Here is a 144,179-nt window from a genome sequence, read left to right as displayed (position 1 = left end):
TCCAGCACCCTTTTCCAGTTCAGTTAATTAGTAGTCACGGAATGCTTGCATGTTGAGGATTAGCAAAAAGGAAGTTTATTACTAAAATCCTTGTTGAAATAATCATGTTTTGAGGAAATGGTTGGATTTAACGGGGCCAGGATAAAAAGAGTAACTAAGAATTCTAAAGTTAGAGGACAGGATACTAAGAGCCTGAAAAGAGTTGAAGAGAAGATTCTATGGCCCATTATATTTCTTTCAACAAACACCAAGGAGCAGTCCTTGGGTAGGATACTGCTCAATAGAAACTGGTGTCCCATATTGTTGTTTACCTTGTCCTTCGTGTTTTCGAGGAAATACTGCTCTGAGAGTTTATTTTCCACCTTCACACGCTCCCAGGCCCTCTCCATATTCATACATTCCCAACCTCCTGAACATGCTTACTATTAACACAGGCATGTGACTGTGGTTCAGTTCTTGAGATTACATCCTTGAAGTGCCAACGGCCTATGTTAGCTGCCATCTCGAGATAGATGACAAGTGAAACAAAACAGAAAACAACCAAAATCACAACCATTTCCCCATGAAGCTCACTGTATCTCCATCGCAGCCCTGATGTGCCACCCAGTTAGTGCATTGCACAGTCATTACTTTTTCTACGCTGTTTATGTCTCTGCCAGTTTCTTTACATTAATTTGTATTATGTTATTTATTCCGGTTTTAGGCTGGGTTTGTACAGGCAGGCCTTAGCTACATCAAACAAGAGAAGTACTGTAAATCATTTTCCCTTAATGTTTTCATGCCTGAAGTATTTCGAGCCTGTGTAATTACATTACCCTCATCTTACCCCAAAAGACATACATTCTATTTAAATATATGTATATTTAAATTTATATATTTCTCTCTGACTCCAAGATGCAGAGAGCGTGCATACGACATTGTAAAAGGCAGTCCATGAAGTGCTATCCTCCATCTGTAGGAAAAGCCACCCATGGACAAGACTATACAGAATTTACTTGCTATGGAATCTGACATAGGGCTTTTTCTATAGCTGGGCCTCTCAACAATTGGAGATGATATGTGCACTTGGCCATGATTGGTAACAAGTGGTGGTTTATTTATACTTTTGGACACCTGTTAAAAGGGAAGGCATCTGGAATCACAAAATAGTTTATGCATCTGTAAAGGCACTTCAAGTGGTTGGGTCAGGAGAAGCTAGAACCTCTGAGTCCCAAAACTTGTGTTCTCCCACTGCTGAAGCTGGATAATCTGAGCCACTCTAGGGTGATTATTAATTATCCAGTTTCCATGCTGTTATCACCAAAAAGTCAGAGAAATTGGTATTAATTAAAAATTGGCAATATAGCCAAAGGGGAGATGGGCCAGTTTCCAGAGGCTGGGGAAAGTGTGTCCCCTCCAGGAGAGGGTAAGGACCTTCCTCTGCCTCATTCTTGAGTTACAGTGAGGTGCCCGGAAGCCCTCTACGGAGGGCTCAAGAATGTGGCATCAGGTCTTCAAGCACCTGGCAACACCGCCATGGGCTCCTGGCTTGGCAAAAGAAAGATTCTCCCATTCCACACTCACACTCACACCCACTCACATATACATATGCAAATTCTCACACATTCAGTAATACACGTATATAAACAGTCTCAAATGCACATACACATGCAGTCTCGAACAGATACATATAAAAGCAAACACATATAAACACTCAGACACACTTATACACACATATGCATACCCTCACTGAACACTGTGCAGACAGACCCTTTCCAAAGAACTAGCCCCCATCCCTCTTCTCCTGCCTCTCCCCTAATGATGGGCTGGGACTGAGGGAATATCTAGGGGACCCTGGCTCTCCTGGGCTCAGTGCATGGATTATCCCTATGCCATAGCTCCAGGGTCAAGTCTTGGGAAGGAATGATGTAAACCGGGAAGGCTGAAGTTGGGGGAGTTGGGGAGGGCAAAAGAAGGAAATTACTTCCCTTTCTTCATCTGCAAAACCGTTGGACCAAAACATCTCTTCAGTGTCTTCTGGCTCAAAACAAACTGTGGACTTGTCAGTGTTTTGTAGGTGTTTTGTAGGCACCTATGGCGGTTTAAATTGAGGGGCCACAGGGGTGTGGTCATGACAATCAAAAAGGAATTGGCACTATCATGGAAGCGCCAATTCTAGTGCAAGACAGAGAAACAACAGAGTTCATCTGTCACTTTCTTTTTAAACCAATTCTTTAAAAATTTGACTATTTTTCATTATTTAATAATACATGGCTATCATAGCATTGTGAAAAATATAGCTGAAGCCAACATCTCCCCCACTCGTGGCCCCGTCATCAGAGACAACCACTGTTAGCAGGTCGTGGAGGCACACGATCCTTCCTTCTTCTACAATTCTCCTTGGTGGCTCCACCCCCTCGGGTCTACCCAGAGAGTCACCCTTTCCCGGTTCAGACAAGCTTGCAATGGATGGAAACCTGCCTGCTGCCCCGAGCCAGGCTCTTCCCTAAGGGGTGCTCCCTGGGATTCGTTCTCACTCCCCTTTTCTGGGACCCTCAGAGCTAGTTATTTCAGAGCCTCCTCTCCACCTCAAGCCCCACTGAAGCTCACCCCCACTCATTCTCACATTCCTCACTCATTCTTCCAGTGCAGACGTATACTAGTGCCTCCTCTGTGCCGACTGCCACATGAGCTGTCTTGCACGTGCCGTGTTCCCCCTCTTAATCATATGTCTTCATGGACTTTTCGTGAAGTGATTTTTTATAAGAATCAAGTCAGTGACCTTCAAGGGGGCACTTTCCCCATTTTTACCAAGTGCCACGCTGTGCTTGTGGTTCTGTCAGAAATTCCTGGTCTCCGGCTCCTGCGTTTTCCCCGTCTCACAGTTACAGCACCCCCTCGGCAGTGTCTCGGGCTCCTGCCTGTCTGCTGTGGCCACGTGAAGGAAGCAGAGTCGTCTTACTGTAATTATTTGAGGTTCTGGGCATTTTTCTGTGCATCAAATCCAGTAACACAAAACAGAAGAAAACCATTATGCCCCAAACCCAGCTATTTACTCTCTCCCACACGGCATTTTCTGGGAAAGGAAGACTGCGGTAATCTGGGGAAGGGATTGGCCACGATCCTCAGATAGGCCCGAGAGCCATGACGTGCAGAGAGCGCTCCGGGCTCCCAGGGGGCCAACCCAGGCACGTGGGAACCTTTGCCCAGTGATTAAAACAGCACAACGGGATCAGACTTTTTTCTCATACTCTGGTTCCATCACTTACTAGCTCTGGAACTTTGGTTCAGACACTTATTACCTATACAATTTATGCTACTTATCTAGAAACTAGATATGGTAAAAATTATAGCTATTTTGTGGGATTTTTGTTAAGCCCAAGTGAGAGAATACATGAAAAGTTCCTGACACAGCACCTGGCATGTAATAATTCCTGAAGAAATATTAACTGCTGGTGAGCTTTTCCCTCCCTTTCCTTCCAGAATTCTTGGTGGCTCCACCCCCTCGGATCTACATAGAGAGAGTCATGCTTTCCCTGTTCAGGCTTGCAATGGATGGGAACCTGTCTGCTGCCCACAGCCAGGCTCTTCCCTAAGGGGTGCTCCCTGGGATTCACCCTCACTCCCCTTTTCTGGGACCCTCAGAGCTAGTTATTTCAGAGCCTCCTCTCCACCCCAAGCCCCACTGGTGCTCACCCTCACTCATTCCTGCATTCCTCACTCATTCTTCCAGTGCAGACAGATGCTAGTGCCTCCTCTGTGCCAAGACTATGATAGGTGACGGGGTAGAAAGAGACACAGCCCCAACTCTGAGGGAGCCCAGTGTGTTAAGGGTCAGACACTGGTAACCTGGTCATTACAATGCAGGGTGACAAACATGTGCTCTGGTGAGAAGGCATGTCTAGATGCCTCAAGGAGGGACATGCACACCACCAGCCTTGCAGTAGTTTCTCTATTTTCTTTTTTTTTTTTTTAACTTTTTTTTTTTTTTTTTTTTTACAGGGACAGAGAGAGAGTAGAGAGAGGGATAGATAGGGACAGACAGACAGGAACGGAGAGAGATGAGAAGCATCAATCATCAGTTTTTCATTGAGGCACCTTAGTTGTTCATTGATTGCTTTCTCATATGTGCCTTGATTGCGGGCCTTCAGCAGACCGAGTAACCCCTTGCTCGAGCCAGCGACCTTGGGTCCAAGCTGGGAGCTTTTTGCTCAAGCCAGATGAGCCTGTGCTCAAGCTGGCGACCTCGGGGTCTCGAACCCGGGTCCTTACGCATCCCAGTCTGACGCTGTCCACTGCGCCACCGTCTGGTCAGGCAGTTTCTCTATTTTCTAGGAGATTTTTCTTTCTGACTCTTGCTTCCAAACCTATTGAACTTTTTATGTCATCAATTTCATTTTTAATTTCCAAGTCACCTTTCTTCTTCTGATTATTCTTTTTCTCATAGTGATTTTTTTTTAAGTATGTAGAAATCAGCCAGGAATGTACATTTGGACTGGGACAGATTGTAACAACGTGAGCAGGAAACCTAGTTATGAATATACCGGACTCTCAGGGTCAGGTTCTTTGTAAGACCCAGAGTCAGTTGACCAAGCTGATAAATAGCCATTCATCTCCTCACTTGTTGGTTCAATTAGTACTGTGGTTTGGGGGTGGTAAGGGGCATGGTCTATACTTTTCAAGATTTCACTGACAAGTGGGAAAAACCAGCATGTGAACAATGAACAACACCACCAAGGAGTAAGCCCCACATACATCAGTGTATGGAGTGATCAGAAAACCATTAAGGAGGAAACTGGGAAAAGGAGAAAAGGCACAGTAAACAAGATGATTTATTGCTGAGCTCTTTAAGGATAAGAGGCAATTCCCCAGGCAGAGAAGCAGCCGAGGAAGTGGCAAGGGGGGAATAGCATTCCTGACAGAGAGAAAGGTGTGTATTATATCAAAGAGGTATTAAAGGGCTTACGGCTTGTTTGAGACTGAGGGGAAGTTCTATGACTGCAACTGAGAGTTCGCTGAGCAGGGAGGACGGGGAGAGGGCGCTGGCAGGAGGCGAGGCACCGGAGAGTGGATTAGTCTGGGCTGTGCGGGGCCTCACCTGTCATGTTGAGGATTAGGGCTTCATGTTTGTGGTTCTTAAACACTTAACATGGACCCTCTTGTGAATCTGCTGAAAATGATGGACCTTCTCACCTCCCAGAATGCACACACATACAAGGTTTCAGGGCTTAGAGGGTCTGAAGCCCATTCCTGTTCCTCAAGTGAGGCAGTGAGGAGCCCCTGAAAGTATTTAGCAGGAATGTCACATTCAGATGGAGGGCTGAGTTCTGGCTCTTCCACGTCCTGGTGTATGTGGCTGCAGCGTTTCTTTTGGTGCTCCCTTCACACCTCCACAGCCCGTCTCGGATTTCAGTGGCAGTACAGGTGGACAGTTCTGTGCAGACTCTGACACGTCCCACGTGGGCAGTCACACCCTCCATGACTCCACACAGACTCAGTCCCAGGACCTGGGGACCTGGGCGGGGGAGGCAGGTGGTGGTCAGTGCCTAAATGTCCCCGCCTCCCTTTCTGCAGGTCATTTTTCCTCTAACTGCTTTCCATCTTCTAGGAAAATTTAAAATTTCTCATAAGCTGATAGCCTTCATCCTGATCTTTTTTTTATATATCATTTAAAAAACTCTTTAATGTGCAGTGGCTGTCAAGAGGAGAAAGAGATAAAAGCTTATACTCAGTTGGCAGTGACTAGCAAGACACCTGCTTAAATTTTTTTTGTACTACTTAGAGTCAAAAGTTTAATATATAAACTGTTAAAATCAAGTTTAAGTCATTAGACTAATTGCGGTGATCACTTCTAAGTTACGCAAATGTTGGAGCACCATGCTGTACACTTGAAACTAATATAATATTGCTGAACTATAATTAAAAATAATAAAATAAAACATTTTAAAATTTAAAACAAATATTAAATTGGTGTTAAATATTGAAAAAAATTAGAACCAGAATGGCTAAAGTCTCTAAAAACTGGGATTAAAGATTAAAGAATTTAAAAATTACTTTTAATTACTCAAGTGTAATGCCATGTGCCCCAGTGTTCCATTATAACATTCTCTACAAAGGTCAAAATATCCAGATTATGTGCTATGATTCTAGTGGATGTAAAAAAAGGGAAACAAACGTCAAGTCCTCCTTTTGAAAAAGTGTAACTCCTCCTGGTCCCAGGGTTGAACATGGTTAAACATTCCGCAGGACTAAAAGGCCAAAGGCTTCCAAGTTAACTCAGGTGTTTGGTCTTCAAGTAGTTAATTCTTTTTCATTATTATTAAATTGGGGTGACACTAGTCAATAAGATTATACAGGCTTCAAGCATAGATTTCTCTGATTGTGTGCTCACCATCTAAAGTCAAATCATCTTCCATCACCACATATTTGGCTCCCTTTACCCTTTAATGAAGTGGTTAATTCATTGAAAAGAAAATTAAGAAAAACACTTTATGGCTATGACCTTGACTTTTCTGTCAACCTATGGTTGTAACATGGTGTCACTAGAGCCGGAGTTTTGAAATCCATGGGCTTGCTTAAATATAGGTATATCAGAGAAATTGGATTTGGGGCTTAAAAGTAGGAGAATGTGCCAAGACAAATAAAATTATTGAGAAGAAATTGAGCAGTCTTTCTATTGCTTTTTGACTCTGTGATCCAGGAAAGACCCTTTTTGTGGTCTCTGAGCCTCTCCAGAGAATATCACAGCCAGGAATACCTTGGGAGAGAGGGAAGGGGAAAAGGGGGTTAGGGAGGAGCAGAAAGGAAAACACTAATGGAAAATTTAAAGAAACTTTTAAATTTTCATAAAAACATTGTCAAGTCTTATTTTGTCGTTTTTTAAGATTTTATTTATTGATTTTATAGAGAGGAGTGGGGGAATGAGAAATATCAACTTATAGTTGCTTCACTTTAGTTGTTCACTGATTGCTTGTCATACAATATGTGCCTTGACCAGGCAAGCCCTGGGTTTTGAACCAGTAACCTCAGCATTTCAGGTTGTTACTCTATCCACTGTGCCACCACAGGCCAGGCTGTTTTCATTGTTGTTCTGTGTTTGTTCTTCTGTCTTGTTTTACGAGACTTTCTCGCAGACACTTATGGAATAACTCTTCCCCAGCACTATAGAGAGAGGCTGCATTAACATCTCATCAGTTTGTGGCAGGCTCTGAGTTCCTCCTTCTGTGGCTTTCAAGCACATTGGAATCACCACAGCAGCCTTATTAAAGATGACACTTGGCTCTCCCTTCTATAGATTCTGATTTAGTCTCTAGCATAACCTGAACATCATAATTTTGAAGATCTTCCCATGCAATTCTAAAGTGCAGCCAACGAAGAGAACCATGGTTTTCAGTCACCACCTCTTATATATTAATATGCAAGTGAATCACCTAGGGACCTAGTTAAACTGCAGGTTAGAATTCAATAGGTCTGGAAAAGGGCCCAAGAGTCTGCATTGCTAACAATATCCTAGGTGATGCAGATGCTGTTGGACTAGAGCGCTCTGAGGTCCTTTTGAGCTTTAATGCTCCTTCTACCAGGTTACTGGATTTTATGCCCTTAAATGCTATTCTATTAGGACTCAGACTATTCTGAGCATTATGGTGTGAATAGCGGATGGACTGTTATGCAGCCATGAAAAGTTATGCTTATGAAGATATACTGCAGGCCAAAATAGACTTTAAAATAATGGTTTTATAACAAGAGAAAAGGAAGGGTCCAGCAATCCTACTTCTGGGTATTTATTCGATGAAACCCCAAACACTAAATTGAAAAGACATGTATGGCCTGGCCTGTGGTGGCTTAGTGGATAAAAAGCATCAACCTGGAACACTGTGGTCGCCAGTTTGAAGCCCTGGTCAAGGCACATATGGGAGTTGATGCTTCCTGCTCCCCTCCTCCTTCTCTCTCTCTCTCTCTCTTGCGCTTACTCTCTCTCTTCTCTAAAATGAATGAATAAAGTCTTACATTTAAAAATATTTTACAAAAAAGAAAAGACATATATATTCATACGTTCATTGCAGCATTATTTGTAATAGCCAATGTATGGAAGCAACCTAAGCATCTGTCAAAAGATGACAAAGAAGTGGTTTATGCAGACAATAGAATATGACTCCACCATAAAAAAGAATAAAATCTTGTCATCTGCAACATCATGGATGGACCTAGAGGGTATTGTACTGAGTGAAATAAGTCAGACGAGGAAGACAGATGTCATATGATTTCACTTATATATGGAACTAAAAAAAAACCAAAATAAACAAACAAGCAGAACAGAAAAAGATAGATACAGAGACTATTTTGATGATTTCCCGATGCGACAGGCTGGGGGATAGTGAAGAATGTGAAAGGATTAAGAAGTACAGAGAATAGTCATGGAAATGTCAAGTACTGTATAGGGAATATAGTCAATAATATTATAATAACTGCGAATGGTGTCAGATCAGTACTAGATTTATCAGGGTGCTCACCAAGTAAGTGATATCATGTCTAATCAGTGGGTTGTACACCTGAACCTAATATAATATTGTGTGTCAACTGTAATTGAAAAAAAAATGTATTTAAAGTAAAAAGAAAATATCATCTTTGTGTCTGTGAAATAACAGGGAGAACCCCAAATTGTAAGCAGTCATGTGAAACAAGGGAAAGATGGCTAGGCCAAGCACAAGGAGATCGGAATTATTGTCTAAACTTGCCAGGGAATGAGCTATGTGACCTTGGGAACATTGCTCAAATTCTCTGAGGCCTCATTTTTCTTTTTTAAGATGGGTATTACTAGAAATGCCTCTTTCATAGGTCATCATGAAGGTGAACTAAAGATAGTAGGCACTCAATAGCAGATGACTCCTGTAACCTCTCAAGGTCTTGATTTGCTCATCAGGGAGTTAGAGAGTAGTCTAGAAGATCTCTAAGGATCCTTAAACTCTAACTTGTGAGGTTAGAGAACTGTACTTTTTAGAAGATTACTTGGAATTTCTCTGGATATCATATAAGGTGTTACTATACCAAGCAGCCAGGACAAGTGAGTAACTCAGAGAAGCTCACAGTCAACTAATTTAATACAGAATGACATGTGCCCTAGTGGAGATATATACAAGGTGCCATGAAAGTCCAAAAGTGGATGTCGTAGAGATGGTGATAATGTGGGTCTTGAGAGGGAAGGGGAGAAAAAGGCATCTGGGCAGAGGGAAGCACACGTGCAAAGACTTGGGGGTGTGAAAGAAGAAGACTGTGTGTCCGGTGTGGCTGAGGCACGTGGACGGGGTGAGGGGGTGTGTATGGTGGAGATGAAACCTGGACCAAAACAGTTTAGGGAGGATGTTTCAGCTATAATGAGGACTTCATGATATAATCTTTGAACCAGGGAGTAATAGAATCAGATTTGGAACTTAAAACTAATCCTAACAGCAGTGAGGAAAGTGATCTGGAGGAAGAGAGGCGAGGTGAGTAGTTATGACAATTACATGGGCAACAGTGACAAAGAAACACGAAAGGGTATATTAGAAAGACTGGTAAGCTCAGCCTTTAATGACTGTTTGCGCATGCTCGCAAGGGCAAGGAATGAGGAGAGGAGGAACTGCAAGATGCTCTTGGCCCAGAGAGAACCAGCAGGAGGTGCAGGATGTGTGAGAAGTGCTAATGCAGTTGCTGTTTAGATGGCATATCCAGAAAGACAGGGCAGATTTGTGGATATGTGGACATCAATGACTGGAGGGAGAGAGATTACAGAATCTGTCTGCCAGTGGTGAGGTGATGGGTAGGTCGATACTTGTTTCTGAAAACACCAACAATGTTAGAGGTTTCTGTGGCAGTGTGTCTCCAAGTGTGAGCCAAGGACAGCCTTCCTGCATCAGAGCCCTGGTGCTGGGTTCAGCCCAGGCCCTTGGAGACGGAGTCTGAAGCTGTGAGAGATGAGCAAGTCATTCTTGGCTCTAAAAAAAAAAAAAAAGAGTCTTTTGAAAAACTGATGAAAACTATAAACACATTTATCCAACAGAAATATATGAGCCACATTGTAGTTTTAGTTTTTCTAGTAGCTATATTGTTTTTAAAAATTAAAAAAAGCTGGTGGGATTAATTTTAATATTTTAGTTCATCTAATACATACAAATGATTATGATTTTAATATTAATCAATGTAATAGTTATAAATGCAGTGTTTTTTGTTGTTTTAATCACTCTAAGTCTTCAAAATCCAGGGGAATTTTATATTTCCAGCACACCTCAACTGAGGCTACAGTATTTGTAGTGCATTGGACTGTATAGCCAGAGATAACCTCCCACTGCCCTACCCTGAAAATTAGGCATATACACAAAATTTTCTGAGAATTTCTGGGGATGCTCATACCTGCTAAAGTATATTTACATTTGTGGTTAGGGTCCCTGAGATTTTTGAGACTGATTCCGAAAATAGATGGCCTTCTTCAACATTGTGAGGCTGAATTTTAAATATTCTAGTCACATAGGGTATGAAGTAATATACAATGCAGAGTAATAGGAATTTAATTGTACAAACAGAAGAAAGAATTAAACAAATCATTTTGCTTTATACCTCCACAGCAGACTGTCTCCTCTCAGAGGTGGATTTTTACATTCTCTGGTGGTTGCGTACTTGGTTGATTAATTCTGTGAATATTGTTTCTAAGCCAGATAGCAACAAAGAGCTATATGCAATATTTTCCAGGTGGATAATTTTAAATACAGTTTTTATTTAATGAATCTTTAAAAATTGGTTTTGGTGGCTTTTTCTCCCCTTGTCATGGTGATATACATATTTCAAAGAAATGGCTTAAGGCACTGTTCCCTTCCCAAACTCCTGTAGGCTGTTGCTTTAAAGCAGCAGCCTTATAAACGATACTTCTTTCTGAATCTCAGAATTATTTTTAGAGGCAGAATCACGCGCACGTTGTATTTGAAAGAATGACCCTTCCTGTAATTGGTCGTCGGGATGATTGGGTTGTGGTCTCGCGTAATTACAGACCTGTTCCAGCGGTCTGAGGGCCATCAGCACATTTCCAAGGCCTCTAAATCAAGGGTATTTGGTTAATTGCTCACAGGTGTTCTTTCGTGTTTACGCATACACGCAGTCTAGGAGTTATACACAACTTGGCAGAAGGAGGGGCCACACGGTTGAGGAGTTTCTTAGATTTATCAGCTAGCTAATTCATCAGGCGGGGTAGGGACTTGGCTACTCTGTTGAGGGAGCTTAGCATTCAGAGTATGTCCGAGGAGTAGCCTGTGCTTTTGAAGGAGAGTTTAAGAGAAAAACAAAAGGAAACAGAAAAACTTTAGTCAGCTGCTGCAGCTAAGCGCTCAGTGTTGTGGCCCCGCCTCTCCGGCTGCTCTGCAGAGCGAAGTCACCTGTGCCTCTGCAGAGACCTGATGCGAGATTCTAAAGTGAAAGGGACTGCTCTGGAGTGTTAACTTTAATTTCTAAACCTGCATATAAAATACAAGCCATATTGTTGAGTCTTCTGGTTAGTGTTGATCATTATTGTTGGGATCACGGCCTTGGAAAGTATGGAAATGGTGAGACAATACCTGTATTGGGCTTGTTTAACAATTCATCCTAGACAGGTGAACATGACAATATTCTGTGGCATAACATGAAATCCAAAAGAATGTCCCAATACTTACCCCCCAAATAATTTCTATGGCAGTTATTCATGGGAATTAAAGCACGGGGCCTGGTTAAATGAAATTCACCCACAGCGAGTTAGACCACATCAGCAAGCACAGGCGAGTGCCTACAGAAAGCCAGGTGTTGATGTTAAAAAGATGAAAATGACGAGGTTTCTGCCCTCGAGGAGTTTAAATTTGAGAGAAGAGGAGAGAAAACAAATAGAGGATGCCAATCAAATGTACTAAATGCTAAATATGAGTCTTGGTCCAGCTAGGGACTATGGAGACCCTTGATAGAGGGTGTAGCAACTGAGCCCAATTGTGGAAGATTAGTAAGAGTTTGTGCGGTTAAGAAAGCCTGGTGTTCAGGGAGAATGTTACCAGACAACAAAGAACTAAGTGGAGAGTGGATGGGTATGAGGCTGGAAACATAGAGACGGCAAAGCTGCGGGCACACCTTTTCAAAGACGGTGGAGTCTTACTCTTGTTTACCATCTGAAGGGAAACATCCAATAGAGGGAAAGCGATTAGAGATACAAGTGGGTCTTAAAAGATCTTGGAAGACATGGATATGAAGGACAAAGTTTGAAGTGTTGTCCTGAAAGAGACGGATGCTTCAACCTCTGAGGCTGGAGGCAAGGACAACAGGCATGGAGGAAAGCTTGTGAGCGGGTAAGAATTTGAGATATTTGTGCTTTACCACCTCCTGTTTTCTGATGAAGTAGAAGTGAAGTTATATGCTTAAAAGCAGTGGTTCCAGTTCTTGGCTGTACACTGGAATCATCTGGGGAGCTTTAAAAACACTGATCCTTGGATCCAGTGCCAGAGACTCTAATATAATGGGTCTGTGATGCAGCCTAGGCACTGGGGTTTTTTAAAGGTCCTCAGGTGATTTTAGTGGATTTCCAAGGTTGAGAACTACTGGCTTAGACTAGAGTCCGGGGACTGAGGAAAGGAGTAAAGAGCTTTGGAACAGCTACTGATGGAAATGGAAAAGGGAGCTGAGGTTGAGCAAAATGATAAAGAGGCATTCTTAAAGATCAGGTGAGTCTTTTTTTTTTTTTTTTTTTTTTTTTTTTTGTATTTTTCTGAAGTTGAAAACAGGAAGGCAGTCAGACAGACTCCCACATGCGCCCAACTGGGATCCACCCAGCACGCCCACCAGGGGCGATGCTCTGCCCATCTGGGGCATTGCTCTGTTGCAACCAGAGCCATTCTAGCACCTGAGGCAGAGGCCACAGAGCCATCCTCAGTGCCTGAGCCAACTTTGCTACAATAGAGCCTTGGCTGCGGGAGGGGAAGAGAGAGACAGAGAGGAAGGAGAGGGGCAGGTGTGGAGAAGCAGATGGGCGCTTCTCCTGTGTGCCCTAGCTGGGAATCGAACCCAGGCCTCCTACATGCCAGGCCGACGCTCTACCACTGAGCCAACTGGCCAGGCCCATCAGGTGAGTTTTAAGATTATAAATTTATCACAGTGCAAATCGGAGAGCACTGATCCCCCCAGCCCCACCCACCCCGCCAACAGCAGTGTTATGTGTCTGAACTGGGTTTGGAAAGAAATGAGGCAAGGAGCAGCCCAGTCCAATTCCACCATAATCGTCTATATGAACCAAAAAGCAAACAAGTAAACAAACCACATACTCTACCACTTATGTAATTAATTGCTCAATAACCTAGAGGTGACTGTATGTGCTTACTATAAATATGTATGACATTACATGTCAAGAACTCACTTCATGCCTATCCCTTTTTGAAAATCAACTTTCAGGCCCATGAAATAAAATGCCAGGGCACAGTTTATGTTGGGTATGGCTTTCACATTTGTCACAGGAAGCGTCTCCCAAATCATAGGAGCTCTGTGAGCTAGCCCCTTATTTTCGTTCTTGCTAAGGTAGTGACCTATTATTGAACCGTTTACATGTGCACAGTGAAGCATTGTTCTGGCCAAATTCCCTGCTCCCCACACACATTTTTGCCTACCTCTGGAATGTGACCTCGTATATGATACCCTGGCAGAAAATGGCTCAGTCAGAGACTTTACTACCAAATGGCTAGTGGGGCAGCGAGGAGCAGGGGAAGGAACAGGAGCACAGAGGTAGGGAGGGGAGTGGCAGGGAATACAGAGAGAAGAAAGGGAATGGTGACCAAGAGGAACCGAAAGCCATTCTTCCACCTACAATATTCCTCAGTATGGAAATACTGATTGGGTAAAGCTCAGTACAGTAGAACAGCATTTCAGCGAGAACACCAACATGAATATATACCATATTTCCCAATGTATAAGACGCACTCTTTTAAAAAAATTTGGGGTCTAAAAACTGAGTGCATCTTATACAGTGGTTGTAGATATTTTTACTTGCATTTCCTGCTTTTTTGCACTTGTTTTTGCGCTCATTGTTGAAGATAGTGATTCATCATCAGACACAAAAGAGGACAAGCTAATGGATGGGAGTTTTGACAGTGACGAGGAGTCGTATAAATTTTATGATGAATAAAACTTGAGTTCAATAACCTTATGTAATACATTTTTTTTCAAATTTCAAGCCCCCAAATTAAGGTGCATCTTATACATGGGAACGTCTTATTCATGAAGAAATATGGTACCTACTATGTAACAAACACTTAATATAATGGGTGTATATACTTGAGACCTTGGGCAGGTTACCTAACCTCAATGTACTTAAAAAAAAGGAGGAGGTAATAATATTACTTACCTCACAGGGTTGTTATAGGGACTAAATGAGGTAATAGAGTTGGAATTCTCCTGGCACATCATCATAAGAGAGCAATAAATGTTAATCGTTATTATTATTTTTATAGAATTATTTTTATAGACATTAGGCGGCTCTGAACTTGAGGACCTTAAAATACCTTTCCTAACTTATTTCTCTTCTTTAAATCTATTTTACTTTCTGTAAAAGGGGGATAAAAATCATCTGTTCAATAGGTACATAAACTTAAGGAAATTAGGACACTCACATGCTTTAAACTAAATAAAACATGCAAAGTAGAAATGCATTTCAATGATGATCTATTTATCCACAAGTGTTTTTTTTTGGGGGGGGGTTTGTTTGTTTTTTTTACAGAGAGAGGGATAGATAGGGACACAGACAGGGACGGAGAGAGATGAGAAGCATCAATCATCAGTTTTTCATTGCAACACCTTAGTTGTTCATTGATTGCTTTCTCATATGTGCCTTGACCGTGGGCCTTCAGCAGACCAAGTAACCCCTTGCTCGAGCCAGTGACCTTGGGTCCAAGCTGGTGAACTTTGCTTAAACCAGATGAGCCCGCTCTCAAGCTGGCAACCTCGGGGTCTCGAACCTGGGTCCTCTACATCCCAGTCCGATGCTCTATCCACTGCGCCACCGCCTAGTCAGGCCACAAGTATTTTGAAAACATGTATTATATACCTGCACTGAGCCAGGATATACTATCTTCATAGAACTTATATTCTGTGGAAGGTAGACATTATATGTAACATAAAACAGATTATTATATAATAAATAAAAACATTCACAATTTTGGTGAGGATTTTGAAAGAGAAAAACCGGTTGTTATGGTTGAGAATAACAATGGGAACTACATTAGTCTTGGTACAAAACTTTTTTGAGAACTGACATTTCATTAAGGCCTGTCTGATGATGAAAAGAAACTAATCATTGTCTGGGGGAGAGGGCTAGTCAAGAGGAGAAGGGGGAATCTTTCAGATCATTTTACATATGACAAAAAAAAGAAGGAAGTTAAAGTTCAGGGACATAAGGAAAAAGCAGCAAGAAATCTAGACCCATGTGAAGGAACTTGGGACAACAGCACAACTTGCTCCTATTCAGTACTTGGAAAGGCCACTCTGCTCACTATGAGCAGAAGACACTGGAGACAGGCAAGTAGGGAAGAGGAGAGACCAAGTGAGATGTTATTAATGACTGGCCCAGCAAAAAAATGAAGGTAGCTTGGGAAGACTGGGGTCAATGGGGACAGAAGCAAAATAGGCAGGGACAAAATACATTGTGGAAGTGAGATTGACAAGACATGCTGATGGGTTGACGGTGAAGAGTGACGGCTGAGAGCTGTCTAAAATGACTCCTAGATTTCTCCCCAGAGAGTCTAAGGAGATGGTGTAGTCACTGATGACAATGTAGTCCGTAGGAGGGAGGGGCTCGGTGGCGAAGATAATTACTTCTCATTTGTTTTTCAAATTATTTCATTGAAATGCAAATTATTTTAATCCATTGCTAGTAATAAATAATTATTATAATATAATTATAAATGTATATTTAATGAAGAACTAAAGAAAACTAAAATAAAAATGAAAAACTGACAAGTTTCATCTGATGCAGATATATACATTTCTATTGTCAAGAAAGTCCAGATGGTCCTTGAACTCCCTACGTTTATAAAATTTGAAGTAATTGGTTGCAAGGCAAAAATATAATCAATCATCTGGAGTTTTAGTACCCCCTTGACTGTTATTTTTGCACCATTTAAACTTAAGATTATAGCTCTGTGCACAAGACAGACATTTCTCATGACAGAAGTTCTGTACTCAAAGTTCCTGGCCTTGATTCTGCCAAACAAAGAGTTTTCTTGTATTTGTGTTAAAACACAAATATTCATAGTCTCTATACAAAAATGGACCAATATGAAGGAACACTTATTTGTGATAAATGCATGGAGGCCAGGGCTCAACAAGTCCAACTGCTACAGTAGCCCTTCCACAAGCATTTACTGTAGGCAACTGACTGTTTATTAAATAGCACAGCTGGGCTTTGAGGTATGAAAGAAGAGAAAAAAGAAGAAAATAACAAGGAAAACAAGAAGTCTAAGAAGAGGGGGAGGAGGAGGGGGAGAGGAAGGAAGGAAAGAAGAAGAGGGGGAGAAAGAAAAGTAGAAAAAAATTCTGACTTTCACTTCTCATGAATTTGAGGCCCGTACATAAAGAACTAATACTTGGGAGAGTTGTTGTAAATATGACAAGAATGATTTCTTTCCAAATACCCCATGAAGCAATCCTCTCTCCCATCACCACCTCACAGAACCTTCCCTAACTACTGTTAGAGTGCTAAAGACAGATGGGAGATCAGAGAATATTCCAGACTCAGAGCATAAAGGTTTACAACTAATGGACAATTTATGACTGGAATGCAGGACACAGATCAGTTCAGATGTTTGGGGAACTTCGTACTTTGCAACATCTGGTCCACTGCACCTACCAAAATTACATCAGCTATTTTATATACTCTTTGGAATATCTGAAATAATCTTAACAGCCGGATTCCAGGTGTGTTCTTTAGGGATGTAACCTTACTCCATGAAAAGGAGTTAGGAGGTGGAAAGAAAGGTGAACTTGAGAAAAACAGATAAGGCCTTTGCTTATGACAACTGGATTCAAGTTGTCCCCATAGGGTTTCCCCTGTAGTCAAGAGTATTGCCCAAGTTCTTTTCACTTTCAGAGGTGACGGGTAAATAGCTGTGTGACAGGACAGGTTAATTCACCTTTATGAGCCCCAGGCCCCTCATTTGTAAAACGAAGTGACTGAACTAAATGGTTTCCCTCAGACTTCCAGGTCTGTCAGTTGGACTTGGACTTGCCTTCCTGGGAACGCTGTGTTCTAACCCCATGGGAATTGGCTTGACTTGCTCTGTGGAGGTCATCCAAACCTGATTTCCACTCAGCTTGTTCTGTGAATTCTACTTTTAAGCTGGCCTGGGAACGTCTCCTCTAAAATTTATAACTAGATGAAATAAACCTAACAAGGGCTGCTAATTAACATGAGTACAGTTGCCAGCAGTAACTTATGAAGGAAGTTCTGTAAGGCTAAAGGGAAAAGGATTTTCCCCCGGACACAAGAAAAGTTCCACTGATTTGGCACATGGTCATGGATAGGGTGCCAGGACGGAAGATAGAGGGGATGATTACTAAACCTCCTTCCCTGAGAAAGGTGTGATTCCAAAGTGGAAATGGCTGAAAGGGCCCCTGTGTCCATCTGTTTGGGACAAAGTTAGACTTACCCTCGTCAGACATTTGCCTGGATGCATTAATGCAGGCCTTCTGAAACCCAGCAGCTAGAGTCATCCAGTCTTTCTTCCTAGAGGTGTCACCCTTCCCAGGACACCTGGCCCACCCCACCAGCCTTTCTTTGGCTAGATATCTCTGGTTTGCTGGTCAGTGGCTGGTCAGCGCCAGCATGATCAGGCAAGACAGGGTGATGCATAGATCCAGACCACTGCCACTCCCACGGACCTCAGCTATTTTCCATGGGCTCCCCACTGAACCTGAGTGCCCACAGCTTCTATGGGCCAAGGTCACTGAGCCGTCTCGCAGACAGACCTATTGTTGGTTGCAAGTTGGCATCAGCCTTAGAGAGCTGGGCAGTGTACTCAAAACCGTCCTCAACTTCTGACTCTCCCAGAGACGATTCCCAAGTAGGAAGTAGTAAATTCAGGGAGAAGCTCACTTGCCAGCGTTTGCTGATGGAATCAACTTTGTTTGCTGCACATCACCACATTCTGGGGCTGGAGTGTAATTACTTTAAACACAGAGTGGCATTTAACCACGCCACTGTTTGTGTGCCCAAATAAGCACTCAGAGGAAACTGCCTTTTAAACCTTAACTTTTTGATGTTGCCTCGACATTGCATGTGACTCTGGCAGGGAACACAAGGCCGGTTATTTGTGCTTGACGTATGACTCAAAGGCTCTGAAGTGGTGTGTTGGATCCGGTAGCCTGCCCACAGTGGAGCTGTCCTGTGCTCGCTGGTCCCGCCTGCCAACCAGCTTCACGTCAGGGTGGAGCTTTTCTGCCTGGCTTTCCTGCTGGAAATCTAATAGTGATTTTCTCTAATAGAGATGAATTGACACAGTGTGACCCACCAAACCTAGGCTGTTGCCCAATAACACTTCCTTGGTTCCACAGCACATTTAGACACAATATTTCACCAAAAAGGCAGGCACCCAGGTGATCGTTATAAGGAGGTGAGTGTCATGCTGCTCCACCCTGTAGAGTTTAAGAAGATGGGTGGATCTTCATGAAAGGACAACAGAGGGGACTAAATCCACCAGATTCTTGGATCTCTAAGGGGAAGAAGACTGACTTACACACCAAAACAATGACTCTTGAGAAGATAGAAGAACACACAAGAACCTTCCTTGCAACCCCAACTAAGTATGTCAATGTGATTCCCCCCGCCCTTCACTTGAAGATTGGGAAACAGACACTCTGCCAGGTTCAGCTGCGTCAGAAAAGGCAGTCAAGAGTCTAAAGTTAGACCTGAAAGCCTCCCACCTGCACTCGGCTTGTGCAGTCACAGAGGTGAACCACAGAAATAGGGTGACCCTATAATTTATTATGCAAACCAGGACTGTTGTTTTGAGAATGAGAAGGGAGTTACTAAATTTAGGCATAACCTGGGACTTCCTGGCAAAGCAGGAAGTATATGCAAGTCATTCTCCTGCGGCCTTCATGTGGGGCACCACCTCTGGGTGGACCCTGAAGCCATCGAAGCGTGCGCTTCGGGGGGCCTGTGAGTCCGGAAGTGGCTGGGACTTGAGCCTCGGAGGTGTGGAGCGAAAGCCAGGCTGCAATCAGGAAGCATTCCTATGTAAGAATCACTGGTGACTCACCTTATGATATTTTAGAAAAAGTCCCGAATCCCCAAGGCTTTAATTGTTGTGATTTCTTTCCTAAATAATCACTCGTTTTTGTACTCAGTTTTGCACACATAGTTTTTAAAATTATTTTTCTTAAAGAGCATCTCTCAGCATCGACCTGGAAATGCTGAGGTCGCCGGTTCGAAACCCTGGGCTTACCTGGTCAAGGCACATATGGGAGTTGATGCTTCCTGCTCCTCCCCACCTTCTCTCTCTGTCTCTCTCTCCTCTCTCTCTCCCTCTCTGTCTCTCTCTCCCCCTTTCTCTCTCCTCTCTAAAATGAATAAATTAAAAAAAAATTTTTTTAAAAAGAGCATCTCTCTCCTCACCCCCGAACCCTCAGTCAAATTGTTGAAGCCTCAGCTCCCACACCTTGTGCTGAGGGCACCTGCTTAGGTGGGCTGTCTGAGGAGAGAAGCAAGGATCGACATTATTCTAGCAGGATGCAAATCAGGTCATTTCTTACCCTTGCCGCATTTATAGCAAGGAAATGAGGTTAACATGGTCCCAGGGGGCAGCTCTAGAGAAGAAAGTCGACCTCCCAGCTGGAGCTGAGGGTCATAGGTAAAAGAAAAGGGGCAGCAGTAGCCCTGACTCCTACTCCTTGGAAGAAAATTACGAGAGAATGGTCCATTGTATGTTTGTAAACCTCAAGTCCCTTTACAGTTTCCACTGGCAGAGTTATTTCCTGCCCTAGAGCTCACCTCTGACCCAGCCTCGGTGGCAGCCGCACCCCCAGCTCAAGCATACTGCAGGTTCCGGGGCAGTCACCCTAGAGCAGTGGTCCCCAACCCCCGGGCCGCGGACTGGTACCGGTCCGTGGGCCATTTGGTACCGGTCCGCAGAGAAAAAATAAATAACTTACATTATTTCCGTTTTACTTATATTTAAGTCTGAACGATGTTTTATTTTTAAAAAATGACCAGATTCCCTCTGTTACATTCGTCTAAAACTCACTCTTGACGCTTGTCTTGGTCACGTGATACATTTATCCATCTCACCCTAAAGGCTGGTCCATGAAAATATTTTCTGACATTAAACCGGTCCATGGCCCCAGAAGGGTTGGGGACCACTGCCCTAGAGATTCGCCCACACCAAGACGTGGGAGTCCTTCAATCTAATTCTTTCTCTGCCCAGACTCATTTTTGTGGCTTTGTCATTTGATGGTCGGGTTTCTTGGATGTACAGTGAAAATAAATAATACCTGCTCCTCAAAAAAAAAAAAAAAATAGGAGATCAAATTTTAAAATCAGCTGACCTCTACACACCTGGGAAAGCAACACCTTAGGTGTATGGAATGTGAGGAAAGAATGGGTGATTGTTAAAACAAAACCAAAATGATCTTGGTGGAATTCAGGATCATACTCCGAGAAAGGAAATGAGAGACTCTTATTTTACCACCGGCTGGGTACATTGCAGAATCCCTGCCTCAAGGAGTAATGCATCTTGAACCAGTCTGAAATCATGGCCCCTGACTGCCAGTCAAGAAAATGTCCCTTTAAATGGGCTCCTGAATTCCACAGATCCAAACACTCAAATTCATTAGACTGTGAGAACCGGAGCGCTGGCTGGTGACTTGGGAAGCTGTAATTCTTCTGCAAATCAGTCAGCCCTCTTTCAGCTGTCACCTTTCGTATCTTTGCAAAGGTCACACACATTTCCTGGTGCTTCTGGACATGCTGCTTCTCTGACTAGAATTCCTCTTCACACCTTCTCTTCCCTGACTACTTGTCCTCCTTCAAAGTTTTCCCAGCTGTCAGCTTCCTGAAAGATTTCCTGACCATTGCTGTCGTCAGCCCATCGCTATAGCACCTAGGTCCTGACCACATCATAGTATTCTACTCTGTTCTTTTAAGTTTTATGGACTTACCTCTCTCCCCCACTATGAGCAATCTGAATATAACAACTGCATTTACTACAGTTTTAGTAGACGTTCAATAAATGCTGAGTAAAGTGAACAAATGAATGAAAGCAAGAAGGAGTTATAGAGCAAGAAATGTGGGTTAGTGGTTCTGGAAACAGATTCAAATAATTTCCTGTGAATATCATTCTGGTGTCTGCCACCGTTGAAACTCTAGCCCTCCTTGGGAACACTGTATGGGCAATACTCTTCACAGATTCAGATAAGAGAAATTGCAGGGTCTGGGAGCCCTTGAGTAATCCCACGTGGAATATCTATTAATCTGGTGGTTTCTGCTAGGCTCTGCTCAGCCAGCGGATACAAGCATCACCCATTGCTGCTTCAGACCAGCCCCAGGAGCCCAGAGGGATGTTTTCCACCTGCCCTTCTACATTGGAGCACTGAGATAGCTAAATCGTTGATGCTCAGTAATTTAATAAAAGGATTTTCTTAAAGTCTACATTAGAGCTGAGAGAACATGAGAAAATTTGTCCAGAAGGATAACTTGCCTTCTTAAAACTCACTAAAATAACTGCTGGCCCCAGTTTTGCACAAATTAAAAACTATATAATTAAACACACTGGAAAATTTTTAGGTTTTCCAGGTAGCAAGAAAGTTGTAATTTAAAAATTACACTGTATCTAGAAAGTATGCTTGAAAAGTATGAAGACAGGTAACATTCTCTTGCTATACTAAAAGATGCCAACATTGTCATAACTTTAAAATAATATCATTTACTGCCCACCCTGTCCCCCAGCATAGTATATGTTAGATGCAAGTGAAACAAAGCAGTTTGAGGCACAGTCACTATCAAAAAAAGGACTTTGAACTCTTTAATATCTTACTTCCAACATTCCGCACATTTAGAACGGGATGCATTTGCATGTGTTGAGTGTGAGGGCGGTTACATATATATCAGTTTCCCATGTAGCAGAAATAAAATCAGAAGAACTTTGGTAATTTCTACTGTTGCATTTTTAGAGAATAAATGACTAAAACTTAAAAGAGAACCCAGAAATTCTGATTTCTAAGCCTATATTTGTCCCATAGCCCTTCTGGGATACTCCTTACATTTTTATTTATTTATTTTTTATGACAGAGACAGAGAGAGTCAGAGGAAGGGACAGATAGGGTCCGACAGACAGGAACAGAGAGAGATAAGAAGCATCTTTGTTGTGGCACCTTAATTGTTCATTGATTGCTTTCTCATATGTGCCTTGACCAGGAGGCTACAGCAGACCGAGTGACCCCTTGCTGAAGCCAGCAATCTTGGGCTCCAGCTAGTGAGCCTTACTCAAACCAGACAAGCCCGCACTTAAGCTGGTGACCTTGGGGTTTCGAACTTGGGTCCTCCCCATCCCAGTCTGACGCTCTATCCACTGCGCCACCGCCTGGTCAGGCTACTTTTTTTTTTTCTTAATGATGCCAACAAATAGACATATTTCTACCCATGACAGGAAGCAGTACCTAAATATATAGCTGTTCCCTAGACTAGAACATAATTTCTTTAGGGTCATAATGAGCTGCCTGAGGATAACTCACCACAGTATCCAGCTCTCTTTGCTCCCTAGCACAAAGCCCCCCACATCCACCAGGCAGGTGTTCTTGCTGTTCTTTAACGCAACGGTGCATTCCCAGCCCCAGGTCTTTGTAGAATGCTTCCCTCTCTTCTTTGCTTACTCCAGCCGTGCCTTCTATCAGAGTCACCCAGTCTTCACTTCAGCTGGAGAGGCTTACGCTATCCTCAACAGCTCATAACCATGTCCTTCTCTAAATTCCCCTAGCACCTAGGTTCTTAAGGGAATCGTTGTTCTCAGAATTTAATTCTGTCCTCCTTTTCTCTGTACCGAATTATGAGCTCCTGAAGAACAAGATTGGTGACTTACTTTGGGGGGCTGTCATAGCCTAGGTTCATATAGGCATTAAATAGGCAACTGATAAATGTTTGTTCAAGCAGCCATAAACAAAAACAAAAAAAGAACACCTCATCTGATTTTCAGTGACACTCTAAGGTTTGATAAAGAGCAAGAGAGCAGGATGAAAAACACATGAATTTCGAGTCAGACAGAATTTTCTAATCTCCCTTGGTTTGGTTTTTGTTTTTGTGTTTTTCCTGTATGTAAGAATAATAGACCTAATATGCCCATTTATCAGGATAGAAACAATAAATGTGAAAGACCAGGTACAGTACCTTCTCTATAGCAGGCTTTCAATAAATGGAAGTTGTTACTGGTTACCAAGGCCTGGAAAATAATTACTCTATTTTGTATTAGATTGTCAAACAGATGGAAGGGTTTCAAGATTTCTCTTATTGAAAGAAAATAAGATGATATTTGAACTCATGATCAGAGAACTCGAGAGGGGACATAGGAAGGGCTGCAGTGTGTTACCGGCTTGTCTGTGTGCCTCTGACTTTGCTTTTCATCCTCAGGGGTTTTCTGCCCGGTCAATAGAGCAGCAGCCGCATCTTCATAATGAAAGGCCTCAGAGCATTTTCCTCTGCAAATCATTCATTCCCTTCTCAGGATTTGTCAGTCTTCTCTACTACTCCAGCCTGATGTCAGGTTAGGAAGACAAACAATTCTGAAACATACCAACGATAAATTTTTAAAGGAATTTGGTAGATAATGATTTACCTTGAGTCAAAAGAATCGTTTTAGTTACTTAGAGTGAATGCATTATATTCACCCTGTAACAATGTTCTTGATCCATATCCTCCCCTGGTCTTTTCCTCATGGAACAAATGCTAAAAATCTTTCCGTTAAATGTTAAATGTAAATCAAACCAAATGGCTAGTTAATTAATTCTAACCTAAATACAGATGCTCCTTTCATTTTCAGCTAATCCAGTGATTTCGGGCAAGTGCCCAGTCTGACATGCTGGCGGCCTGGAGGACCTTGCACTAGAAGTCAGGTGAGTACCCTCCAGAAGAAGAGGGTTCCGTTCCAGAGTCTTATAATAATCTGGTGAACAGTTTGTTTTATAAGGCACGGACGAGGAGGCCCGTATCGCTCAAGGAGGAGCAAGCTACAATGAACCAACTTGTTACCTATTCTTAAATGAGTCACATGCCCTTGACCCCTTGTGGCTTTACCATTTGTAAAAATGAGGGTGACGCTGTTTACCACAGCTTATCATCAGAGGTCTATTTAGATGCAGTATAGTGACAGAGGACATGGGTTTGGAGTCAGAAGGATCTGGGCTTGAATCTGGTTGTGCTGCTGCTGATCAACTGTCACTTTGAACAGAGAACCTCGATGGGTGGGTCTTACTTTTCTCATTTGTCAAATGGGGGTAATTATTGTTCCTATCTCATAGAGTCATTGTGAAGATTAAATAAGATGCCTGGGACATCACAAGAACTCAATAATTTTAGCTATTATTTGCAAAGTACAATAAGTATCTTATTTTTTTTAAAAACCCATATAATTCATAAGCCTAATTATTCAATTGGCAGATAAGTTTGGGAGGGCATTGTCAGTTTTAAGTACATTTTAAATGGGCTTCACTTTAAATAGACACTGTGCACCAAATTATATGGTATTGAGTTGATTCAATTTCGACAAATGTAACTGTCACACAATACAGTATACAGATGATGTATTGTACAATTGTGCACTTGCAACTGATATAACTTTGTTAACCAGTATTACCCCAATAAGTTCAATAAAAAGGGAAAAAATAGAAATGGTAGAGGGTGGGGCAGAGAGAGATTGGAAATGGCAGGATGGGCACATTGAGTCCTGGTTCTCAAAAGATCAGGCCATGCAGGTGTCCTGTCACCTCCATTCCTGATGTTGATGAACACAAATAGGTTTTAGTCTGCTCCCCTTCTTCCTGTGCCATCTCTTCTATGGCTCCAGTCAGCCCCACCTGTTCCCCCCCTTCACCCACTGGTCCATGCCTTACCCAGCTGGAAAGTTGGAGCACTGGGGTTTTCACCATCAGTCACAGAATAATGAATATCAGAACTGACAGATGTGTGCTTAATTCTACAGTCTTGGAATTCTGAACGCTACTTTTGATATGAAGATCATCTCATGAATTACATAACAATAAAGCATGCTTTATTGAGGTATAACTGACATACCATAAAACCTATCCATCTTAAATGTTCAATATAATGATTTTAAAATAAATTTATAGAGTTGTATAATGATGACTACAATCCAGTTTGAGAACATTTCCAACATTTCAAAAAGTTCTCTTATGCTTATTTTTAGTTAATCCCCATCCCTACCCCCCAGTCCCAAGTGACAACTGATATGCTAGCTCTATAGATTTGCCTTTTCTGTACATTTGAACAGAATTATACAATGTCCTTTGCATCTATCTTTTTTCACTTAGTATGTGTTTTTCACCCACATTGTAAGTTGTATCAGTAGTTTGTTCCTTTTTATTGCTGAATATTAGTCCATTGTCCATGTACCACTTGATAGACATTTGAATCATTTTCAATCCTTGCTATTATAAATAATGCTGCTGTGAACATTGACATAAATCTTTGTGTGGATATGTTTTCATTTCCACATAGGTAGATTCCTAAGAGCAAAATTGCTGGGTGCGATGGTAGGTTTAACTACTTAAACAACTGCCCAATTATTTTTCAAAGTGAAAAATATTTTACATTCCCATCTGCACTGTAAGAGGGTTCCAGTTTCTCCACATCTTTGCCAACACTTACCATTGTCTTTTTAATTATACTCATTCAAGTAGGATCATAAGCATTCTACAGTAACCACAGTCCACTTATCAACTTGAAACAGGCCCTTTGATGTCTATACAAGCAGAAAAGGAATGCTTAGCTGCTATTTCTTGTTTTGGCCAATTAGAATAAGTTAAAAATTAATAATAACCTATTACTTGATATAGGAAGAGGGTAGAGGCTTCGTCTTTTCCCTCCAGCCAACTGGCCAGCTGCTTCTACACAACTCCTCCTCTGCTCCAGCAGTGGATCCCTTTAGGAAAAGTCTCTCATGGCCCATGATGTTATTTCAAATAAAACAAATTCAAGGAAGTTGTCTATTTCTTACTTTCGTCCTAAAACCATGGGATTGGGTGACAGGTAGTGCAAGCAGAGGAGAAGAAAGAAAAGAACCCAACTTTTGTCAACTTCCCACATACTGGCTCTGTGTTACGCATTTTTATATTTTTCACATCATAAAATTCTCATAATACTGGAGACAGTTCTTTTTTTTCTTTTTGGTGACAGAGATAGACAGATAGAGGGACAGACTGGGATAGACAGACAGGAAGGCAGAGAGATGAGAAGCATCATTTCTTTGTTGTGGCTCCTTAGCTGTTCATTGATTGCTTTTTCATATGTCCCTTGACTGGGGAACTACAGCAGAGCAAGTGACCCCTTGCTCAAGCCATCAACCTTGGGTTCAAGCCAGTGAGCTTGGGTTTCAAGCCAGCAACCTTTGGGCCTAAGCCAATGACCATGGGGTCATGTCTATGATCCAATGCTCAAGCCAATGACCCCATGCTCAAGTTGGTGACCTCAGGGTTTTGAACCTGGGTCCTCTGCATCCTAGTCCAACACTCTAGCCACTGTTCCACTGCCTGGTCAGGCCTGGAGAAAGTTTTATAGTCACCATCTTATAGGTGAAAAAGTGAAGCCTCAGAGAGGTTAGGGAAATTGCATAAGGTCATATAGATAGTAAGTGAAGCTGGGATTCAAGGCCACATCATCTAGTTCCAAGCCAATTTTATTTCACTATGCCAACTGAGATGAAATCAATGAAGAAGGATAATCCTAATGAATGGGGAGAGGAGAGAATTAATGTAAATGCTAAATAATGAGAAAATTTATACTGGTCAATTATTATATCTAAGTAATGCTGCCAACAATTACCTTGTGGCAGAGGCCTTCTACTATTTCCACACCTTGGTGCCATATACATACACAAAGTTCAAGCTCTGGGAACTAAGAGTCAAACAGCAGCATTAGAAGGAATGAGGAGTTGTATTCCTGCTTGTTGAAAAGGCATTTTTATTTCCTCCCAGCTGAGAAAAGTTTGTTCATCTGAGCATTTACACAGATAGTGGAGAGAAAGTCCACAGAGACATTTTTACCACCCAGGGTAAGCAACTAAGAAGTTCCAGAATTAAACTGATACATTTTTTGAATAATCATTCTGCTTGTCTTGGGTAAGTAGACATTTTACTGATGTCATTCCACCCACCACCACCTAGTATCCCTGCATAGTGGTGGTAATAGCTATAAATAAATGGAGTGCAACATTTGGAGGAGTTACAGGGTACTTGGAGGAACTCTCTTAAAGAAACACCTTTAGCCTGACCTGTGGTGGCGCAGTGGGATAAAGCGTCGACCTGGAAACACTGAGGTTGCCGGTTCGAAACCTTGGGCTTGCCTGGTCAAGGCACATATGGGAGTTGATGCTTCCTGCTCCTCCCCCTTCTCTCTCTCTCTCTGTCTCTCTCTCTCACTCCTCTCTCTCTAAAAAATCAATAAATAATAAAAAAAAAAGAATGCACTTTAAAAAAAAAAAAAAAAAAGAAACCTTTACTGGCCCTGTCTGGGTAGCTCAATTGGTTAGAGCGTTGTCCCGATATGCCAAGGTTGAAGGTTTGATCCCTGGTCAGGGCACATACAATAAGTGGAACAACAAATCGATGTTTCTCGCTTTCTAAAATCAATTTAAAAAAAAAACATCTTTACAGAATCCACAGTGGAGGCCTCCTTAATCTCTGTCTTTAGGAATATTTTATTTGTGTGTCTGTTAATTTCCTCCCACAAATGTTTATATGGCCATCGTGGAATAAAAAGTGATTCTCATGTTTAGGATATCTAGTTTCAAGGGAAATAACTCAATTTCTCTTCAGTTCTTCTATTCCTTAGAGCATTAAGTTAGGGGTTGTTCATGCTGAGGTTGGGAATGTGCTTAAGAGACATGGAGGAGAGGAGATGAAAATACAAGTAACATACTGTGCAATGACTTTTTCCTCTAACAACAGCCAACAAAAATTCTTGTAATTGGGGATTATTTGGATTTTTACCAATTAAGTCTTCAAATTTTAGTGCTTTGAATTAAATCCTGTCTCTGGCAGTAACTTGTTAGTGAGCTCATATCATGTACTTAATAGCACTTATCTTTGAATAGGAATAAGAATTACCAGTTCTATACCACAGAGCTAAGAGTGAGAGAAAAATGGCAAAAGTGATTACAAAGTATTTTCCAGAACAAATTCTTATCGGTGTACCTACTAAAATCCCCAATAATAAGAGCATAGCATCAATGCACTTTCAAATTATATTCCAACAGATGCTAATAGGTGGTCTGTGGTGGGGAAAAAACCCAACTTCATAAGTTTAGGAAACACTGAGTGAAATCTGTGCAACACCAAGGAGCCTTAATAGTATTAAATATGCATTATAAGCCTTCAAGAGAGGAAGGGATGCTGTGTGGGGTGGGGCATTTCCCAAGTTGCTTGGAAAAAAACCTTTAATCACAAGAATATTTTGTAAAACATTATGGAGAAAGATGGCACAGAAAATTTGCAGTTGTTAGGGGTATAGTTTCTTGTCTCTCTGAAGTTCACATACCCGGGCAGCTCTTTCCATCTCATCCACATCCTGCCTTTCTCATGACTCCAGTACAGACCCAGGCTGGTAGACCCATAGAACATGGAAGGATATTGAAAGAGGAATGATATCTGTGACCCATTCTAAATCCTTGTCTTCTTAAAGTGTAGGGGGCAGCCTAACTGAGGCACTCACTGGTTAATGGTGGTTTCATGTGAAAGAGGAATTCTTCATTTAAAAAAAAAACAAAACCAACTTGTGTAATAACTAAATGTAATGTATGGAATGTATTTGGACCTGCATTTCAGAGATAAGTGAAAAGTTTGAAGACTAAGGAATTTTTATTCATTTGGTTAGGTGTGATAATGCTATCTGGTCATATCACAAATTGCCAGTTTTTATTGAAGGATGCATACTCAAGTATTTCGTGTAAAAAATGATGTTTAGGATTTGCTTTAAAATGCTTCAAAATGTAGATGAAGCAAATATGGCAAAATTTAATAACTGTTCAATCTAAGTAAAGGGATAAATGGGAATTTTTTATTTTTTTACAATGTTTTCTCATAGGTTTGAACTTCTTTATTCAGATTTATCAGTCCCAAATCTACTAAATCATACTCTAGAGATTAAGCTTGGAAATCTGCTATTACTTCCCTTTTTCTTCCCCTTGTTCTGTCTCTCTCTCTCTTTCTCTCTCTTTGTTAATTGATTTAGAGAGAGAGAGAGACAAGAAGGAGAGAGATGAGAAGCATCAACTAGTAGTTGCGTCATTTCAGTTTTTCATTGATTGCTTCTCACTCATGAGTTGACTCGGGGGCTCAAGCCAGGCCAGTGATTCCTTGCTTAACACAGAGATCTTGGGCTCAGGCCAGCAACCCTGGGATTGTGGCAATGATTCTGTACTCAAGCCTGAGACCCCATGGTCAAGCTGGTGACCCTGTGCTCAAGCTGGCAACCTCGGGGTTTTGAACTGGGGACCTCGGTGTTCTGGGTTAACGCTCTATCCACTGCTCCACCAGCGGTCAGGCTTGTTCTCTTTTTAAAATCACATTACCAGAGTATTTTAGTTGGGAAACCTGAGATAATGGCTTCCTCTTGTATGTTACAGCCTTTACATCTTTCCCAGTCTTTACAACCTAGTACCTTTTTTTTAAGAGTTTACAAAGCAGTGATGTAGGTGTGTCAGGTAGTTTTAATATTGCCCAGGTACACAGGTTGAGGCTACAGATGCTAAATGAAAACACAACCATCTCATTAAACATGTAAGTTTAACATGACTTCCTTTTACTGATTAGGGTTTTTTTTGGGTTTTTTTTGTTTTTTTTTTTCATTTTTCTGAAGCTGGAAACGGGGAGAGACAGTCAGACAGACTCCCGCATGCGCCTGACCGGGATCCACCCGGCATGCCCACCAGGGGGCGATGCTCTGCCCATCCTGGGCGTCGCCATGTTGCGACCAGAGCCACTCTAGCGCCTGAGGTAGAGGCCACAGAGCCATCCCCAGCGCCCGGGCCATCTTTGCTCCTATGGAGCCTTGGCTGCGGGAGGGGAAGAGAGAGACAGAGAGGAAAGCGCGGCAGAGGGGTGGAGAAGCAAATGGGCACTTCTCCTGTGTGCCCTGGCCGGGAATCGAACCCGGGTCCTCCGCACGCTAGGCCGACGCTCTACCGCTGAGCCAACCAGCCAGGGCTACTGATTAGTTTTAATATTTACAGTTTATAATATGAACACAGTTGCACGTCTTTGAATTGAAATGAAAATGTGAATAATTAGTTGCCATTAGAAGATAACCATAAAATTATAATAAAAAGCAATACTATATTTTACAAATAAAACATTTTAAAGCAAACAATATAAATAATAACACTAATCAATTTCTAACATGTGTACCAAAAAAAAAAATGATTTCCTATGCTAAACAAGTATGCGTGATTAGCATAATAAAGTTGCGCATTATACTTCACATACTAAATGACTGTCAACCTTCAGGGTCTTTTAAAAAAACAGCGATGAACACAGAAATTCAGTACATGCAGAATCCATGCTATTAATCCATATCATCATACCTTTGAAATGTTACCATAGAAGGTTCACGGAACACGCCTGAGCATGCCTGCAGTTCATATAGTCTGCATAAAGTGGGTCACCCGCATGATTAAGCATGTCTTAAGCCATAATATCTGTTAAATATGGGCTTGTGAGCTGTTTTGGTTTTTCTAAAATACATTAAAATGAACACATACTTATTTTTTTAAATGCTTGTTTGATACCACCTAAAACCATGTGGTATACCGCGAGCACTCTTAATACACCTTGGAAGATGTGAACCTAATTTAGGAGCAGCAAGATTATATCAGATCCTTTGCTAATAGCAAAAAAAAAGAGGGGGAGGGGGAATTATTCCTAAAGGGAAAGAAGTATGCTTTAATTATATTTGGATGACCTAACCCTAGCATGGTGCCTAAAACACAATAGACATTCAATATACATCTGAGTAAATGGATAGATGCTTACCGTATCACTGAATGATCTCTATTCCCTTTTCTCAAAACCAATTATTTGTCAAGGCAAAGGCTTGCTTACTTTTTTTTTTTTTTAATTATATGGAATGCTTCATGAATTTCACATCGTCCTTGCGCAGGGGCCATGCTAATCTTCTCTGTATGGTTCCAATTTTTTAAATTTTCTTGGTATATGTGTTGCCAAAGCAAGCACATGGGTAAAGGCTTTAATCAACCCATGAAAATTAAGTTGCTGAGCCTGGTCCCTTTGTAGGAAATGTAAAACTCATGAAACTCAAATACTCTTGGGAAATCCAAACACATTTTCATTTACCAATGTCTATAAGAGAGGCAAGAATAAATTTAGATAAATTTACTCAAATATTTGGGTATTAGCTTTGACATTTCTTAAAACACTGAAAAAGGAAATGGAAATTCTCTCTCATGAATTTGGAGGCAGCTTGGTGTAACTGAAAGAAAGCAGACAGAAGGCCTGGGCTTGAATCTGGCTCCACCACTAGTTAGCTGTGTACAACCTGGTAGTCAATCTCTTTGGGCTTCACTTTTCTCATTTATAAAATAAAAGTTAAGATTAAATTATTCATATGATTCCTTCTGGCTCTAAAATACTAAGTCTAGTTTCCACTTATTATCTTCCCAGAAGCTCCTGATCAGGGTTTGGTATTAAGCTTCAGGTCTTTTGCAGGAAGAGTCTGGCATGGCCCAGAGCTTGGACCCAGTGTGGCTCAGTGCCTCGTGCATGGACCCGGTGTCATTCAGATGGCCTGTTGCATGGACCTGGTGCCATTTGGAATAGGTCCAGACACTGGCAAACAAAATCTTTGGCATATGAGTAAAAGCTCTTGATTATTCAATTTTTTTAAACAAATTTATTTAGAAAAAAATTTAAATGCTCTTATTTCAATATTTTTTAAGTACATTTTATCACAAAGCTTCATATTTAATTGTCAAGAACATATAAGGTGAGGCAAAAGTAGGTTTACAGTTGTTTGTATGGGAAAAATACAATAATTAGTAATAGTCTAAGACCTAAACTCTGTGTTTCCCATACTTTTGCCCCACCCTGTATTCTGTGCAGATTGTTTGGGTTTGAATCTTGGCTTTATTAATTTATTTTAATTTATTTCACTTTTTTCTTTCTTTTTTCAGGTGAGTGGAAGGGGGATACTGAGGCAGACTCCTGCATGTGCTCAGTCTAGGATCTACCTAGAAACCTCATCTAGGGCTGATGCTTGCTTACCAAGCTATTTTTAATGCCTGAGGTTGACACACTCCAATGGAGCTATTTTCAGTGCCTAGGGCCACACTCAAACCAATTGAGCCACTGGCTGTGGGAGGGGAAGAGGGAGAGAGAGGGGGTAAGAAACAGATGGTCGCTTCTTCTATGTGCCCTGAGTGGGAATCAAACCCAGATGTCTATACACCGGGCCATTCTATCCACTGAGCCACTGGGCAGGGCAAATCCTGGCTTTAGAACTTACTTAGAGATAGATGTGTTAACTAATCTTACTGTGGTGGGTATTTTACTATATGTGTATCAAATCATCACAATGTACACCTTAAACTTATACAATGTTATCTGTCACATATCTCAATAAAGTTGGGGAAAAAAGATCTTAGGACAAAGGACTTCTGTATGACTCAGTTACCTCATCTTTCTAAATGATTACAAAAAGAAAATAAATAATGCCACCTATTTTACAGGTTTGTAGGAAGCACAAGAATTCAATTAAAAAAAATACTTGCAAAGCACTTAAGAGAATGCCTCTCACATAGTAACTACTCAATTGAGCAGCTACAATTAATCTTCTCCAAATATGTTATCTACAAAAACATTTTTTTTCCTACTAAAGAACACAATACAATAGTTCATTTGGTGTGTGCTTGCCTCTTCACTCTGACCTGTTCACCTTCATGTCTGCAGAGTAAGTTAGGAAGGCAGGCAGCGATCCTTGCCTGGCGTCCCAATCACTTCTTCCCTAGAGCTCCATTCAATTCTCCCACTAACTCAATTGCTTTCATTTAATCTAATCAAATTTGCCTGCAGTTGACTGTTTTTCTCTCTGGCTATGTGCCGTTGGCCTGTTCTGGGCAACTATGAAGAAGTAGCCATATGAAATGCTGACTTGTGTTGAAGATATTGCAGGAAGTCCCGTAATGTTTTTGCAAGACAAGAGAGATAATGCCTGTGGCATAAAAACTTCAAAAATTCAGTTCAAATAGGAATGTCCATTTTAAAGATAAAATCTAAAGGGAAAAGACCAGAATGTGGGAAAGTGACCCCTGGAAGGTCTCTCATTGTTACAAGATACATTGCTCACTTTCCATGGGTCATGGAGTACAGTATGCATTTTTCTACACCATTTTACATACAGTCTTTTCTCATTATCCACAGTGGGTAAATTCTAGGATACCCTGCAGATACCAAAACCATGGCTGCTTAAGTCCCTTACAGGAGTTAAGTTTAGGGGGACTCAAACATTACACACAGATTTTCAAATGCCAAAGGGTTGACACCACTAACCCCTGTGTTGTTCAAGGACCAGTGGTAGTTGTTTATGTCCTGATTCTGCCCCATGAGAAGGATGACTCAAGGGGAAAAAGGAAGGCCCCTTCCACTGGAGGGCTGAGAAAGAAAAGACTGAAGCAACTGTAGGAAAGAAAAGGCCTGATTCATTCTGAACTATCTTCTCACATTCAGAAACATTTAAAATAGTAATTGTATTACATATTTAAAACTAAGTTTAAAAAAAAATAATTAGTGGGAAATTTTATTTATATGACTATGTCTCCTATTTAAGGGAAAGTGTAACATTTTAAATAATAGCCATTAAATCAAAATCCTTTAAAAACGGTTGTTACTCTATAATTGATGTGCCCTCGTTTGGTACGTAAATGAATCATGTTAAATATATGTGTCACTCCTTTATTTTAGAAACATACTTTTTGCAAATATTTTTTTGGAAGTGTAATGCAGAAGAGTGATACCACTGGCTAGAAATAGTTGCTGGGGGGGGGGGGGCTGACATCAAGCAAATGGCATGTTATCAGCACAGAACGGTCCAATTAGTAACAACACTTTGCTCTACCACACACACCGGCAATGCTATGTACCTAAAAATCAAACTTCCCAAAAGGGAAACAGAAGACATGGAAATCATTTTTTCCTTGTTCATTAGTGTAACAAGTCACAAAGCTACAGGGATTTTATTTTGAAGTATGAATTACTAATAGTGTGGGCAATTTCAGGTGAGGATAGAGATTAAATTCACAAGGCAAGTTGATATCTTTATATTTTCATGAATGTAATCTATACATCCAGCTGAGTTTTTAAAAATCATTCCAATTTAACTCATCTCTCCCCAAATCCCCTAAATAACGGCTGGCACTCCTTGAAACTCAAGGACATGTATTTAAGAGTTCTCCAAGTTGTGAAAGTAATAGGGAATTCTTCAATTTAAGAAATAAAAATTTTGCCAGATCCTTTGCTTGGGTAATGAGCTGAGTGAGACTGCGTGGTGCCCAATCTTCAATGCCAGTGGGAACGATAACTAGGGCCCTGCCACCCCACTCAGACCGGGAGCCTCCAGCTGTGGGTGGTTCTGCATTGTTCAAATTCCTCGTGGAGACTCACGGCTAACAGCCACTGCTCTGGGAGCCACAGCTGACACAGGAGGAGGGTCTTGTCGCATGCTAGATTTTACAACCTGGCTCTAGCAATAATAAACAAAAATGTAGTGAATAAAGGCAACGGTGAGTCCAGGGACTATCTGTCAGTTCCCCATAAATAACCTGAAATGTCCAACTCTATCCTTTATGCTATGTGTGTGGCTCAGATGAAATAACTGGAAATTTGAAGGGAAAAAGCTGATTTGCTGACAGAGAGAGGTGTAGCAACTTACCTGAGACCTTTAGTCATTCTCCCTGCAGTTTGATCAATTTAAAACACAGGCGAACCTAAGCTGTTGGAGTGGAAGGGGTGTCATCAAGGACTGACCTATTAACAACTCCTTGACAAATAACCTCATGTAATCCTTCATAATTACTTTTAAATACATCTACCCACTGGGAAGAGGGTTTGAATCAGTTTGAGTGGGCACATATCTTGGATACTTCTTGAATTACTATTCTGACATCAGACTTTGCTGCCTGAAAATCAGACACTCTATTAAGAATGGACACACTAGTGTCAGATTTAAATTTTTTTTCTTAAGTTCATTATTTTCATGTGACTTTTCTACTTTTTTTTTTATATATAACTACTTAGAAGCTCCAGAATTAGTGAGCTATTTAAATTTGGGTAAGTTATCTGTGGCCTGGTTTCTTTGTTTATAAAAATAGGAATTATGATAGTACTTATCTCACAGGGTGGCTATTATGATTAAATAAGATAATAAACTTAAAACACATGGCACAGTACCTAAAACAGCAGATGACCACTAAACAATCAACTCTAATTATTTTAAGTGCATTATATTTCTGGAAACCACTCTTTTGAAGTCACTTGTCCTTCATAGAACAAAATAGTACCTATCCACGCAACCTTGTATTTATCTGTGAGGTATCGCCTTCCAATGCCCTGAATGGGGCAGTGCAATGAGGATGAAACACACAGATGTTTATTAGACAGCATCGAAAGAGCAAAGCTCCAAAATAAGAAGAAGTAAAATTGGGATGCTTACGTATGCTGTTCAGTCTATATTCTAGTTTCTCAGAGCCACCCTTCAGCATATTTATGGAAATGTTAAGACTGTGATTCATTTATACGCTATTACGGTTTATTGATGTGGGAGTTTCTGAGGACTAACTGTAATTATGTTACTCACTAAGACTGGTAGGTGCCATTGCTTTATCTTTAGTTGAATGGTTTCTTATTGACCAAATTAATAATTACAATTTTAGTTACCTCATTCATATCACAGAAACTTAGAAATAAGCAACCCTTCCCCAACTGGAATTGGATGCCCTGACATCAGTGTGCCATTGTGACAAAAAGATAAAAGTGACTACATCTTAACGTATTCTCCTCCCAACCTCCTCCCCCGACCTTATTCTTATTCATTGGAAGGAGATAGTGGAGTTACAGTACCTAAAGTATTCTGGGGCCTCATCAAATTAAACCTGTCAAAAGTATCTTTAATCTGGCCTCTTCATTTATATCTTTAGCATAAGATTACTAGAGCAACGACCCATATGGTCACAAATGGGTATCAGGATCATTTGGAGAGTTTGCTTCTGTTATTTCAATTTGAGACTCCTCACTTTATCACCAGTTCTTAAATGGTTCTGATACATTTACACATTTGGAAGCTACTATCTAAAAGAAATCAGCCGGTAAATCTAAATGGAAATCAGGCAATATTTGAAAAAGGTGCTCAATGATGTACTATTGATAGCTATTCTTGGGTTTTGCTTTTGGGAGAATTTGTATAAATTTGAGTACAGACATATATATATATTCTTTATCATAAATGCTAGTGATATGAAGAATAATGGATGTACAAAGATATAGAAATAGCTTTAGTCAATATAAATGGGACCAATATGATTTATGCAAATAATTCTTTATAGCCCTAACAGTCCTTTCAAATTTTTCTATATGTCCAGCAGTAGCTTAACATACATATTGTTTAATCTATTAAATACATTTCTACTACACTATTTTAAAACAAAATTTAGCAAAAATTTTAAGTAATTACAATTCTTATTCATTTTGAGAACTAATGACTGGTTAAATGATAGTTTATACTTTACTAATATAACTTCTTTTTTTAAAGACTTTATTCAATTTTCAGAGAGGAGAGAGAGGGGAGGGAGGGAGAGAGAGAGAGAGAGAGAGAGAGAGAGAGAGAGAGAGAGAAAGGAGGGGCAGGAAGCATCAACTCCCATATGTGCCTTGACCAGGCAAGCCCAGGGTTTCAAACCCGCAACCTCAGTGTTCCAGGTCGACGCTTTATCCTACTGCGCCATCACAGGTCAGGCAATATAACTCTTCTTTATGACTAACCTTGGTTTAATAAGTTGATTCTTCACTGACTTAGTGGAAAGCTTTAGCGTTTTTAACTTTCTTCTCCGACTTCACTACCGTTGACTTGGACTGAGCTACGTGTTGCCATACCTCTGTTGACAAGAGGATGGTCATTAGGAATTTTATAGCCAGAGGCAGGAATTATACTAATGCAAAAAATGCTTTTATCAGATGAAGGGACTAGCCTATTTACTTTTCCCTGGTGATACAGGAAGATATAAAATGTGCATTGAGTGTCTTGGGGGCAACAAAAAGAACAGGAAAAATTAGAGGAAGAGTAGATGGAGTGACTGAGCCCAGATACCTCACTCCATAAATCCCAAACGATCCTTCACCTTGAGCAACTCTTTTCAACAGACCTTCAGCAGGCTGCAACCAAAATCACAGGACACCTGAATGTGCAAGTTCTCCCCTTAGACCAGCGGTTCTCAAATAGTGGCGGTAACGCTTTGTTATGACTTGCCCTGCACTGTAGCCTGGTTAGCAGCATCCCCAGACTCTGTCCACTAGACAGCAGTAGCACTGTGCACTGGCTCTCCCCTCTGCTTTCCCCAGCCAGCTGTGACAATCAAACATGTTTCCAGGGCCAAATGTTCCTTTGGGAACAAAATTACCCTCCCTCTAGGAACCAATAGATTAGAAGTGGCAAAATATGGGTTTGAAAAGTACCTCCCCCCTTAAACATGCTGAAATTCCTTTAATAAGGCCATGTGTCTGTCTCTCCACAATCATAGATTACAAGGCTTAAACCAGGGGTCCCCAAACTTTTTACACAGGGGGCCAGTTCACTGTCCCTCAGACCGTTGGAGGGCCCAACTATAAAAAAACTATGAACAAATCCTTATGCACACTGCACATATCTTATTTTAAAGTAAAAAAATAAAACGGGAACAAATACAATATTTAAAATAAAGAACAAGTAAATTTAAATCAACAAACTGACCAGTATTTCAATGGGAACTATGCTCCTCTCACTGACCACCAATGAAAGAGGTGCCCCTTACGGAAGTGCGGCGGGGGCCGGATAAATGGCCTCAGGGGACCGCATGCGGCCCGCGGGCCGTAGTTTGGGGACCCCTGGCTTAAACTATAGGTACCGGTTTGAGGCAACTTTGGTAGGAATACATTACAGCTCAAGGGAAATAGTCGATAATGGCAAAGGGCTGGTTTTCAGAACCTTCCCAGGACTGCTCAGACAAAAAGGTGTAAGAGCTAAAGCTTATCGGAAGTGGCCGCTTTTCAGAAAGAGGCCTAAGGACAAGCTTCAAACCTTGATTACTTTACCTGAAATTATTTATCCACCTGTCAAACATCTAGATGGAAAGAAGGGTTTAGGAGGTTGCTAGATGTTGCATATTTAAGAGGGAGAATGGATAATTAGAATTTAAGCTCCAGGATGGGAGATTAGGTCTTGTTTACCTCTGTGTCCCCAAAACCTGGGATACAATAGGTACTTAATAAGTATTTGCTAAATGAATAAACTGATGATAGAAAAGGTGCTTGAACAGCCAGTGGGGCTTGGGATGCAGCAGAGCTTTGGTAGGAGGAGGTTGACCGAGAAAAGTCAGGAGAGACTGGTCTAAAAGGAAGATACACAGAGGTTTGGAGATGGAGAGGACTAAAGCTCTAGTGAGAACATGCCTGATCAACTCTGACCCAGAAGCAGGACAGTATAGGGAGAAAGAGCATGAAGTTGGAGTCAGATTTCCTGAGTTTAAATCCACACATCATTTAGGTTTTAAGATCTTGGGCATCTGTAAACCAGAAATGACAGTACCTTCCTCAAAGGGCTGTTGTCAGGATTCAGAGGTAATACTGAGAAACCTTTTAGATCTGTGACCACCAGAGTGAAGCTAGATTGAACCTTGAGAGTGGCAGGGTTTCAGAGCTGGATGAAGATCTTGAAGAGAGCCATAAAAATCTAAACCAGGGCTCGGGAACCTTTTTGGCTGAGAGAGCCGTGAACGCCACATATTTTAAAATGTAATTCCGTGAGAGCCATACAATATGTTTAACACTAAATACAAGTAAATGTGTGCATTTTATGTAAGACCAACACTTTTAAAGTACAATAAGTCTCTGAATTCTTTTTAATAACGTTGTTATGCTGTTGCTAACCAATGATGAATAAAGTACTTCTTACCATTAATGCAACTTCTGGTGCTGCATGGTTTTGCTGATGGCTTTGTAGTCTGGTTGATACGTGGTGAGGTTAAGCTTCATGAAGGCGTTGAGACTTCCATCCATTAAACGTGATTGTAGGTTGGTCTTAACATTCTTTAGATGTGAGAATGACTGCTCACATGAATACGTAGAGCCAAACATTGTCAGTACAGCAATACTCACATGCTGCAGTGTGTGGTATGTGATGGGAAGCATGTTTCAAGTTTTGACAATCAGCTGGTCCGTGGGTTGAAGTTTTTTCATTTCTCCCCACTTGTGTTTGCTCACCAGCTCTGCTTGCTGTCATGCAAGTCTTTCCAAATCTTCATTCAGTGACTTGAACTTATTCACCCACATGTCTGAGGCCTTCAGGTCAGCAGCTTGTAGCTCAAAATCTCTGATGGAGACACCAGGGATGTCACTCAGGTCAGTGCTAACCACTGCACACTCATGTGGATGGGTGATGAACTTAAAAAGATGAGTGCGCTCATGAAATTCTCCAAAGCGCGCTTTGAATGACTGCAGGAGATTAGATGTGAAGCCCGCTAACTGCTGGAGATCAAGATGTTGAGCAGGGTCACTTGCTTTGCATGCATCTTTAAACTCTCCCAGTTTTTCAAAGTGTAGTAAACGACCTGTTTCAATGTTGGTGATGAAGAGTTCCAGCTTGTTTTCAAATGCAAACACTGTTTGTTGAGGGGATAAGACTGTATGTCCAATGCCTTGCATTTTCACATTGAGCTGGTTCAGATATTCAGTCATGTCCACAAGATAGTAGAACTTCAGGAGCCACTCAATGTTAGCTAACTCAGGATGCTCGACGTTTTTCATTTCAACAAAAGTCCAGATTTCACTCAGACAAGCCGCGAAACGGCTGAGCACCTTTCCTCTTGAGTCTTGACAACCAACGCACATTGCTGTGCAGAAGCAGACCAGGATAATTATTCCCAACTTCATCCAGCAGTGTTTTAGACTAGCAATCATTTAAAGCTCGGGCAACAATAAAGTTGACCACCTGAATGACCAGCGACATCACCTCACCAAGCTGCTCGCCACAGATCTGAGCACAAAGTGCCTCTTGATGTAGGATACAGTGAAAACTTAAGATGGGTCTCTTTTCATGTTCATGAAGAAGCACTACAAATCCTCTGTTTTTCCCCACCATGCACAGAGCACCATTAGTACATACCGAAATAATTTTATCCATCAGAAGATATTTTTTCTTTAGCAAACTCAGTGAAAGACTTGAATAAATCCTCCCTCTTGTTGTCTCTTTCATAGGCAAAACAGCAAGACTTTCCTCACGTAGTGTGTCACCAACAGCATACCTTGCAATCATGCTGAACTGGAATAAATGGCTTACGTCTGTTGACTCATCCAAAGCGAGAGAAAAGAATGGTGCTGCATTTATGTTCTTCACTTGTGTTGCCTCAATTTGATTTGCCATCATGATGGTACAACCGTAAACAATTCTTGCCAACAGAGGCATGTCTTTTATTTGTTTGATTATTTTGTCTTTATCCGAAAAGTCGTCAAAAAGTTCATTGGCAACATCAAGCATGAATGTTTTGGCATACTCCCCATCTGTGAATGGCTTTCCATTTCTCACAATTGCTAAAGCACCAGCAAAGCTAGCCAAATTCCAGTCACCTTTTTGCTGCTGACTAGCTTGCACTCTGCATAGTAGCTCTTGACATGCTTTCTTCCTGTTGTCCCCGCTGGATATTTTGATGCAAATGTAGTATGGCATGTGTCAAAGTGCCGCTTTATATTTGACTGTTTCATCGATGCAATTTTATCATTGCATATTAGATACACTGCAGAACCCGCTTTCTCCACAAAGACAAATTCCTCTGTCCATTCCTGCTGAAAAGTACGATACTCCTCATCTTTTTTTCTTTTAGCCATCTTCTTCATCAAAAGGGTTTCTGCAATTAGCTAGCTGACTACTTGATTAAAAGGAGGGAAGTTTACTTCCTGACCTCACAACGACCCTTGTACTTTACGCATTATCCAATAAAAATTTGGTCTTGTCCCGGAGGACAGCTGTGATTGGCTCCAGCCACCCGCAACCATGAACAGGAGCAGTAGGAAATGAATGGATTGTAATACATGAGAATGTTTTATATTTTTAAAGTTATTATTTTTTTATTAAAGATTTGTCTGTGAGCCAGATGCAGCCATCAAAAAAGCCATATCTGGCTCACGAGCCGTAGGTTCCCAACCCCTAATCTAAATAGTCATTGCAGTAGAAGGGAGAGGGAGCCATTCAAGAATGAATAAAAGGTTGACCAAGCATCTGTGAGTACTCCACTGCCACAGCCGTTGTGTTGGGGATATAACTAATCAAGTGGTTCATTTGATTTTCTTTAGTCATCCATAGTAAAATGCAATAAAATGTCCTTGTGTTGACCTGAATTTTGAGACTGTTAAGAAACTGTATTTGAAGGTCAAGGAGATACAGGACATGAGACTAGGAGGGAGAATGTATTCAAAATGGTGAGCTCAGGTATTAAACACAAAAGGAAATGAGTGAAGCTAAGATCAGCTAATAAACTGGAAGAAGTGGGAGGAGTTTGGTGACCGAAAGTCTCAAGGTCATAAAACAGCTCTGGTGAAAGAGGCAGAAGGGCTGGATGTGGTGGACAGAGAAGTTTCCAGTCCAAGTGTTCAGAGGTGGAGCAGCTCCAGACCACACAAGGTTCAGCAAAACTTCACACGGAGGTGGGAGGAGTGAGCAAATGGAAGCAAGGCCACTAATTTTCCTTCTGATCAACTCAAACCACTCCATTCCCAAGGGTATCTCATCAAAATGTTTTGTTGGCAAAGAATTCCAGAATTGGTTAACTGTTCTCGTAAAATCTCTTGAATAGTCTTAGTATCTCAAAAGGCTGTATGGTGAGTCAAGGGAGGGGGAAGGCTGCAGAGAGAAATAAGATATGCATTAAAGGGTATCAATGCATACAGAATATTTCTAATTATATATTTATACTTTAAATATAAATATTATATGAACTGGCTGATATAAGGTGCCCTATTCAAATTAACCAAAAGTCTTCATAAGGGATAGATTCTTTCTCACCATCACCTAGAATATATCTGTCCAAGAAGCACCTCTAAAAAATATTAATCCTTTCCCCCTGTCACCTGAGCACCTTCTCTCTTTTCTCCATTCCACCCTCAATGTGCAACTCACTGGAAAGTCAGAGAGTTCCCTACACATAATTTATGGAGTTGATTTATTTAACAAATATGCACCAGACACTGTTCTAGGTGCTCGGGAACAGGGCAGCTAGAGAGGCTAGGTCTCTGCTGACAGGAAGCACGCCTGTGCCTTTCCCCACCCCCTCCCCTCAGGCGTGTTTTCCTAGCCTCTCCCTTTCTCCTAAGCTCCCAAGGGCCCTTCTTTTGCCTCTGTAACTTGCTTCCTGAGCACATTTCTCCAACCTCCCACTTCTACTGCTGTGACTTTTTACTTTCTCTTATAGTTTTTTTTTTGGGAAAAAGAACTACTAGCTGAAGAGAAAATAACACTGGTTTGCTGGCTGTATTTCTACTCAAAAGATTACACAGAATGTTTGGCTCAATCATATATGAATCACAAATCATAATAACGTTTTTAAAAGAAAGCATGTTTAAGGAGGCCCTATCTATGGACTCTCTCTGGAGCACACTCACACCTTTCTCCCGTCTCAGGTGTGCATCTTAACTTTTTCCTCCTAAACTCTAAGGGCCCCCATGAGACTTGCAACCAGGGGAGCGGCAGGCAGCAGCAGCTCATCCAAGGCTAACTCCCTGGCCCTGTCTACAAGGCCCTCTTTTCTCTGACTTCCCAGTGAGCTGACAGCAGCCCCCCTTGGCTCACTTCTTTCCTCTAACACTTCCAGAGAGCCAAAGCAGCCCCGCAAAGGCTCTCCTGTTGCTTCTTCTCTCCTAAGCCCTTCCTTGTTTCACTGTCCCCAGCTTTAATAAATGTACTCTCAAGATCACACACATGCACAGAAGGCCTTACCTCCCACCGCCCCCAGTTTATCTCCAAAGTTAGACATAGAGTGCTCTGACCCAGCACTTTTTTCTCCAGGACTGTCAAAACTAAACATTTGGGGCTGAGATCCTTTGCAAACAATTTCATGATCCATGATCCTTGATTTCTAAATCAAACTCCATGGTTGTAAAGCCAGTAGCCGCAGCCACCATCACAGCCACCTGGCCCACGCAGGTTCACATTTGGTTCAGACAGACGGTAATGAAACAATGGAGCCAAGAACTGGTGAGCCATTACCTTTTAATCCTAGCTTGCACACGGCGGGCAAAAAATATACACAGTGGGAAAACACTTCTTCCGTTCAGGGCTCCCAAAATCACAGACTTATCCGAGTTTTCCTAGGATCAAAGGTTTCTAGCTCACCAGCCTTATTCACCTCTATTCCCCATCTCCTTCTCTCTGCACAAACTGCACTAACTGGTTTCTCCTTCAGCACACCGCCATCTTGGCCGCTTCTCCTCTCCTCCACATGGCCTTTATCTGCTCTCCTACAGCATGGGCTCCTCCTAGAACGTAATCACTCTTCCCTGGAACAATGTGATCTCTCTTGCTTTTAAAATCTTTTGGCGGGAAAGCCCTCCCCCAACACACATTAATATAATCATGCCCATCCCAAGCAAGAAGGGCAACTAATATTATCACATGGGCGACGGGCTTCCATGTGGGCAGTGCCATCTTTAACAAAGTGAGCATAATATATTTTATCTGCCCAACAGTGGTCTAATTACCAGTGATCTTTCCTCAAAGAACTAGAGCGTAAGAATTTGGTTTAGGCTAATAGAATGATACATTAGGCTACCCCTGAAAGAGAAAAATGTAACCACAGCTTTGCCTGTAGAAGAATTTCTAAAGATTTTCTGGCATTTGGTTCCACCGCCAAGCCAAACAAGAGTGAATATATTATAGATTTTGTTTCTAACCTAGGATCAGGTGAGAGGAAAACAGGGATCTAATGTGGGTGGTTCATAAATACTGCCCCCTTTTATCCAACTAGTTAATACAACCAGCATGTCAGGACCTTGTATTATAACCCAAATTCCAACCACTAGAGGTGGGTGGAGCATCCCTTGGAGACCCAGCCAACATAGTTCAGCCTCAGTGAACTTCCTGTGAAATTCCAGAATTAGCACATCTTATTTGCACTTTTAAGAAACTAAAAACAAGCTTAAGTTTGTTATGCTTATAATCTACTCAAGATAACCAAATTAAAATGGAATGGATAGATTTCACAATCCCTCTTTATAATGGAACTTTGTTGATGTTCTCTAGAAAGCCATCATGGGCCAGGCTGTAAGCCTGTGTTCTGGAGGATGAAAGTTCACATCCCCTGTTTTTGTTCAGAATGTCCCAGGTACAAACTGATAAGATGTCATAAGACACTGAAGAGAATTTCAGTGACATCCATGTTATCATTTGTGTTTGAAAGCAACTCCTCCTAGAACAGTATTATCAGATAAAGATGATCAGAGCGTGCCTGACGCATTACTCAGACTAACCAGTTTATCACCAGATTCCTACTTCCTTTCCTCTCTCAGCTATCTCCACAAGGAATCTGAGCTGGAAAACTGCTCAAGGACCTTTGCAGCCCACTGTATAAACACACAAAGAACATGCAACCGGATGTTTTATACTAAGGTGATGGAACATTTTACAATGAAAAGGAGGACAAAAATAAATTGAAGAAAATATCGTAAATAAAAGAAACATTTTATTCATTGCAACAATATACATATACACTATAATATGATAAATGCATAATAAATACATTTGTAATATTTTATATTGTAATTATGCTTACATGCCTATTAATTTTTAATAATAATTGTAAGAAAAAAGTACTCATTTAGTAAAACTAAATATCAAACAAAATCACTAATTTGGAGTGATGTTTAGGTGTATTTATCATTTTCTAATTTAAAAATGTCTGTTTTATGCAACTATTTAATCAAAATGTGTTATTAATAGATATGGTTTGAGGTTAGATTTCCACTTTAAAAAAAACTCAAATTTCGGGAAAATACTTGTAAATAAAATTATATGTATTTGGAAGTTATTAAATAGATAATGAGTTAATAAAACATGAATTGTGCTTACCTGTCTATGACTGAATATTCACTGAGAAAGAAATAATTGTGAGTCTACAATGTCGTATGTGCCGTGTCGTGTTTTGAGTACAGAAACCCATTTGCTCACTGGGTATATCACGCTCTCTCAAGGTCTCCCGTGTGGAGCGCATGCATCTCATAATCCTGTCTTACCACACTGTACTAATCCTTGACAAATCATCATGTCAAATATAAATACATCACATCACACGCAGTGGATTGACTCTGCATTGATCGAATACGGACATTTACAGATTAGTCTCCCAATATCAAAAAGGAGGACATGTAGGAGGACACTTTTCGAGGGAGGACGGAACTTATAAAAGAAGGACTGTCCTCCCTAAAGGAGGATGATTGGTCACCTTATTCATATGGAAGTTTTACACTACCCCTTGTCTCATCCCTTCTACTAGACATTTTTCCATACGAGGGCCCTTCTACCTATCCTCAATCTTCTTTCCCATAATGTGAAGCCTAAGGGGGCCATGCTATTACCACATGAAATTCCTCATTACCTCTTAGTTAGCAGCAGGTAATACCCCTCAACCTAGCACTGCCTTTGACACCATGCCTTTCAAAGCCAAGACCTCAGTGCGATTCTCTGGGCTGGATTATTCTACCTTGCACAGTTAATACATTAGCAGCACCCTTTAGAACTATCTCTCTTGAGGGAGGGGCCTGGCCTGGCCCACCCAGTCTTATCAAACCTTTTGTCTGGAGCATTCAAATATTCAAGTTCTCAAGGAACTGGCATGTAATGTTTATGGTGACACTACCACTATAATAGAACAGGAAAGAATGCAGCTTTTCAAATATGTCTCCTGTAAACTTTTACATGCTATATTAAAACCAAACTTTGTCCCAGGATAATCAGGTTATCCCCTTTTAAAATATTTTCTCAAAATTTGAATGGTCAAGAGAGAAGAAGTTATTTTTTTCAACTTTGTGCCCCTAATTTGGGTAAAGGAAGATCTGTCTGCATTAGATTGTGACATAAAATTAATCCCTGTGCCTTGTTGTTTCTATAAAATAATTATTTGTATTCCTGGTTAGGGGTTTGTAAGGCATAATGATGAGACTGCTGGATTAAATGACTGATAATCAACTTTCCTGCCTTTTCTTGAGTATTGAACCCTCTTTTTGTGTTTTCATTTTACAGAACACAGTAATATACCAACTGAGAATAATAAAAAGTGCACTTTAAATGCTAGGCAGTGAGAAATGAGGACTTCATTACTACAGTATTAAGTTTCCACATGTGATTATTTTGTTTTTCAAAGTACTATGCATTAGCTGGATGGATAGTGAAGACCTTAGAATAGGATATTATTTATTTGATGCATTTTGTTTTGGTTTTTAAATGAATTTCAGTAATTACCAAAAAGAAAAATGAACCTAATTTCTTTATTATTAGGTTCAAAATGATGAACCAGTATTTAATTTTGGGAAAGTATTCTTTTCTCTTTTTGATGGGGGAGTATTCTTTAAAAGCCAATGTGTCAAATTACTGTCTTCTCTCTCTGACTAGAACTTATATTTCAGCATTCAAACAACCCATAAAACCTTGAATTATATATAAAAGATGAAAAAGAACTAATTTTTCTTCTAATAGATTGAAGTAACTTTAATTCTCAAGATACTGTTCCAGTCTTTGGAAAATACCTATAAAGGAATGTGAATTGCAGTAGTTCACATTCTGTTTCTCTATATAATTGTTTCTTACACCAAAATGTATAGATATCACCCACCAAAGGTTAAGCCTCTTGAATTACAAAATGAGGCTATGGCCATTGGACTTAAAAAGTACCTCCAGGCATTTGCTCATTCTGTGCCTTTTACCTGAGCTATCATAACCCATGGTTCCCACGTGTCTTCACTTAGAATAATCTGGGGATCTTGAAAACATTCCCAAGTCCAGGCCACATCTCGGACCAATTAAATCACATGCCCGGACATAGACGTTGTTTTTGAAAGTCCCCAGGTGATTCCAATGTCAAGACAAATTTAAAAACCACCACCTCAACCAACTTGTTTTCAAACTTTTGTTCATCCTTTTCATCTAGTTGACAGGGGATGTCCAATACCCTTCCTGAAGGTCCTAAGCCTTCCCACTATTTCTCCTGCATATCTCTACCACACGAAGCATTCAAGTATATTGTAACTGTTGACTCCCACTCCTGGTGCCTCTAACTACTGTAATATTCAGGAATATTTTTATCTTTGAGTCCCAGAGTCTAACTCTGTGCCTGGTGCATGGGTGTATTCAATAAATTCATGGAATGAATAACACCTTCTTAAGGAAACCAAAAGCAAAATTATAGTTATGATAATATTTATATGCCATGGAAAAAGGAATAGTTTTAAGATGTGTTTAGGATGATATTTCACTGATGGGCATTGCCTCATATTTAGGAAAACATACTAATGAAAATAAAACTTACCTCAACATCAAAAAGAAACATGAAATATAACTTTGACTACCTACAAAATTATGTTCTTTATTCTAATAAGCACAGAAAAACACTTCCTGTGATAAAGATCTAAAACTACCCATTCTTTCTCAGCTCCACTCCTATCTTAAATGCATTTTGTGTTGTTTTCCAAAGCAATCCTTTCAGAATTTTATGATGTTTCAGGGGTTTATAAAACTGCTTTTAAGAGTTTTAAAGTACTTAGTTTTCTATTATGCAAGAATCTATGTGTATTGTAGTAGTCACACTGTACAATTGGGTTGTGTCCTTTCTCAGAACCTCCTGTTTGTCTCCATAGTATGATACTTATGATTCAAAAGTATTTACATAGAACATTTTGCTACAATCTAATTCTAGACAATAAACCCAATCTTAAACACATGTTTTAAAAAAGCTGTTTTAAAACATTTTGCTCCTTGGGTTACTTAATTATATTCTATTGCAGCAATGTTTCACCATCTAACAATATGTTGTTCTTTATTTGCTGATTTTTATGCACAAAGCCTGAAAAGAAATCAGATTCAGGAACTGTTTTTCCAAGATCATAACATGTTATTCATTTTTCTCATTTATATTTGTATATAAAATTTCCTAAGACATCAAATTAATTTCTTTTTTAGGTGAGAGGAGGGGAGATAAACTCCTGCATGGGCCCCAACCGGAATCCAACCGGTAGCCCACATCTGGGGCCACTGCTTGAACTAATCAGCCACTGCCTGCGAGAGAGGAAAAGAGAGAGAGAACAGGGAGAGGGAGGGGATGAGAAGCAGATGGTTGCTTCTCATGTATGCCCTGACCAGGGATCGAACGCAGAAGTCTCCACACCAGGCTGATGCTCTATCCACTGAGCCAATCAACCAGGGCCTAGACATCAAATTAATTTAAGATCTTTCCAACTCTTGTTCAGTATGTACTCATTTTGAATGTATATAAGATAAGAATGAGAGAAAAAGTCAGTCCTCCACTTTTAAATGCCTACATTGTAATCAACTGTTAACCAATTTTAAATTTAGATTAACAGCTACTACTAATTTAAAAGGCAATCATTGAAACATAGTTCTTGTCCTTTCCATTATGGAGTCATGACTCTAAATAAGTACAATATCCTTAGAAACCATTCTACTTTATCAGAAATAAGCTTTGAATGTATTGTCAATTGTGAAAAGACAAGAAGATCACACCGTTCATAATACTCGGTTCTAATGTCATGGTTCCTAAAATGTAAAAGCTGTGAATGAGACAACTATTCCAAGTGAGCTTCAGCTGTAATGAACACAGCACCTAATTTCTTTTGCCAAAAGGGCACACAGACTGGCATACTTTAAACCAATAACAGCTAGCTTTACATACTTATGTTTGGATCAAAAGATTAGGGCAGTTTTAATTAAATCTGGCTTCTATGAGCATAAATCTGATTTTGGGTAGTGTCCTTTCTCAGGTCCTCCTCTGCCTCCTTGTCTCCTCACCAATTGTCATATCCTGAACACACACCCGATTGGTCCTTTGGTGATAGGCCCTTTTGGGCGTTACTGCCCCTCAGACCAGGAGTCGCAGGCTCAGCAGTCAGCCTAAGACCTAGGAGGGTGGAGCCCAGGAGGTTGGATCCGGGAAACAGGTAGAGGATAGGCCTCTTTTCCAAGGTCTCCAATCCCCAGCTGCAGGTCCCAGTGGGCGCAGGCTCACAAGAGAAGCGTAGCTCACTCCTTTCCCAGACCCAACAACTACAGATGGCAAAAATATCCTCGATTTCAGTGCCATAAAAACAACTTCCATTGGCCCTTTCCATCATCCGCTGGCCTCTTTGGACACCTTCTGGAGCAGGCAAATATAATTTTTGAGGGATCACAGGCACTAAAACTACAGCAGAGACTGTGTCGACCTGAAGAACTGGAGAGGTAGAGTTAGCGGGGGAAGCGTGGCTTTCTGGGCGGCGCGCCCTCCATCTAGAATAAAACTCTCGAAGGCGCTGCGTCCCAAGCGATGGGTGGGCAGGTGGGTGCGGGACAGGACAGGCGGGAAGCTAGGAGTCACGAAGCCTCCTCCGCTGGAAACGCCTCCTGAGTGGCTTCCCCTCCATCCTTCTGAATTAGTAAGACGGTGTTCAGGCCATACAGCCACCCCCGGCCAGCCTGGGAGCGTTTCCGGGGAATAGGGGCCGGGAGTGGGGGTACTGACAGTGTCCCCGAACGCCTGTCTTCGCGCGAGGAAAGGCCTAGATCGCAGTGGTCCACACACAGTGTCTTTCTCTGGTTCGCCTCGCTACCCAGGACCTCGGAGAGGTGGTTTCCTTCATTTTTTCCCGCCTCGGACTCGCGGCACCCCTCCGAGGGACCCTTGGTTGGGTCCGGGGCGGGGCCGGCAGGCCCTGCACGTGTGGTCGCGAAGCGATCTCCGCGCTCCGCTCCCGGGCTTAGTTGCCTCCCCCGCCACCTCCGGGCGGGGAAGGGGCGGAGCCTCAGGGGGCGGGACGGGAGGCGTGGGTGGAGGGCGGGGCCAAACGCGGAGCGCTCCCCTAGCTGCCCAGGCCCAAGGGCTGTGAGGAGTGGGGCAGGCGCGGTGCCGGCAGGAAGGACAGACGCTGATGTGACTCCAACGCCTGGTGCTCCAGACTTTTTCTTCGAGGTACGAGGAAGAACGCGGCGCCTTGGCGCCTCCCAGCTCGCCCCCAGCCCGGCCACTGCGCCCCGGCCGCCTGCTGTGCCCCCTGGCGGCGGCTGGACCGGGCTTTGGGAGGGTTTAAGTAAAGTCGCGAGCTCCTGCTAAAGCAGTGTCCCCTTCGCCGCGTCTTTCTTCGCCTTCTCCTCGCTCCGTCGGCTCTGGGCGTCGGGCACCGGGCTGGTAGGTCGGCTCGCGCGAGTCGGAGCTCGCCCACGCCGGGGTGGGAGGACGGGCCCCGGAGCAGCCGAGCAGGGCAGCGAGGGAGACGCGGAGCTCCGGGGCTGCCTGGGCTGCGAGGGCGGGAGGCCGGCCGGGCTGCTGGCTGCGCCCTGGGTTCAGTGCATCGCGCTCGGCTCTCCAGTGCTCCCGGGCGCCCTTAATTAGGGGCGTCTGTCCGTCCCTTTTTGTCGCTGTGACCAGGCGCCGGGGCAACCCCCTGAGCCCTGCATTGCTGGGTGCGGTGCTTGCCGCCTGTTGTGCGCGCTTGGGGCCGGGCTGCCGGACTGCGGGAAGGGACCCGAGCGCAGCGTCTGCCCCGTCGTCCCTGAAAGTGCCTAATTCGGGGAGCCGGAGATTGAGTTGGAGATCGGCGGCGCCAGAAGGGGGCCTCGGTGGGATGCGAGTGGGGGGCGCAGCCTGCGAAATTTGGGTTTCTGAAGGAGCTTGCGGCGCGGCAGGCCGGGCCCCAGGCAGAGGAGAGACCACCAGCCTCCTCTCCAGGATGGCCAGGAACTGTCAGATCTGGACAGCTGGGGGCCACCAGTGTGAGGTCCACAGGGATTACAGCAGCACCTCGAGTCCCGGGACGGCATAACCAAATGGTGAGGGCGTTTTCTTAAAGGCACGAATAAATGGAAAGCTGTCAAAATAAGCATATTTTAAAGTTTGAGTGAAAGCTGGCAGATTTTCAGGCCATGCAGTTGTTTGTCCAGAGAAATATTGGCTTCTTTACTCCCTTTTCGTTTTTCTTTTTTAGCACAAATCTGTTTTGCCAGTATTTCCCTCAGGATCCGTGTATTGTCCACAGCGGGGAAGGAAAACTTCAGCAGTGTTCTCGGATTGCTTTTGACTTCAAGCCTCTGTTTTCCAGGGTTGTTTTTTTTTGTGGGGTTTTTTTTTTTTTTTTTTTTTTTTTTGAATGTGCAGAAAAAGTATCTCTTGCTGAATTTTCCATGTGTGCTCCCTTGTCTTCTTCTCTGGGACCTGACGATATTTGTTTATTGGTTTTATAAGCATCTATTTGAATTTATTTTTTTCACGAAATACTCCCCGTTGCCACAGGGTGTAGTTTACGGATTAGAAAATACTGCTGGAGAAAGCTGCTAGTGGCTTCATTTTCCAAGAATGTAAGTCATTTCCTTTCTGTGATTTCAGAGAGTTGATATTTCACAGCATCAAAACTTTGTGGGGAAAATTTTCCGTAATACATCTGTCATTAAAAAGGCTTTTGACTTTTGGATTTTTCTACTTTAGAGCAGTGCATAAAGTTAGGTTCAGCAATGTTAAAAGATAAGAAGTTTTTCAGGATCTACAGCATTTTGAGAGCTTTGTGGAAAGTATTTTTAACTAGCACCAAGATCTACAAACAGCCTGCAGGATGGAGAGTGGGGGAGGGGAGAGGAGGGGGGAGAGAGGCAGGAAAACAGATGCGTTTGTTGTTGTTCTTTGTGGTATAAAACTTCTAGCACTTAATCATTTTCCTTGGATGCGGTTTGGAGGAATAAAAGTTTTATGTTAAATATTAAAATATTTCACAATTGAGTTAGTTCTCTTTCAGTATGTTTGTAAACATACTGGATTTATATTTCATATTAAAACGGACCTTTGGGTCATTAGATGAGAAGGGTCCTCCAGGGGATATCTACTATCAAATTATCTGCAGGATATCTTCTCCAGAAAGCAGACTGACTGTACTATGAGCATTTCCCCCCTCCCACCTTCCTTGAATTGCTTGTAAGAATGCCTGAGATCTGACAGTTATGGACCACAGTTATCATCAGCTCTTATAGTGCTCAAAACATCTTCTAGGACAGGGAATCTTTCTCTCTTTTCACTCCCTTCTCTTAGGGGGGCAAATATAATTTGAACTGGAAGCTTTATGATGCTCCTGGCTCTACAGGAAAACAGACCAGGCCAGGATAAGACTGCTTTTGAAAGCAAAACGTTAGTGTTAGGTAATGATTTTTACCAACAAAAACTCATTCAAAGGGGCTAGCTGAATTTGGGGGTGGGGGTGGTTGTAGAGCGTTTCTAGTTTCTGTACTTTGTTTCCACTCTTAACTTCACTTATAAAGCTTTTGGCTTTCAGAACCAATGACATAATAGACTGTGTAGCCTTTTGTGGCAGATGCTTGAAATGAATGTTTCAAGCAGAATTGTTTTTGACTGAGCTGTCAGGTTCAGAGTTTAGTGTAAATGAGTCCTGTCTCACAACTAACTTTTCTGATAAAGGAATTCTTTGTAGTTTTCACTTGGATGTTGCACATTTTGATTTCTAAGGCTACGGGGTTTACAAAAAAAAATATAAAACCTGCAAACAATTATTTTATTACATGAAAGCCAGTACCAAGGAAAGATTAATTCAGTCCAGATGTAAAAATGTATGTGAATTTTAGATTTGGATGATCTCAACAAGTTTTCCCTCTTGTTGATGAGGCTGCCTGGATCCCAGATGGCATGCACAAATTGATCCTTTCGGTGGGTTTCTGAGTTCAGAACTCAATTTCATGGGCCTTTTCTAAAGTCATTTTAATATTGTTTTAGGCCTTTTTAAGAACAGAAAGTTTTCTGCATTTATGTAGAGATGGGGGTTTTTCTTATTACTCATTCATACAAATCTCACAAATGCCCTGGTTTAGTAGATGAAGCCTATTTCATAAGTGGGGAAAGCGAGGTATTCAGTATTGTGTATACTTAGGGGCAAAGTATGGAAGGTTTGGCTTTCAAGTATGCAAATTCCAACTCTCTTCTTTTAAAGAAAAAGAAAAAGTTTGAAGTATGTTTACAGTCTTCTGTAGAATCCTGTTGGAACACAGTTTGTATTTTCTGACTCAGAGATTGGTCCTTATATGATGATCTTCTTATCCCTCTCTCCCCTCTGCCAACAAGAAATAATACACACATAGAAAAAAAAGGAAAAAATGGAAACAATGCATACAGAAAAAAACAAAACAAAACACCACTAACACAACTTCTAGGAAAACTGCAGTATTTTTTCAACACCAAAGATGTGAAGGGTATGTGTTGCACACTTAAAATTATATATATTTTAGGAAGTCTTTCTGTGATTATATAATTACACATTTTGGAAGTTTGATTAGGTTGTGATTGTGTATAAGGCAATCAAATGTATGGGGGGGATAGGAAAGATTTAGTGAAAGAATTTTATGAGTGGTGAAATTTTAGTTAAAATGTATCTTTCATAAAATTCAAATAGGCAAAATGGTATTGTTGGCCTCTGGAGTTAAACTTTGAGACAGGGGTAGTTGTAAGGGCTTTTTGAATTGTACCTTATCCTGAGGGAAGAGGCTTTGGGGGCCTGTAAAAGTAAGTAGAAACAAGTGAAAGGGATAATTTGAGAGGAAGGAGGAAGTAAAGTGCTAGACATTGAATTGCAAGGAAAATTAAACTTGGATCAGTATTTAAAACAAGACAAGTAGGGAGAGCTTTATATTTAAAACTGGGAATTAAAGAATAAGATCTTTTTGGCTGAGAAAAACGGATTAGCTTAAGGTATACAACATGAAATAGTGGTAAGTAGTATTTAGTGTGGAAATCTTGCCTGCATTTTAAAAAAATGTTTATTTAATTGATTTTAGAGAGAGAGGAAGAGAGACAGGAACATCAAGCTATTCCTGTATGTGCCCTGACCGGGGATTGAACAAGCACTTTGGGATGATGCTTTAACCAACCAAGCTATCCGGCCAGGGGATCTTGCCTGCATTTGTGTTGAACCACTAGTTTGGTGTTAAATAGTGTTCAGGGACTGGATGCTTATGACTGTGTCCCCCCAACCCACCCCAACCCACTTCCCATTTCAAAGACCGGAACCACTTATCTTTTGTTGTAAGCTTTAATTATTCTACAAATATTTAATTAGTCCTCCAGCATTTGGGAGAACTAGACTGCCCTCCCCCATGCTCTGGGACCAGAGGAGCTCTACCGAAATACTAGCTGAAGTTATTATCACAAAGTTTAGCGTGAAAACAAGCAAGCTGTGCTTCCAATGATCTTCTGTGAATTGGAGGTATCATTAACTTCTAATGTAAGTTTGTGTGCTATCACTTTTTATATGTATCAAATGGAGTAATTGTGCAATATACCACATTGATCAAAGAAGGGTCATTGAACACTAGAAGAAGAAAGAAATCAGTGATCTGACAGCTGGTTGTATTACCGGATTAACCAGCTCCAGGTCAGAGGAGAAGGGGGCTTCGCTGGAGCACCCTGAAGTCTGCAGCACAGCATTTTCTGGAATGCCTTTCCCTGCCTGTGTGGCCTTACCTAGTGGAGTTTGAACTATAAAGCAGGAAACCAGGTAGATTTGGTCATTATCCGGGTGATTTCATTAATGTGAGAATTGGGGTAATTCTGACCAAAAGTATCTATTCTAGAACCTCAGTGTTGTGAATTGATTATTCTGGGGTATTTTTAGATGTTTTCTAATAACTTTGTCTTTGTACATACATATTGTAGAACTTTGGGCAGTAATGTTTTCCTGATATATGAAGACAGGGAAAAGCAGTATTTTATGTTTAATTGCCCTGGTTTCATGTGAAGGAGGAAATCATTATAAAAATCAAGAAACTTCTGAATCAAGATATTAGGAAATTAGGGAAGTTTCTTACTTAGCTTCTCAAATGTAGATGTTTTTCTCCCTGTAGGCAGCACCACTTGTGCTGTCTAGTTTTAGTAGATTGCTTTTCTGTGGGGAGAGAGGTCCCTAGGCTTAATTTCTTTGAATGAACTTCTTGTTGATGATTACATACAACCAGAAAATGCACTGACCAGAAGTGTATAGCAAAAAGTGATCATAACCAGGCAACCAGCATCCAAATCAAGGGACAGAACATCCCCAGCCCAGAAGTCTCTCCCTATGGTCAGAATCTCTGCTCCAGCGGTAACCACTGTTCTGACTTTTATTGCCAATGGTTGGTTTTAACCTGTCCTTGGACTGCATTTAAATGAAATATCAGTTCTGTTTTGTGTTTTCTTTGCTCAACATAGTGTCATGCCCAAATTGATGCAGGTAGCAGTAGCTCTATTTTCTTTTGTTTCTGTGAATGAATATACCCAGTTTATCTATCCATTCTATTAATGGATGTGTGGGTAGTTTGGGGCTGATATAGTTGGGTGTGAACTTTTGACAGCTCAAGGAAAAAGAAGCACATAGGTATTGAAAGAAGAGCATAGTCTTAAGATTAAAAGAAAAAATACTTCAGAAATGTGAGAGAAAAAATGCAACATCATGAAAACACTAAAGGCTCAACTCAGTCTGCAGAATCCTAGTGTTTCAGGGACACAGTGTGGAATATACTAACTGGATATTGCCAGATTTCATTTGAGAATTGGAAGAGGGAGGGGACGTTAGGTGACAGTTAGCCCATCACTTTTTAGAGGTGGAGGGATTGAGGTCCCGTATAGCAAATAACAGTGCCCAGAGTAGGAGCCACTTCTGACTGTCTAGACTAGTGGTATCTGAGGGCTGAAACCCAGCCACCTAACTGAATCCCCTGGCCTGAGGACAGGGAACTCTTTTCTGATTCACACAAGGGTGACCTGTGGACAGACAGATTCACGCGTGTTCGGAGAAAATGGAAGTGTAGCCCCGTGAGGCAGAATTTTAGTTCCTCAAGCCCTCTCTGCCTCTCTCCATCTAGAGCCTTTGGGAGTTCTCTTTTCCCCTTTCCCTCTTTTCTCCCTCTCTCCCAGGGCTCTCCAGTGAGACGTTGGTTGCTTTATGAAGCTAAGTAGGTGATATTTCTGTTTGATTGTTGGTTTATGAGTGCTAAGTAGGTGATATTTCTGTTTGATTGTTTCATTGATTCGTGAATGATCTAGAATGGACCCTAATTTCAGAAGACTGCTTTCTAACCGCCTTTTAAAATAGTTCATTCCTAAGAAAATGTTGCAGAAAAGATTTTTTTTTTTTTTTTGGCCTTTTCCTGCCATTATGCCCCTCCCCCTAGACCCTCTCTCTGTTTTTTTAATTCTGAAATATCCCTGGAAACATCCGGTCTCTAGCTAAAACAACAGCGGAATTCTGATGCCCAAGTCTGTGGCAGTCCCCAGGAAGCACTTATTGTAAAACATGGGATTATGATTTCACTGAGAAATCGAATGGGTAAAACAAAGTGCTTGCAAAGGAAAGCTATTGCTATAGATAGTTTCTTTCATGTTTCCCTAAGGAGAGAGGAAAGGCTCAGAATTTCAGCATGGGCTCATTAGACAGGTGAAAAACGGTTAATAACAGACATTTTACAAACGGGTAGTAAATATACACTGTCCAAATGACATACTGCTTATAATAGCAAAACCTTAGCGTTCCTAATCTCCGAAAGTAATAAATGTGCTCACTATAGGGCCACAACTCTGACAAGTTGCTCACTGAGATTACTACAGAAAACAGTACTGTGTTATGAGGACAACATGGAAGAGAGGCACTGAAGTGTAATAGTAAGAATGAGATCTTTTAGGTCAGTTGTCTGGGGCCCAAATCCATCCGTGCTCCACTGTTCTGCAGTGTGTAACCTTGGGCAAGTTACTTAACCTCTTTCAAGCTTTTCTCCTCATCTGTTAAATGGAGACAAGAGTAGTAACCATCCTAAAGGGTTGTTTAGATTATTAAATGAAATACTAGATGTAAAGCAACTACTATAGCACGGTCTGACACATAGTAAAAAGTCAAGTAATGTTAGCTCTTATTATCTAAGACAAAGAAATGATGTATACAAGGATTTCAAGTTTTCTCGGACTTCCCCCAGGCCTTTGTTTATAAGCAGTTGTCCACAGGATTTTATGACAGTATTTTGTTTATTGATGGCATTAAGTGGGCCACAGAACCGCACATTTCTCGGTTCCAGATAATGGGCAGTCTGTACTGCTGCACCAGGAGCAGCTGGCCCGTTTTACTGATCACTAATTGATCAAGTTATTTTTCCTAATTCTCTTCTAATTCCTAGCGATCTCAGGCCCCCAGCTTCTGCCTGCTGGATAATTATTTCTTTCCAGAGGCCAAAGAGTAAATCTACAGATTTAAAAATTCTTTTTATGATGATTAATGTTATGTGAAGTACTTTTAAAATTAAAGAGTACCAATGGCCCATGTCTTTTGCTCTTGTACCCTGTAGATTTTATGAGTCCTTTTAAAGAAAGCCACTGCACTGTTATTTGTATAACAGTGTTGTTTATTTCTCCCAGCCCCATCCCCCACCATTGGCACAGTTTATATAATGTGGGTCAGACTCCTTTATAATTTTCTGTTGTGGGGCCTAGAGCGTAAAATTTTAAACCATTCGTTCAAAGGAAATTAATAGGCTGAAAGTTTCAAAGCAAGTGTGTAAGAAAAACAAACTTCAGCACGTTAGAAAGGCTCATTTACATCTAAACAGCATAATTACAAGCCCAGTCAAAATAGGCACAGGATCCTCCAGAATAATCATGATGTATCATTTTGATCTGTTCATTAAAAGAGGGTCCTACCCCAGATAACCCTGTTCCCTGTTATGTGTTGTGTAATATCTTAGACTTAGTAAACAGAATGTTTTTAAAATGTTCACTAAGCCTATCAAAAAACAGGTTTTACATCTTTATGAAGTATTCATGTCTGCGATGATACTTTTGTGCAAGATCTACTGAAGTGTTTCTTGTCTAGGTGGGAGAACAAAATACTTGTGTGGAAAGGTACGAGATGTTTCAGGTAAGTACTAAACAGAGTCCTGATTTAGGGAGCAAAATCACTGAGGGCCAAAGGTAGTCTGTTCCTAGCTTCCGTGAGGCCCCTGGAGATGTGTTGGGCCATGTGATCAGGTTGAGAGCTTTCTATTCTTCAAGTGCAAATGAGCTTTTTTAAGAACAAAAAATGTTTGCCTGACTGGTGGCGCAGTGATAGAACGCTGACCTGGGACACTGAGGTCCCAGGTTCAAAACCCTGAGGTTGCCGGCTTAAGCGCAGGCTCACCAGCTTGAGCATGGGGTTATTGGCTTCAGCGTGGGATCATAGACATGATTTCCTAGTCACTGGCTTCAAGCCCAAGGTCGCTGGCTTCAGCAAGGGGTCACTGGCTTGGCTGGAGCCCCCTGGTCAAGGCACGTATGAGAAAGTAACCAATGAACAGCTAAGGTGCCGCAACAACAAGATGCCTCTCATTTCTCCTTTCCTGTCTCTTTCTCTGTCTCTCTCTCTTCCTCTCTCACACACAGAAAAAGAAAGAACAGAAAACTTCAGGATATGGTAAAAATCTCAACTGTTAAAAGAAAACTATGACATTGGAATGATTAAATGTTTAATTAAATTCATTTATTTATTCCTCATAATGTATGCCTACTGTGTGCCAGGCAGTGTTGTAGGCCTCAGAGTTATGTCAGTGAGCAAAATAAAAAAGCTCTGCCTTCATGGAGCTTATATCCTATCAGAAGAAAAACAATAAATCTAACAAAGTGAATTTTATAGGGGTACAGGAAGTAGGAAGTGGGAGCGTTGGCAGTTTGAAATACAGCAGGTCTCCGAATAATGCCATTTTGTTCAACATCGTTTTGTTATAACGTTGACAAGCCACAGGAACTTGACTCTTTTATATCAGTTGCCCTATGGTAAAATTGGTTTCATTTATATGTCTTTTTCTTAAAAACCACATAACCTGTCTACGAGGGAAGTGAGGACTTACGGTAGTGTGGACAGAGTTGGCCTCACTGAGATAATTAGCCATCAGAGACACCTGGGGGACGTGTGTTCCAGCAGAGGGACGAACAGAGACCTCAGGTGGAAGTGTGCCTGTTGTGTTCCAGGAACAGTTAGAAAGACCACGAGGTAGTAGTAGATGAGGTCAAAGAGTTCTGGAGAGCATATTATGTAGGGCTGGCATGGTGGGCCATGTTAAGAACGTTGACTGTTACTCCGAGTGGAATGGGGAATCATTGGAGAGGTTAAACGGGGGAGTAAGGTGACTTGACTTTCATTTTAATAGAATCACTGGCTGCAGTGTTGAGATAGAAAAATGGATGGTCAAGAGTGGAAGCAGGGATACAGGTTAGCAGCCGTTGCAGTAATCCAACTGAGAGATGCCAGTAGCAGTGGAGGAGGGGGTGAGAGATGACCAAGACTTCTTTTGTAGGTTGAACTGATGGGATTTCCTGGCCAACTGTTTGAGGAGTATGAGAAAAAGATCAGAGTAAGGATAACATCACAGCTTTTTGTATAATTATGGAGTTACCATGAACTGAGATGGGGATCTCATGGAGGAGCTGGTTTGGGAAAGATAGCTACGAGCTGTGTTAAGCATGTTATGTTAAACTTCTAAGTGGAGAAGTTGAGTAGGTTGTTGGGTATAGGAATCTGGAGTTTAAAGAATAGGTCTTGGCTGCAGATCTAAACTTGGAAGTCACCAACAGACTTGGGATGAGATAATTTGGGAAATGTGTGTAGACAGAGAAAGCCATCTACGGTTGCAGCTTTGGGTTCTATCAGTATTTACAGTTTCTGGAGAAGAGATCTCATAAAAGAATATCTTAAACCAAAGGAATTATGCACATATTTCTAACATAGTGGGCCTTAGTTGATTTCCTAAGCAACAGTGTTGTTTTTAAATGTTACTTCTGTTGACCCATGCCATGGGAAGCAGGAACTCTGAATTACTTTTCTGGGATAATGTACTTGGGTTGGGCCTGAGGAGCTTCAGTCTCAGGGTGAGTTGATAAGGAGGAACCAGTAACGAAGAGTGAGAAGGAGCAGCCGGAAGGATAGGAGGGAAATTAAAAGAATATCCTTGAAGTCAAAGTAACTGTCTCAGGGAGGAGAGTGAATCACTGGTGTCATGGGTTGCTTAGAGGTCAAGTAGGATGAGGTGCTCTTTGGGTTTAGTAATGGAAGTCATTGGTGACTTTGATCTGAGCCATGTCAGGTCGTCTGAGCTATGTCAATGGAGAACTGGGGACAAAAACCTAGTTGGAGTAGGCTCAAGAGAGAATGAAAAGTTTATGAAAGGTAATTCTGATTTTCAGTTCAGTTTCTCATTCACATCTAGATTCAATACTAGATGTGAGTACACTTTAATATGTCTGATAGAATATGGGGTGGAACTTTGGAATGCTGGGAGCCATGAGGGTCTTAAGCAGTCTCTGACAGGGATGGCAAGCCTTTGAGCTTCCCCCGAGTTGTTATTGGTAAAGCCCTAGTGTGTGGATTGTAGTCTGTTTCTTTGAAATAGAGAAAAGTTCTAATGTCATTTCTTTAAATTTTTATGGCCTCTTGGAAGCACTATCACTTTGTTAAGACTTTCTTGTTTTGTTTTCTAGTTCAGCCCATTGATCCTTTATTTGAAAAGTATACAACAGAGCCCCAGTGAGACTCGCGCTTTGAGTTGGCTTCTTTTTCAGCAGTGGTGATAGGTTTGAGCTGAGAAGACCAAGCATGCATCCTAGTGCCCCAAAGCCTGGAAGCCTTTATTCTGAGAGTGCATGGCTCAGGTTTGGGGTTCTCAAGAGCCAGAGTAAATGAAGTCATAGAACCATTGCTTGTTTAAAATTTCTTTTTTACTTTGTTGATGATTTTCATTGTGAATATTATTTCAAAGCACATGATTAAGCAATTTTCAGAGCTCTGACCTTTTTTTTTTTCTTTTTTTTTCTTTTTCTTTTTTTTGGACTATAGTGAGAGAGAGGAGAGAGAAGAGGGAAGTGGAGCCAGAAGCATCAGCTCATAGTACTTGCTTCTCATGTATGTGCCTTGCCCCAGCAAGTCCTGGTTTCAAACCAGCGACCTCAGCGTTCCAGGTTGACTCTTTCTTTATCCACTGCGCCACCATAGGTCAGGCTCATAGCTCTGTATTTTATGTCATAATTATGCACCAAGAATTTTCTCTTCTGGGAATTACATTTGAATTATAATGCTAACTTTCTATAATACTATCATCAAAATGATTCAACAAGTCTCTGATGCTAATTACCTTTTCTTTCCCTAAGCTGATTAAAATGCTAACACATAGGCCTTTAATGCATAACTATTGTTTTTGGGTAGTTAAAAGCTTACAGTGATTGTAGAATTAACACTTTGTTCCATGTGTTTGAGTGTTGTTTGGTAATAAAGAATAGTAATAGTTTTTAGAAAGTTGCTAATTATGGGAAAATGCTGGAAAGAGCAAGGACTCTATTTGCAGTAGATGATGCACATGTTTTTTGAGGAGTGGAACTCGGTGATTATATAATGTGTTTCTGGCGGGTTCTGGCATACACACATCGTGTCCGCATTCTTTTAGGTACTGCTCTCTCAACACTGTTTTATTAATATCATTTTGAATGTTTTTTCAGCTGAAGCTTATAAGTCACTCTACAGTTAGTTAAGTGACTGTAATTGGCTTGTAACAGAAATACACAAGGCCAATGTGAAATAATTTGGCAATGCTGAGCATTTTACATGGTAAATACGAGAGTGTGCAAAGGAGTAAAACTATGCAAATTTTGAAGAAATGTTAAGCTAAGTCAGTGACTACTGAGTGATCTCTTAGAGTGGAATTCAGCATCCCAAACCAGAGTTGCAAGCCTGTGGCCCACCAGGAAGTTGGCTACAGGCATGTTTTGGGTTTTGACACAGCGTTAAAAACATTTATTTGACAACATTTAAAATTTGCTAATTTTACATTAAAAATTTTTACTTTTCACACCTTCTTTTGAATAACTGGAAGGTGTGCCAGTGATCTCTTGGAGCAGTGTACCAGCTTCTCCTCTTATATGGAACGTGTGCTCTTCGGTCACCCATTGTCCCCGCAGAGATCCTCTTGCCCCCAGGATTGAGACCAAGTGGCTGTTGGTATTTTTTTTTTGTCCTGCAGGCACCTGCTGTAGGCACTGAGTTTGCTATCCCTGTGTTCTAGTTACTTAACACAGCTCCTTGTCTGGCCTAGCAGTTGTCCCCGTTGTCCCATCAGGCACTCACCTTACACACTTAGTCTGGGCCATGCTTCCCCTTCCACTGAACGGAGCTGCACGCTTCCTGTCTCGCTTCACAGGAATGCAGCACATGCTCCTGCAGAAACATCTTTTTAATATTTTGTTCTAACTCTCCAATTGTAGTTTAAATTTCATGAGGACAATGACTATATATTACAATATACTAGTGCCTGGCAAGTTTAATTGAGACTTAGTAGATTGACTGTTGTTTAGATTTAGCTTCTAGTGGATGGTAATCTGTGAGTATAATGATGCTGTAGAAGAATTAGAATATCAAAGTCTTGTGTAAAGTTAGCTTCCTCAATAGGGCTTTTTGAATTTACTTTGTAACTTTGTAGTAACATTTATGTAATCTGTTTTGAGTATTAATTTACTATAAACACCTCATTTATTGCCAGTTCTCTGATTCTGTTATGTAGTTGGATGAAATTTCCAAGTAAATGCGACATTATTACATCCTATTTTATTATTTTAGATATGCTTCTTTCTAATGGCTAATATAGTTCTTAATGTCTTATTTTTCTCATTCATTTGACAAATACTGTATACAGAAGACCCTTGAGAAGGTATGAAGTTGACAGGCATGATGATACCTGCTTTCTTGAAGCTTTGACCTTTTAGTTAAAACCCCCCAGGCAGATATTAAATAATGGGGTCTATAATTGTTTAATTTGACGAGTATTACTAAAAAGTAGGGATGCTCTGAGAACTTATAAAAGAGCACTTTGGTCTGGGGGTGGGACTGTTGTGGGGAGTCTTAACACGACTAAATTCCAGACTCCTGACTTTCTCATAATTTCATAGCAGTTTGTAAAATATTCTTTTTTTTTTTTTTTTTAACAGGACAGAGAGAGAGTCAGAGAGAGGGATAGATAGGGACAGACAGACAGGAACGGAGAGAGATGAGAAGCATCAATCATCAGTTTTTCGTTGCAACACCTTAGTTGTTCATTGATTGCTTCCTCATATGTGCCTTGACCGCGGGCCTTCAGCAGACCGAGTAACCCCTTGCTCAAGCCAGCGACCTTGGGTCCAAGCTGATGAGCTTTGCTCAAACCAGATGAGCCCATGCTCAAGCTGGCGACCTTGGGGTTTCGAACCTGAGTCCTCTGCATCCCAGTCCGACACTCTACCCACTGTGCCACCGCCTGGTCAGGCTGTAAAATATTCTTTATGTAAACATTTAACCTTAGAAACAAATAAATGAAGAGGTAATTTCTATAACAATATAAGAGTTTAAAAATAAAACTTTTCAAAATAATTTACCATTGGCTGTAATCATTGCATTAATGATAAAGAAAGAATTGTCATTTATAGCTCTAGAGTTTACTGTCTATAGCTTGGCACCTGAGTTGCACTCTGTTTAAATAAGTAAATGAAAGGGAAATTGGGCAAGAAGTTTCAGCTAAACACTCACAAAACAACTTCTATGAAACTTAACGTTTTCAAAGGTGTTTGCTGTAAAGACTTTTTTTTCTTACGGCTCTCAAAAATAGGTTCTAAAAAAAAAACTAATTTATTTCTTGAAGAATAACTAGTGGATAGTACCTTTATTTTATACTTCCAAGCCCATGACTGAAAAAAATTAGTAGTGTGTCTGTTTGGTCTTTTAGTGATGTAAATAGGTGTCATAAGAAAACCTCAGCAGTCAAGTTGGTGACATAATGTGAGTGGGACAAAAAGTAGAGTAGAATTTTGTGTGGTTGTATATATTTCATCACAACAATCAGAAATGCTTTTAAGTATTCTTTTTCCAATGAAAGCAGAATTCTATACTTAACTAAACCTGTCTAAATATAGTGGTAAAGTTAATTTTTTGCATAGTTGAGTGTCAAACTGAAACAGAGGTCAGCTGTGGTGGTGCCATTTCTGAAATCTCTCTTGAGAAACTCATGTTACTTGTGATTATAGAAGATTCAGACAAGTTAACATACTGAAGGAAGTTTTCAAATAAACCCAAGATTTCCAAATGTGATCTTCAGGAAATCAAAGCAAATGAGATCAGAGTTTGATTTTTTAAGAAATGTCAAGTGACATGTAGAATTTAAAATAAAATCTTTTTAGCCTCAAATATTCATTAACTGAGCCCAGTCATTTTAAATCTGCAAGAAGGTTGTTGAACTGATGATGTGTAATATACTGAATTATTTTACTTTTACTGGTGCCCAGAGAAATGGAAATTTTCTTCAGTTTCAGATACAGAGTAAAACCTAGCAAGGAAAGCTAGTAGAAGTTACCTAATTTATGACATAAAGTTTCCTTTAATAATTGCCTTAAGGATTCTTGAGCAAGGCTTATGTTTCTGACCAATAAGTTTTCAGCAAATTTGTAATCAGTATCTTATAGATACTGTTTTTTCAATGCTAACATTAAATAGGAATACATATTACTGATATGGGAAGAGATATTTTGTATATATGTCAGACTTGGGAGATAGGCTTATGAGTTTTCATAAACACACTTCTCTTACTTCTTTTATGGGTCAGATGACTCTATGATTTGTTCCAGGTTTAAATCGATGATGATTCTGTCACCTTAGATAAATCAGAAAGAATAAAGCTATAATAGTGTTGGGCTTAAATCAAGATCCAACGGTTTACTGGGAGCAAGGGAAGAATTCAAGAGAGGTAGAAATGTAACATTTTATGTGTCCTCAAAGAGCTTACTGCCTACCTGGGGAGATGTGAGTGAGTAACCTCTGTAACATAGACCATAACATCATACCAGAAAAAGATGTATAAACAGGAGTCACCATTGCAACCTGTCAGGATGCAGACTACAAAGTGGAATTCAGTTGACCACTACCCATCCTACCCAGATCTCAAAACTTCAGAACATTTTCCACCCTCTTTGCAATTGACAATATATCTCAAAGTTTCCTCAGTAGAAAATAGGTTATACATTAAAATGCATTAATTTCGGTCCTAAACAGAGTGGGGCAAAATTAGATTTACAATTGTGAGTACATGAAACACTGATTTTATTCTTGTATTATTATTTATTTATTATTGTATTTTTCATATGAACAACTGTAAACCTACTTTTGCCCTATCTGTATGAACATAGAATGCAGCGATAGAAATTATCTGTGATTTCTCCCTGAAAGAAGACAAGGTCTCTTGAAATGCCTAAACTAGTTTGGGGTTTCTTGTTCCTCATGCCTTCAGTTTTCAATAGCATAATGAAGGTGCAAGTTTCGTTTGCTTTCCTGGGGTTGATGAAGGCATAAGCTTAATACATTGCAAATGCCCATTTAATCTTTGCTGCAGTTTTTTTTTCCTGCTTGGCTTGACACCTGGTGTCCACTCCTGTGTGGTGGTGATCAAGTTGGCCATGAGGAGGTAGTCTTAGCATGATGTGGACCTATGACTATCTCAGTTGGTATGCTTGGCCCTGTGATAATAATGGACTTCACGTTTTCACATATAAGAGTTTATATTGGTTTACCTTTATTTCAGATTGGGGTAAGGGAAAGACCCAAAAGTTGGGATGATTTCTAATAAAACTTTTGTATTGCTGTGCCATCCATCTTATCTGTTATTGCCTTAACCTCTTTGGAGATAGGAGTTGTGGCTTCCCCGACTTCTGTTTCTTCAATCATCTTCTGTTTTCTGTTCCTGCTTATCTCACCACTTATGTATTCTCCATTATTATAGAAAAAAAAAACTTATATGGTATGTTCTATATTAGGGTTAAAAGGTTAATAGAAAAAAATTTAAATTATGTACAGAGATTCTGTTCCCTCGTAGTGTATTTTGCTCAGGTGTGTGTGTGTTTGTCTGTGTTTATTGTATGTATGTGTTTTCCTCCCTGAGGATATTAATAAAGTTACTTTGGAAGTACCTTTATGAATTTATTTAAACCTTCCACAAGCCAGGGAGCAGTTTGACTCATAAAACAATCTAAAACTGTGTTTATGAAAGCCCATGTATATATCTTCCAAGTCTGACACATGAGTGAAATATATTATATAACGCTTTCATAAGCATAATACATAGTTAGATTTAATAAAGTGTTGAAAAATAAGATTTTTTGAGCTGTCTGGGATGGAGCTGCAGGCAGTTACCGCCAAATCACCCTGAGCCCGGACCTCAGAGGACCACTTTCTGTCCCCTCTGGCAGATGCCGTGGCCTAGGCCAGAGCAATGACAATTTGAGAGAGTGGGGGAACCCCCCAAGGATGCCCAGGTGTGATGGCGTGGGCCGGACCGAAAGGCCTGGTTAAAGAGTACTAGTAGAGCAACAGAAGATTTGAAGGAAAAGATCCAACACAAGACATGTGAAAAGCCAATAGTACCCATAGGTTGACTGGGCACGGTGGCCGCTCTTACCTATGGCCTCGACTGCTCTCAGCCCGCGCTCCCAGCTCATGATGTCACCCGGATTGCCGCCCTGGCTTTCACGGTGGCAGCCAGCCCTCTGGGTCTGGCAGCGCCCACTCTGAAATCTCCGGGGACCTCATTCCTAGCCCCAGGAGCAGTCACGAGTCCTGCCACAGGACTTCCCCCCCCCCCCCCCAACAAGCCCCTGTGTCAGTCGGGAAGAAGTGGCCAGTTGGTTAACAGATTTTTTTTTCATGAATCTCAGGTTTGGTTCCATTTGGGTTTGGCACTCAAATGTGGCATCTCTCTACTCCCTGCTTAATAAACTCTGATCCACTTGTAAAAAAAGAAAAACACATTTGTTTAAATTATCAAGAAATATAGAGATTGAACTTTGAAGGTTACCAATGGACTGTAGCTTATAAAAATGTAGCTAGAACATTTTCTTCAAGGAAACAAATCCAGATGTCATTGATTAGGTTCCCATGGTGATTTAAAAAAATCGTATACATGTTTCTAAATGTTTGCTCATGAGAATAATTTAGGTAAGCATAATTCCAAATAGTGTCCTTTCAATCCTCTGAGATGCTAAAATGTAAAATAGGTTTTTATAAATTAATATACATCTTAATTAATAAGGTTTTTTTCCTGCCTAAATGTAGATAACAATATAGTCATACAGTATGATTAAGAATTTTTAACTGACCAGTGGGGTTGCAGGGGGTAGAGTGTCATCCTGAAACATTGAGGTCCCAGGTTCGACTACCCTCCCGAAATTACCAGTTTGAACGTGAGCTCGCTGGCATAATCCCAAGGTCGCTGGCATGAGCAGGGGGTCACTGGCTCGGCTTGATCCTCCCCACTCTTGTCAAGGCATGTACGAGAGGCTATCAATGAACAACTAAAGTGAAGCAACTAAGAGTTGATGTTTTTGCTCTCTCTCTTTCAAAGTCAATTTTAAAAAAAAGAATTTTAACTGTCATAAAGAGTTTGTTATTATTTTTTTTTTTTTGTATTTTTCTGAAGTTGGAAACGGGAAGCAGTCAGACAGACTCCCACATGTGCCTGACCGGGATCCACCTGGCATGCCCACCAAGGGGCGATGCTGTGCCCATCTGGGGCGTCGCTCTGTTGCAACCATAGCCATCCCAGCGCCTGAGGCAGAGGCCATGGAGCCATCCTCAGCGCCCGGGCCAACTTTATTCCAATGGAGCCCTGGCTGTGGGAGGGGAAGAAAGAGACAGAGAGGAAGGAGGGGGTGAAGGGTGGAGAAGCAGATGGGTGCTTCTCCTGTGTGCCCTGGCCGGGAATTGAACTCGGAACTCCTGCACGCCAGGCCGACGCTCTACCACTAAGCCAACCGGCCAGGGCCAAGTTTGATTTTTTTTATTTTTTTAAATTTTTTATTTTTATTTTTATTTATTCATTTTAGAGAGGAGAGAGAGAGGGAGAGAGAGAGACAGAGAGAGAGGAGAGAGAGAGACAGGGGGGAGGAGCTGGAAGCATCAACTCCCATATGTGCCTTGACCAGGCAAGCGCAGGGCTTCGAACCGGCGACCTCAGCATTTCCAGGTTGAAGCTTTATCCACTGCGCCACCACAGGTCAGGCAGATTTTTTTTTTTTTTTTTTTTTAATTACAGTTCAGAAGTTGAGCTATAGCTGATTTTTGAGTGAGGTCATGCATCTTGAAGTATTTTTAGAGAATGGAAGCTACTACTGTGATGAAATAATAATATTTGAAACTGCTTTGTAAATGTGGTATCCTGTACAGACACATCTTAAAGTCTTATCGCAGTTATCCGATAGTCTCATTACTGCTGACAGGTGTCAGCAGGACAAAGAAGAGTGTAGAAATTATTATAGTGCACATGGGCCAGCCCACAGCAAGGTTGCTTAACCAACCTGGACTGCAGGCAGGTCATGAGGTGGAGACTCTCTGAAACTCTAAAATTAAACATAAATGTGTAAGTGTGCATGGACACATATTTGTAGATCAAGGATGCATAATGTTCAGATTATCTAAGAACCATGATTTGTATGTATTCACTCTTCCTTGAAAAGATGGTGAGCATTAACTTCCTTCAGGTAGACTTTCTAGCATCATCATAATTTATACGTATATGACACCTTGTAGTTTTAAAGGGAATTTAAAAGAACCTTTTATTTGATCCTCAAAGTAACAGTGTTTTACAGATGAGAAGGTTAAATGGCTAGTATGATTTGACACCGTTACCTGGCGCAGTTGTGACAGAACGGGAACATGATACTGTCCTTCTGACTCTGAGGCCTGTGCTCTTTTTCTTGCCACCACAGTCAGTCACTGTCACCCTGTTGGTAAAATATTTCTAGACCATTTACAAAATATTGTGCAACATTTTGATTTCTTAGCCTTTTTAAGTCAATTTTAGTTTTTGACAGATAGTATATCAATTTGTATTCCTTAATTGGCTTACATTGATTTTGCCATGGAGATTTTTTGCGTCAGTCTGAGCTAGACAGGGTAATCGTTTCAAACACATTCTACTTTCCATGATAATGCATTTAACTTGGCACAAAATTCCAGATCATTAGATTTTATCTGAAAGAAGCAAGATACGTGTAAAATTCCACATTGTCAGTCCTTTGTTCAGAGCAGCTGTTACCTTGAAAAAGGCTCTTAATTCGTGGGGTTGGTGAGTGAAGAGAAATTAAAATAGAGGTGTTTTGAATGGTTTCACATTCTACTCTCAAAGGTGAGGCCACAAGTACAGTTGCTTGATTTTCTCTTTAGAACTTTGTAATTTTTAAATTGGAATAAAGAGGGCTGTGAAGCTGGATGAAATCGTGCTGTTCTATGGAAGGAAGCACACGGACTAGAGGCTTTTCACTAACGTGGATTTTGCAGACGAAAGCAGATTTAGCATGAGCACATCTGCAGTTCATTCTTTCATTCAACAGCCGTGTATATGCTAAGCGTTTTGCTGGAAATTCAGTGCTGAACAAGGCATGGGCCTGTCCTCTAGAAGTTAGAGCCTGGTTGATGAGGGGAGGCAAACAAATGTACCATGTAACAAGTGAAGTACTACTTATTCAAAACTCTGCCATTCAGGTTTTCTTGTTTTGTTTTTTAAATAAGAAATTTTCTTTTCTCACTCCAGAATTCTTACTGGGATGATACCATTGATAAACATAAAAGGACAACCTCTGTTTTTACTTAGTGTCCTTTAAAATTATATTCTATTTCCAAGTCACCACGAGTTCCTACATTTTCATTCTAAGATCTGGTTTTAAACTTTCTGAAGCCACAAACTTCGTCAATTTAGCTAATATGCATCACTTGCGCTTGTGTCCTGGGTCATGCAGCACAGGGCTTGAGGTAATTAATTACTTAATATATAAAGCACTTTCATGAACATGTAGATTCATTGACGTTTTTCTATATCAGCTTTTTACAATATAAATTACGTACAATATAAAAAAATGTTCACAAATCTTAAGTAGATAATTTGGTGACCTTTGACAAATGTATATAACCATGTAAGCAGAATCACAGTCAAGGTATGGAACATTGTTGTCATACCAAAAGTTTTCTAGTCACTTTTTGGTCAAACCTCTTCCCCTCCACCCTCACTTCTTCTTTTCTCTCCTATCCTCTTTCTCCTTCCCCTTCCCCCCATCCACCCTTTCTCCTTTCCCCCTTTCCCCCCTTCCCCCTCTTCCCCTTCTTCCCCTTCCCCCCCTTCCCCCCTTCCCCCTCTACATCCCCTTCCCCTCATCCCTAACACTTAGTTTTGCCTGTTACAGAATTTAATATAAACAGGATCATATGACATGTAGTCTTTTGTGTATTGCTTTTGTATCTGGCTTCTTTCACTTTTTAGCATAATGATTGTTTTTGTATTTATGCATTTTGTTGCATATAGCAGTAGTTCTTTTTTATTGTTGGGCATATTCAGTTGTCACAATTTGTTTATTCACTTACGGTTATTAATGGATATTTGGATTGTTTTTAGTTTGAAGCTACTACGAATGAAAGTACTGTGAACATTTATATGTTTGTCTTTGGTAGACATATCTTTTCATTTATCTTGGGCAAGTACCTAAGAATGAGATATCTGAATTGTAGGATAAATAAATATTAGACTTCATAAGAAACTGTTAGGTTGTTTTTCCCACGTGGCTGTATCATTTAACTTTCCTGCCAGAAGTGTTTAAGAGTTCTAGTTGTTCCAAACTCTCACCAAGACTTGGTATTACTGGTCTTTTAATTTTAACCATTGTGGTGGATTCATAGTGCTATCTCACTGTGGTATTTTGCAACTTCCTAATGTCTAATAATGTTGAGCATAATTTCAAATGATTATTTGCCATTTGTATATCTTCTTCGATAAAGTGACTGCTTAAATTTTTTTCCCACATAAAAGAGAGTCGTCTTCTGTTAGTTATAAGAGCTATTTATGTATTCCTACTTGAAGTCTTTAATCAGAAAAATGTTTTTGTTTTTTTTTTTTTTTTAATTTTTCTGAGGTTGGAAATGGGGAGGCAGTCAGACAGACTCCCTCCTGCATGTGCCCGACCGGGATCCACCCGGCATGCCCACCAGGGGGCGATGCTCTGCCCATCTGGGGTGTCGCTCTGCCACAATCAGAGCCATTCTAATGCCTGAGGCAGAGGCCACAGAGCCATCCTCAGTGCCCGGGCAAACTTTGTTCCAATGGAGCCTTGGGCAGGAGGGGAAGAGAGAGACAGAGAGGAAGGAGAGGGGGCGGGGTGGAGAAGCAGATGAGCGCTTCTCCTGTGTGCCCTGGCCAGGAATTGAACCCGGGACTCCCGCATACCAGGCCGACGCTCTACCACTGAGCCAACCGGCCAGGGCCAATCAGGAAAATGTTTTTAAAATATTGTTCTCAGCCGGAGGTTTGCATTGTCATTTTTAAGTGAATTTCAAAGAATCAGGTTTTTAATTTTAAAGAAGTTCAGGTTTTCCCTCCAAAGTTTAATGTTCTCAGTGCCCTAAAAAACCCAGTATCACAAAAATCTTCTCCTAGAAGTTTTCATACTATAAGTTCCAGTTTCGTGTGTGTGTATATATATATATATGTTTTTATAAACATATATATATATATACAATATATAATGTTTTGATTAGTGTATGTACCCTTTAGAGTTACTCTGAAAATCAGATAGTAGGTCCTCCAAGTTTGAATATGAATAGTGAGAGTAGATATCCTTGCCTAGTTATAACATTAGGGGAAAACTGTTCAGTCTTTCATTGTTCAGTGTATTTATTAACTAGTTTTTTCATAAACTGTTGTGACTTCTTATACTCTTACAGCAAATAATTTAAGTTATAGACAGATGAATTCAATTGGAAGATGTTTCTGAAAAACTCCTTAGCGGGACTTTCAGGATTTTATCTTCTGATCATCTAGACCTGTATTGAAGGTCAAAAGCTTTCCAGATCTTATCTGGAAAAGACTTGTGACCCAGCTTTCCTTAGAAAGCCCATGACTAGGATCACACCATGTTGTCTTCATTTGGCCCTCCAAATATTAAAGGTCATGAAGGAAAAGGGTCACTCCTCTCAATGAGTACTCATTGAACACTTGAGTAGTTTTGCATTGAGATCTTAGATGATATGATTCCAAGGCAACTGTTGGCAGTATATGGTCTTTTTATGGTCAGATTAAGGGAGTGAGATGGCAGTGATGCACCATTGGTGTTGGGCAGTGGTCCTGCCGTGAGCATGGCTGACTTGGACTTAGCTGCCATCTGATTTCTTCAGGATCGAAGTCTAGGGATTGGCCTCTGGACTAGTTGCCTTTCCAGCAGGATTGGAGCCATCTAAAAAAGCAGTGCTAAGTAAGCAGAGGTAGAGTGGTTTCTGTTTTTTGTTTGATTGGCTTGTTTGTTTTTAACTAATTCTAACCTTCAAGGTTGAGCTGTGGTTCCATTTTTCATGGAGGATTAACCCTGTCAGCATCAGGTAAGGTGGAATTCTGATTTCCTTCCTCCACACCCTTTAAAAACCAGCCTTTAAGTCTCTCTCAAAGGATTCGGGGATGATTACTATGAGGAGGAATGCTCTCTTTTAGCAATCTGCAGGGGGGATGTACATCAGAGAAACAACATCTAGTGAACAGGCAGGTCAGAAGGAGGCGGCTTGGATTTTGTTACTTTGCACATACCAGGGAGCCCAGAGGTTCACTGTTAAATGGCTTTTATTTCTACTCTCTCTGGAATATATAGGTAACAGTTGAGTTGACCTTGGTATGTATCTTATTTCAGAACCCCAGTTGAGAAAAGTTGCTGAAATAAGACTGTGAACTGGTATATGGGAAGTAGAATGTTACTACATAAGTACCACTTGAAAATGAGATTTCACACTTGGTACAATTGTCAAGTTTATGGTAGTTGTCTTCCAGAAATAAGTGAAAGGGATTAAATACTGGATGACAGGTAGGAGAGAGAGAGAGTCTTCCCCCTAGAAAAGTCTGAGGGACGTAGCCCTGGATTTTTGGTGATGTTCCCCACAGCCACCTGAACAGTCTTGGTTCCGTGTTCCTCCGAAGTAACACAGATCGCCTCGGTCTCCTTAGAGTAGACTGGCTAGTGACTTGATGAGGTCCCGAGGGAATGGAGGTGGGTGGGGTGGGGGTCCTTTGAACTGTTGGTCTCTGGTTAGTCTTCATCTAGTTCTCTGTTTGGCTTTAAGTGTCTTAATGTGTTGGAGATGAATCCCTATATGACAGTAACGACGTTAAATATCTCGTGAAGCTATAATTAAAGAAGTCCACATATACAAAATAAACATTTTCATCATTTTTCTTAAGGGCTTTTAAAACTCTGAATCAAAGTTCTAAGGGTTTTTCATCATTAAAATAATCATTATTTATCTCTGACTTTTTAAATTGATATTTTCAGATGTCTTCATAAATTTGTGACAGCTTTGTTTCTAACTTATGTTTTCATGGCAAAACCCCCAACAGGGTGTTAAATAAAGACTTTTATAGCAGTATAAAACCTTCTTAGAATGTGTGGGGGAATCTTTTACTTTGAAGTCTACAGATCTTGCTTTTGATCCTCTCTTACTGTAAAAGCCTGCACCTGTGAGTGTCACTTCACCCATTCTGCACATTTGGCACATGTACAGTAAGTGTGTGCATGTGGGGAGGGTGTGTCCTGCTGCAAGTGTGACTTTTTGGGGTGTGTTCAGTTAACAAAATAATTTCAGCCCTTAATTTATGTGTATAAGGGTAAAATTTGGATTCTTTGCGTCTCAAAGACTTTTCCTGGCTTCATAAACTTTTTTTTTTAAAACATAATTCTAAACTATCAGGGTAGGAGGCATGTTTTATTAGCATTTTGTTATGTTTATTTTAGTAAATCATTTTAGCATGTTTCTTGAATTTCTGTTTAAATACATAAAGCATGAACTTTCTGAAAAGAGACTAGATTCAAGTAAATTGTTTTCTATCTGTGGGATTTTAGAATAGAATTTAGAGAAGAAAAACCCTGGAAGGAACAGCACACCTCCGTTTCTTCACCTATAAAATTAAGGGGTTAGACTAGATCATCTCTAAGCTCTGATTCAGTGATTGCGTTTTCATTTGGTGGCACTTTATTACATTATTTTTCCATTTAGTAGTACATAGAAAGCCAGTAATTAATACACACACACACACACACACACACAAATGCCACTAAACTGTAAAAGCTCCTAGAAGAATTCATTTACAACACTAAAATATCTAAGGCTTTTTTCAGTTTCAGGTCCATGGAAACAATTGTTTATTAGGCAAAATAGTATTTTATGATTATTTGAGTGTGTTTGTAGTCAATTTCATACTTGTCCTATCTAATATATCTTTTTAAAGTTTAATCACTAGTATGTGGTTATTCACAGCATTTTCAGCCGCAATACCTGATTTATTTTACTTTTTCAAATTGTGAAATACGTACACAGAAGAATGTTTATGATAATGTCTGTGTACATTTTAAACAACAATAATAGTAAAAGAACACCATTGTATTCACTACCAAGCTAAAGAAAAGGAATATTTCTCTAGCACCTTGGAAGTTTCTGCTCTTAGGACAGCCTCTACCCTCAGCCGGCCACTCCAGCGACATGACTAAGGTTTTGTGGTTAATCATTGCTTTGCCTCTTTATAGTCTTACCGTGTATAATACGGTTTTGTTTTTTTTTTAATCAGACTGCATCTAGATTCTTCTGTAGCTTGCTTTCATTGCTCATCATTGTTTATGAGATTCATACTTGTTAATGTGTGGCTGTGGTTCTTTAATGTACTATATTTTAATTATGTATTCTGCCGTCAACTTTTGCATTTCCAGTTTGGACATCATCTCTCATTGTTGTGAAGAACCATTTAATGATATGGAAAAAGTTCTGTGAAGGGTTACAAGAAAGCTAGCAACTTTCTAAATGTTTATTAATCCAATCTTTGTTAAAGGCATTCTCTTTGGCTAAAAAATATTTCAAGGGGCATATAGGTAAAGTAAATATTAATATTTCAGGTATTACTACCAGATAATGGGAATTTCACAACAGAATCATTGTTTTGAAAGCTGTAGTTCCTGTGTCAGGTAGTTGAGTGCAAGTCGCATGGATGAAGGAATCAAAGATTTCATTGTGGAAATTAGAAGCAGATGCTTCTAAATTGAAAGGTTTTTTCCCTGAGAGCAGCACTTTTTGTTGGCTATGTCATGCTAGAAATTCATCTTGGTTGAAAGGAATTTTTGTGCCTGGTTGTTAAACCTAATAAGACTTTTGGATACAGATGGCTGACAAAAAAATAGTTTCTCTGATTTGTTTTAAACCATATTACAAATTTATTTATTTTAAATCTTCAAAAAAATTTGTTTAATTACAGTTGACATACGTTATTATATTAATTTCAGGTGTACACCTCAGCAATTAGACATTATATAAACTACTAAGTGATCCTCCTGATAAATCTCACACCCTTCTGACACCATACATAGTTACTAGAATTGTATTGTTTTTATTCCCTATGCTGTATCCCTATATATCTCCAGGACTCTTCTACTTTTTTTTTTTCTGAAGCTGGAAACGGGGAGAGACAGTCAGACAGACTCCCGCATGCGCCCGACCGGGATCCACCCGGCACGCCCACCAGGGGCAAGGGTCTGCCCACCAGGGGGCGATGCTCTGCCCCTCTGGGGCGTCGCTCTGCTGCGACCAGAGCCACTCTAGCGCCTGGGGCAGAGACCAAGGAGCCATCCCCAGCGCCTGGGCCATCTTTGCTCCAGTGGAGCCTTGGCCGCGGGAGGGGAAGAGAAAGAGAGGAAGGAGGGGGTGGGGGTGGAGAAGCAGATGGGCGCTTCTCCTATGTGCCCTGGCCGGGAATTGAACCTGGGTCCCCCACATGCCAGGCTGACACTCTACCGCTGAGCCAACCAGCCAGGGCCCCCAGGACTCTTCTATAACAACCAATTTGCATGTCTTAATCCCCTTATCCTTTTCAGCCATCCTCCTGGTTCCCCTCCCATCTCTTGTTTTGGACTCTTTGCACTTCCTGGACTTGTGTGTCTATTTCCTTCACCTGGTTAGGGACGTTTTCTGCCTTTTTTTTTTTTTTTTAACATAAACTTTCAATTCCTTGCTCTCTCTCTTTTGGTACCGCATGATGCGAACGTTGGTACACTGTAAGTTGTCCCAGTGGCTCCTTACACTGTCCTTATATTTTTTGGATTTTTTGGTTTTTACTGTTCTGCTTGGGCTTTTCTGCTTTCTTATCTTCCAAGTTTCTGCTTTGATCCTCTGCTTCATCTGCTGTCCTGTTGATTCTGCAACATATTCTTCATTTCAGTTAGTGCATTTTTCATTTCTGACTAGTTCTTTTTTGCAGTTTCTAGTTCTCTTTATGTTTCCTGTCTCTTTGTTGAAGTTCTCACTAAGTTCATGTACTCTCCTCCGAAGTTAATTGAGCATCCTTATAACCAGTGTTTTGAATTCTGTGTCTGGTAGATTGCTTATCTCCATTTTGTTTAGTTCTTCTTTTGGAGAGTTCTTCTGTTTTGTTTTGTTTTGTTTTTTTTATTCAGGGCCTGTTTCTCTCCTCATTTTGGCTGCCTCCCTGTGATTGTTTTCTATGTATTAGGTATAGCTGCTATGCCTCCCAGACTTGGTAGAGTGGCCTAATAATGCAGTAGGTGTTCTGTAGGGTCCAGTGGCACAGCCTCCTTTATCACCCACTGGTGTCTGCTGAGTTCGCCCCTTGAGTGTGTCGCTTGTAGAGGTGGTTGGGTTGTGGTACTTCAACATGGTCTAAAGCTGTCCACTGGGTAGACTGGCACAGTTTCCTCCCAAGAAGTATACAGGTCAAGGTCAGCTGCTGCTTGTGTTCTGCTCTTGGCCACCTGGCATGAGCTACAAAGTGATCTACAGATGGCTGATACTTGTGCTGGGCTTGGAGGTGCCAGGCCAGGCCAAGCTGTGAGCCAAGGCCAGCTGTTGCTGTGGCTGGGGCCATTTAGTAAGAGGTATGGGGCATACTGAGGCCAGATGCTGCTTATTTGAGAAATTTTAGGAAAATCTGAAGCATGAGCCTCTGGAAACAGTTTGGATGGGCTGAAAGGTGGATGGGGCAGGGCCTCAGGGGAATCACTAGGGTGATGGAGATTCAGGTAAGGTGCCTGCCTGCCAGCTCTGTGGGAGGAGGGTTCATCAAAGGAACAATGGTCTTTGCCAGCACCTCTGTCTGGGAGAAAGCCCCCCCCCCCAGTCTACCTTGATGCTGGACAATTCACTTCCTCCTCATATATCTCTGATGTCTTTCAAGCTGCTGCCCCTGTGCTAAAGCTCAGAGGAAGTGAGTCCAAGTCAGTCCATGTGGGACCTTTAAAGAGGAACTGCCTGGGACTCTAGAAGCCCTCCATCTTCCTCAGCCTCAATGCTTGCTGGTTTTTACAGCCAGAAGTTATGAGGACTTCTCTTCCTGGCACTGGAACCTGGGCTGGGAGGTGTGGTGTGAGGAGGCTGGGACGCCTCACTCTGCAGGAAGGACCCTTACAGCCAAGATCCCCCTCCCAGTTTTGATTTACCATACGTGGGTGCAAGACCAGCCTCTTTGGTGTTTCTGCCCCTGCTGCCAGTCTCAGGGTGGCTTCCTCTCTAAGTCCCTAGTTGTAGGACTTAGATTCAGCCAGAGTTCAGGCAGTCTGCATGATGGTTGGTCTGTAGTTTTAGTTGTAATTTTAATGTGATTGTGGGAGGATGCAAGTACCATGTTTACCTGTGCTGCCATCTTGACTGGAACTAGTTTCTCTGGTTTAAAACGTCTACCTAAAATCTCCCCTCATCTTCCAATTTTCTGAAGGTACCCAGGTTTTTATTCTGATGTCCATCTACCTCAGAGAAGTGAATCCCCACTCTAGCTCTAGAGGTGAGCCCTGGGTGGCTTAAGCTGACCGAACTATTCCATCCTCCAGTGATGGGCAGCTTATGATCTAAGGTCCCGGTTGGCAAACTGAGGCTCGCGAGCCACATGCGGCTCTTTGACCCCTTGAGCGTGGCTCTTCCACAGAATACCACGTTGTGGGCACTACCTCGATAAGGAATGTACCTACCTATATAGTTTAAGTTGAAAACATTTGGCTCTCAAAAGAAATTTCAATCATTGTACTGTTGATATTTAGCTCTGTTGACCAATGAGTTTGCCGACCACTGAAGGCATCCTGTCAGGGTATCAGCACTCTTGTTTGCCTCCACATTGTGGTTGATGTGACCACTCTGCGAGGTGCCAACCTTAAAATACAGTGATTTCAGGATACTAGGAAGAAACTAGGCCCTGGAGGATAGCGTGAGCTACCATATCACACCACCCTCAAGCCCACTCATCCTACTTCTCATCCTTTGAGTTACTTTGGTTTTCATTAATTCCTCTTACATCACTTACACTAGTTTAACTACCAATAATTAACACTTACCTAGTGCTTACCATATACCATACAACATCCTATAAAGTAGACACTGCTATTATTTCCATTTTACAGATTTGAAAGCTGGGATGTAGTGAGGAGAAGGGACTGTCCAAGGTCATACAGCTCATAAATAGCTGACTTAGAGGCAAACCCAGGCAGTTTGGCTCCAGAGTCCAAGTTTGAGTTGAGTATTTTTGCTGCCTGAAACTTACTGCCTCCCAACCAATGTATTTTTTCTCTGTTTGCTTTTATACAAGTTGGTTTAACCTGATACACATGGAGACTTTCCTAGAAACTATTTTGTTACTTTGACACAAGTTGGTTTAACCTGATACTCATGGAGACTTTCATAGAAACTTTTAGTTGACAGTGTTGGAGAATAGTTTTCTTCCATTATGTTGTCCTCTAAATTTAAAGACAAGAAAAAATGTACTCCTTTTCCCATGTAAACAACATGCAGACAATATTCAAGATGCTGTGGGATGGGGAAGTGCTTTCTAAATAACATGATTTTAATCTTAATTGCTAGGGAATTTATTCACATTTCTGGTGAACTTTGAAATAATTTATTTAACACATCTTATTGGGTGCCTGTTATAGACTCAGGACTGCCCCAGGCAGTAGAAACAGAGAGATGCTGATGGATCCTGTTGAGATTCTAGTCTTCTGTGGGGAGACAGGCTTGCCAACAAGTACAAGGATGATTAGTGTAGGAGCAAGCATGAGACGGGAGGACTCCAGGCAAGAGCCTGTTAGCTATCCCCCATTCCACGTCCCATTATTCCTGGTGCCCTAGCAAAAATTAACCTGCCATGTGTGCTCCACTCTTCCTAAATTATCTGCAAATCACCCAGTTTTACCTCATTTTCTGGAATTTTCATGTGTATGTGAATTCCCTGTGCACATGTATAAAATTTGATTTTCTTCTTTTTGTTTTTTTTCTTTAAAGAGAGAGTGCAGGAGAAATGCCCTTCATCTGCCTGCCAGTGTGGAGCATGATTCCCAGGCCAGTCAGTGTCCTGAGTTCTCCAGGGAGGTGGGTGGTGGGTGAGATAAAATGCAAAGGAGGATATTCTGGGCAAAGGAAACAGCTTGGCCAAAAGCATAGACATCTGAGAGCAAGGTTTGTTCAGGGAACCATGAGTAACTTTGTGGAAAAGTATGACAGTAATATAAAACATGAACTGTAGCGTGGTCAGACGGAGGGTGGATGGGACCTGAAGGTAGAAGATGGCTGTGCCCTAGGGGGTGGGGTGGCACCACCCTCCAGCTGTGCAGCTGCTAGAGCACTAAAGTGTGAGCTGGGTGTGACAGGCAGGGCAGGGTGTGCAGTTAAACAAGGTCACACTGCCAGCGCTGTGGGGGTGGCAGACTTAAAGAAAGGGACAAGACAGGAGCATTTATAATACAAATCCAGGTAAGAACACACTGAGGAGCCACGGTAGAGAAAGACACTAGAGCGATAGACTAGACGGAAGGGTTTTTTCTTTTTCTTTTTTTCTTTTTTTTTGTATTTTTCTGAAGTGAGCAGTAGAGGAGAGGCAGACAGACTCCGCATGCACCCGACCGGGATTCACCCGGCATGCCCACCAGGGGGCGATGCTCTGCCCATCTGGGGTGTTGCTCCGCTGCAGTCGGAGCCATTCTAGGGCCTGAGGCAGAGGCCACAGAGCCATCCTCAGTGCCCAGGCCAACTTTGCTCCAGTGGAGATTTGACTGCAGGAGGGGAAAGAGAGAGAGAGAGAGAGAAAGGAGAGGGGGAAGAGTGGAGAAACAAGGTGATTCTCCTGTGTGCCCTGGCTGGGAATCGAACCCAGGACTTCCAAATGCTGGGCCTATGTTCTACCAGTGAGCCAACTGGCCAGGGCAACAGATTTATTTTCTTACTAAGATTGTTTTTAAACTATAAATAGATGTAGCAACTAAATCTGTCCCAGCCTTTCCGACCATTGAGGATCACCTTTGCTGTCCTTCCTCTCCCTCACCTTCCTTGGGCCTTATATTGGAAAGACTGTCTATCAAAGTAAATTGTCATTTGTTTTCATTTTTTAAATCTGGCATTAAAACTATATGTGCTACTCAAAAATGATATAAAGCACTAAAAAATGATATAAAGTTGCTTAAATAAACGATCTTTTAATTTCCTTTAAAGTGTTTCCACGGGTTGGTATGCCAGTTTTATCAGGCCTTTTGAAATACTTAAAATAACTCTAAAGCTCCCCATTACTTCTTTTATAAACTCCGGCGTAGAAGCCATTGTAATTGTAGATGAACGGAATTATGCTTATTGCTGCTCAGTTTAGAGAGAGTATACCACAATTGTGCTTTGCAGAAATATGTTCTTAATCTCAAGTGTAAAAATCAAGTGCTGGTCTCATTGTCCCAAGTACCTCTGTTCCTGTTACCCTTTGCTTTGCTTCTGTAATAGAGTGAATAAAGTGAGTATGGTTATAGCAAATCACAAAGCCAAAGAAGGGGGAAACTTAAAAGAGCAGGAGCCAAAGTACTGCAGTGCAAAACTATTGCCAGAGCTAGAGAAAGTGATTGGTTGAGTTAACATAGTACAAAACTTTGGGGGGGGAAACTGCCTACTGTGTGCTGTCCAGTGAGTCTCATCAGAAACCCTCTTGAGGTGTTGAAGAAAGTGCCTTTTAGGATACAGGGGAACATTTCATACCCTGATTTCTCATCTCTTCAGTCTTTGAGTTTGCACCATGGTACAGCAACTCATCCTTCTTCTCTCTGGACCCAGATGTCTCCTGCCTCCCCACTGGGGTTCTTACCTGTGTTACTTTCCACCCCTGCAATTCTTTCTTCTCCCTGCTGTGTCCCTCCCCCCATGAAATCTTTCCTGAGGCTGCTCCTCAGATCCCACGACCTTCATTTAACCATCTAGTTTAACATTGAACTTAAATTACAACTGTATTACTTCCTATTTGTGCTGTGTTAATTTTGACCCTTCAAAGAAATTATAAACTCTCTGAGGGCTACAATTTAGAGATGGTATGAGAGACAAAAACTAGTGTACTTTAACAAAGTACTGGGTGACTCAAATACAGTTGGCTTATGCTTGTTCATTGACTAAAAACATACTTTTTCTCCCTTCCTTTCTTCCACCTCTTTAATTTAGGGGCCTTCTTTATTCCTGCTAGTTGTATTCTAAAAAACATAGAGTAAAACAGGGTAATTGTGTTCTATAGTGGGCATTTGTGATTGGGAGGGGGGGCACGTATGCTAAATAAATGGTGTTTTTAATTGATATTTGGTGCACTAAAATTTAGTAATCAATTTTTGTTAGACTATTTACTTTCCCCCCCCAGTTTTTACTCTGATGGATAATGATTTAGTGAGTACTTTTGTTCAAAAGTGTGGTGTACTTTGATTGAATTATTTTCTTATTTATTTCTTAGAAGTCAGATTGTTTGATCCTATCCAATAGGATCGAAAGATAATAACATCTTCATGATTCTACTACAGACCAAGTCCTATTGGTTTGGTGTGATTCAGTGATTTACTGTGCTAATTCCAGCTCATGCATACATAGATTTCACTAATTTCCCTCCTCGTTGCAATATAAAGCTCCTTTGTCTTTCTCATAGGCTCCCTTTGCTGTAGCCAAGGACTACCCACCTAATATTATTTATTAGAGTATGATAAGCATTATTTGGCAGCAACTCAAGTTCACTTTCATTATAACATCTTTTTTTCCCATAACCAGCCCCAAGGTGTAGCAAATCTCTTTGGTTAAATACAGAAATGAAATAATGTTAGCTACTAACATGCAAAAACACCATTTTTTTTTAGAACTTAAGGTATGATTAATGACAGAATAGATGGATTATGACCACCACATATTACCATAAAGCAATTCTTCTGTTTGCTTTCCATGATATGAAGTCAACAGTGGTCCTTGGTAGAAAGTGAGAAACCTGTTTAATAATTTTCACAACAGCCCCATTTCAGAGGTGAGGAAAATGGACACAAATAATAAAGAGACTTACCCCAGGGTACCCAGGTGGCAGGTGCCACAGCTGGGGTTCCAGTTCAGGCCGTCTGACTCCAGAGCCTAAGCTCTAAAGCAGCATGTTATATTCCCTGTGACTGTAGCCCCCTTTCCAACCTCTGCTTTCTACAGAATCGATTATTACATTTCAAGTGTAGTTATTTATTACTTATATACATATCCATACACATGCTATATATGTAAAATACATGCATGCATTTACATATTTATATGTATATATTACATGCAATAAGTACATATAACAACTACTTCAAGTAACACACATACATTTATAGTTGCATAGTGTGATAATGTTAGCAGGCTATCCTAGGTTGCATTTGATAATAAGCTTAATGATTTTCTCCTTCCCAAATTTATAAAACAGACCCAAAATTAAAGCTTTTTTTATTAAAATTTCTACAACTATACTTTAAACAATTGCCAAGTTTTATATATATATATATATCCAAGTATGCATTCCAGTCAATTTTTTTTCATAAAACTAAGCACATTTTTTTTCTGCAGCTACTGTATTTTATTACAAATGGACATATAGTACAAGCATATTCAGCACAATTCTATAAAAACACATTGTGGTCTTCAGTAAGACTGGATGGACTGTTCACCCACAAATTAGTATTCACGATGAGATATTCTTGTTGCTGAAAATTTCAGTTATGAATTAATTGCCTGTACTTTGTTTACGTTAAATGAATTTATGCATTTTTCCATAAATCACTTGCTCATGGAAAATGGTAGTGTTTAAATAGCAGCTCAACCACCTAAACTTTTCAGTTACTCAGACTTTTTTTTTTACCTTCTAGGTCTCCTTTGCTAATGATATATTCATCATAGTGAATATTCTACTTAGGTTTAGACTAGAGAGAAACTTTAAACCTTAGCATTGTGTTTTTTCTCCAAGTAAATATCAGTCTTTGTAGCCAGTGATAGTAAACATTCAGTGAATTAATGAGTAAGTGTGTCAAGCAACAAATCAACTTCTTGTTTGAATAGGCCCTGTTAGGGAGGACTTAGTCACAAGTGGCAGAATTAGCCTAAGAGGAAAGATAATTTTTGACTCACTATATGGGAATTTCTAGGAATGGTTTCTGGCTTCAAACACTGCTAGGTACAGAAGTTAAAATGATGTGGTCAGGACTATTTCTAAGTTTCACTTTCCTTTGTGATGCCTTTCTTCTTCAGGAAAATTCTTACAATGTAAGATGATTGCCAGCAACTCCGGGCTCCTATCATTCCCACAAATAGCAATCCAAAAAGAGAAGCAGCCCTCTCCACCCCAACATTTGTATAACGAATTTCATGGAGGAATCCTGGCTTTGCTTGGGTTACATTTGTACCTTTTTAGACCAAGCACTGTAACTGGAGAGTAGAGTACCTGTTTGGCTAGCCCTGGGTCAGATCCTTACGCTTCATCATCTCTCCACTGGGCCAGAGTAGAGAACACATTGTGACTGACAGTCCCCTCCCACCCGCAGCCGAAACCTCTGGGGTGGGAGAGGAGCACTCTTCAGTGGAAAGATGCTGCTGCATAGCTTAAAACAGATATTGTCTACATTCCATTCTTTGGTCAGCCAGCACATTTGAACCTGTGCACTCATACATGCTTTCTCTTTTTGTAAATAAAATTTCAAAGGAGTCACTACCCAATTGTTATTTACAACAACAATAATAATGCAACTGTTCCATTTACAATGAACAATGCTGCATCTGGCTCCTAAGTTCTAGACCACTAGGTGATATACAGTGTGTTCGTAAAGTCATGGTGCACTTTTGACCGGTCACAGGAAAGCAACAAAAGATGATAGAAATGTGAAATCTGCACCAAATAAAAGGAAAACCCTCCCAGCTTCTGTAGGATGATGTGGCAGCATGTGCGCATGCGCAGATGATGACGTAACACCATGTATACAGCAGAGCAGCCCACGGCCATGCCAGTCGAGATGTGGACAGTACAGAGGAAAGTTCAGTGTGTTCTGTGGCTCGCTAAATTAGAATCCATGACCAAAGTGCAACGTGAATATCGGTGCATTTATAACGAAGCGCCACCACATAGGAATAACATTACTCGGTGGGATAAGCAGTTGAAGGAAACCGGCAGCTTGTTGGAGAAACCCCGTTCTGGTAGGCCATCAGTCAGTGACGAGTCTGTAGAGGCTATATGGGATAGCTACCTAAGGAGCCCTAAAAAATCTGTGCGTGAGCCCACATCGAACTGCACTGAATAGGTTTGAAACTGGGAGAGTTTTCCTTTTATTTGGTGCAGATTTCACATTTCTATCATCTTTTGTTGCTTTCCTGTGACCGGTCAAAAGTGCACCATGACTTTACGAACACACTGTATGTATTCTTGTTGGTTAATTGTAGATGTGCCTTCTCATGACCTGGCAACTCATGACTAACAGTTATTTTAATAAAAGTTCTCTCAATACCTTGATAGCTAATACTTTCAATTTATTTCATTTAATCTTTCCAGTTATTCTAGGAGCCCAATATTATAGATTTTACAGGTGAAGAATCAGACTCAGAGGTTAGGTTATATAGCTAATACTGTAGAATGCAGATTAGAACCCAGGTTTGACTGATTGGGAAGGTTAAGTCTGTCTTCTATTCATGTTGTCTCTAAACACCTGAGTTTCAACCATATGAGAGATTATCTTAAGTTTTCAGCAGTTCCTGGTTTATGTACTAGCGTGATGGTTGGAAGGTAGGATGAGACAGTAACAGAGTCGAATGATCTTTCCAGAATGTTTGGCTCTATATGGTTGATAGATGACAACTACTTTCTTTTTTTGGGGGGGGGGGGTGGCAAGGGTGGGGATATAAAACAGTAACTGCAGAACAGGCCATGAAATAGAAATAGAAAGTTTTCAATTTACAAACTCTTGAGAAAAATAATTCTGTGGCCCCCAAAACAGCTCGTGAGCAATTGACTCTTAAGGAAAAAAGAAATCCTCATGATGCAGAGCATGCAGACAGGTTGAAAATCAAGTATCAGTTGTCTCCAGGGTAATTTTTGTATTTTCAGGTACTAGAATCAAAATGTAAGGCTCTCTAGGAACAAGTACCAGGTAATAATGGATGTGTACTTACGTCAGAAATTTGGCAGTACACTACATTAAAAATGTAAGTTGCAAGAGGCTAACCTTCAAAGCAGTTTTGAAGCCAGAGGCCATTAGACATTCAAGAGGTTGAAAAATTTGACTTTCAAGGTTCAAGCCAGATCACTGAGTTTGGAATTCAGTTGCTAACCTTTACTTGGGAAATTTTTGTTTTAATATTAAAAGTTGTACTGTTACAGTAAATCCTCACTTAACCTTCTCGATAGGTTCTTGGAAAATGCAACTTTAAACAAAACAGGGTATAATGAAACTAATCTTAGCATTGGCTAATTGATATAAACAAGAGTCAAGTTCAGGCAGCATAAACATCATCAAACTTCTAAATAAAGACTCACAACACTGCTGATATTAAACATTGAAATAAATGTGAGTTATACATACATTTCAGAAAGGTTAATATAAACAAGACCCTTCTTTTCCAGCCTGCTTATTCCAGTTCAGGGTCGCAGGTGGCTGGAGCCTCTCCTGGCCGCTCAGGGCACAAGGCGGCACCAACCATGGCCAGGACGCCCTTCCATCACCGGACACTCTCACCCGCTCACACTCACTCAGACTGGGACAGTGTGGCTACATCATTCATGTCACATGCACATCTTTGGGTTGTGGGAGGATTCTGGAGCACCCAGGGAAAAATGCAAAAAACCCTCCAAAAAACCCCCCAAAACCCTTAGGGAGAATGTGCAGACTCCGCACATACAGTGGCCTCTGCTGGGAATCAATTTTTTTTTTTTTTTTCTCATCAGTGTTGGAACAAAATGACATGGAATGAAGCACATTATTTGAGAACCTGCTGTACAGCTGGGTGGTAAAAAGTAGCCCCTCATGACTAATAGAAAACCCATAGAGTGTTGGTTCCCAACAATGACTTGATTGGGCAATGTCTGGAGGTATTTTGGATTACCTTATAAATTAAGTTACAATCCTTTCACTTTTTTAGGATGACAGTGTCAAAATTGAGAATCCCCCTTTGCTCCATTCAAAGTGAGACTATTATTATGTGGGTAGGAAATTTCTGGTGACTTTATTACTTTGTTATTACTACTATTTATTTAATTTAATCAATTTATTTTTAGCAAGAGAGAGAGACAGGAAGGGAGAGAGATGAGAAGCATCAACTCATAGTTGCAGCACCTTAATTGTTCATTGATTGCTTCTCATATGTACCTTGACCCCTTGCTCAAGCCAGCGACCTTGGGCTTCAAGCTAGGGACCTTGGGGTCATGTCTATGATCCCAAACTGGAGGCAGGGACCCTACTACGCTCAAGCTGGTGAGCCTGCACTTAAGCCGGATGAGCCCATGCTCAAGCCGGCGACCTCGGGCTTTTGAACCTGGGTCCTCAGCGTCCCAGGTCAACACTCTATCCACTGCACTACCACTGGTCAGGCTTTTATTATTTTTAAAAATCTTACTGTAGAATACTTTTAAATATACAAGGGTTACACAGAGAGTTCCTCCTGTATCCCCCACATGGTCCCACTCTTTCTTATTTGTCACAACTAATGAACCAGTATTGCTGTGGTACAGGGTAGGGCCAAAGTAGCTTTACCATTGTTCACATGGGAACTAATACAATAATTAATAAATAATAATATAAGAGCTTGACCTGTGGTGGTACAGTGGATAAACCATCGACCTGGAATGCTTAGGCCACCAGTTTGAAACCCTGAGCTTGTCTGATTAAGGCACATATGGGAGTTGATGCTTCCTGCTCTTCCTACCTTCTCTCACTCACTCTCTCTCTCTCACCCCTCTCTAAAATGAATAAATAAAATCTAAAATAATCATAATAATATAAGAATAAACTCTGTTTTGCATACTCACAACTGTAAACCTACTTTTGCGTTACCCTGTATAATGAACTAAAGTCCATACTTTTATTTCAGGATGACCCAGTTTTAAAGGTTATTTCCAATAATTTCTAAAGAAATAGAAATCAATATTGAATGTCCATACCATGTAGTGGCTTCCTGATCCCTAAAAGAAATGAAGTAACTTTTTATTTTTCTTTTTGTATTTTTCTGAAGTTGGAAATGGGGAGGCAGTCAGACAGACTCCTGCGTGCACCCGACCGGGATCCACCTGGCATGCCCACCAGGGGGCAATGCTCTGCCCATCTGGGGCTTTGCTCTGCTGCCACCAGAGCCATTCTAGCACTTGAGGCAGAGGCCATGGAGCCATCCTCAGCACCCAGGCCAACTTTGCTCCAATGGAGCCTTGGCTGCAGGAGGGGAAGAGAGAGACAGAGAGGAAGGAGAGGGGGAAGGGTGGAGAAGCAGATGGGTGCCTCTCCTGTGTGCCCTGGCCGGGAATCAAACCCAGGACTCCTACACACCAGGCCAACGCTCTACCACTGAGCCAACTGTCCAGGGCTAATGAAGTAACTTTGAAACCAGTGGTGCTTATCAGGAAATAAGGGCTTATAATAATATGGGTTTAAAATCCAAGTGTGGGAATCTTATAGCTTAACATTTTATTTTTAAATTGGGAATTAATAAAGATGGCAAGGAGGAGTTTGATCACTGGTAAGCTGTTTCGTTGTTGCCTGGAAAATATGATATTATGACATGGTTCGTTCTTTATAGCTAATCTAGCCTAAGATCATTGGACAGAAGAAAGGGCTACCCTTGAATAGGAAATGTGCCTTCCTGGAACGGAGCTGAAACTAAGTTTAGGACACAGAATAAGTGGCCAACAGATACGAGGCTAATTTCTACAATTCAGATCGATATCAATTTAGTTTTATTCTTTTCCCCAGGACTATCCAATATAAGATTAAATTTTATACTAGAGCATATTAGAGATAAAAGTTATTTTGCTATTTCAGTTGAACCTTTTAATCAGCTTTAATGCAGCACTGGGTGAAGTAAAAGCTTAATTCTATTTCTCTTCTAGGGCTTTTTAGTTTGCCATCCTCAGAGCTTTCTAGAAAAAGCAGCAGTGGCACATTTCTGCATCTTAAAGACTGCTTTTATTAAATTTTCTTCAGTGACACTCTTTTAGTCTCTTTTCACTGCATTATTTGAACCATGAAATAAGTAAAAATTGTACTCAGATGAAATTTCAAAATTAATGAAGATTTGGATACATCCCAAACCTCAGAACGTATTTTTTTTCCATTTTTTTTTAATTATAGAAAGTAGGTCAGTAGAAATACCCCCCCCTTTGATTGATTTAATTAAAAGTGGAAAATTATACGAGTAACTCAATTTGAAGCATAGATTTAAATAAAAGAAATATACTGGGATTAATATCACTTAAGTGAATTTAAATAAGATGCATTTAAGCATAACTTATAATTTCTTCTTGAAATATTTAACAGAGAAGAGGACTGTGTGTTGAATATATCAATACATAGGGGAAAATTGGCCATGAAATCATTTTAGAACTGTGTTTCTTTTTCTTTCTTTTTTAAATTATTTTTTAAAGACTTTATTCGTTTTTAGGGGAGAGAGAAAGAAGGGAAGGTGGGGAAGGAGCAGGAAGCATCAACTCCCCTATGTGCCTTGACCAGGCAAGCCCAGGGTTTCAAACCAGCAACCTCAGCATTCCAGGTCAACGCTTTATCCACTGCACCACCACTGGTCATTCCAGAACTGTTTGGTATGCCTAAGAATTTTGTTTAACAGGACCTTAACAGATATGTGCTGGTGGGGGGTGGTATTCTCTGCCCAAGTAAATTTTAGAAATATTGTTAAAGAAATTAAAAAAGTTGCCTGCAGGATTTCTCAGAGCCTTTAACGTTTGCTGAATTTCTACAAGAGGGTATATATGGGGTACCCCGTTTCCCCAATTCATTTATCTGTAGATAACCTAGTAACATTTTTCAGGAAAATGTTCTGGGTGTACATGTGATCTGTTTTAGGAATTTATACCTTCAAAAATATTGAGGACTTTACCCCCAGTTAATAGTGTTGATGTGGTATCATTCACATAGGATTCCTCCTCCCGGTTCTAGACCTGCAAGGTGTTTTCCTGGTGTGTAATGTGGAGCTGTTATATCCAGGCCTGTGCTTAGTACCTTCCTTCTGTTAACTGAAGTGTGATGTCCAAACATGCCCGCTATCAGAAATAGCTGGGGAGCCTTTTTTTAGAAGATGAAGGTTCCTAGGCCCTGACCCTGAAGATTCTGACTGAGTAGAAACCTCACTGCGCAGTATCCTGTATTTATTATGATTCTGATGCAGCCAACGCTGGGCCTGCAGCTGGTGCTTTGAAACTGTGGAACTAAACACGCGCATGTTTTCTTTAGAGAGGTGGTTGGATTTGGGGTGCCGTTAGTTTGTAGCCATAGAACACCTGGGTCAACCGTCCCCTCTGGAGAGAAGTGCAGCACAGACTTCCAGTGACCCTGTGCTAGCTGCAAACTACTGGAATGTAAAGTTATTTCTATTATCTGTTAAGAAAAGCAGAAAACTCCTAAGGGAGCTTTTGGTCACCTTCCTAAGGAGGAAGTACTGTATATAAGATTACCATTTGTTTTTACTTAGCTTGAGTAGTTCCCTTGTGGTTAGTATATTATTTCTATTTTAAAAAGAAACTATCAATAGTTTCTATTTACTCATGGTGTCATCTAAGAGTATATTCTCTCTCACCCTCCTGCTGATGACAGATGGACATTTAACCTTAGGAAGCAAATAGGCCAAGATTTAATCTCATTTATGCTTTGATTTATGTGAGCCCTGATAAGAGCTTTTCTATTAAAACTATATGGTTACAACTCTGCATGGTAGAACAGTTCCATATTCCTGGCAATTCTCTTTCGCATCCCACAAATACGGGAACAATATAAATATAACAATACCGAAAAAGGAACAATATAAATATTGCTAATGGTTTGAGAGGCTACTAGGCTTAACACTTTGGGGTTGAATAATGATATCTTAGCAATAACACGAAATCCTAGACACACTCCTTAAAAGTAGGAAATATCTAACCAGTTTAAAAATTATTTTGCAAGGCCTTGCCAATGCAATGAGACGTGAGATAAATAAAACGTGTAATTACTGAATATTGGAGACAAAATTTTTATTACTTGTAAGCAAAATTGTATCTATTGAAAACCTGAGAGAAGTTAAAAAACAAAATTAATGTTTAATAAACTGTTTAGATATCAGAGGTATCCAAAATCCACATTTCTTTAATATACAAACATAATTTGATCTATGCAGTCTTGCTATTCCTGTGCATTTTATTGGTTAGTAACAAATAGAAAAATTGTTTACGTTGTCAGGCTAGAGAATCAGGAGAGAGAGCCGTGCCAAAGAAACGACAGGAGAATAAAGTTGTCCGGGGCACAACCGTGGTCAGTGTCCGAAGGACATCAGTTACAGTGACTCCTACGGATATGCCTGGTGGTCTGGAGATCACGGCTTCCTGTGTCAGGGCCACGTGGGTGACATGAAAGAAGTGAAAGCCAGACCAGAGTGGTTGGAGAAGGAATGTAATGTAAGAGCCAAGTCATTTATCTGAATTTGTAATGGAAGAAACAGAGTTTGGGAATTTTGTTGTTGTTGCTGTTTTGTCATTTTGCATATTTCCAGAGCGCCTTGTTATCTCTCCCAGAGGCTGGAAACTCCTCAAAGGCAGGCTCTGAGCCTCCGAGCCCTGTAGCGCATGGTACCCCCTCCAACGTCAGGGCGCTCATTGGCCTTCTGTTTAATTCATGACTGTGAATAAATGTTTTAAAACAGTTGTCAGTGGGGAAAATACAGACTACATTGCAGGGAGTTCTCATGTACTAGGCAGACATTTGCCATCCCTGTGCCAACAAGAGCAATGGTGTTGCTGCTCATCTTCCTGTCTCTCCTCCCCAATCACATCGCCTTGATTCACAGCCTGTTTGGGGCTTTTTTTCAATTTTTTTGGTGTGTGTGTGTGTGTTTTTTTACAGCTATGAAACCTACCTAGTGGAACATCATGCTGCTTCTCCTGTAGAGCGTGTGATGAGGAGCAGAGTTTGGCTTTGGAGTTCTTGGAACCAGAGGACTTGCTGAGGCCTCGGAGCCCAGCCCTGACTACTAGAGAGCCCACACACAATGAACAAACTGAACTTCCATAACAACAGAGTCATGCAAGACCGCCGGAGCGTGTGTATTTTCCTTCCCAACGACGAGTCCCTGAACATCATTATAAATGTGAGTAGATGACACTTTAGAAATGTTTCAATACTTGTGTTCCCATCGGTGACCACATTCCAAGTTCTGACTTGGTTAGTTAAGGGGGAAGTTATTACAGAATGAGACCATTAATAGGGTGGGTGTTTGGCGTGTTAAAGTAGTCTACACAGGTATGAACTTTAAATTAGGGTAAAATTAGAGAGTTTTAGTTACTATACTGTAGAAAAACAGACAGCTATTTTTAAACTTTTAATTGAACTGCAATTTTTTTAAATGAGAAGCGGGGAGGCAGAGAGACAGACTCCCACATGCACCCAACCAGGATCCACCTGGCATGCCCACCAGGGCGCGATGCTCGGCCCATCTGGGGCATTGCTCCACTGCAACCAGAGCCATTCTAGCACCCGAGGCAGAGGCCATGGAGCCATCCTCAGCACCTGGGCCAACTTTTCTCCAATGGAGCCATGGCTGCGGGAGGGGAAGAGAGAGACAGAGAGGAAGGAGAGGGGGAAGGGTGGAGAAGCAAATGGGTGCTTCTCCTGTGTGCCTGGCTGGGAATCGAACCTGGGACTTCCACACACTAAGGCTGATGCTCTGCCACTGAGCTAGCTGGCCAGGGCTTAAACTGCAATTTTTCTTGATATATACTATGAATTTGCTTTTTGAATACTTTTGAGTTGGACCTACACACATGAAATGATAATAATTGCTAGCTTCTTTATGTCTTTTGAATATTGTTTTAATAGTATCCTAAGTATAGCCAATTTCAAGGACAGGCTGTGCTTTTTGAACATTAAGTTGTTGCTTATGCTTCATGAGTCAGTTAATTCTGTTTAGTTTACCTGAACATTAAGGAACATGACACTGTATTTGTAACTTTTAAAATTGAGTTCTAATTTACATGCAACAGAGTATAGGAATCTTAAGTGTATAGCTCCGTGAATTTTCACAAATCTATACATCCATGTAATCATCCTCCAACCTGAGATATAGTACACTTCCAGCATGCCAGAACAACCTTTTGTGACTTCTCCTTGTCAGTAACCTCCACCCAAAAGCTAACAGCTATTCCCGCCTCTGTCACCATGGAGTAATTTTGCTTGTATCTGGACTCCGTGCACCTGAAATTGTGTGGTATGTTCTCTTTTGTATCTGGCTTCTTTCATTCACCATTTGGCCTGTGGACTGCATCTATTTTATTGCTTGTAACAGTAATTCTTTTTCATTGTTGTAGAATATTCCACTGTGTGAGTATACCCAATATCTTTAACTACTATTGATGAGTATTGGGTTATTTTAAGTATGCAAGTATGGAGCTGTTACAGATAAAAATGTTATGAACATTTTATGTGTATGCACATGTATTTCTGGGCTTACAGCAGGATGGAATTGTGGATCCCAAAGTATACATATGTTTTGCTTTGGCAGAGGCTGCCAAACAATTGGATGGCACTCAGTTATGCCTAGCATTTTTAAACTTCTCTCTGTAGTATCAACTTCTATATTCTTTCTTTCACTGATTACATTCTGATGGAATTAAGGGGGAAAAATTGCTTCAGTGCATGCCTTGAATTAGTTTTCTTTGCTTTATGCTACTTAACCCAATTGCTGTATAAAAGAATATTTCTAAATGTTACACTGAATATAGATGACATTTAAATAGCCCCATTAAAAAGTTTAGATAGGAAATGTTTCTGCTTATTACTATAACTATTTTGACTTTATTCTGACAATCACTACAGTTTTTTTTTTGTGTGTGTGTGTTTTTCTGAAGTGAGAAGCAGGGAGGCAGAGAGACAGACTCCTGCATGCACCCAACTGGGATCCCCCTGGCATGTCCACTAGGGGACGATACTCAGCCCATCTGGGGCGTTGCTCCATTGCAACCAGAGCCATTGTAGTACCTAACGCAGAGGCCATGGAGCCATCCTCATTGCCCAGGCGAACTTTGCTCCAATGGAGCCTTGGCTCTGGGTGGAGAAGAGAGAGATCGAGAGAAAGTAGAAGGGGAGGGGTGGAGAAGCAGATGGGCGCTTCTTCTGTGTGCCCTGGCCAGGAATCAAACCCAGGTCTTTTATATGCTGGACCAATGCTCTACCGCTGAGCCAACCAGCCAGGGCCACTACAGTTTCTTGATTTACTAATGTAACCTTGTTTTTGCTCAGAGGGTTTGTTGGAGAATCAAACCTGCCTATTGAATTAATGTTGTCATCTGTGGGGCAGAATTTTTTTATTACTGAATTGATTGGGGTGACATTGGTTCACTAAACCATACAGATTTCAAGTGCACAAGTCAACAAAACATCTGCACCCTCATCATGCATGTTAGGCAGAATTTCTGCGGATTGGGTACTCTGGGTACCTGAGCTGTTTCTGATATGTGAAATAACAGACTGTTATTTCTGCAGCATTTAGTTGTTGAAACCTAATAAAAATTGGCAACATATCTCTATTTTGCTGTGGGCACTGGCAAAATATATAAAAAATGTAATTTACTTATATATGTGAGTATGCTATTTGATTCTTTTATATAGTTAGATAAAAATATATCCACCATATTTTAAAAATATAAATAATCATGTAGCATCAGCACTTAAGAAACTTCTTTCAATTCTGTTTCTGTCTTTTCACCTGGTGGAATATGTCCACATGTGTTCATGTGTGTTTACATATACACATACAGGATATGGAACCAACTTGACTGATCTCAGGTTCAATAGGAAGAATTCTAAGAGCTGACTATAATTTTCTAGGGAAGTTAATTTGTACTAAAACCTCAGGTGAGGAAGATAATTATAGAGAACAAATTGGAACGTAGCCAATCCACTCATTGTTGTACATCACTGGCTTTAAAACTTCAATGTACACCAAAATTAAGTCTTCAGACCATTGTGTTCCACCCTGGAGATGCTGATGCAGTAAGTCTAGGGTAGGACACAGGAATCTGCTTTTAACAAGATTCCCCTAAACAGGTGCTACAGATATTTTAAAATGAAGCCAGACGGACAAAAACCTTAATATTGTACCAGCACCACTTAGTGTAACTCTGTAGAACGCTGTTTACTGGATTGTGTTGTAGACATTGAGTCAGTGGCCTAGTCCTTGGAATACATAGTAAAGACAAAGTAAATGTTGGTTATTAGTAATATAGTTATCATCACTGTTATTGAGAAATGGTGTTAGAGTAGTCATATTTTGACTACACTTTACTAGTTTTGTGATCTTTGGACAAATTGCTTAAGCTCACTCACCTTTCTCACGTTATTTGATTTATGTCGAGTCTCCTTCTTCCTTTCCTGTGTGAAGAATAATTGACGGACAGTATGGTAGTGAAAAGACATAAGTGTACTGAAAACACACAGACCTGAATTCAAATCCCATGTCTGAATGACTCTTACAAAGTTCATTAAACCTTCCTCAGCTTCAACATCTTCACCTGTAAAATGGGGACGGTGCCTGTGCTGCAGAGTGACTGTGAGAATTAAGGGGTGGCGCGAGATACACTTTCTGACACATAGATGATAGCTGCTGCTATTATTACTGTCATTCCTTACTCAGAGATTAACTTAACACTTCTTTAATTCTAATTGCCTTCTTTGGCAAAGTTAGTATAATTCCTGCAGGATTGTTGGGACTCTGAGCATGAGCTGTAAAGCCATATTTATAGCATCGTGATTAAGGAGGATTTTAGAGTCTCGGGGACCTAGGTAAAAATCCATACTCCTTGACCTACTCTGCACTCTGGGCAAGTTTGTGTTTTTGCTTCAGTTTCCTCATCTTTAAAATGGAGACTGTCTTACTCTCCTCCCAGGGACGTTGCAAGGATTTAAAGATACTATGTTTGTATGAAGTGTGTCCTGCAGTGCTTGGCACGAAAGCACTTTGAGCTATTTGCTCTCTTCACTTGGGCTCTGTATTCATGAAACTCACATGGAGAGTCTGAGCCCCACTAGGCCTATTCTTATTCCGGGGCAAGTAGATTCCCCTGTCGATTCCCTTGCCAGTGTCCCAGGACTCCTGTCTATCAGGCTGTCAGACCCAAGGAGGGAGGGACTGTGTTAAGGAGTTTGGAAACCCCTCACTGCTAGCAAACTCCTTCAGGGTTGCCAAAGGCCTGTCATTTCTGACACAGTGTTATTTTTGTATTCAGAAAATAACAGTTGATGTTTGTAGAGTTGTGGTATCACACATTAACTGGAGCAAAAACTATTTCATTAATGGTCTAATTTTCTTTTTTTTTTATCATCTCTAAATAGTTTTAAACAAAGGAAGTATATTCCCTGACAAGTATAGTTGATAAAATGTTGTCTTTCTATGTGTGAGGTAAATTTAGTGTTTTGGTCATTCCGAATTCTCCATGAGTTGAATGGTAGTAGCTGTTTTAAGTGATTTTAATCATCAGATAAATATTCAATATAGAAACTTGGAAAAATTTGGAAATAAAATCACGGTAAATATAAGAGTCACAAAAGTTCTAAGTGATATAAATTGTGGCTAAGAGCTTATACCTCTTCACTAAGACTAGAGTGAACGATTCTATGTTGTTGTTTTTTTGCCCTGGAATATATTTTAAACATTCTCACTCAAATCAAGCCATTGGCATTTAGGATCAAATGCTGTTTTCATTAAAAACTTCTATGTAGAGTATATTTTTAGATCATGCTTAATTCTTATTCTTAACACCTCATACTTTATAGCACTTTTTAAAGTTCCCATTCCTCCTCAAGATTAAAGAATGAAAAGTTTCACAATAGCTAAAATGTAGCTTTAAAAGACTCATAATATGCCAATGCAAAAAATTCAAGCTTGTTTTCACAGCAGGTAAGTTAAGAGCCACAGCCTTAGTTAATTGCAGTTTTTAAACAAGAACACTGCACTTACTTGATAGTTGTTAAAGAGCTTTATAATTGGGCTCCAAATACTTGATTTTAACTTGAGGAATAATAATAATTACATGGGACGTATGGAGGAAATGTACAGTGTTACTTGAACGACAGTTACACAGTACAACATAGTTTATTTTTATGTATAGTTTGAAGTTTAAGAATTTTTCTCAGGCCTCCAACATTTAGCTCAGTTGGTTAGAACGTAGTCCTGAAACACTAAGGTTGTGGGTTCATTCCCGTCAGAGCACACACAGGAAGCTACCAGTGAATGTACAACTAAGTGGAAGACAAATGAATGCTTCCCTCTCTCTCCCTCCCTCCCTCCCTCTCTTTCTCTCTAAAATCAATTAAAATTTTTTTTTCCTGTTAACTTTTCATCACATTTTATCCCAAGTGCTTTGTATATGGCATTTTTAAATACAGTCAAAACCAAGGATTAAAGGTATCCTAGACTACATGACATTCTACGTCTCAAATTTGTGGTTCAATTTTATATAACATGTGATACTTTTTCTTTTATCATTCTGTTTATTTTGGCTTATGTGTAAAGTGAAATTATGATAATGTAGAACTCAAAAGCCAAAGTCTTTTTATTGAATGAAGATGATAATGATTTTCTACTGGTAAATGTATTCTCCCAGTGGCGTTGGTGGGTTTGCATTAACACATTTTCCCTAAATTCTTGAATGGCACATTTATAAAACGATCTATCTGTTCAGTAGGTCAGAAAGTAATCTGTAGTCGTGGAACAGAACAAAAGGAGCCCACAGGGAAATCAGACTCCTGGCTTTCATTCATCAAATATTTACTGAGTGCCTACTATATATCCTGAATATAAGACACCATTCCAGCTGCACTGAGTTGCTGGTGCTTCTAAGCAGCTGAATTTGTGCTACTCTGTCCTTCCAGGTGTCCCCATACTACGGCCCACAGGTCACATTAGGCCCCCTGAGGCCATTTATCCAGCCCCCTGCCGCACTTCCAGAAGGGGCACCTCTTTCATTGGTGTTCAGTGAGAGGAGCACTGTATGTGGCGGCCCTCCAACGGTCTGAGGGACAGTGAACTGGCCCCCTGTGTAAAAAGTTTGGGGACCCCTGGACCTTTTCACTTTTCCAGTGAGTAAGGTGCTTCAGATTAGTTACCATTTAGTAATGAATGAGGAAAAGAGTAGTAAACCTATTTTTCTTACTCCGTTTGTCATTGTCACCATTCTGAATTGTTTGGCTCTCAGTTATCAAGGAATCTCAGCAGGTTTTTATTTCTGAATCTGAGTGACATATTAAGGTGTGATAAGCAATTAATTTAGAATTAACTAATTTAGAATTTATAATATTTAAAACTGTAATTGGCATCATTATCATTGAAGACAGAATTTGCAAGCTGTAGTACAAATGAGAGGTGAAATGCGATGCATAATATATGCAGCTAAAATGGTAAACAGTCGTGTTACACATGTAAAAATATTATAATAACACAAATGAGCAAAATTGTGAGTTGCTGCCTTTGCTATTTGACTTTAAACTTTCTGGGTTTTATTTTTTACGTCTATAAGATGAAGAAATTGGCCAGTACAGTCTCTTAAAGTCAGTGCCAACTCTAATAAGCTTTAGTCATTCTGAATTCAACAAGTAGACTCAGCACAATTACTGTCCCCTCAAACACTTCATTAAACATTTGAGAAATCTTCAAGCCATATCTTTTAAGGGTTATTTTATCATTCGACATGTGACTTTTCAGAATAATTTATTCCCAGAATTTCAAATTAATGTGGTTTTATGATGTTTGGTTTGAATTATATTAGAATTCAGAAAAGGAATCTGGTTTAGATACCTAAATAGATGTAAGACAATAAATGATTAGTTAAAATAAATAAAACCTAGGAATTTATTTATTGTACAATATATGAGTGTTTTGCTTAGACCATCAAGAAGAAAACTTTCCTTATGAAGAGACTTGCCAAATGAGTACTTTCGATAATCTGAATAGGCTTTTTTGGGTTCCTTCTGAAATATTTATTGTGCGATATGGGTTTAGATTAAGGCCTTGTCTACGTAGCATACAATTTATGAGTTTTCTACAATACTGCATTGGTATTTTATAACCGTGTTGTAAAAATTGGTATTGTTATAATCATTGAAATTCAGCTACAGATTAAACGATTTCAATAAACCAACCATTGTTTTGCTAGTATCAGCTTGTCCTTGCAAGGAATCTATTTAGGATACATTAAATTGCCTGGTGTATCTCATTGTGTGAACTTGGTTGAATTATCTCAAGATGTGTTTTTTTCCCCTACAGGTTAAAATCCTGTGTCACCAGTTGCTGGTCCAGGTGTGCGACCTACTCAGGTTAAAGGACTGTCACCTCTTTGGACTCAGTGTTATACAGAGTAAGTCTTGGTCTCATCTCTGATGGATTTAGTCAACTATCTCTCAGGAAATGACATTTTATACCTGTAACTCAAATTGATTATATGTTATAAAATTGTGATTCTGACAATAACCGTAAACTCATCATCATTTTAGTCTAGTTAGTATTTTTTTAACTTAATTCTTGTGTATTTTTTACAAGATTTAGAATCTTAGATCCTATGTTTAGTACAGTTTGAACTTAGACATTGTTTCCTCTTTAGTAGTCTGGATTTTATGTGTTTGCTCTTTTAGGTTTGAATGAACCCAGCTTGATTTTTGTTTCCTTGCACAGAGGCTACAGCTGGAGCTAGCAGGAAATTAGCTGGGATGTTTTTTTAATTTAATTAGTTTTTTAATTTTTGACATGAAAAGAAATGTAGCCATAATAAAACTTTCCTCAATTCAGATTCACTTATGTACTATATAACAAAATGATTAATTTACTCTTATTTTCTGTGTTTCTCTCCTTACCCCTTCTCTGTTTGCCAGTGAGAACATGTGAGTTGGAGATGTGGGCTCAGTTTCCTCTGTATACTTCATGTAGGGGTTTTCAAGTAAAGGGCTTCTCTCCCCCAACACAGAGGTCGGGAACCTATGGCTCGTGAGCCAGATGTGGCCTTTTGATGGCTGCATCTGGCTCACAGACAAATCTTTAATAAAAAAAATAATAATGTTAAAAATATAAAACATTCTCATGTATTACAATCCACTCATTTCCTACCACTCATGTTCATGGTTGTGGGTGGCTGGAGCCAATCACAGCTGTCCTCCGGTACAACACCAAACTTTTATTGGATAATGTGTAACGTACACAGGTTGTTGTATGGCTCTCACAGAATTACATTTTAAAATATGTGGCGTTCATGGCTCTCTCAGCCAAAAAGGTTTCCAACCCCTGCCCTAACACCTTAGTTTGAGTTAACTAAGGGTTTACCTATAGCCATTCCTTATAAGCTTTCTTCTTTCAAATCATATTTAAATTTTTTTTCTAGTCTAGATGCCAAAAATTTTTTATATCTTTGCTCAGTTTTTCAAGGAGAATTTCTTGTGAAATGCTTTTATGTTTTATACTTGGATATGAATTATTTTCTACCACTGGAATTGGTTTCAATTTAAAGGCTTATGATATCTTGAGAATCTGGTGCTTAGATCTGTTAGGTTGATAAGTGTATCATGATCAACTGGTATGCAAGGGCCTTCTCCAAAATGTGAACTGTTTTCGGTTGTATTTTTAGGTGAGGCCAGAGTAGGGGACACATCAAAACCGGTGAATCAACCATTTGCTCCTCAGTTTCCTCCTGTGGTAGTTAAAGCAATAAAAACACAAATGCTCAGTCCCATCCTTATGTCAGTACATACTTCAGTTCTTTCAAAAAGGGTCTGGGCAAAAGTAAGGGGCCCTACAGATTCTGAATAACTTTACTCAAGTTCATTCTTTCTACAACTACAGCCAGAATTATGATTTTTGTTGTTCAACAAGCCAGTCTAATCAAACCAGTTTACAGCTTCCTTAGATTTCAAAATAAGAGTTTTTAAGATGTTCTTTTTAAAAGAGAGATTGTAATATGGCGAAAGAACATTGGAACAGGATTCTGATGACCTGGTTCTAATTCTGGTTCTACAACTAGCTAGCTGTGTGGCTTCAGACATGTCACTCAGCTTCCTGGGTTTCAGTTTTCTCACGTGTCAAATGGAAACTACTCTGCCACCTGCTTTGCAGGATTGATGTGTGCTTGAGAAGTTATCAAGAATAAAGAATAAAGCTCTGGTAAAACTGTCAGATGGTAGAGACAGTGGTACTTTAAAATCAGATGTGTGCTATTATGGTGAGCAGTCTCAGTTCTCCTCATTATATTGCTTCTTCAGAGTGGAACTCAAGCCAAACACAGATCAGAGCCAACAGGAAAGTTGTCTGGTCTTGTCCGTTGCATGTTTAATCAGTAACACATGAGAGATGGGAGATGGTGTTAATCGATCTGATAAGTGGATTTTAAGAAGCATCTTTTTTTTTTTCCTCTGAGACCTTTTTCTCATTCCTTTCATTCAAATCAGTTGGCTTAATATTGCCATTTGTAGACAAAGAGTGTCTTTACCCTTCCTCTTATAGCACTTTTCCAGTCGCACCCGGTCAGGAATGATGGTGTGGTCAAGTATGTTATCCTTGGAGTAGTCAAAGACACACTGCCTCCCAGAATGAGTGCATTTTTATGTAGTGCTCTCCACGAGCCTGCCCCTTAGTGAGAGTTAGAGGAAAAGGAATAAGCTTTAAAATAACTTTTCTTAACTTTGTACAATATAGGAATGCTGAAGGCTTTTCTTGTGAAATAAATCTTTCAAAAGATTCTCTTTGGGAAGTCTTAAAACTTTTATATTTTTTACTAGTTTGTTTCCACATTTAGATCATTTTTACATGGGTTTTTAGCAGTCTTTTTTTCTGTTTGTCTTGAGGAAATATTTTGGCATTCATTCTTGTTTTGCATAAGATTCTTCCCCTCTTCCCACAAGATCAATCCCAAAGGCAGTGTGAGCAATGGTTTATCATTTTGTCATGCTGTGTTTTATGTGGAAAATGCTTTAGGTCTATTCTTCACAAAGTGTGGGTCGGGCTCCTCACTTGAAAGTGTGCCATTATCCTCAGTGTCTTCTAATTTCTTATACTGTACAGCAGTTAGGATGGTGTTTCTGTGCTGTTTCATTGTCTTGTACTTGTGAGAAGAACTTTCTTTGAGCTAGACAAAAGCATGTTTTGGTAAGACTAAGTAATGCCCAGTGTTGGAAGTTAGACTGTGGACTGTAATGATCCTAGAAACTAAATAAAAGCAGGAGTAAGAAACTAATATTTCTTCGAAGTATTCCATGTTTTGTTGTTTTTTTTGTTTTGGTTTTGTGTGTGTGTGTGTGTGTGTATGTGTGTGTGTGTGTGTGTGTGTTTCTCTGAAGTTGGAAACGGGGAGGCACTCAGACAGACTCCCGCATGCTCCTGACCGGGATCCACCCGGCATGCCCACCAGGGGGTGATGCTCTGCCCCTCTGGGGCATTGCTCTGTTGCGACAAGAGCCATTCTAGCGCCTGAGGCAGAGGCCATAGAGCCATCCTCAGCACCGGGCCATCTTTGCTCCAGTGGAGCCTTGGCTGCGGGAGGGGAAGAGAGAGACAGAGAGGAAGGAGAGGGGGAGGGGTGGAGAAGCAGATGGGCTCCTCTCCTGTGTGCCCTGGCCGGAATTGAACCTAGGACTCCTGCACGCCAGGCTGACGCTCTACCACTGAGCCAACTGGCCAGGGCAATATTCCATGTTTTAATAGCATGGGCTCTGTATTACAAAAGCAAAATAATTCATAAAGAACCTTGTTAATGTCTAGCCCACAGAACATATATTTTAGAATCTTGTTGCATTTTTTTGGTAGTATGTGAATTCAAAGTACATTTATAAATCTTGAGGCTTAAAAAAAACTGTTTCTTTGTATATTCTTTTCTTTAAAAAAAATCTAACTTATTTTTTTATCTTGTCTTCTTTTATAATATGCAGATAATGAGCATGTATATATGGAGTTGTCACAAAAGCTTTATAAGTATTGTCCCAAAGAGTGGAAGAAAGAGGCCAGCAAGGTACGACAATACGAAGTCACTTGGGTGAGATTATATTTATGAGCAAAATTACTTTGATTTTTAAAAAAGGTTTATTTTAGCTACTAAAACTCAATAAACATTAAAAATATTAGCAAACAACATGTTATAAAATAGAGACTTGGAAAGGGAAATGAATTTTGTAAGTTCTAAAATGTCACATTGATGAAGTATTATAGCATGTAATGTATAAGTAGATTTTGGGTATTTGTTTAAATAATGTTGGATGATAACTTTTCAGTAATCATGGAATAATGCTTTGAAATGAGAAGTGTGGAGAGAGTACACATTTCTCTTCCGTGGCTGTGTTAGTTGTCAAAACTGACGTTCTAAATATTATTAGCAATTTTTTAATCGACTTGCACATTTGATACGTTGTTACTTTGTTGTGCTGGCACCTTTATTTAGGAAACATCCCTTCTGTTTACATGGGGGAGCAGTCTCAGGGGATTTATCTAGCGGTTTCAGGATCACCCTGGGAAGTCAGGAATAAATCCCCAGTGTCTAATCTTTGATCCTCCAATTTGTATTTAAGAATCCTTGGAATAAACTGGAAGGCTACTTCAAAGCTCACTACAAAGTAAGGAACATGAATGTCTCAATAAACAAACAGCATATTAGAATTTGGAATGTGGAATGTCAGAGGAACAAGGGAACATTTGTAATGAGGAGCAAATGGTCACTGCAGGGGACAGGGCTGAGAAAGGAGCTGAATCTCAGCAAGAAATTTCCACTGGCATTTATTTTTATCTTCCCTTATGTTGTCATTGGCATTACAGTAAATGAGAATCAAATACAGTAATGATGCTTTACAGCTTCCTGGTTTTGCATGAACCTGGTGTCCTTATGGGTCAACTTTACCCACTGCAAGGCTACCCTCATCAGAAGTAGATTAAACCTTTCAGTGTTTAAAAAGTATCTTATAAATAATGGTATTTTATTACTTTTGAAACCCAGTGTTGAAGTAACTAAAAATAGCTTGATTTTTATGTGTCTTTGTTTTAGGGTATTGATCAATTTGGACCTCCCATGATTATCCACTTCCGTGTGCAGTACTATGTGGAAAATGGCAGACTGATCAGGTATGAGGACAGGAAGGACTCGAAACCTTTACTTCCCGTAGAACTCATCTTCTGGCATAAATAACCCAGTAAAGTACTGTACTCCTGTTTGTTTTCCTCCACTTGCTTGACTATACATTTCATAAGAGCAGGGGTTTTTGAATTTTTTTTTTTTTTGGAGAGGCAGGGAGAGAGAAACGGCAATATCGAGCTGCTCCTGGATGTGCCGTGACCTGAGAATCAGACTGACAACCTCTGCACTCCAGGATGACCCCCCAACCAACAGAGCTGTCTGGCCGGGGATTGTTTTAATTTATTTTTTATAGAGACAGAGCGAGGAAGGAAGAGAGAAGGGAGCAGAAAGGGAAGCATTCATTTGTTGTTCCACTCAGTCATACACTCATTGGTTGCTTCCCTGTGTGCCCTGACTGGAGATTGAACCCGCAGCCTTGTCATTTTGGGATGACGCTTTTACCTGACTGAGCTAACCGGTCTGGGCTGATTTTTAAAAAAATTTTTTGTACGTGCATTTATCCTCAGGTTCTAAAATAGAGATACAGTTTGCACTCAATATATTTGTTAGATGAATGAATGATCATGTCAGACTATTGAGGAAAATATTAGCATGATCACTGGCTCACATTTTCTACATTCCACATTTCCTTATTTTTATTTTTTTTAATTTTTCTTAAGTGAGAAGCGGGGAGGCAAAGAGACAGACTCCTGCATGCGCCCCGACCAGGATCTACTCAGCAAGCCCTCTAATGGGGTGATGTGCTGCCCATCTGGGGCCGTTGCTCCATTGCTCAGCAACTGAGCCTATTTTAGCTCTGAGGAGAGGCCATAGAGCCATCCTCAGTGCCTGGGGCCAACTTGCTCCAACCAAGCTATGGCTGTGGGAGGAAAAGAAAGAGAAAGAAGAGACGGGGAAAGGGTGGAAAAGCAGATGGTCACTTCTCCTGTGTGCCCTGACCAGGAATCAAACTCGGGATGTTCATACTCTGGGCTGACACTCTACCACTGAGCCAACCAGCCAGGACCTAAATTCCACATTTTCAATAACAAATCAGTCACCAAAAGATACTTCATTCAAGAAGAATGTAGTACTGCCTGACCAGGTGGTGGCGCAGTGGATAGAGTGTCAGACTGGGAAGTGGAGGACCCAGGTTTGAAACCTCAAGGTCACTGGCTTGAGCATGGGTTCATCTGGTTTGAGCAAGGCTCATCAGCGTGGACCCAAGGTCGCTGGCTTGAGCAAGGGGTCACTCGGTCTGCTGTAGCCCCCCAGTCAAGGCACATATGAGAAGGCAATCAATGAAGAACTAAAGTGCTGCAATGAAGAATAAAGGCTTCTCATCTCTCTCCTTTCCTGTCTGTCTGTCTGTCTGTCTCAACCTGTCTCTCTCTGTCTCTATCAAAAAAAAAAAAAAAAAAGGACGTTAGTACTTTTGTGAAGAGTGGAGAAATTGTTGAAAGGATTATATTCTTTTCTGGTGGAGGAGTGGGGAGTGTCACAACAGCAAGAAGTCTCTTCTATGAAACCCATGGGTGCTTGTACAGTACCTGGTTTTCTTTTTTCTTTTTTTTTCATTTTTCCAAAGCTGGAAACGGGAAGGCAGTCAGACAGACTCCTACATGCGCCCGACCGGGATCCACCCGGCATGCCCACCAGGGGGCGAGTTCTGCCAGAGCCATTCTAGCGCCTGAGGCAGAGGCCACAGAGCCATCCCCAGCGCCCGGGCCATCTTTGCTCCAATGGAGCCTCGGCTGCGGGAGGGGAAGAGAGAGACAGAGAGGAAGGAGAGGGGGAGGGGTGGAGAAGCAGATGGGCGCTTCTCCTGTGTGCCCTGGCTGGGAATCGAACCCAGGACTCCTGCACACCAGGCCGACGCTCTACCACTGAGCCAACCGGCCAGGGCCAGCGCCTGGTTTTCTTATCTCTTTCGGGGTCTTACTTCTGTTCTTGGCAGTTGCTTAAAAGCTAACATTATGCCCAGTGGAGTCATCCTATGAGAATCTTAGGTGCAGTTTGGCAAGGGCAGGTAATTGATTCTTTTTCTGGAGATGACTACATGATACAGACTCAGAACTCACTATTTCAATCGCAAGTGTATCATTTGCTTAGGAAGATTCAGTGCTGGAAAACTTTCAGAGATGATTCTGTTGGTTGATAGAAAATACTAGAGGCCCTGGCTGGCTTGCTCAGTGGATAGAGCATCAACCCAGCACATGGATGTCCCAGGTTCAATGCCCGGTGAGGGCACACAAGAGAAGCAACCGTCTATTTCTCTTCCCTTCCCTCTCCCCTTTCTCTCCCTCTATCCTGCAGCCAGTGGCTCGATTGGTTTGAGTGTCAGCCTGGGCACTAAGGATGGCTTGGTTGGTCCGAGCTTGGGCCTCAAGCACTAAAAATAGCTTAGTTGATTTGAGCATCAGCCCAAGACGAGGGTTGCTGGGTGGATCCCAGTAGGGGAGCATGCGGGAGTCTACCTCCCGTCCTCTCACTTGAAAAAAAAAGTGAGAGAGATAAAGAAAGAAAAAATACTAGAAGTGTGAACTCTGTGTTTTACTTATTAAACTTTGAGAAACCCCATGTTAGAGACAAAGATACATTTGGCTAGTGAGTTATACATGAGTTTTACTCTTTATATCATTGTCACGTGCACATTAAAAAGTAAAATATATTAGCCCATGAAGAATTTTTTTAAAGGCTGAGAAACTTTTTAGTTATCCCCAGTTTATATAAAACTTTTACTCAGTTTACCTACTAAGTATGGAATGCGCTGCAAAGAAAGAAAATACATTATTTAGCCACTAATTAGCCCCCTGGGGCTAATGACTATTTAATTTATCCCTACTCATCTCTTCTCCCCTGGGATGCACTAATGCTGACACTGTGGTCAACGTTACAAAAAGAAGTGGTCAGAAAAGTACTCTGTCCTGAGGGGGGAAATTACATAAATGCTTTGTTTTCTTTTTTGTTTGTTTGTTAAATACTTTCTTTTTAAACTCTTTATATTTACACAGTTTTGGTTAAACCCATGTTTTTATCATCAGCTAATGAGCTATAAATCTCAGGTGAACATTCAACCTAGAATAATAGGGAGGCAAATAGGACATTAAGTACACACATAGGTTTTTTTTTTCCTTGCATTTTTACTTTGATCACAAAGGTATTCTATGACATCTTCTGCAGCCTGACTGTGTTTTTCCCAGTCAGCACTTCTTGTTGAACATGTCTGAGGGGAATACATTTCTTTCTGATCTCAGTGGATTGTAGTGAGCACCCTGTTAGTATTTCCACTTTGGAAGATATCATTATTGTCCTAACATGCCCATAAAGTAACATCCACTTAATAAAAAATAAAAAAAAAAAAGAATAAGGGAATCAGTTTTCAGTTCATTCATTCTGAGAGAGGGAAAATAGCACCATTTATATACATAGTTAATTTTTTTGTCTAGAAACATTTTTAAAAGGGCCTTAGAGTATTTGTAATGTGCTCAGCTGAAAAACAAAAAAGAGCAAACCATGAAAGCCAAGATCGTCCCCTCTGGTTTGTATTTATGTGATATGTACAGCGTTATTCTAACGAAATTATTTTGATAGAACAAATGCTTAGACTTGATCAATGAAATATTTACCATGTGAGAGTGGAATAATTTAGACTTCTTTAAATTCTCTGAATGAACTGAATGTGGCGGGTCTTAGGAAACATCTTTGCAGTCTGGGTAGCCTGACTTCTGGGTAGAATCCATGGGGGCAGCCGTCAGGTGTCCCCTGCACCCTCCCCTCTTTTCTGTGAGAGGTGAGGGCGGAGGAGGGGGAGCAGAAGCAGAGGCGCCCTTGTCACCAGATGGATAGCAGGGTTCGGTTTCTGTTTACATGCCATTCGATTGTACCATCAGAACGTGAGTTCTGCTTTCTTTTATTTTCTCAGTGACAGAGCAGCAAGATACTATTATTACTGGCACCTGAGAAAACAAGTTCTTCACTCGCAGTGTGTGCTTCGAGAGGAGGCCTACTTCCTGCTGGCAGCCTTTGCCCTGCAGGCCGATCTCGGGAACTTCAAAAGGAATAAGCACTACGGAAAATACTTCGAGCCGGAGGCTTACTTTCCATCTTGGGTAGGCACTGTTTTCAAATTCACAAGTGTTTGATCTAGCACATCTCTAGTTCCTTGTGCTGCTGCTCGGGGACCCAGATGTTTTGTGGCCTGAGAAGCCCTTCATGATGCCCAAATATAAATTAAACACTTGAGAGCATGGTGCATACGCTCTCTTGACATAACTCAATTGGCTTTGTAGTTAATGCAGAAGAAGATTGCTCTCCATTCTAAATAGGGTGAGCTTGAAATTTGCCAGCCTTCTTTTGGCATTTACATGGCCTTGATCTTATTTATTTTTCATTGGAGCCACACTTTCTCCTTTACGGTAAACCCCATTATAAGTTAAAAATATCGTAAGTCGAGATGCATTCAGTACACCTAACCTACCAAACATCATTGATGAGCTTAGCTTACTTTATGTGTGCTCAGAACACTTACTTACACGGCCTAGGGTTGGGCAGTTTCATCCAACACGAAGCCTTTTTTATTTTAATAATCAGGTGTTGAACCATCTCATGTAATTTGTCGAATACTGTACTGAAAATGGAAAACAATGGTTGTATGGGCACCCAGCACTAACGAACACAGCTGGAAGCCTGCACCCAGCCTGAAGCGCGTTTGAAGCACTAAGCCATAACAGAAACCGCGGGCAGCACCCGGACTACCGAGTGTCAGCTGTTGTCCCTCCAGATCGCGGGGCTCACCACGCAGCCCAGCGTCACGAGAGAGTGCCAAGCTGCATGGCGCTAGCCCGGGGAAATCATTAAAAATTCAAAGTATGATTTCTACTGAATGCTTACTGCTTGTGCACCATCAGAAAGTCAAAAAATTATAAGTTGTCCATTGTATAAGTCAGGGACCCTCTATATAAGTAAACTCCTTGCTCTGACCTCCATCTCCTTACTTCAGAAAGAAAACGTCGGTCATTCCAGCACGAAATGTCTCACCCGTTCTTTCTCCACGCCATCCGTTTCCCCTCCTCCTCCAGGACTCTGCCACAGCCTCTCTCTCTCCTCTGCCTGTAGCCTCTGCTCACACTAACTCCTTCAGTCAGAACGGACGTGACACATCGGTTCGCACCACTCCATCCTCAGGAGAGAAGGGGGAGGGACGCTGCCTCTCTCACCTTCCCTTCTCTGTAAATATTTCACTTTCTAGCTTCTTTACGTCCCACGTGTACCCTAAACCCACTCCCACCTGCCTCCCTTCCGCACCGCGCCACTGGGGGTGCTGCCCCTGAGGTCACCGGTGACCTTCAGATTGCCGAATGTAGTGGGCACTTTTCACTTCTTTCCCCGAATTTCTCAGCTGCATTTGACACCTAATCTCTGCCAATCTTAAGAGATTTTATCCACCTGAATGCTTTTAATAACCACCTGTCCCCTGTGGCCCGTGAAAGAGCTGTTTACCCATAGGCATCTCAGAGTCAAAACGTGCCAAGTCGGATTCCTCTTCCTCCCACCAGCTCACGTCTATGTATTCCCACCTCTGTGCTCCTCATCTGTGCTCGTGGCACTGCCATCCACGCGCTCACCCAGGAACTTCAGTCATACAGAATGCTCCCTTCTCACCCTTCTTTCTCCCTGTCCCACCCAGTCGACCGGAACATCCTCTTACATAACCACTTGATAAGCCATCACCCAGCTTAATAAAAGCCTCTAGTATCTTTGTTAACTTGCTAAACGTCTGTAGCATTCCTTCCCCCTCGCTGTCCCTCCCGTCTCCCGCTCTCACCAGCACTCAGCAGTACTGCTCTGCAGGCTTGATTCTACTTCTGAGCGAAACCTTCAGGCCTCCTCTGCCCCCTGCAGGGCGAAGTCCAGGCTCCCAGGCGTGACTGGGGAACCTTGCAGGTGTGGTCCCTGCCGGCCTTTCCAGCTTGCTTTCTGGTTGTCTTGAACCTTGAATTTGAGGCAGCAGCATCATCCAGTAATTCCCGTGTCTCCACACCTATGGTGGTTCACACGCGGACCTTTCCTCCTTGGTTCTTTTAGCCTGTGAAGCCCTCGTCCTATCTCACCTGACTCATTCCTGTTCACCTTCCAAGACTCAGCTCCGGTGTCGTTTCCTCTAGGCAGGCTGTCCGGACCCCCAGCACCCCTCCTCTGGGCTCAGCAACACTCAGGATGGATGTGCTTTCCATCTTAGTAAATAATCTTATCTTTTGTCACCCCCACACCCAGTAAACTTAGTGTTTCTTTTTTTTTTTTTTTTTTTTTTTATTCATTTTAGAGAGGAAGGGGGGAGAGAGAGGGAGAGAGAGAAGGGGGAGGAGCAGGAAGCATCAACTCCCATATGTGCCCTGACCAGGCAAGCCAGGGTTTCAAACTGGCAACCTCAGTGTTTCCAGGTTGACGCTTTATCCACTGCGCCACCACAGGTCAAGCAACTTAGTGTTTCAAGCTTTTACATATCAGTGTCTGTTGAACCAGAGTGAGCCTGTATTCATTCACATTCCCTGGTTGTGGTCAGGGACTCACTGAGCCTTGTAAATCAGGGCTTCGCAGTCAGTGCGCCGTGGCTTCCAGGGGACACAGACACCAGTGTCCCCAACCCTTGGGATGACCAAAGTCCACCTCAGTGCCCTTGACAAATATTATTGATCTCCAGGTAAAAGACATCTAGAAAGAATTTGAGTTCTCTGTAATTTGAGCTCTTAGCTAAACTTGATAATTGGCTGGTAATTTATCACAGTGGTCCCCAACCCCCCGGGCCACGGACTGGTACCGGTCCGGTCCGCAGAGAAAGAATAAATAACTTACATTATTTCTGTTTTATTTATATTTAAGTCTGAATGATGTTTTATTTTTTTAAAAATGACCAGATTCCCTCTGTTACATCTGTCTAAGACTCTACTCTTGACACTTGTCTTGGTCATGTGATACATTTATCCGTTCCACCCTAAAGGCCAGTCCGTGAAAATATTTTCTGACATTAAACCGGTCCGTGGCCCAGAAAAGGTTGGAGACCACTGATTTATCATGTTTAATTCAATAGAAAAGAACAACATGTCAATGTCGATAAAAACTTTTTAAAACTAAAAATTCTCTAATTTCTTTTTTATTCTGATGATTTTAAACCCTACTCTTACTTACTTTGCCTAACTCTTGCCTCATTTTAGACTCCTTACAGGGTCAGGTGGGACCTGTAACTAGTCAGCACCTTCCTCTTAGCCTGCAGCTGCTGGGTACTGTATGTGTCTGACCTCTCAAAGCTCAGGCTACTGTCTGATGAAAATACGTACACAAGTGAATTCCAACGAATGTGTGAAAGAAATTGTTTTCTCATAAGTATTCAAATACACTGTCCATATCAGCCTCTTCTGAAAACCACACGTTGCAGACGCTCTCTCGCAGTCCCCTGCCTTCTTTGGATTAACATTTAGAACCTCCTACCCTGTGGCTGTAATGTTAGAAGAGTTAAGTAGGACTGAACCTGACGATGTGCTGACAGGAGATGTATTTCATGGTACAAATGACTTTCCAAGTATAAGCAATGATGTATACAAAATTCTGCAAGTTTGCATGCTTGTTTGTTCTGTTGTTGTTGTTCTTGGTGAGTTTAAAGCCAAGAGAACATATTTTTTCCATTTCTTGTGATTTTTCTTCTCAGATACGCAGTACTACAGCTAAATTGACTTTTGTCACTTTTAGTATTAGCTTATTCAGCCTGGTAACGTACCCAACGGTGAAAACAGTAACAGTGAGCATTTTCTAGTGGACATTAGCTAGTTTCTATGGCTGATTTTAGGCCCTCATCCTTTCCTCGTTTGTGGGTGAGGGCACCTACCTCTCTCCCAGCCCGTGTTGCATTGCTCACCCCTTGTATTCTGACAGGTCGTTTCCAAGCGAGGGAAGGACTACATCCTGAAGCACATTCCAAACATGCACAGAGATCAGTTTGCACTGACCGCTTCTGAGGCTCATCTCAAATACATCAAAGAGGCCGTGCGCCTGGACGACGTCGCCGTTCACTACTACAGATTGTATAAGGTACAGAACTGCCTGCGGCTGTCGCTTCTGGGGAAACTTTTATTTCAAGTTCTCATCTCGCTTTTTCTTTTACAGAGACAGAGTCAGAGAGAGGGACAGATAGGGACAGAGAGACAGGAACAGAGGGAGATGAGAAGCATCAATTATCAGTTTTTTGTTGTGGCACCTTAGTTGTTCATTGATTGCTTTCTCATATGTGCCTTGACCGCGGGCCTTCAGCAGACCGAGTAACCCCTTGCTCGAGCCAGCGACCTTGGGTCCGAGCTGGTGAGCTTTGCTCAAACCACATGAGCCCGCACTCAAGCTGGTGACCTCGGGGTCTCGAACCTGGATCCTACTCATCCCAGTCCGACGCTCTATCCACTGCGCCACCGCCTGGTCAGGCTTATCTCGCTTTTTAATGAGCTTTTAAGTTTCATGTGACCCGCTGTTTGTTATCATAGGTCATTCTTGGAGTTGGTGACGCTTTGCTTCTGGCCTGGGAGCCGAATGGGGACCTCTGTGGTTGTAATGTTGAGATAACAGGGGGCTGCATGTTGTGATCCTGGCTGTTCGGTGATAAATGGTCCTCTTTCTCCTTCCCTAGTCTGCATTTCTCTCTGGGGGGTAACATTGCCAACTTGTTTGATTGATAGTTTTTAAAATTCCTCAAAATGAAGTCATACCTGCATTGTATTCATTAATAAGAGCATCATGACAGCTAGTGTTTACTGAGGCCTTTGCTAAAGGGGCACACTTTATATTTATCCTTTGTTTCTCAATTCTCACAAGTAGGTAAGAGAAGAATTTATAATCTTCATTTTACAGGTGAGGAAACAGATTAAAGCCTACAAAACTAGACAGGAGAGAGCCGGTATTCAACCAGGTCTCTTTGCTCTGTGCTTTCACCACGGGCCCTGCTGTTCCCTTACTCTGATGTTTGTCACTTTCTTTTGTGTCCTGTGCTCATTTGCTCAGAGGTCAGAGGTCACACACCTAAATAACAACTGTGACCGGCTCTTTGGGGATCCACTTACACTACTGTTTATCATCTGTCTTCTCTCCCTTTCTCCCTCCTCCCCACTTGGCTCCATATTTCATAAGTGTCACGCCTTTGGCAAGAGCTCCTGCATCCCCACTTACATATTCCGAGGTAGATTCTCAAGTCAGAAAGGATGAAGTGGTTCAGAGTGTGGCCCAAAGTTCTGGGAGTAACTCCCAGCTTCACCGCTTACCATGTGACTTTAAGCAAGTTACTTAACTTCTCTGTTTCAGTTTCCCCATAGTTAAACGGGGATGGTAACATACCTGCCTCTGAGGTTTACTGAAGACTTCCAGGTTAATGGATGAAAAGTGCTTCCTGCAGAGCCCAGCACATGTTAAGCATGATGTTAAGATATTACCGTTATCGTTGTTGTTATGCTTATTATCACCTCTGTACCCTTTGTAGTAAGATTAGCAGAACTCAGCCATGGGAGCCTGGACTATAGTTTGGATGTACTACTGGTGATTGTGCTGGCGGATTCAGAAAACTAAGTAAGGGACCAAAGGATGATATTTTTTCTCTCTTCCATGCCCAGGAGATACATTGTTAATGCCCTGTCATCCTTGAAAGGCAGAATTCAGTTCCATAAAATCTCTTCGGCTAGATTCCTTGACTTGGTATTTTTTTCCTCAAGACATTTTATTTGTCACACTTAATTTAGAGGAGAAAATGCAAAGAAATGACATTTTTGAGAATCAGTTTATAATTTTAGAATGTATTAGAATTATTAATGGTACATAGAAAGGAGTGTGGCTTTGGAATCAGATATCAGTTAGAAACTATATTACTACTGATTATTACCGGGATTCTGTGCAAATATAACTATAATCCTGGGCCATCCTAGTAAATGGAAATGGTTCTAAACATTTCCAAGGTTGGGGAAATTCTATAAGGTATTGAATCTGAAATAGCCAGGTGATAGTACCCGATACAAGGACATTTAGCATTTTTAAAAGATCTTATTAAGAATCATTTAGTGAAGTAGATATCTTAGTTTATCTTTTATGTAAAAAATAATCTTTCAATTTACTTAAAGTGTGGTACTTCTACATAGTATAGAAAATGACTCGTCTTCAAATAAGATAATTGAGAATAGTAATGTAACTGAATGTAGTGGGGAAATTGATATTGTTACCTCATGGGCAGAGTTTTGAAGAAATCAAATGGCAACCATTAAAACTGCCTCGTTTAAGTAAGGCCTGGTTACAAAATGGAAATAAGGCCAATGGAAGACAGGAAACATTCTGAAAGAAGAACCCTGGGCCCCTTCTCCAGGGCTGCACATCTCACACACACTCCAGCATCTTCATGAGCAGTCTTATTTCAGGAAGCAATCTGATCAGCCTTGAGGGGAAATTGGCCTAAACTCGTAGTGATGGATTGGTTTCTCTTATTATTTGTGCCTTTTTTTTTTTTTTTTTTGTATTTTTCCAAAGTTGGAAACGGGGAGGCAGACTCCCGCATGCACCCGACCGGGATCCATCCGGCTCACCCACCAGGGGGCGATGCTCTGTCCATCCGGGGCATCGCTCTGTTGCGACCAGAGCCACCCTAGCACCTGAAGCAGAGGCCACAGAGCCATCCTCTGTGCCCGGGCCAACTTTTGCTCCAATGGAGCCTTGGCTGCGGGAGGGAAAGAGAGAGAGAGGAAGGAGAGGGGGAGGGGTGGAGAAGCAGATGGGCGCTTCTCCTGTGTGCCCTGGCCGGGAATCAAACCTGGGACTCCTGCATGCCAGGCCAATGCTCTACCACTGAGCCAACTGGCCAGGGCCTATTTGTGCCTTTCTTAATGTAAAATATATTGGTTGAAAAAAACAGCCCAAATACTAAAAACAGGCTATATATTTTCTTTTCTATGCCTGGTAGGGATGTATTTTTAAAAATATATTTGTCACATTCATGGGAACACTGGCACTAAACATCATAAAGATCTTATACATATTCATTTATTGTTTTTACTGAGAAATCTAAAAACAAAGATAATTTATTACTTAGTAATTTTACATACCTTTTATTTTAAATTTTACTTTTTTTTTTTTTTTTAGAGAGAGAGAGGGATAGATAGGGACAGACAGACAGGAACGCAGAGAGATGAGAAGCATCAATCATCAGTTTTTCGTTGCGACACCTTACTTGTTCATTGATTGCTTTCTCATATGTGCCTTGACCGTGGGCTTTCAGCAGACCGAGGAACCCCTTGCTCGAACCAGTGACCTTGGGCTCAAGCTGGTGAGCTTTTGCTCAAACCAGATGAGCCCTCGCTTAAGCTGGCAACCTTGGGGTCTCGAACCTGGGTCTTCCGCATCCCAGTCCAATGCTCTATCCACTGTGCCACCACCTGGTCAGGCTAAATTTTACATTTTTATATTCACTTATTATAGATAAGCACTTAAAAAGATGTGGTCAAATTTCTGAGTGCATTCCTTTTTTTTTTTTTTAACAGACAGAGAGTCAGAGAGAGGGATAGCTAGGGACAGTCAGGAATGGGGAGAGATGAGAAGCATCAATCATCAGTTTTTCGTTGCGACACCTTAGTTGTTCATTGATTGCTTTCTCATATGTGCCTTGACCATGGGCCTTCAGCAGACTGAGTAACCCCTTGCTCAAGCCAGCAACCTTGGGTCCAAGCTGGTTAGCTTTGCTCAAACCAGAAGAGCCCACGCTCAAGCTGGCAACCTCGGGGTCTTAAACCTGGGTCCTCCGCATCCCAGTCTGATGCTCAATCCACTGCGCCACCGCCTGGTCAGGCCTGAGCGCATTCTTTTTTGTTGTTGTTGTTGTTGTTGTTGTTGTTTTTTGGTTTTTTTTTGTATTTTTCTGAAGCTGGAAACAGGGAGAGACAGACAGACTCCCGCATGCGCCCGACCGACCGGGATCCACCCAGCACTCCCACCAGGGGCGACGCTCTGCCCCTCCGGGGCGTCGCTCTGCTGCGACCAGAGCCACTCTAGCACCTGGGGCAGAGGCCAAGGAGCCATCCCCAGCGCCCAGGCCATCTTTGCTCCAATGGAGCCTTGGCTGTGGGAGGGGAAGAGAGAGACAGAGAGGAAGGAGGGGGGCGTGGAGAAGCAAATGGCGCTTCTCCTATGTGCCCTGGCCGGGAATCGAACCCGGGTCCCCCGCATGCCAGGCCGATGCTCTACCGCTGAGCCAACCAGCCAGGGCCCTGAGCGCATTCTTAATTGTAGGATTTTTTTCTTTGTGTAGTTGTACTTTACTTTTTACAGTTTATGGTTTAGCTGGTAGAATGTATGTCATTTTGGCAAATAATAATTGAACATTTTAAAAATAAGTATTGTTTTGCCTGACCTGTGGTGGCGTAGTAGATAAAGTGTCAACCTGGAACACTGAGGTTGCTGGTTTGAAACCTCAGGCTTGCCCAGTCAAGGCACATATTGGAGTTGATGCTTCCTGCTCCTTCCCCTTCTCTCTCTCTCTCTCTCTCTCCCTTCTCTAAAATGAATAAATAAAATCTTTTTTAAAAAGCAAAGATGCTTTTTAAAAAGAATTAACTGAATATAAAACTTTTGTATCTTTGTTATCTGACCTCATGAGAGACCCTTAAATATTTAGACTTGCCTCTAATTTTAGCTTCTGAGCTGGGACATCTAGCAATTTGAAACCGAAAGTCTAGTGCATCTCAGAACTTAGCTATGATATTAGATTCAAGATTCTACCATCTTAAAAAAGGTTAAGTATAAGATGGAGGTAAAAAAAAAAAAAAGACGCAGAAGCTGAAAAAATAATCTTATTTACTGGAGTTCTCAAGAACATAAGTATTTAGAATGTTGTCAGATATGAAGGTGTATTTAACATAGTGAAAACACTAATTAATGCTTTTAAATCTCAAGGATTTAAAGTTAAGAATACCATTGTTGATTTCTCATGTGCTTGTGATTTTCTTAAAGTTTGTAGACAACTAGGGATGCAGAAGACAAGCCGAGTTATTTCAAGTGAAAGACTTTCAAGTTCTGAAATTTCTCTTTCTTTTCTTTGATGCTGACTTGTCCATTATAGAAAAAAAATATGCTCTTTCAAAACATTTTATTCCTACAGGATAAAAGGGAAATTGAAGCTTCTCTGACCCTTGGGTTGACCATGCGGGGCATACAGATTTTTCAGGTTAGTCAATGAGAGAGATAAATGCGTAATGGTATCTACTCTGTCTTACACTGTCACTGTGCCCGTGTCCTGTGACAGGTGCACCGGTCCCTTTGTGACCAGGGATTGGTTATTACCACCTATTTGTCTAGCACAGGTATGGATGATGTGGGATTGATGAAGTCATGAGATCTAAACCTTGACAGTAATACGTCCTCTAGAAAAGGAAACAAAAAGCCAGAGATCAGCCCATGTTCATCACTAATAGATCCTTAATATCCAGACATGTTTTTTGTATGTATTATTGACTTTCAATATACTTTTATCCTCTGGAGCATTTATAACGGTGTAAAGATGACATATTAATACAGTGCCTGGCCAGACGATTTAATTTCCGTTGCACTTCTCTGGTAAAGCTTGCCCCTTGAATAAGTAGGTAGGATGGCATCATCCTACAGCCATCAACAAGGGGGAGAAGGAACCCCTTCTGTGAGACCGAGGAGGCTATAGGATATCTTATATCTGATGTAAGCAAATATCCAGTTATGAAAGTCTGAGTACTTTATATCATCTCTGAATGATCTCTGACTCTTTGGGACTTCTTATTTTAAGTTAGGGAGAGGCCAAAAGAGAAACAATTGCCTTCAAAGGGCCAGCTAATCAGTCACTGAAGAACCAGAATTGTATCACTAATCTCTGAATTACTGTCTGCACATCCCTAAAGAGAGCTGAGGACCTCTTTCAGATTTTAATTAACGTATTTTAGTTTTCTGGAAGATAAATGAGAGCCCTTTTAGTGCCTGTCAGTTTTATCAGTAACTATGTGCACTATAATTCTTTCCACAGAATTTAGATGAAGAGAAACAATTACTTTATGATTTCCCCTGGACAAATGTTGGAAAGTTGGTGTTTGTGGTAAGTTTAAAATAACTGACTAAAATAAAAATTCACCTGTTTGTTTTTGTGGATTTTTATTTTTTCATATCTTTTAAAACAATATTGTCTCAGATACAAAAGTTGATATTTTTAAAATAGCTTTTTTATATTTTTATGATGTGCTATAATATAATCCCTGTGGTTTATCAATAGTAGACCTTAAAGTTAAAGAATCTCATAGCAAAATGAATTACTAATTTTAATGTGTGTGCCTAGTCTTCACCACAGTACGCTAAGTTATTCTACCTGCGGAAGAAATGTAGTGAGAAAAGGCAAGAGGAGTTTATCGAATAGAATTGTTTTAAAAATGTACAGCAGAGGGATTGGAAAACAGAAGGCATCATCACAAGGTGACTTAGTCTCAGTGTGGGGCCGGCCAGTTCTGTTGGAAGCTACTTCTTTTGAACAAAGAATAAAGAATAATAGAAGAAGATGTTTCTTTAATATCTGACTCTTTGAAACTCATCATTATAAAGAAAGGTCTACAATTCTTAAAAGGGAAAATACTTTTATTTTTAGAATATTGAGAATGGCACACTTTGGGGGGGTTAGAGCAAATTCATGATTTTTCCAGCTGATTTTTACTTTGCCAGCTATATATATATATATATATATATATATACACACACATACATACATATATATAATGTATATATATGTGTATGCATGTGTATATATGTGTGTATATGTATGTATATATGTATGTGTATATATATATAAGTATGTGTATATATATTTTTTAGTAGGGTTCAAAGAATTACACAGTTAATAGTGTGTCTGTCTAGTTGTCATTAAAATCCATAATTATTCTTTGTTCAGAAATTAATGAAAAATGCAGAAAGGAGGGAGATGAGGGTTTGCACAAATGGGCACGCTCCCTACAGAAGCTGGCCTGTATAAGTAAAGGGCTGTGTCGTCAGGTAGCATTTGGGCACTGATTCCACACTGCCCTGTGAGTCAGAAGACCTGTTCCTGACTTCACATTACTTTAATTACTTGGGCACAATTTGACCTGATTTCACTTCGCTCATACATCCAGTGGGGCCTGACCGGCCTGCCTCCTCACTGGCTCTCTTTCGGTCCAGCTCTTTGCAAAAGGGTCTGAACTGTTTGAAAATGAGCAAATTGTTACCACACTTGCCCCTTTTGTGTCCCAAATTAAGTAGTAATGAAATGCGTTTATGAAACGGAGCGTTGTAAGGGTCCTAGACTCTAGTTTTGCACTGGACTCATCTGAGGAGCTTGTGGAAGACACAGATTTTTGTGGCTCATCCTCCTCTCTTGGACGTTTTTATTCAGTGGCTGTGGATGAGAGAGTAAAAATCTACTTTGACAGACTTTCCAGATGAATCTTCTCGCAGCCAGCCCATCCCTGCCTAGCTCTGTGACCTTGGGCAAATTACTTAACCTCTCTGTGCCTTAGTTTCTTCATTTCAAACTGGGGATAATTGGCTCTCCCTCACAGACTTATTATGAGGATTAATGAGTTAATACCTGCTTACTGCTCACTAAGTAGCAGTTGGTTCCATTCTAGCATTGGGATCCGCTGCTTGTTTCTTTAAAAAATCCAGAGGTGAAAAATTCCATCCCAGGCTGTTACATAAACCCATCTCTTTGTACCGACTTCAAGTTAGAATATGCCTCCCTCTTTGCTTCACTTCTCCCCTCTGGCCAAGAATCATTATGTCTAGAATATTCCTTTTGTAGTTCTGCTGCTCTATTCATTTTTAGGAAAGTGACAGAAATTTATAATATCCCATAACTGTAAGGAGTTCTGCCAAACTCTCACCCTCAACTTCGAACTTTGTTAATGAGCCCAGACTTAAAGAATGAGATTCCTTATGTAGCTAGATAGATACTTATGCTACTACATCTCTTCTTCCTCCTTCCTGCCCCACCCCCCTCACTGTCCCTCTAGCTTCCGGCTCGGTTTTATCCAGCTAGAGAAGTATTATGTTTTTTCTAAACCCTAATTTTTCACTACCACAATTCTGTGTATTTCCTTCCCAGAATTCATCATAAACTGTATAATTATGTTGTGTGTTAATTTACCATCTGTCCCACCAGAATGTGTCTCCATAAGGGCAGGGACCTTGTCTGTCCTGGTCACTATTACTGTCTCAGTGTCTAGCTCAGCATTTGGTCCATGGCAGTGTTTGACAAATATTTGAATGCATTGCACTTCTAGAATTTGTTTGCTGAGTTAAGGTGTTAGGGTTGCATTTGAGGATGCTGTCATGCTGGGCCCTTCTCTTCTTCATTATATATAAATGGCCTGATGAGCCAGAGAAACCCAAGATAATTCTCAACAGTCACTCCTAATCAGTGATTACCAGACAACCTTGCCAGACACTTTCCTGGACTGTTGGTAATCCTCTGTCTGTGACATTTTTGAAAGGAACACAGTAATTGATGTCTCAGCAAATTTTTTTATTTTTATTTTTGTATTTTTCTGAAGCTGGAAATGGGGAGAGACAGACAGACTCTCGCATGCGCCCGACCGGGATCCACCTGGCACGCCCACCAGGGGCGAAGCTCTGCCCACCAGGGGGCGATGCTCTGCCCCTCTGGGGTGTCACTCTGCCTGCCGCGACCAGAGCCACTCTAGCACCTAGGGCAGAGGCCAAGGAGCCATCCCCAGCGCCCGGGCCAGCTTTGCTCCAATGGAGCCTCGGCTGCGGGAGGGGAAGAGAGAGACAGAGAGGAAGGAGGGGGGTGGAGAAGCAAATGGGCGCTTCTCCTATGTGCCCTGGCCAGGAATCGAACCCAGGTCCCCCACACGCCAGGCCGACACTCTACCACTGAGCCAACCGGCCAGGGCCTATCTCAGCAAATTTTTAATGGAGCTTTATACAGTAGTTTCTCCCTTAAAGTTATCCACAGATTCAGTGATTTTAAGCAAAATAACATAACGAAACCAATTTTGCATAGACTAGTTGATACAGACAAGAGTTCCTACAGCATCACATCCAGCGACATTCTCCGAGGACCTGCTGCACCTCTATTTCTGAATCTCTAGCTTTCCTTGCTAAGTAGAAAATGAAGGGGACCGTGGCAAATCAGACACCCCTCTTCCCCACCCTGACCAATGCTTTCCATCCCCAGGGGAAGAAGTTTGAGATTTTGCCGGACGGCTTGCCCTCGGCCCGGAAGCTCATCTACTACACGGGCTGCCCCATGCGCTCCAGACACCTCCTGCAGCTCCTGAGCAACAGCCACCGCCTCTACATGAACCTGCAGCCCGTCCTGCGCCACATCCGGAAGCTGGAGGAGAACGAAGGTATCGCAGGGTCTGGGGTGGGGAAGCGAATGTGCCTCTGCCGCCCAAGAGCCCTTACTCTCCAGCTGCCCTGAACTGGGGCTTCAGGCTCCCAAGGAGTGGGATTTGGGGGCCAGGCCTCTCCACATTCAGCGCAGCATTCCTGTTTACGTCCCAGCGCTGTTCCAGAGGAGGGGTGCCACCAACCATACCTATTCCAAGTAGCTGCAGTTATCCCTGTCATTGAGCTGCCTTTTAAGTACAGTCTCCTTCTATGATCCCACACTTGGCTAGAAAATCCTTGCAAAAAGCTACCACATGAAGTTTTAGCTCTTATCTGCATCTCAGAGCTCTGTATGTATACTGATCTGTTCCTCGGGGGCAGTCAGAAAGGCCTTCCGATAGAAGTGGGCCATGGGGTCACCGCTGGTCTCTCTTACGACTGCGGGAGGCCTCCGAGTCTGCCTCAAGAAGGACAAACAGAGGAGAGAGAAACTTGCATGTGAGGATTTTATCAACCAGTACTGTGGGGGCTTTGCTGAGGCACAGACAGACTGGAGCAGTCTGTGTAGGGCCCCAGAGTCCTGGACCCTGAAAAGCGGACACCCGGTGAAGAAGAAGGCAGAATGGGGCCTCTAAAAGCAGGCTTCAACTTCACAATATTAAGCTCGTGGTTAGCGTTTTGTCTTGAGTTATGACACCCTGAGGTTACTCCATTGAACACACCAACTCCTGATCCCAAAAATGCTACTTCGCATATTTATTTTTTTAGTGTCTTCAGTTTACTTTGCAAATTCATGTTGTACTAATTCTTGGTAATTCTATTAGATGAGCAGCTTGTACGGATTTGCATGATCACTAGGATGCAGGTTGATATCTTAGATCATGTCTGAAACAAATTTTGACCTCTCAGATACACCTTCCCTGCAGAGCAGAAACAAGGCCAATACTTGTTCTCTCTTAACAAGCCAGAAACCTTATAGAAGTTTGCATGTCTGATTGATTTCTTTCGAAAGGTGTCTCTACCTAAATGAGACCTGGTTGGGAGATGTCGTTGTAATTTAAGTAGCGATTAGAACATGAATCACCTCCCACTGTCTGCCACCAAACAGCATCTGTCTCCGGAGAGAATGGGTAAAATTGTCAGGTGTATTGGCTTCCTCTGCTGCCAGATTGCCAGTTTTTCCCCATGATGACTCATTAGTATAACAAATGTATCTCTCCTATGCTGACAGGAATATGAAAAAGGATTCAGACAGGACTAAGGGCCAGAGAAACCTTGTGAGAATAAGTAGGTGCCTTAGTTAGGTGCAGAGCCCATCATTTGCCAAGCCAGCCTCATTCCTGATTGGTGCCTGGAGAAGTTCATTTGTTCCATCAGCTCCCTGCCAAAAGCATTTAGTGAATTCTCATTTAGGTGACTTTACGGAGAGCTCTTTAGAGCCTATGAGAATTAGTGAACCATTCGGTCTAAGGTAAACTAGCAAGCATAGTACCAAATGCATTTGGGGGCTTACGTGTGTAAGGCAGTGCAGGAATGAAAAAGCTGTAAACTGGATCTTTTATTTGGGTAAGTGTGGATAGATTAGGAGGTGGGGGAATTTTGTTTTTTTCTCAAAAAAAAAAAAAAAAAAAGGGCCCTGGCCGGTTGGCTCAGTGGTAGAGCGTCGGCCTGGCGCGCAGGAGTCCCGGGTTCAATTCCGGCCAGGGCACACAGGAGAAGCACCCCTCTGCTTCTCACCCTTCCCCCTCTTCTTCCTCTCTATCTCTCTCTTCCCCTCCTGCAGCCAAGGCTCCATTGGAGCAAAGTTTGCCCGGGCGCTGAGGATGGCTCAGTGGCCTCTGCCTCAGGCGCTAGAATGGCTCTGGTTGCAACAGAGTAACGAGCCGGGTGGATCCCGGTCGGGCGCATGCGGGAGTCTGTCTGACTGCCTCCCTGTTTCCAACTTCAGAAAAAAATATAAATAATAATAATTTCTTCTACTTGGAGTTTCCTCCAGGTCTGAAGAAAACCTGAAACTGAATCCAGTTATCAGTTATCTCACCCACACTTAAGGGTGCCACCCTTTTTTTTTTTTTTTAAAGAAAGCCCTTTTTTAACATTAGCCTAGCAAAACAGCACAGAAAAAAATCTTATTTTTCCTAATTAAATTAACTTAGAGTCACCTGTCTGATATACTAGTTCAGCATTTTATAGTAGAAAATGATCACAAGAGCCTAACCAGGTGGTGGCGCAGTGGATAGAGCATCCGACTGGGACACAGAGGACCCAGGTTTGAAACCCCAAGGTCACCGGCTTGAGCACAGGTTCACCAGCTTGAGCACAGGGTCACCAGCTTAAGCATGGGATCATAGACATGACCCCATGGTCGCTGGCTTGAGCCCAAGGTCGCTGACTTGAGCAAGGGGTCACTCACTCTGTTATATTCCCTTCCCCCCATCAAGGCACATATGAGAAAGCAATCAATGAACAACTAAGGAGCTGCAACAAAAAATTGATGCTTCTCGTCTCTCTCCCTTCCTGTCTGTTCCTATCTGTCCCTCTCTCTTTCTCTGTCACACAAAAAAAGTGATCATAAAAATTCTTCCATGGTATTTAGAAGAGAAAAAAATACCTTTGTCTTTCAAAGAATTTTAAACCAACTTGATTCAGTAGCAGGGGCTTATTCTTGGGCCATTTATCCAGAAGTCACATCGACAGCATTATATTCTAAAATACCGTGTGAAATCTTTGGTCTCCAGGCTTTTACCACAGAGGGAGTGAAAAACACAAACACAGTGACCATCTGTGCTGCTGACACAGTGATTACTGGGGGGATGAGAGGTTGCACTTAGCATTTCTTAGAATAAAATTCTGAATTACTTTAGCATTTCTCTCCATTTGTAACCGAGTGGTGTGAAGCTTCTTGAATGTCTGCAAAGAGTCTGAGTGATGTAGCACTCACTGCGAAGGGAGCGGCAACCAGCCGCGTGGCGCACCGAGGCCGCGCCGACACTTGGACAGGGAGTAGATTGATGCTAGGCTCTGATCAGGAGGAGCGCAGGCTGACCAGTGCTTGCCTTCCGGTGAGTGAGTGTACTAGTGGGCACGGGAGAACTAGGATTGGCTCCAAACCTATCGGGACGTTGGGATTACAGGGACTGTTTGTAAGGAGGTAGAAAAGCTTATAAATTTTTAGATCCACAATTTCTAATTGTCTTAGCATTCCAACAGCCTATAGAACTTTTTTCTTTCTTTCCTTTTTTTCTCTTCACTTGCCACCCTTTCCAGGGTCACACGGCTACTATTTTGAAACTACTGTAAATAGGTAGAAATATTACGAGAATTTTGCAAATGCTTTTAGCTCTCATCTCTATCTCCACCCCTGTTGCCTTCAGAGACTAGGAATCATTAGAACGCAGTCTAGCCATAGAAAATGGGTTGGATGCACTTCTGTCTCAGTGATGTGTGCGCAGGGCCGTGATGTCGCACTCCAGTCCACGATCTCTGTGGCTGTACCCACTTGCCCTTGCACCTCAGCCCGATTCCTTAGAGCTGACACGATGGGGCTGGAGCGGAAATGTACACCGAGCCTTCTCCCAGCGATCTTTCCATTGTGCACCCTAGAAAGCATGTTGTCGTCTCTTGCTGCTGATGCTCGTTCCCTCTCTGGGGAGCCTGTGACGACCTCATCTCAGAGCTGGGTTCAGACATTAAGAATATAAGAGTTTTTACTTAACCAAGAAACAAGACAGTTAAATCCAGTATTAGCTCCCTCAGAACCCAATTAGTCTACTAGTTAGCAGTTTCTGAGACGAAACCAACTTAACATTCCCCAAATGCACTCTCCATTTTTAGCATGGTATAATGTGTCATTTCTCATTCGTGTTAAAAATAAAAGGAAGCTAAATGATTTTTTTTTTCTTCTTTTCCAAGTGAGAAGAGGGGAAATAGACTCCCACATGCACTCCAACCAGGGTCCACCTGGCAACCCCCGTCTGGGCCCATTCTTGCAGCAGAGCTATTTTTGGTGCCTGAGGTGGAGGCTCCATGGAGTCTCCTCAATGCATAGGGCCGATGCGCTCCAACCAATCGAGCTGTGGCTGCAGGAGGGGAAGAGAGAGAGGGAGGGAATGGGGAAGGGTGGAGAAGCAGATGGGCGCTTCTCCTGTGTGCCCTGATGGGAATTGAAGCTGGAACATTCACACACCAGGCCGATACTCTACTACTGAGCCAGTTGGCCAGGGCATTAAACTATTTTTTTTGTGTGTTAAATTTTTTATATGAAACACAGAAATTGTATTTTTGTGTCAGTTATACTCCTGTACCTCAGTTGTAACTTTGTGCCTTAATGTAATAGCTAGTTTAGCATCTGAGAAAAGGGACTTTCCAATACTGGGTCTTTGCATTGAAGAACAGCACTGCCATGTAGAGGCCACAGAGCAGACTAGTAGTGATTAGTATGTTTTCTAAATAGATGATAAAGCCTCACTAATTTAGCCTAAATGGAGAAAAGCAATCTTCATTAATGTAAATTTAAATTTTAGAATTCTTTGAAAGAAATTTTCAGAATAGTTTTATTTTAAATTGTATTCAACAGTTAGAGCTAAGCAAACAAGGGACCAAACTGAACAAATGAACAAATAAAGTGAATAACAATTCACATAATTATGTTTATTAAACAGTCTCCTGTAGCAATGCTTCTGACTTTATTTGTGGGGAAGGACCAGGTTTTCAAACTTTCTAATCCACTGTGAACTGATAGTTCTGCAAAATAAGAAACATTAGTGGTTGTCATGACAATGTTAGGCTGCTCTAACACTTTCTAATGTTTATTCTCAGCTACTGAACTTATTTCACTGTGGACCAATAACCATTTGCTGACAAGAGGTGGTCAGTCAAGCAGTACTCAAGTGTTTGGAACTTTAAAACTCTTTGAGTAGCTTATGTACTCCCCCCAAATGGTTTTATTCATTTTGCAGTATTCTTAAGTGGAGAGCCTGTCAGAATTAGGACCACACCCGGTCACTGGGTTCTGAGGGTGCAATTCTACTTGTTCTTGGCCTGATCACTCACTCAGGCTCACCAACCGTCCCTTCTGTCTTGGTTGAATATCACGATGAGCTGCGTTCCTTCCCACACAGAGAAGAAGCAGTACCGGGAATCTTACATCAGCGACAACCTGGACCTGGACATGGACCAGCTGGAGAAGCGGTCCCGGGCCAGCGGGAGCAGCGCGGGCAGCGTGAAGCACAAGCGCCTGTCTCGGCACTCCACCGCCAGCCACAGCAGCTCCCACACCTCGGGCATCGAGGCGGACACCAAGCCCCGGGATGCGGGGCCGGAGGATGGCTACTCCGGGAGCGCCATGCACCGCAAGCTGAGGACCTGCAGCTCCATGACCAGCCAGGGCAGCTCGCACACCTCGGGGGTGGAGAGCGGCGGCAAGGACCGGCTGGAGGAGGACTCTCAGGACGACGGTAACGCCCCCGGCGCTCAGGCTGACCGCGCCGACTGTCCTCGCTGCTCTCTTCTTCTTCTCTCCTGTTTACTTTTCTTTCCCAACTTGGAGTTCTGTAGAATTGATGTCTAGAGAACAACTAAGAAGTAGGAATAGAAAAAGAGTTGTTTCTCTGTTGACTCGGTTGAGTTGTTTGTGGGCAGTACACCCCTCCAGTCAGGCTCCTGTGGCACACAGGGTGGGATGGCTGTGGATTCTAAGTTTTAGCGGTTTACGTGGTAGGGTGGAAGTTAGTGCTGCAGCTTTGGGGCCTGCATTTCCGATTTCCAGATGAAACAAGCATTGGTGAGGACAACAGGCTGGAGTCAATGATAGTGACATAAATGTCTTGAACTTCTACCAAAAAAAAAGAAATATTGAGCCCAGATCATCTGATTAATTAGTATTTCTTAAATGCTTCCCATGTCACCAGAAGTCTAGGGAGCATAAAAGAAACACAGCACCCGCTGCTTAACTCTGTGCTAAGGAAATTAGGTGGGACCTACATCTGCATGAGCCAAACTTAGCATTTGCAAACATCCTTTTTATTATTTTTCTGTCTCAAATAATTGCTATAGCGTTCAGGTACAAGGAAAAGATACTGACTCCATTAAGGAAAACTGCAGAACATATGTTAGGTTACTAGAAAATTCATGTGGGTCTCAAACTGAGTCACTAAATGCCCTGAGAGCAGGCAGCTGTGGGCAGGGAGCGTCGTGCACTGTCCATTCTCTCTGCGTCAGCCCTCTGCTGTGCATCAGGCAGATGGCCCGGCAGTCTCGGTGTGGCCTGCCTGGCAGCGTGGTGGCACAGCCTGCCTTCTTTCTGAAAGAGTAAACCGTAGTTGACAGTGAAGCCGTGGCATTAGGAGACTTGTAGTTAACATGGCAATCTTGTGAGGAAGAAAGAGAACAAATAGCATCCAGGTGAGAATCGTCCCTGGAGTGGATTGTTGTAGAGTCTCATTGGCCAATTTATTTTAACATGAATAGTTACATAGCCTCCCTCAAAATGTGGCTATGAATTTCCCTTTGTATCACTAAATGTCTTTTCCTTTTTCTGTGTCAGAAATAGAGATGTTGGTTGATGACCCCAGGGACCTGGAACAGATGAACGCAGACTCTCTGGAAGTCAGCCCAGACATGTGCATCTACATCACGGAGGACATGCTCCTGTCCCGGAAGCTGAACGGACACTCTGGTGAGCTCTCCCGGGAGGTTCTTCTTCCCTAGTGGTGGTCCTGGACTCAGAAGCAGGTGCCTCCAAAAACAGAAGGATGGGACTAGAATAGAAGAGACAGGACTGGAGTCAGACCCTCCAAGTCAGCGTCATAAACTGTAGCGTTGGGTGCTTTCTGTGGGGGCAGGGGGAGCACGCAGGACTGGGAAGTGGCTTCTGCAGAACCCTTGCCCTGGGCGAAGTTGTAAAACAGAGTTTTCTCTTTCTCTCCTTTGCTATTTTACATGAAAATGAGAAAGTCATGTAATCCATCTGGAAGGGTCCTTGGAGACCCTTTAGACCATCCTCCTCCTCCTTACAGATGAGAAACCTTTCGATGGGAGACGACATGCTACACGGTGGATAAAGAAATCAGATCTCTGGGCCTGTTTGTTTTGTTTTCCCCAGTATATTATACTAGGTACAGGAATCTGGAGGAAGAAGCGTCAAAAAAAGATTGACATAAAAGACACTTTTAAATTCCATGTTTGATTAATTCTTCTAGAAAACATGCATTCACCATAACCCTATTACATGGTTCTGTGATATTACATAATATAATATATATTTCTATCAAATGAAAGATGTTACCTTAAAAAAATTGCAGCAGTAATAGATTTTGTTTTTAAACCTGTTACTTCTGGCCCTGGCCAGTTGGCTTAGTGGTAGAACATCAGCCCAGCGTGAGGATATCTTGGGTTCAATTCCCAGTCAGGGCACACAGGAGAAGTGCCCATCTGGTTCTCCACCTCTCCCCCTCTTGCTTCTCTCTCTCTCACTCTTCCTCTCCTGTAGCCATGGCTCTATTAGAGCAAGTTGGCCCCACGCACTGAGGATGGTTCCATGGCCTCCACCTCAGGCACTAAGAAGAACTCGGTTGCTGAGCAATGAAGCAATGCCCATAAGATGGACAGAGCATTGCCTCTTGTGGGCTTGCCAGGTGGATCCCAGTCAGGGCACATGTGGAAGTCTATCTCTCTGCCTCCCCTCCTTTCACTGAATATAAATAAATAAATAAATAATAATAATAATAATAATAATGATAAATAAACCTCAGTTACTTCTGTTTTCATCATATATCATGAATTAGTCTCTGTTTGTTAGAGATATACACCGTAGGAGCAAGTACTGTCGAAGTGGCCTTGGTGCTTATTGTGCCACTCACAGCTCTGGTTGGGCTAAACGCCCTGTCAGGACAGGAGGGACTGTCATTGCCCTGTCAAGACCCACAGTCCCTGATAGTGAGCCTCTGCCATGTGCCTGGGCCGGGAGTCAAAGATAAATGAGGCCAGCACACAGGTCCTGCCATCCTGGCACTTACTCTGAAGGAGCACAAGGGACCCTTTAAGACAGAACTCCGTTTTCGAGCCTAGCAGAACCATGGCCGTCAGATGCACTGCCAGGAGCAGCCGCCAGTGTGTCCGGAATCATTGCCTGGTCAACACAGACTTGCAGACTGGTTGCTCCAGCCAGGCTTAGAGTGCATATACCTAGCCTTCCCCCACTTTGCCGTTTGCTTTATTGTATTGAATTTCTCCTTACCAAATACTTGCCAGTATATAGTAAATAGAAATTCATAATTATGTGCATTTTAAAGGTACACAGAAAGCACACTTACGTTCATGTACATGCGCGCACATGTGTGTATGCACGTGCCTAAAACAGTACACATGAAGGTGCCTGTAGGGAGGGAGCATACAGGAAACATATAACACAGAAATTATTTCTATAGATTAACAGCAGGGGCTGAATAAAACTCCCATTGCTCACAGTTTTTTTATAAGGTGGGAAGGTGCTGAAGCCATTTGGCCTTAAGGATTGGAACTTACTCACTTGCTTCATCTATTTGCGAGAAAAGCATCGGTGATCTTCCCTTACATCTGCAGTTCCTGCTGGCAGTTTTGCGTTCTGAAACATTTTGGGGAAGTGCTTCACTCACATGCCACCGCCTCATAAGGAAGCATCAGGCCTGTATTTCTGTTTCCACATAGTACAGCAGGTTGCCCCTGAGTGCTGGGGTGATGAGGGACCCTGGTGATCTCAGAGATCCGGAACTGGATCTTCACTGTGGCCTCCCATGTCCCGGGACCTGAGCTGTCCCACATGCGGGCGCTGTATTCCGCGTTTTTCATGCGCGTGCGCTCTAGTCATCATAAGACTTGACGGATACGTGCTGTTTTCAGCTCCCTTCCGTAAGAGGAGACTGAGACACAGGGTGGCTAAGGAACAGGCAGGACACACAGCTAAAATGATCTGTCTGGACCGAGTGCCAGCCCAGATCTCTGACTCAGAGGTCGGAGCCCTCGTACGGACCCATTGCACATCCAAGTGGAACCGACCCTGGAGGCTGCGTCACTGTCCGGGCGGGGTTAAACTGGAAGTTAGTGTTGCGTGGAGAGTGGGAGAGTCTGCCTTATACCTGTGGTCTTTGTTTTTATTACTAATTTGATCATAAATAGCTTCATTAGAAGTTTATTTTAGAAAATTCAGGCTCTAAACTTCTTCCTGTACTCAAACTCGGGGGTCCCCAAACTTTTTATACAGGGGGCCAGTTTACTGTCCCTCAGACCATTGGAAGGCCGGACTATAAAAAAAACTATGAACAAATCCCTATGCACACTGCACATATCTTATTTTAAAGTAAAAAAAAAAACAAAAACAAAACGGGAACAAATACAATATTTAAAATAAAGAACAAGTAAACTTAAATCAACAAACTGACCAGTATTTCAATGGGAACTATGGGCCTCCTTTTGGTTAATGAGATGGTCAATGTGCTCCTCTCACTGACCACCAATGAAAGAGGTGCCCCTTCCAGAAGTGTGGCGGGGGCCGGATAAATGGCCTCAGGGGGCCACATGTGGCCCATGGGCTGTAGTTTGGGGACCCCTGCTCAAACTCCACAATCATCCCCCCCCTTACTCTAAGATATGAGGTAAATGTGTTCTGCCCAGTTGTCACAGGGAGAGTTGCCAGTAATGGTTAGTATTTGATCTTTCATTTTTAGTAATATTTGTATATGTCAGTTATATGGCAAGAGGTATGAATAATTTGAAGTCTTCATTTTTTTTTCCCTCTGTTTTACTTCAGGGTTGATTGTGAAAGAAATCGGTTCTTCCACCTCCAGCTCCTCAGAAACAGTTGTCAAACTTCGCGGACAGAGTACTGACTCTCTCCCACAGGTATGGAAGGAATCAAGAATTTAAATAGGAACTGAACATTTATATTTGTAGGAAGAGGTGAAATTTCACCTGATCAGGCGGTGGTGCAGTGGATAGAGCATTGGACTGGGACACAGAGGACCCAGGTTCAAGACCCCAGGGTTGCAGTCTTGAGCGCAGGCTCATTCGGTTTGAGCACGGGGTCGCTGGCTTGAGCCCAGAGGTCAATGGCTTGAAGCCCAAAGTCTCTGGCTCGAGTAAGGGGTCACTCGCACTGCTGTAGCCCTCCCCCCCCCCCCCCGTCAAGGCACATATGAGAAAGCAATCAGTGAACAACTAAGGTGCCACAATGAAGAACTGATGCTTCTCATCTCTCTCCCTTCCTGTCTCTCTATCCCTATCTGTCCCTCTCTCTGTCACTAAAAAAAAAAAAGTGAAAATTAAAAATCCTGAGGAAATGCTTCTTACCAGATACATACATTATAGTTTTTTTGTTTGTTTTTTTCTGAACTTGCTTCTATTTTATTTGCCAGTTCCATTTATCTCTGAGTTAATTTTGTTCTTGGATAAATTGTGTCCTTTGTTTCACACTTTATATAGGCGGGAAGCCTCTAGTGTTCAGACTTCAGGTTGACTGTGTGTGTGTGTTGGGGGGGGGGTGATTGACCACAACTCGCCAGGTGTGCTATGGCCAAGTGTTTCCACACTGATTTTTCTGTTCAGAGTAAAATTTCAGAGTATATACTAAGGAAGAGTATTGATAACCTGTGTTACTGCTTAGGCTGCTAAACTGTCAAAAGAGGTAGATAAATTAGCATACTCTAATACTCAGGGTTGCAGCATTTGTATTGATATATAACCTATGACTTATATTCATAGGTTTATATTTTCTGAACACTTTGTATCCTTATTATTTGCGTTCTCTTTCACCTTCTCTCTTTTTTCCTTCTGTGTGTTTATTTTTCTCTTGCGTTCTGGCAGTCTTTGACTCCTACATTTTTCTCTTTTTTCTCATTTGCCCTTTCTTCCTCTTATTTCCATGTAGCCATAATGTGAAATGACATTTTACCAAATAGTTTTCTGAAAACTGAGTGATTTTTAAAGCTATGCGTGTAGTATGGTGATTAGGTAGACAATCTCCAGGGTCACACTGCCCAGGTTTGCTCCCCCACGAGGCCACTCATTGTTAGCTCTCATTATACAGAAGTGTTTGTGGGGCACAGCTAAGGGTCAGAGTCCTCGCCTGCAGAATAGGGACAGCATTCACGTGTCTGCCCCGAGGATTTCGGTGATGGCCCAGTGAATTCTCTGTGTGAAGCCACGGTGTGCCTGGGAAGACGACATCTGGACAAGGGAATCTTCAGGGAGTGCTCAGAGGTGACACTTTTTAGTAAACTGTTGTCGAGCACAGACCCTGTTCTGTCCTCCTGGTACTTCTGCCTCTTAATGAAACAAGGTTGGCCTTCATGGTGTTCAGTAGCAGAAGTTAAGAGATACAGTGCCTCGTCTCCATAAATAACCCTTCGGTATCTTTCCGTTTATGTAATTATCTGAGCCATTTTTCAGCCTATTTAAATGTTTAGCCAGCACCACCTCGTGGGATAATGAATTCCCAAAGTCTGCTACCCACGGCGTGAAGTATTTGGCAGAACACTGTCTTTTGCCTGTTCAAGAGCCGCCTCTGAGTCCTGGCACTTGCCGCCCAGCCGCTCAGCAGCAGGCCCTTCAGATTATCTTTCTACCCCCAGTTCTGGCTTTTTTTCAAAGAGTCCTTCAATCTGTGTTTCTGGAGTAATAATTGGTTTGTTTTCCTATTTCTTATTAACATAATAACAGACCTCATCATGATAGTATTGCCACAGTTAATGCCATAGCCTAGTGAAAAAACAAAGCGGTGTCTTTACTTGTACAGCCTTATTTTAAGACAATTGCTTGATTTCTGAGATGCTCGAGACAGTTAGATTCCTGTCGCATTGACTTGTCTGCCTTGGATTATTCATCTGCACATGGGGAGAATAATAGCACCTGCCTTATAGGGCTAATAGGATGATTAAATGAGTTGATAGAATGGATAGTGTTCTGTATCAAGTCCTACCACATAATACAGGCTCAGTAAATGTTAGCTGCTATTATCATTATCAGTGATGCTGACAGCTTTCTTTGCAAGGCCCCGGACACCTCAGATTAGAAACCTCTCTAGCATATAAGATTCTTTAACCCTTTATAATTTTGCAGCCTCTCTCTTTACAGGGCAAATATTGCAAACCTTTCACTTTAGCCTGTATCTTGGAATTGCTTCAGCCTTTCCTTGTTTTGCAGACTATGTGTCGAAAACCAAAGACTTCCACCGATCGACATAGCTTGAGCCTTGATGACATCAGACTTTACCAGAAAGACTTCTTGCGCATTGCCGGTCTGTGTCAAGACACTGCTCAGAGTTACACTTTTGGATGTGGCCATGAACTGGATGAGGAAGGCCTCTACTGCAACAGCTGCTTGGCTCAGCAGTGTGTCAACATCCAAGATGCTTTTCCAGTCAAAAGAACCAGCAAGTACTTTTCTCTGGATCTCACTCACGATGAAGTTCCAGAATTTGTTGTATAAAGTATGTCTGCGCGCAGCCACGCGGCGGCCTGCTCTTTGCCAGAGGCTGGGAAAGCCATGAATTCTTTCGATTCCTTGTGCCATATCCTCCTCACCCAGAACACAGCTCTTTCTTTATGCTATTTGTGACAGAAATAAAAGCCTTGGGACAATTTGCACTTTAAGTATTACAAAGAGGTAAAAGAGAATGTACAGTTAGATAAGTGCCTGGAAGCTCATGATCCTTTGGAAGAAATGTGCTTTACTGGTTACCAAGCCTTCAGAATATTGAACCATGGCGTGTTTGCTCATCGTTTTGTTTTTTAGTTCAGTCACACATAACATCACTTTTTTTCTTTTTTATTATGCGAACGGTGTTGCTAATTTTGTTGGCCTATAAAATGAAATGCTCAAGTTTTGAGAGAGGAGAGAGAAAAGCGTCTCTCTTCTTTCGCTGGAGAGACCATTGCCCAGTCCGTAGCCATTGCCGCCTCCCGGGGGCTGTCCCAAAGTGAACACTAGCATAGCAGTCAGAATCGGGTGGTTCTAGCAAGCCAAAGAGATGTACATAACGGAAGTGCAGCCCAGGGTCAGGAAGACATGAAGTAAGCAATGTCCAGAAGACTGTGCACGCTGACCGCGCCTCCACGCCCGGCAGTGCCGTGGCCTCCTGCTGTTCCAGAAAGCTCCGGGGCTCAGTTGAGTTCCTCATCCAAGTAGCATTAGTTTTGTTAATGTCATAATATGTCTTGTGGAGTTTCCAACACTGTTTTCAAACTGTGGAAGTGTCTTAGAAAATGTTTGTGCTTAGTGTTCCTTTTTTTCTTTTTTTCTTTTTTAAATTAAGAACAAATTATGGTAATGTTAGTTTCTGCTTAACCAAAAATACCCTAACTATGCTCATATGTTACTATACGTGTATAAATCCATGAGATTATGTGTGTTTAAAGCGTCTGTGACTATCTCGTACACATGGTCTTGTTTAATATGGAGGCTACGTCATTGAGTGACTAGTACCTACAGACAATCAGTGGACATATAGAGTTAGAAGTGACTGCTTTCTCATGTGTCTTTTGCTGTGATTCTCAACCCTGGTTGCATAACAGAATTATTTGGGGAGGTTTAAAAAAGATCTCTGGGTCCCACCTCCAGTGAATTAAATTAGTCTCTTGTGATGAGACCCAGCTGGATTGCCTTTTCTTTTAAAGTTCTCCAAACAGAGCTAAAAGGCAGCAGAGTTGAAAACCACTGATCAAGAGGATGTCTTCTTATTAATTTTGAAATAAAAGCATATAGAAAATGTCAATGCTTGAGAAAGGGCCGTTTTCAAGACAGTTACTGCCTACGACCACTACTGTTAGGATGTCTAATGAAACCACATTGGGAGAATGAACTTGTTAACCTTCAGATGTACACGAACAATGTTTGCACTTCAGGAGAGTACTTTAGCACAATGTCTTTCTATGAGATGTTTTTAGTGATTTCGTATTTAAAGCATTTGTTTACCATATTTTGATATACCATTTTTTCTATCTACCAGGTTTTATTAAAAAAAAAACACTATATATTATTTTCTAAAGAAACTCATATTTTTATACACAATTAAGTTTTCAGGTAACAAAGAAATAGATTTAGGGTACAGCAGAACACGCAGTGTTCCCCGTGGACGGGAGTCAGTATTATAAGCACGCAGAGAACCAGAACAGGCGGCTCCGGTGCTGTCGCCTGCACGTGCCCGAGGTGGGCGCTGCAGGACAGGTGTGCACAGCAAGCCTAGTCAATGAGTCTGACCTGACACTTGAAAAGGAAAAAAGTTCTGTAGAGTTCTATGGTCATGGAATTATTTTACTTTTATCAAATGTTTTGAAAGAACCAAAGTTTCAGATATCAGAATGTATAACAACAGTCTCTGTATAAAAGGATGAAAATAGGATAGGATCATCATCTTGTGACTCTTACTTAGAAGTCATTAAATAATCCATTTCTTGCAGATACTTAAGGGACAAGTCCTGGTACAGTTTGACAATAAGGAGTCCAGATCAAAATGCTGCTGCATTTCCTTAGCTCTTAGTATTTCTTGCAAACATCAAGAAAAAAAAACAAAAAAAAACATAGGTCTGTTAAATTAAGTAGCGCTTTATACTTTTATTTTCTCTCTACTCCCACCAGAATCAAGCGTTCAGGGTTTTGCCAGCCCTGTCCGTGGCTCTGCACACCTTCTTTCTAATTGGGTTGATGAATGGTCTTGTGGGTTTTCAAAAACGAAACATGCTAAAGACACTTTTGCTTTTTGATCCACTATTTGCAGCAGAATTATACATATATATGTGAAAATCCGTTTTGAATACCTACATTTTTGTATTGGGAAATTATATTAAAAAATAAAAAAAAGAAAGAAAAGTATAAAGCTGTTATTTATTCTGCATTTGTTAATACCATTGCTAGTTAGTATACCAATTTGGTATATATTGCTTCTACATTTGTGATTGCAGCAGTGAGCTTTATATTTACATAAACTGTAAATAATCCTTTCTGTGAAAGGATCATCATATGGGGAAGATACCAAAAGTGTGTGTAAAAAAAAAAAAAGAACAACTGCATTATTTTGTAATTATTCTTATAGGCATTTCATGGTAAGATTAACAGTCAATAAAGTTACTTTTTATTTGTCTTTGAGTGCTTTTTTGATGTTAGAGTTATCAATTAAGCAAACAATGTTAGAGCGAATTTATCTGTGTGCACTTCTTTCCTGTAAAGAACAACCTAAAGTTCCCAAGTGACTGAACTTCCAGTCCTGCCGGGCCACACCCGCCTCCACCTGCATCACAAGTTCACCTGTTACCTCGTTCAGTCCTCGTATGCTCAGAGGCAGGTGCTCTCATTGTTCCCGTGTTAGGGATGAAGAAACCAAAGCTCCAGGAGGCTAAGTCCAGTCTGCGAGCATGCGACAGCCACTCTTCAGTGCCCAGTTGTGGGGCTGAAAGGACTCTTATTTCTTTAAATATACATATATTATTTTTAATTAAAATTACTATAACTTTTTCTCTTAAAACAGCCATCATTGGAATATTGGTTTTCATTTCAGAAAGCTAAGTGGTCGTTGCATTTAAAAGCACACGTTCATAAGTCGGAGCGAGGGCAACGTAGGGAAAAGGACAGAGCCCAGAGCTGGGAGTCTAAGAGGACTCTGAAATGCCCCGGCTCTCAGGAGAAAATCCACTGCCTTCTCTTTCCTGCTGTCTTCTTGGCTGTAAAAATGGGAATGATAATTCAAAGGACGGCTGGGGATTAAATAAGAGAATAGGTATAATGTGCCCCAGATGACTAAAGTGGGAGAGAGGAGGGTTTTTAAATCTTCTGACAAACACTGAACTTTTATAGAACTGAGCTGTTTGGTCATTTGGAAGCCTAAAATCCAAAACACAAGCTTTCTAGTGGGGCGTTACTCATGAATTTTGCAGTGTCGATAAATTATAAGTAAATTAGAGGCAAGGGGGGAAAATGTTTACCTACTATGTGTCTGCTATTGCACACATCATGTCTAACCCTCACAACCCTTCGAAGGGTTGTCACCCCCATTTTGTAGCTGAGGAAGTTCTTAAACTTACCCAAGATCCTACAGCTAGTAAATGACAGAGCAGAGTCTTCAACCCTAACTTGTCTCCAAAATGCTTTTTCTATTACATATACTACGTTACCCACTGCCCTTGGGGGAAGCTCAGAATATAACCAGGAAGATAGACTTAAACGTTTAACCCTTTGAGTAGTCAGTTTTTTCATGCTTGCTGACCCCCAGAAGTGAATTTTTTTTCAAAAAATGACATTAGTTCCAATTCCAGTTTTATTAACTTAAAATCATGTTTGTTTGATAACCAATTTATGGAAACAAGAACATACATTTGCCTTTTTTTAATGATGCCTTACACATTTTTAAAATAAAAATTTGTGTACGATCTTACTCTGAATGATCAGGAGGCACAAAGACGTACATGAACGTTCATACTACTCAAAGGGTTAATAGTGTTATAAATGGCATTTAATTGCTCATGCACTTCTATTTATTTTTATTTATTTTTTTGAGCACCCACTCTGCCGGACACAGGCTTCTGCAGGTGTTGCTTTGACAGTAGGCAGTGCAGACCTGGGGTAGGAACAGGAGGTGGGGAGATCAGAGAAGGCTTTTCTTGGAAGAAGAGCCTTGAATGGTGTCTTCCGGCAGGATGTGGTGAGATGTGAGCTGTCCACGCAAAGGCTTAGGAGCTGGACACAAAGGCCTGTAAGGGACTTGCAAGGACCCGAAAGGGGCCTTTGACATGAGGCTCTCTTCAGCCTCATCGTGAAAGGCCTTGGAGAGGACACAAGTTTCAGCACAGCAGGGGCCCGTTGAAGAGGGTGTAAGAGAAAGGATGTGTCGGGTTTGAGAGAAACGGAGCAGTGCAGTCGAAGGTGGGGAGGAAGCAACAAGAGTGGAGAGATGCTGCTGGAGACCTGAACTAAGTGTGGCAGCAGGGAGGAAAGGGGAAACATTTAAAAGCTGTGTAGGAAGTAGAATAACAGGACTATACTGTACACACACACACACACACACACACACACACAGTTGTTACCTACTAAACTAAATATTGGAGAAGTAGGCAGTTTTGCCACACTTGGAAATATCCTTGGGAAGACTAAAGAGTTAGTTACTGCTTTATATTATAAATTAAAAATCTACCCTGTGTGAATACTTTGAATACTGGCACAATGACCACCACCACTCTAGCCCAGCAGTGGGTCTCAGGCCTGGCTCTGTATCAGAATGACCTGGAGAACGTCCAACAGCAATCCCTGGGGCCAGGAACAGGGCTTCTGATTTATTTGGTCCAGGGCGGCCATGGTACTGTAAAAGTTTTGCAAGTGATCCTAATGTGCATCAGGGTTGCTAGCCACTGGTCTATAGGTGAGCCCAAGCAATACAGACCAACCAGCTTATCTGCTCCTGAACTGGCATGATCCATGCTTGGGATGGGTTGTGTCTCCAGAGTGTCTGGGTATTTTGTGAAAATAACATTGTTTTCTCTTCGGCAATATAGATGTCAAAAGAGTGGACCAGTATTCAAGTGAAGCACTGAACTCACTGTTTCAGAAAGTCAGAATACACCCACATTTTAGAGACTTGGGTATTATATATGTATACATATGACTGTTTGGCCTAGTAAAAAGGTGGAGCTTTCATGAGTATAGTAAAATATTTTTTAAATCTGCCTATGATGGTTTTATTTGCCTGGTCATTACTCTGATGCTTCATACAAGTTGATCTCCACACAGGTCTAATGAAAGTAAGCTAAATTCCACTCTGCCCTTTGATTCAGAGACTTGAATTTTGAGTTAATGGAGGAGCCTGGCCTCTGAAAACTGCTGCTGAGCAGCTGTGAGCCATTGTAGATGATGGATTTATATGCTCTCAAGAGATTAATCGGAGATCTATAAACATGGCACAGCTATAATTAACCAACTCACTGCTTAAGATGGGGGTGTTACCCGTCTAGTGTGAACTGTAGTCAATTAAGATCTCAATTTATTAAACTCAAAATGAATAAAAGACTTGAATGTAGGCCGTGAAACCATAAGCATCTTAGAAGAAAACATAGGCAGTAAGCTCTCCGACATCTCTCGGAGCAATATATTTGCTGATTTATCTCCACGGGGAAGTGAAATAAAAGACAGGATAAACAAATGGGACTATATCAAACTAAAAAGCTTTTGCACAGCTAAAGACAACAAGAACAGAATAAAAAGACAAACTACACAATGGGAGAACATATTTGACAATACGTCTGATAAGGGGTTAATAACCAAAATTTATAAAGAACTTGTAAAACTCAACACCAGGAAGACAAACAACCCAATCCAAAAATGGGCAAAAGAGATGAATAGACACTTCTCCAAAGAGGACATACAGATGGCCAATAGGCATATGAAAAAATGCTCAACATCACTAATCATTAGAGAAATGCAAATTAAAACCACAATGAGATATCACCTTACACCAGTCAGAATGGCACTTATCAACAAAACAACACAGAATAAGTGCTGGCGAGGATGTGGAGAAAAGGGGACCCTCCTGCACTGCTGGTGGGAATGCAGACTGGTGCAGCCACTGTGGAAAACAGTATGGAGATTCCTCAAAAAACTGAAAATCGAACCGCCTTTTGACCCAGCTATCCCACTTTTAGGAATATACCCCAAGGACACCATAGAACGGCTCGAAAAGGAGAAATGCACCCGCATGTTTGTGGCAGCATTGTTCACAATAGCGAAGATCTGGAAACAGCCCAAGTGTCCGTCAGAGGACGAGTGGATTAAAAAACTTTGGTACATATATAATATGGAATACTACTCAGCCATAAGAAATGATGACATCGGGTCATTTACAATAACATGGATGGACCTTGATAACATTATACGGAGTGAAATAAGTAAATCAGAAAAAAAAAACTGAGATGAATCCATACATAGAAGGGACATAAAAACGAGACTCAGAGACATGAACAAGAATGTGATGGCAACAGGGGCGGGGGGGTTGGGGGAGGGGGGAGGGGGTGAAGAAGGAGAGAGGGGTTAGGGGAGGGGAGGGGCACAAAGAAAACCAGATAGAAGGTGACAGAAGACAATTTAACTTTGCGGGAGGGGTATACAGCACAATCAAATGTCAAAATAATCTAGAGATATTTTCTCTCAACATATGTACCCTGATTTATCAATGTCACTGCATTAAATTTAATAAAAAAAAAAAAGATCTCAAGGGCCTAATATCCAAAATATACAAAGAACTCATAAAACTCAACAACAAACAAACAATCCAATAAAAAAATGGGAAGAGGATATGAATAGACACTTCTCCCAGGAAGAAATACAAATGGCCAACAGATATATGAAAAGATGCTCATCTTCTTTAGCTATTAGAGAAATGCAAATCAAAACCAATGCAATGAGATACCACCTCACACCTGTTCGATTAGCTGTTATTAGCAAGTCAGGTAATAGCAAATGTTGGAGAGGCTGTGGAGAAAAAGGAACCCTCATACACTGTTGGTGGGAATGTAAAGTAGTACAACCATTATGGAAGAAAGTATGGTGGTTCCTCAAAAAACTGAAAATAGAACTACCTTATGACCCAGCAATCCCTCTACTGGGTATATATCCCCAAAACTCAGAAACATTGATACGTAAAGACACATGCAGCCCCATGTTTATTGCAGCATTGTTCACAGTGGCCAGGACATGGAAACAACCAAAAAGCCCATCAATAGATGACTGGATAAAGAAGATGTGGCACATATACACTATGGAATACTACTCAGCCATAAGAAATGATGACTTCGGAACATTTACAGCAAAATGGTGGGATCTTGATAACATGATACGAAGCGAAATAAGTAAATCAGAAAAAAACAGGAACTGTATTATTCCATACGTAGGTGGGACATAATAGTGAAACTAAGAGACATTGATAAGAGTGTGGTGGTTACGGGGGGGAGGGGGGAATGGGAGAGGGATAGGGGGTGGGAGGGGCACAAAGAAAACAAGATAGAAGGTGACAGAGGATAATCTGACTTTGGGTGGTGGGTATGCAACATAATTGAACGACAAGATAACCTGGACTTGTTATCTTTGAATATATGTATCCTGATTTATTGATGTCACCCCATTAAAAAAATAAAATTATAAAAAAAAAATAAAAAAAAAAGATCTCAATTTATTACTGTCATTATGGCAGTAATAAAAGTATGGATAATACTTTTAAAAGTAAAAAAAGATGGATTTCATAAGAACAGACAGTTCCCAACTTAGGAAGAAATTATGATCCAATTTTGCTTCTAAATTTGTTGTTTGATCATTAGAACACAAACTCCCAGCTTCCCTATCTCACAAGTGCCTACTTATCCCAGAAATAATATTAGAAATACTTTTTTTTCTGTGCATTATCCATCTATACTGTTCATAAAAATTAAGGGATATTTTGTCTCTTCATAGCTATAAAGCGTTTTCGTGAGCAGTATATTAAAGAAGAGACCCAGAGTGAAAATAAGGTAGGTAGAAGGACCCTACAACCAGAGAGATGATAGCACCCCCAATAGACCAGTAGTTCAACTTGAGGTTTTACTTCTCAGAGTTCATCCATGCCCAACCAGAAATGAAGTAGGAAAACTGCTCGGCAAGCCATGCCAAGTGAAGAAGTTCTCAGCCAGTTTCAACCGCCTTGGGGTCCTAGGAGGGGAGGGGTGCTTCTAGTGTCTTCTCACCCAGACACCAGGCCCCAGCCCAGAGCTGCTCAACCCTCTGCTCTACCACCAGGAAGGGGTGATAAGGAGCTAAGCCAGCAGTTAAGGTCAACTCCCAGGCCTTCTTGTCCTGATCTACAGAGGCTGGGTCAAGGAGCCACTGGATGAAGCAGAAGCCCCAGGGTCTCATTTAGACTATCCTTGAATTGCTGCTACAGGGTATACGTACGATGCCACGAGGGAGAAGTTCAAGAGCCTATATCGGGGCCTTGAAATGTAGCATCACTATGAATGTGGAAGGTCGTAAAATCCACTGGAGAAGCTAAAAGAAGGCCTCAGTAAATTAATAAACCATGTTCCTAAAAAGGAAAGACTCAGTGATGTAAATGTCAATTTTCTCCATCAATCCCAATTAAAATCCCAAATGAAATATTTTAACAACGATGGAGTAATAGGGACCGGTCTTAGCCTCTCACCTTGGACCACAAAATACACAGGGCTGGGCAAAAGTAGGTTTACAGTTGTAAGTGACATTCTTTTGAGTGAATAAAGCTACGGTAATCTGCATGTCTTTCCATTAGAACACTGTAAACCTACCTTTGTGTATAAAATGTTTTTTAGACACTCAACAATAGGCAGTGCAGCAGAGCAGGTCCCGTAAGGAGAGAAACAAGATGAGCATTGTCATCGCCCTGGCTTATTGTCTGGAGAGTTTCCAGGCCACAACGAGGGAGGAGGAACCCAGATAGATCCCAGTTGTCTCCCTGAGGAGAGAAGGCAGAGGAGAGGGTTCAGGAAGGCCGATGTAACTAGAACTCCCAGGGCAGAGAACCAGAGAAGGGAGCGCTGCGTGGAGCAGGAGGGAGGGAGACAGAGAGAGATTGATAGTGCACGCTCTGATGGGGACCTGCAGAACGGTCTCCTCAAGTCCTCAGCTGAGTACTGATCGGCATATACATGTGAGAAGAGCATTTGGAGTTGGGGAGAGAACCATGAGAATGGAGCAGAACAACGCCTGGAGCTCACGTAGGGCCAGAAATCGTGTGTGTTCCCACCAGCTAGATTGGGCAAACCTTGAATACACTGGGTGTCTTATAAAGTCCTCAGAAGGGTATTTTCTAAGACGAAAGTTTGTACTGGTCTTGCCTAACAAAGCTAAAAAAGCAAGCCTTTTTTAAATATTGAAAGAAAAGTGCTGTTAACTTAGAATTAAATTTATACCCGGCAAAACCCTCTTTCAGAAACAAAAATAGAAATAAAAACTTTTTCAGGCCTGCAAAAGCAGAAAGACTTCAATACTAGCAGATCTGTACAAGAAATGTTAGTAGAAGTCTTTCAGGCAAGAAGATACCATATGAAAAACTTTATGTACACAAAGAATTAAGTGCCCCAAGAATGATAAATATGTGGGTAAATATAAAAGTTTTTTTTTAATATATTAAATCTCTTTAAAAAGAATTGATCGTTTAAAGTAAAAAATAAAAACAATGTATCATATTATGGAGTTTATAACCTATGTAAAGAGTGAAATGTATGACCACATTAGCAAAAAGGCCAGAAAAGGGAAATGAAAACACTATACTGTTGTTTCTTATACAACATATGAAGTGATGTAATATTACTTTAAGGTGGGCTATGATAGCAGAAAGATG

At 41.3% G+C, this 144,179-nt stretch overlaps 1 protein-coding gene and 1 pseudogene across 5 annotated transcripts; one reads left to right on the top strand and one right to left on the bottom strand.

Annotated features, from left to right (window-relative positions):
- Window positions 1-31,334: 31,334 nt before the first annotated feature.
- LOC136336989 (U6 spliceosomal RNA) lies at window positions 31,335-31,447 on the bottom strand (annotated as a pseudogene).
- A 19,092-nt stretch (window positions 31,448-50,539) lies between these two features.
- Window positions 50,540-136,581, top strand: FRMD6 (FERM domain containing 6). Of its 5 annotated transcripts, none has more exons than XM_066273766.1 (14): window positions 50,540-50,693; window positions 92,193-92,436; window positions 99,604-99,694; window positions 103,245-103,324; window positions 104,348-104,424; window positions 108,342-108,528; window positions 112,346-112,501; window positions 117,582-117,647; window positions 118,473-118,541; window positions 121,668-121,842; window positions 126,946-127,281; window positions 128,370-128,501; window positions 131,610-131,701; window positions 134,000-136,581. In XM_066273766.1, exons 2-14 carry the CDS (start codon window positions 92,338-92,340, stop codon window positions 134,282-134,284), a joined length of 1,845 nt encoding a protein of 614 aa, XP_066129863.1. In that variant the 5' UTR covers window positions 50,540-50,693; window positions 92,193-92,337; the 3' UTR covers window positions 134,285-136,581. The 5 variants fall into 5 exon arrangements, with proteins under 5 accessions (XP_066129863.1, XP_066129858.1, XP_066129860.1 ...); XM_066273761.1 differs by having other exon boundaries at window positions 103,245-103,348; XM_066273763.1 differs by lacking the exon at window positions 50,540-50,693 and adding an exon at window positions 50,703-50,909 and having other exon boundaries at window positions 103,245-103,348.
- The last annotated feature ends 7,598 nt before the right edge of the window (window positions 136,582-144,179 follow it).

This window comes from Saccopteryx bilineata, chromosome 4 (assembly GCF_036850765.1).
Source record: "Saccopteryx bilineata isolate mSacBil1 chromosome 4, mSacBil1_pri_phased_curated, whole genome shotgun sequence".
In the NCBI taxonomy this organism is placed as follows: Eukaryota; Metazoa; Chordata; class Mammalia; order Chiroptera; family Emballonuridae; genus Saccopteryx; species Saccopteryx bilineata.
Note: the sequence above shows the minus strand (reverse complement) of the source record. Positions and strands in the feature narration are given on the sequence as shown.

Excerpts from the sequence above, each read along its gene's own strand:
- FRMD6 (XM_066273761.1), top strand. The coding sequence starts at position 92,338 with ATGAACAAACTGAACTTCCATAACAACAGAGTCATGCAAGACCGCCGG. Across the intron at positions 127,282-128,369 it reads GGAGGACTCTCAGGACGACG|AAATAGAGATGTTGGTTGAT; the intron begins GTAACGCCCCCG and ends TTTCTGTGTCAG. Across the intron at positions 128,502-131,609 it reads GAAGCTGAACGGACACTCTG|GGTTGATTGTGAAAGAAATC; the intron begins GTGAGCTCTCCC and ends GTTTTACTTCAG.